Here is a 144,179-nt window from a genome sequence, read left to right as displayed (position 1 = left end):
AAATCACCCGAAAAGAAACTCGCCATCAAGATAGGATGATGATAAGATTTTCAGCTGAAAACAGGATAGGTTCCAGCTTTTTAAAAATCATGACAAATGAGAAACAGGTCAGTGCGTAACAGGATTGTTTTGTTTAAAACAAAATATTTAAAACAAATGCTTAAAACTTGTTTTAAACAATTCATTTTGTTTAAAACAAATTTTGTGTACGTTTTAAACATTTTGTTTTAAACACGTGTATTTTTTAAGACTTATTCTAAACGTATGTTTATTTTTATTTTATTTTATTTTATTTTTGTAAAAAAAAATCTGCCAGAGAAAGAAAATTGTCAAAAAGTGCTCCCCATTCAGAAAACTACACTGATAAAAATCCGTTCTCCGGACAGCGGTATACTAAACATACGGAATCCTCTTACTTACTATAAAAATCAGTACGGAGCGTACGTTATCCGTATGCTAGATAGGCACTACCCTTAGATGTTGCATCATACCGTTGCAGGATGTCTGATATCTAACAGTCTTCCTTATATTATATACATATATGTATGTTACCTTCGTAAGCTACATGTTATATACGTTCATTGTGAGAATCTGACCGCCTATATTGTTTCATACGGAAAGTACGTATAGATGGAACACTTATACAGAAAGTGTTATAAAACATGCTTTTCAGATATACGCTTGCTGTACGTTAAGTCCAAAACCTATAGGATTTACAAATGTAACGCACGATTTTACGTACGCCAGATACATTTTTTTCTCGGTGCATTTTGTTCCCATGTGAATGTTTTAATTTCTTGTGGCTACAGCAGGTCAATGTAATGATCTACACTTTATTTTGTCTCTCCCCCCCCCCCCTTATTTTTAACATATATTGTATTGTTTAAATGCTTCTCAGTTAACTTGCGAGAAAGTGTCGTAGTTGAAGGTTGGACTACTTGTAGAACTAATATTAAAAAGTAAATAAAAGAATTATCATGGAAACAAATTTTTGTGTTGTATTCAGAAAACAAACAGAAGGTTATTTGCTAAATTGCGGTTCTGAAATTATAATATCACAGACATTCGTTGATACAGTACATGTTAGTTCTCAGTTTCCGTATAACTTGGAATCGTTTAACATGAGTTTTACGGGAAGAAAAAAGGACATCATTTGGAGCAAATTTATTGAAGTAACTCAAACTCCATCAGCTAAGAAAACGACCATACGAGCTCGTCGCAAAACGTGTAAGAAAGAAATGGCTGGTTTAGTTCAAAGAATGAAGAATCATTGTGAAAAATGCAATGATGTGAGAAAACTGGAAACCCAAATAGATGGTAGAAGTGTTGATCCGAAAATTGCTTTTCATGATTCTAACGTCAGTGATGTGGTTGAGATGCAATTAGAAACCTCAGGTAAGAATTAATTTTGTATCAACAATATCTTTTTTTCACTATATTATGAACATTTTATTTCATCCCAATTTCCCACTTCAGTTCTAAATTTTCTTAAAAGCTTTACACCTTGGCATAACTTGTATGAAGGGACTAGGCGAGAAAGCGCAAGGTATGGCAGTCGCCCGCGCAACTAACCATTAAAATATGATACTTATTGTAACATCTGTGCCGAACGTCAGTGTCTGGGACAACTAGATCTCAATTTGTTCGTCTGTCTTGTATGTATACACTACGCTACAGGGTGCAATTTTCGGTCTTGTAACATTAAATTTTGAGGGTAGAGGCACGAGACGTCGGAATTTGCTGTATAAATTTTGACTGCGATCCGACTTAAAATTTCAAAATTAGTGGCTCAGATTCCACTTTAAACAAAAAGTCCTGTCTCATATAGCCTTGCTACTGATGTAAGACTGTAATCAATCAAACTAAACAAACTAATTTTATGCGTTTCGAACAAACTTGGTTTGCAGGATAAATTTGGCTCCAAATCAGTTTTTATTTACTTTTAGATGTGGGGCGTTCAGAGCACGAGAGATGCAAGTCCATTTTCAGAAAGGTTCACTTTTGCTCAGCAAAGGTAGTATCTTCGTAGCTAAGGGTACTAAATAAATGAAACAAAAATCACATAAAAGGGTGTGGACTAGAGTTTCGCGTTAATGGAATGGCAGAGGATGGCTAATTTTCCCCTCCTTGCTCATAAATTTAAGATATTAACATTATATTGTATACGCTGCAGCGTGGGAATGATTAACAAGTCAAGCTCCGAATGCTATAGTCAATGATGCATAATTACGTTATATAAATGCAGGGTGTGTCCAAAGGAATACACCGACGGAAAACATATTTTCACAACCACGAATTCGAGATTAAAGAAAGAGAAACTACATAAGATGCAATCTAGAATTTTATATAATTGCAGCTAGAGAGGGCAGGGGTGGACTGGCTATGTAAAAAGAGCGCGGTCACATACTCTGGGAGGGCGCCATCTATCCGAGGCTTTCGCTTGTATCGAATACCCCCTCCTATTAAAAGGAAGTGCCGGGGGCTTCCCCCGAAAAATTAGTACACAAAAAACAACAAAAGATTAAGTAGCTATTGCAGTTAATCACGATAGAATTATACAAATTAAATATTTTCATAAATAAACAAAGAGACTTTGAGTACTAAATATATTAGGGCTATATAAATCTGCACACTTTAACTGAGACTTCAAAAATCATACCAGTTGTTTAAATTCTTCGGCTACATTTGTTAACAGCCTAGTTATAACTAAAGATTTGAGTTAAGTTTGGGGCTTATGCGATTTTTCATACTTCTGTGCTTTTAAAGCTGTGTTCATCATAACAATAACTTATTTTTCATCTATTTTTAAAACCGTTTATGAAAAGTATACATGAAACATTTACTACAAATTAACAAAAGTAAATTTAGAATTATATACCTACCTAACGAAAAAAGAAATTCAAAAACAAAACTGGAAAATGAAAGTAAAGTCACTGCTTTATGCTTGAAGGAGCCTTCGCATCTCCTTGCTTTTCTCATACATTTTGTCAATAATAAGCAGGGGTGGATCCAGGGGGATGGGGCGATCGCCCCCCAGAAGAGGAAACTTTCTTATTTTATACTTAGATCTTCAGTGACAACGAAGCCAGACTTAAACTCTTGAACTTTTTAGGATCAAAACACTCTAAATCTAAGTATAAGCTTTGATTTTCAGCAAGTCGTTCCTGCATGCTGTTAGAACACAGTTGAAAACGGTTACTTAAAATCTGTATTTACTGTCTTCAATTACTTCATCAGAAGCTGATTCCCCTTCCATTTTCTTTCTTTTTCTACATCTTACCTCAGGCAATTCTGTTTCTATAATAACTTGTTCTAGACTAGGAACATCTGAAATGAGTCCTTCAATACTATTTGATATTTCTGTTGCAAAGTGTTCTGCTGCTTTGTAGACTTTGTCAAACTGGTTCCCAGCTTCTTTCAACTTATTTTGAGTTGAGGATATCAGGCGCCATGCTTGGACATAGTCTAAGTTTTTTGTTTGCAAGTAGTCTGATAAAGGTATGGTATGCTGAAAAATCAATAAAAACATCATAGCCACAATGATAGTCTCAAAGGAGCACAACTTTTGAATGAGAGACATTGCATAATGTCTGACTTTGGAATTGAATTCTTGCGAATTGCCAATCACACTTAAAGCTGCTACGAGTTCCACATATACTGGTTTTGATTTTCTTGGTCTGGCATCCTTTAAGTCGGGTGCCCAGTAATGAAAGTGTCCAAATATTTTTACAGCAAATATTTTTACAGTTTGCTTTTACTTCTCCATCGAGTTATCCCAATAGCCTCAAGACGGACGCGTGGGTTTTGTTCCAATACACCTCAGGTCGTTTCTGGGATTCTTTCAAAAATATCTGAATTTCCTGGAGAAGCCCAAAGAAAGATATATAAACACCCAAACTCGGCCAGAGGGCAAGGACGTAGGCCGAGTAAAGACTGGATCTGGAGGCGGAGCACTGGGGGTGAGAGGGTTGATATATAAAAATGATCCAAAATGACCGATATTAAAGTCAAATCTATAAATTTCAGGGTCCCTAAGATCATTATAATGACATTCCCAAAGCCAAAAACAAAAAGAGCGAGGCCGTAGGCCGAGCAAATACTGGGATTTGGGGCGGAGCGTGGGGTTGGTAAGGGTGATATGTAAAAATCGTCCAAAATGACCGATATTAGAGTCAAATCTATATATTTAGGGGTAAATCTAATATCATTAATAGCATTCCCACACCGAAAACGAAAACCGGGGTCTGGGTTGGAGCCCTAGCTGGCCAAAGGCTAGCGAATTTATAAAATAGTTATGTATATAGCTTTGTTGTTGTTGTTTTTTAATGTGTTCAGAGAGGAAACTGTGCGCCTTCCCGAGGCTAAGACGGGTCTTAGCCCTTCCCGAGGGGGGCGCAAAGGCACTGATGTAAGGAGGGCGCAGCGGCCATCGGACCGGTACTTGATTATGGCCAGTCCACCCCTGAGAGAGGGGCGTTCATTTAGAGGTCATTCGCCCGTATCCTAAATTTTAGATTTTGGGGGCTGTAATGCAGATTTAGAAACCTTTTGCTGAGCAAAGTCCAACATAAAGAATTTGAAGTCCTTACAGCGAATAAATACGGATTGTGATCAGTTGTAATCCATTTCCATTGGCCGTAAGGATCTATATGCCTATATTGCTCTCTTGTATATTTTTTGCTCCAAGGATTCCAAAGGTGGTTCTATATTCGAGTTTCGGACCTGCTTAAAATTCTGAAAATTGGACTTAAGCAATTTTTCAGTTTTAATCATCTGTGTGTTCTCCGTATTTATTCGGTGTAAGGACCTCAAGCTTGTTCTGTTGGACTTTGGTTATCAAAAGATTTCTAAAAGTGCCTTAGTGCCCCCAAAACCTGAAATTCAGGGTGGGGATGGGGGAAGTTTCCCTCCTGTCCCACCTACGCCCTTGTATAGAGGCTGTTATATGAAACTATCCCACACCCTTTCGCATGGTTTTAGTTACATTGGCTTTGGACTCTTGACTGCGAATATATTACATTTTGAAATGGAGAACAACTGAAGTTTATTGAAAATGGATTTGGATCCATTGTACTCTGAATGTCCATGGGCGGCGATTAGGGGGGCAAGAGGGGGCAGTTGCCCCCCACTTTTTTGAAGTGACCACTAAACTCTTTTAAATTATATCATCTATTTTTCGGTGATAAGCTAGAATCTTCATTATTCTATTTTAAAAAATACCAAAAAGCTTTTTACTTCTTTTTTTTCTCAAGTCTGGAGGCATTGTAGAACACGTTACACATGCTTTCACGCCTTTCTGCGTCTAGACGTAAAGTGTGGTGACGTGTGATATATTTTTTGTTATGAATTTATTACTTTTTGCAGGATTTACTTTTGTACCTAGAAGATTGAAATTTTGCCCACACATTCAGTGCACCCCTTAATATTTTCCAAATTCTTTTCAGATTTCTGCGATAAAACAAGGGGGTCCAGAGGAGCAAAAAGATGAAAAAAAGGATATCTTTTAACAAAGATACCTTTTTTCGCGATTTTCCCTCCTCAGATACATGATGGAGACATGTGAATGGTATCGTTTGAAAGGCTGTTCTGTTCTAAAAGGAATGATGTACGAACCATGATTTTAGTTTAAATAGGGATGTCCCATGGAATTTTTTTACCTGAGATCCTTTTTTTATACAGGAATCTGGAGTATTGTAGAGATATTATTTTTGACGGGCTTACTTTTGCACCTAGAAGATTGAAATTTTGCACACATATTTAGTACACCCTTTAGTATTTTTCAGATTTGTTTCAGATCTCTGCGTTAAAACAGGGGGTACAGAGGGGCAAAAAAGTACAAAGAAGGAATATTTTTTAAACAAATAATCCAATTTTTCATGATTTTCCCACCTCAGGTACACGATGGAGACATGTGAGTTGTACTATTTCAAAGTATTTTCTATTCTAAAGGGAATGATGAATGAACAATGATCATAGGATAAATAGGGATGTTTCAGGAAAATTTTATATTACATCCGGGTCATCTGGGACATTGTGGGAATATTCTTAGCTCATTGGTAAACATTTTCCCGCACTTAGTTTTCAAGATAAAAGCTTGAAATTTTTAATACACATTTAGTACACTCCTTCGTATTTTTCAGTTGATTTTGAGATCTGTGCATTAACAAAGGGGGACCAGAGGTGATCAAAGTTTGAAAAAAATTCAAATTTCCCTCAAAATTTCCCCTTCTTAGGGATACGATAGGAAAAAGTTAATAGAACCGTGTGAAAGTTGTTCTATTCTGAAGAAAATGAGGTACTAACCATGATCCTAGGATAAATAGGGATGATGCTGTAGCTGGTTGACTGAAATTCAATTATTTACCTTTAAAAAGCCATAATTTAAAAAGTTAATGTATATAGTTTCATTTGGAAATGTAAAGTTTTTGCATATATTACTGGTTCATAGAAAAAAATGGTACCATATAATATTTGTTGTTGCGTAAGTGTGTATTAGTTATTTGTCTTCCCGTGGAGTTAAGACAGCTACAGGAATTGCGTTTTAATTGCAATTCAAAGGAATTAATATTACAATTGCGTCGTAGCATATGCTTGTAGTATTTACTGTCTTTCATTTCCTAAGAGTAATAACATACATTTAATGGCAAATGTGGAATTAAAAATGTAAGTTGTTCATTAATCCCCAGTTTCAATATAACTTCTACAAAACAAGCCTCATTATTCATTAGGATGATTAATAATATATGTTATTAAATAATTTGATCACACAATTTTCCTGACAGAATTTTAAGATGTTCATGAGCAAGGAAGCAAGGGTTAGTACCTATGTGCGTTGCTCTTGTCAATTTACCTAATTAAATATGAAACACGATATATGGTATTTTAACTGAAAAAGATAGTATCCTATTAGTTATACAACCTTTCGTCAAACAAAGTGTTAGAAACAACCAGTAACAGTAACATTGATATACACATATTCAGATCATATCTTGCCCCCCCACTTTTAACGTCCAAACGCCGCCACTGTGAATGCCCCAAATTACAAGCTTATTACAACCAAGAAAGTACTTACGAGAGTCACTGGCAAGAGGGTGTGATAAAAGGGGGTCGTGATATGAAAAAATTGAGGATTACTAATCTACACTGAAATATTCTGTACCGAACACAGTGTAGTCTTAACGAGAACAACTGAAAAGATCGGTTGCAAGAGCAAAAAAATTTTAATAAATTCATTATTACACGATTTTGAAATATGTTTAAAATCGTGTTTTAAACTGTTCAAAATGTTTAAAACATGTTTTTTTAAATGTGTGTGTTTTAAAACATGTTTGAAACATTTTGAACACTTTTTTCATGTTTTAAACACATTTTGTTCCTTTTCAAAAAAAACGGTACTTTTTCCAACCCTGGTGCGTAATTTAGTTCCTGTTTACTTTCGTGTTTACTTTCGCAATACCTAATACATTTATATTGTAATGTAGCATAATATATATAAGGTATAAAATATAAAGGGCATTTAAATTACAATATAGTAGATAGAACATGATGATTCCTGCATTTGCTCCTTTACCCTAGCTCGAATTCTTGATATTAGCTACATTGGGTAAGAAGTTGACTCTTGAACTGAAAAATGTCAGAAGTATTTCTCAGAAGAACCTATCATCCTGAAAATAGCTTTATTCTTCATTAGTCTTTCATAGATTCATCACAGTTCTCCGTGAAGTTTACACGTACCAGTAACATAGATTTCACTGTTGCAACATGAAAGGAAGATTTTTCAATTGTCCATATGTTTTTCATGATTAGAAAAAAAACGCTCAACAGGAGTGGTCATACGTACCAAATTTCACAATATTAAATCCCCACGTTAAGCGGGTTTGCATATCCAGGCCCCTAACTATGAAAATATTTACGCTCAGTCCAACCTCAATCATTTCACGAATTCAACCTGTTTTACGTATGTTATTAGGACATAATATCGATTATGATTTATTCTAAAAACACTTTTATACATTGCAAGAGCTGTAACGTCCAAATATTTACTGAGAACTCATAGTCGTATCGGAATAAACAAAAGCGAGTATGGAACAGTAAACTGCTATAACAAAAGGCAAAAGAAGATATGCATAGGCATACAAAATGGTCGAGTGGTTTGGGTCGATACACTATCAGTCACATGTTTGTGTATTCAAACCCGGTAGCAAGTTGTTTCTTTTTTAAGTGGCTTCCTATTTTCATCCGGAGGCTGAAAATATTTCTTTGAGTAGCTCATTGAAAACTTCTTTTGTTTCAAATTCGATTAGAACGGAACATTATATGAATTGCGAATCTTAAATCCATAGCTAAAAAAAATGAAGTATACTCACTACTCTATTATCCTCTGATTTGTAACGAAAAACTATTTATAAACAGTGGTGACTTCAGAAAATTATCCTCGGGGGGAATTTCAATATACGGGTGGAGGGCAAACATTGGTAGTCCACATTGAGCACGATCGAATATTGGTCCTGAAGGCGGAAATTTCTTAGCTCGAGAGGGGTCTCTAATTCTTCCTCAGATCACGTCCTGAAAGCATCATTGCTTAAAAGCTTTTCGTAACAAATATAATATTACACTTGTTTCTCGTTCTACATTTAAAATTGGTAAAATCATAACTTACAGAGGATTATAATAAAAGCATAAAAATTACAATACCAATCACGTATAAATTATCCTGTAAGTTTCCAACTTTGGGTCAGATTAAAATTCAAATATTTGTTTTCGGATTGCACTTAGAAGTAAGTCCTCTCTATATAATCCTGATTGGAAAGCCATGTTTAACACTAATTAATTAATCAATATTTATACGAATATTTTTTTATTTTACTATTTTTACTATTCAATATTATATACACTTCATTTCCAAAATCAAAATCTCGAAAATGTATATTGTACGAGTGCAGACTCGCAAATAAATGATTATTTATCATATATATTGGTCTCTATTCGAAATTCTATTTAATCGAATCCGACAGGAACAGACAGAAATATCGAGAACAGGTGAAAAAAAGAGAGAAAAAAACGTTGGCCCCGGCGGGGACTCGAAGTAAGTTCGAACGGTGCTTTACAAGCCGAACGCCTTAGACCACTCGGCTATGGTAACAACTAGTGATTGCAGCAAAGGCTTCGAGTAGTAGTTCTTATTACAGAATAACATTTTCTATTGCCTAAAATTTAAACCCAATTTACTTTGTTATAATATATTTATTAATTTGTTTCATGAACGTTTTCGTTACTTTGATGAATGATGTATGTTGTTGATATAGATTCTATTACATGTTCTTTCGTAAATATTATAGAAAGTATCAGGGTTATTTATGATCTTTCATGGAAATTGACTGGCGCATGCGCAGTACACAGACAGTTCAATTGGAAGGCGAGGAAGGAAACGCTAACACACTGTTAGAATGTTTCCCTCGCAAGCAGTAGTTCCCAACCGAGGGACGGCGGGACGCACTTCGTCCTCCTGGGGTGGCGTGAAGGGTTTACGAAGTCCCTTGGTTGTCTTATATTTCTTGAATGATTATACACAATATCCAGTCACATCTTCTACACATTTGGAAGTGATAAATCGTAGTATAAATAAACCGTCCTCCACACACAGTGATTGTTGCTTTTCCAAGATTATAAGCTGAAACACTTTTTATTTCAATAGAATATAAAAGTTTCAATGGGAGGGGTTACAACCCCCTCAATCCCCTGGGTCTTCGATATGTCACCGCCTAAACTGTAACTTTCAAGTTAGAATCGAAAAATGGAGACATGTGAACTACTAAATATATTTTTAGTTCATTATACATTTTCATAAATAAAATATCCACAATTACAATGACAGTATATGCTAAGTAATTATTGTAAATCTTTGTACTTTCATTTTCCCTCTTTCTTCTCAATTGAGCTTAAAAAATGTAAAAATGGGATGTTAAGAATCTCAAATATTACGTATATTTTAGCGTATTACGGTATTATATTTAGTAGAATCCGGCAGGATCACAAACAGAAACGTCAAGAAGAGGTAAAACCAAATTGTATTGTGGTGGGATTCGAACTACTCTTGAATGGTGCCTCAGAATCTCTAGCCGACTGACTTAGTCCACTCGGCTAACGTGACAAGTTGAAAATATAGTAAGCGTGTTTCATGTTCAATCTTTTGTTAGAGTATGAAATTTATTTTGTATTCTCTGAAGTTTAAGCCTATTTTGGTCTGATGTAATAGTCTGTGGAAATTGTTTTATGCTTACGGTATTCTTTACTTTGACGAATGATGTTGTTAATATATGTTCTATTACGTATTCGTTCATAAATATTACAGCAATTGTCAGGATTATTTATGATCTTTCATGAAAATTGACTGGTGCATGCGCAGTAGAAACAGAAAGATGCACTTTACCGACATTTGTCATACACGCCAGAACGCAAATTTCTAACAGGTTCTCAAAATGCCTCGTTCTAAAGGTTGTGGAGAACTGTCTGTTGCTCTGAGAGGAGAAATCATAGGCCGAGCAAAAATGGGACAAACTGTGCCTCAGATTGCTAGAGATCTGGGATGTGACAAACAAACGGTCAAGAAATGGGTTCAGCGACATGAAGAAGGTGGTGAATGGTTCAGGTTTCGGTCAAGAAGTGGAAGGCCAAAACTGACAACTGCAGCTCAAGATCAAGCTTTAGTTACAGAAGTAATCAACAGACCTCTACGCCACACGTCAATCCTCTTGGACAAAGCCAGAGAATATAATTGTTCTCACGAAACAATAATAAGAAGATTATTGGGGGCTGGTCTACACTGTTCAAGACCCGCTAGGAAGACTCTCCTGACTGAAACTCACAGGGCCAGATGAATGGAATGGGCACAGAATAACATAACCCAACCTCAGTCATATTGGGACTTAGTCATCTGGACCGACGAGAAGGTTTTCAAGTCTAGCCAACAAGCAGAGTTATATTGTATAGACCGCGCGGAATCAGGTATGCTGAACAAAATATTATCAGAACTTCTTGTTCAGGACGAATATCAGCACACTTTTGGGGATACATGACGGCTGCTGGTCCTGGAGATTTGGTTGCGGTGCCTGAGAGAATGAACAGCAGTGTTTACATTAATATCCTCGAAAATATGTTGTTACCGTCCTTAGAAAGAAACTTCCCCGAAAAGGAAGAATATATATTTATGCATGACAACAGTGCTGTTCACACTTCCCGGCAAACACGAGAGTGGCTAAGTGAACATTCAGAGTTAATTTGTATTGAGTGGTCCCCTCTATCCCCAGATTTGGACCCAATTGAACATCTGTGGGCCTACATGGTGCAAGAATGGGAAGAGAGACGTGAAGACAGAGACCAAACGTTTCTTCAAAATCATGTTATGGAACTATGGCAACATTTTCGTGACACACCGTCGTATTGCTCGAGACTTGTATCTAGTATCCCCTCCAGACTTCAAGAAGTTACTGACTCTGGAGGTGACTACACGAAGTACTAGTGTGTTATTTTTTGTGTAAACATTTATTTAAGTTTCATTTATTTATTATATTTTTTCAAGAGCAACACTTTCGTTCTTCATTCTTTTCCTTTGCTTGTTTACTTATTAGTTCGTTAAAACGTAAAGGAAGAGTAGTATATCTTCAAAAAGTATTTGTGAATTTACTTTGAACGTTTCTAAGAATACATTTACTTTTTTTCCTACTCTATATCATGACCAATATTACTTTCATTTCAGTTAATTAATAACTTTATTTCACATCTCGGATAAAAGTATTATTGTCTTTTTAACGATATTTTTCCTTTTGATTGTGTAATTTCTAGTTTCATTGAATTATCTCAATTCGAATGAATAAATCACATTTTTTTTTATTGTCCCTTCCTTAGCTAAGTTCGAATTCGAGAACAGTGTGGTATAATATACGTTCTTTATTCTTCATATTGTGCAGTAATGACAATATTAATTATTTTTCATGAGTCCAGTTGATTAGTGAGAACTTGGACAAACATTAACCTGGTGATTCTTTACGCAATGACAAGCGTAAAATACATTTTAGCTGTTCTTTATACTTCACAGCGATGAAACATTCTAACAGTGTGTTAGCGTTTCCTTCCTCGCCTTCCAATTGAACTGTCTGTGTACTGCGCATGCGCCAGTCAATTTCCATGAAAGATCATAAATAACCCTGATACTTTCTATAATATTTACGAAAGAACATGTAATAGAATCTATATCAACAACATACATAATTTATCAAAGTAACGAAAACGTGTTCATGTAACAAATTAATAGATATATTATATCAAAGTAAATTAGGTTTAAATTTTAGGCAATAGAAAATGTTATTCTGTAATAAGAACTACTACTCGAAGCCTTTTCTACAATTACTAGTTGTTACAATAGCCGAATGGTCTAAGGCGTTCGGCCTGTAAAGCTCCATTCGAACTTACTTCGAGTCCAACGCTTTATTCTCTCTTTTTTTTCACCTGTTCTCGATATTTCTGTCTGTGTTCCTGTCGGATTCGATTAAATAGAATTTCGAATAGAGACCAATATATATGATAAATAATCATTTATTTGCGAGTCTGCACTCGTACAATATACATTTTCGAGATTTTGATTTTGGAAATGAAGTTTATATAATATTGAATAGTAAAAATAGTAAAATAAAAAAAAATATTCGTATAAATATTGATTAATTAATTAGTGTTAAACATGGTTTTCCAATCAGGATTATGTAGAGAGGACTTACTTCTAAGTGCAATCCGAAAACAAATATTTGAATTTTAATCTGACCCAAAGTTGGTAACTTACAGGATAATTTATACATGATTGGTATTGTAATTTTTATGCTTTTATTATAATCCTCTATAAGTTATGATTTTACCAATTCTAAATGTAGAACGAGAAACAAGTGTAATATTATATTTGTTACGAAAATTTTTAAGCAATGATGCTTTCAAGACGTGATCTGAGGGAGAATTTGAGACCCCTCTCGTGCTAAGAAATTTCCGCCTTCAGGACCATATATTCGATCGTGCTCAATGTGGACTACCAATGTTTGCCCTCCACCCGCATATTGAAATTCCCCCCGAGGATAATTTTCTGAAGTCACCACTGTTTATAAATAGTTTTTCGTTACAAATCAGAGGATAATAGAGTAGTGAGTATACTTCATTTTTTTTAGCTATGGATTTAAGATTCGCAATTCATATAATGTTCCGTTCTAATCGAATTTGAAACAAAAGAGTTTTCAATGAGTTACTCAAAGAAATATTTTCAGCCTCCGGATGAAAATAGGAAGCCACTTAAAAAAGAAACAACTTGTTACCGGGTTTGAACACACAAACATGTGATTGATAGTGTATCGACCCAAACCACTCGACCATTTTGTATGCCTTTGCATATCTTCTTTTGCCTTTTGTTATAGCAGTTCACTGTTCCATACTCGCTTTTGTTTATTCCGATACGACTATGAGTTCTCAGTAAATATTTGGACGTTATAGCTCTTGCAATGTATAAAAGTGTTTTTAGAATAAATCACAATCGATATTATGTCCTAATAACATACGTAAAACAGGTTGAATTCGTGAAATGATTGAGGTTGGACTGAGTGTAAATGTTTTCATAGTTAGGGGCCTGGATATGCAAACCCGCTTAACGTGGGGATTTAATTATGTGAAATTTGGTACCAGGCAGGCACAACACCAGTCCTACTGCTCTCAATAGAATTTTGAGCAGTACTGCGAACTCTATATTATGTTAATGCAGAGAATTTCAGTTCAATTCTTGCCTCTTTGTTTTTATTAATACTCTTATAAGGAGTTAAGGTACTGGGTTTGTTGTTTACTTCTTTCATTTGCATGAAACGGGACAAATACTACTTTTTCCCATCTGCTGACGGGACTGCCGGGACACGTCCCTAAAACGGGACCTCAAGAGTAAACATGTGGATTTTTCAAGAAAAATGAGTAATGTCACATTATGAGGTTAATAATCAAATATTTATTGATGAATTATGAAGAAAATCATCTGAGTTGTTTTTGAAGAAAAAAAGTAAAAGTTCGAAAAGAAACTCAGCCCAAAGAGTAAACTATTTCTTGTTGATTGCTTTATGATAAATTACACATTATGTATTGTGAGGTTATTAATGACATATTTATTTATAAAATATGAACAAAATCGCCTCAGCCATTTCTTACGAATTCGCCCGAGAAAAACTCACCACCAAAAGTAAACTGCCCCTTGGGTATATTTTCAGTACAAATGAGTTATGCCATATCGTCAGCATAACAACGAAATATGTATTTATGAAATATGAACAAATCGCTTTAGTTGTTTTCGAGAAAATCGCTTGGAAAAAACTCACCCTCGAAAATGAAATCCTTGTATGTTCTTTCATAATAAATTGTTTATGCCATACTATCAGGTTTGTAATGACATATTTATTTATGAAACATGAATAAATTCGCCCGAATCTTTTAAAAAGAAAATGGTCCAGAAAAAATATTCGTCAATAGTAAAATGCATCTTAGAACAGATTAATTATGACGTATTGTCAGATTACTAACGAAATATTTATCTATGAAATGTGAGCATAATTGCTTGAGTCGTTTTTGAGATAATCCTTCTAAAAGAACTCACCACTAAGAGTAAAGTACCCACCACAGTACAGGGTTGTTAATGAAATCTTTCTGAATGAAATTTAAACAATTTCCCTTCAGTTAACTACCTTTAATTTTTAGGGTAGGAAGAATATTTGAAAATTTCCCTAGGTGCTGAGTTTAAAATTTGATGCGGATACGGTGAACGGTGCGGCCTCTAGGCCACCGAATACATTTACACATGGACAAACGGACTGACGAACAGACAAAAAATCACTCTTTGGGTATCGTATGTAGGAACCATGAAACACGTAAATCCATCTGAAATCTCTAATTCATTTTTTTCACGATCAGCATACTTTCTCCTTTCCTGTTGTCGCTCGAAAGTAAGAAGTGTGAAATAATATGAAATGTGAATTTTAACACTGTAACATCATGAAGTTAATCTTTGAAACTTAAATGGACCTCCTCAGTACCGGCGGAAGGGCCGGGCGAGCCGGGCGACCGCCCGGGGCGCCAAATTTTAGAGGAGTTTGGGGGGCGCCAAAATCCTTGCTAAATTTATATTATTGTAAACGGTGAACTAAAAATTAACTTTTTCCTAAATTGTGTAGCAACATTGGTTACTACCTCATGCCATTGGTTACTACCTCATTATAACAACCCCGGTTTCTTCTTGAATCTGCTATAAAGGAAATCCCTTCATCCCTTCACCTTATTTGTCTATAAAAAAAATCTCCGCTGGCAAAGCTAAAGGCTATTGTTGAGAGTTGGGAGTTTTGAGCAACAATAACACGCTCTGACACTTACAACTGCCGCGGTGCCGACAATTGCACTCCTTGCGACAAAGCTATGTCGGCCGCTCTAACAATACACACAAACAATACTGAGTTATCGGCAACCAAAAAGAAATTAGTCCTGTTTGTACTGTCAAATGTCTCGTGAAAGAAAATTATAAATCAGAAGTCATGTACATGTAGTGCAGGCTTCATGGTGTGCGTGTTCTTCTTTTGTCTCCTGAATTTCGACTCTTAGTAGAAGAATCGTTGCGTTAATGTGTTCTTTATCAACATGTCGGAAAAAAAGAAGCCTTCTGGAAATGTATACAGAAAAAGAAGAGCACAATTAGCGGCTGAAAATGAGAAACAGGCAGCAGCATTAAATAAATTCTTTCGTACTCCTGGAACAGACAATAATGCAAATGAAAACGTAGAACCAGAGAATGAGGAAACCAGCAAGAAATCAACAAATATTCCAGAAGATAACATCACAGTACAGGTAAGTAGACCTACATTACGCACTGAGAAAAATGATTGGGTTGAAATTGACCCTATTGGTGCATATTTTAACCCAACCACGTGGCTAAAACTGCTCCGACCCAAATAGGGTCAAAGCGTTTAGTTAAATTGGGTTGAAATAAATTCAACCCAACGTGTAGTTAAATATAGGAGTCCAACCCAACGACCCAATTGGTTTAAAAGTGCTTAACCGGTTAATACATTTAACCCAACTTGGTGTACAATATGACCCAACAAAGTGTAAATTCCATTAACCCGATAATGCGTTTGACCAAACGTGTAGTTAAAAGTAAATAAACATGGGGTAAGAAATGACCACAGTGTGGGGTCGCTTGGAGAAGGGGAGTGTAAATAACCCACCAATGAGATAAAATTGACCATGGTTGAGTTAAAACATGACGAAATAATGGGTTAAAAGAGTAAATATCACATTAACCGTTACGGGATTTAACCATGCATTCGTTAGATTGGTGACCCAACACTACACAATATAAAATAATTACCACTTTATGGTGTTACTTGGAATTTTATTCAACACCAACGTTTTTTTTTTTTTTTTTTTTTTTTGCTAGTCACGGACGACTAGCTCCCGCCCAAAGGGTACCGCCCTTTATATCGGGATGTGGAGTGAAGGAATGATGGCTATTAGGAATATATGGATGGGTACTGATAGATTTATTAAACTTTATTTCAATATTATATTGTACATAATCATAAATATAGGGGGAAGATATTAAACTTTATTCCAACATGATATTCTTCATAATCATAAATATATTGGGAGGACATTTACTGATCGAGAGAGCAGTAAATCATATATTAAAGGAAGAGGTGGACATTATGGCCGTTAACCATAATCATAGCTTAAGGTGGATGGGATGAATGGAAATGAGGTGCACTAGACCTCACGACAACGGGTTTTGTTAGCAAAACAGATGTGGGTTATCTTCTGATCCGGGGGCAACTCCGGATCTGATGGAGACAGGGGAAGCCCAGTTAAACAAGAGGACTACTGTGCATAAGATGGAATGATGCAAGGTGATGCTGTAGCGGTGATGTAGTCTGTGATGAATAGATGGTCGGGACTGTCAGGGGGTAAGGAGAAGTGATAAAGGGTAAAGAGGAGTGAAAGAGGGGTATGTCGGAGAAGGACATTTGAAGGATGTAAAGCAAAATGATGCATTGTCTCTAGAAGCATGGGATGACGAGTTTGAAACCGAGAAGAAATGTATCGAAGGCGTAAAGTTTCAAGGTGATAAAGAATGTGGGGGAATGGAGTGCGATCGTAGAGTTCATGTGTTGGACTGGGAAGGCGGATACGGAGAGCTAAGCGGAGGGCGTGTCGTTCAAGAATTTGAAGTCTGGTATAAAATGAGGGAGGAGCGGCAATCCAGGCGGTAAAACCGAAGGTGAGAATTGGGCGGAGAAAGACTTTGTAGGTTGTTAAGAGCGTGTGTGTGTTCAACCCCCAGGTAGTACCAGTGATACGTCGTAAAAGGTTGAGGCGGTTGTAGGCTTTGGTGCAGATGGACTTCAGATGGGCCGTCCATTTAAGATGTCTGTCAAAGATTATCCCTAAATAAGTGACAGTGTTTTGAGGCTGAAGAGGAACGTTGTCTACATGAACAGAGAAGTTGGCAGGGTTGCGGTAGACGCGAGAACGTTTGTTCGGAGGAAGAAAGATGATGGACTGTGTTTTGGCAGCATTGAGTTTCAGTCGCCAGCGTCTGCACCATGAGAGAAATGTATCAATAGCAAGCTGCAGTGTGCGGTTTATCTCTTGGATAGTATTAGCTGTTGCAAGAAAGGCTGTGTCATCAGCAAATTGATATAAGCTGATATTGCCTGGTAATGGTGGGAAATCGGCCACATATAACAGGTATAATAACGGAGATAAAGAAGAACCTTGAGGAACGCCAGAATGGAGAAAAACGGGATGTGAGAGATGATTGTTGATAGATATATAACTAAGGCGGCAGGAGAGAAAGTGGAAGATGAAACGGATATAACACAGGGGAAGGCGGAAAGAAAAGAGTTTATATATAAGACCAAGATGCCACACTTTATCAAAAGCTTTTTCCAGATCGAATAAGACGAGGCAGGAAGGTTTAGATGTGTTAAACTGTATTGTGATATTGGTTGTTAGGCGCATAAGTTGATCAGTGATACTGTATGAAGGCCGAAATCCTGCTTGAGGAAGCGGAAGAAGATTATGAGCTGAAAGATGATGATGTAGACGTGTGACAAGGATGCGTTCCAGAATTTTACTAAATACAAGGGTGAGCTGAATAGGACGGTACGAAGAGACAGCATGGGGTGGCTTATTTGGTTTGGGAAACATGAGAGTGATTGATGTTTTCCAATGAGTCGGTATGAAAGCTGTGCGTAAAATAAATGTATAAATAGCAGCAAGTAAATGAAGAAGAATATACGGTGCCTCTTTAACATGGCGGTAGGAAATACGGTCAGAACCTGGGGCGGAGTTGCGTTTGCGGGCGACTGTGCTGCGGATATCTTCCACCGTGACAGGAGCCGTGAGAAGATTGTTACCTGGCAAATGATGATTGAGATTAGGTTGAAGATCTGGTGATGAAAGATTTAAATTATCTGCTGGATGACGGCGAAGAGACGGATCAGGCGAAAGCGGAGTGAAAATTCCTTGAAGATAATGAGCAAAGGCGTTTGCTTTAGCTGTATCGTCAGGAAGTGGTTCGTCTCCATCTAAGAGAGGGTAAGGTGTTCGAGATGATCGGCCAGCGAGTTGGTGGAACCTCTTCCAGTACTTTGTGGGATGAGTGGTGCTGGAAAGGTCATTGCAAGTAGCGATCCAGCGACGGCGTTTATAAGCAACCAGGTAGTTGTGGACAGTGCGTTGATACTGACGGTGGAGACGGAGTGACTCAAGGTTACCAGTGCGAGTGAAGTCTCGATAGTGGGCCCGGGAACATTTGATGAGTGCAAGATACTGAGGAGGTAGAGCTGGTTTGGAAGCATGAGCAGTGCGAAGCGGAATATGTTGGGCAGAGGCAGTGTGGATGGCAGCGGTGATAGTATCTAATGCGATATGAAGGTTATCTTCTGTCTCAGGTTCCGGGATATTTTCTAACTTATGTTGAAGTACGGTGCGGTAAGCGTTCCAGTTGGCTTTGTCGAACATGGGATAAGAGCGAGAGAGTGGAGGAGGAGTGCGAGAAGCAGAACGTGGAGTTGTTATAGTCAGAAGTATTGGCACATGGTCACTGCCAAGAGGGTCCAGGATATCTACCCTGCAGCGAGTCTGGAGATTAAGAGAAGAAATAACTACATCCGGCGTTGTATTACTACAAGGGCGAGTAGGCTTGGGTAGTGGATGAAAATGGCCGGTAGTATGCGTGGTAAGGTAGTTGCGGAAATCTTGTTGCTGGCGGTGAGTGCGACTATGAAAATTCAGATCAGCTAGAATTATGTAAGTGCGATAGTTATCGGAAATGTATTGAATAAACTGATATGGAAGAGGATGTCCTGGACGAATGTAGATGGTCGCAACGGTGATGTTGAGTTGTTTGAAATATAAAGTAGTAACTAGATGTTCAGGTAAGTTGTGTATTGGAAGAGAAGTGCGTCGAAATGGTAGAGATGGAGAAAATCCTATAGCGACCCCACCATTTGCCCTCCTTGCTGGTGTCTGGTTATCGGATCGAAGCATGGTATAGTGCGGCAGATTCACGTGGGTGCGGGCTGTAAGATGTGTCTCGTTCAAAACGAAACACGCCACATGTTTTTCGAAAAGGAGCTGCTCAAATAAGATTTTATGTTGAGGTAGAGAACGAATATTCAGAAAGAGGAAAGGAATATCCATAATGATGATAAGGTAGTAGACTGTGGAGTAGTAAGTCTTAAACTTCTGTTTGCAACGGATCTGAATGGAAGTAAACAGTTTGGCCAGAGTAAGTAGCTGTGAAGTTGATGTTTAGGATGGCTTTAGCAGTTTGTTGAACTTGGCAGAGGATATGGTTGCGCAGTAGTGGATGAATATTTTGTAATGTAACTGTGAGAAACGACAAGAATTGGGTAATTGTGATGGGCTGACAGATATCCTGAGGAGCAGATGCAGCTTGGCTAACATGTGGTTTCAATGGCACTGTTAATTCTGGCTTGAATGGGTCCGCAGTAGGTTTAGCCTTGCATTTGTAACTATAGGTAGCGTGCCCAGTTTCGTTACAAGTGGAACATTTAGGAGTTTGGTTCAGGTTAGTGCAATTGCGGGTGCTATGAGGGCCAGTGCAGAATCCACATTTAAGTTGGTTTGGGCAGGAACCAGTTGGATGATCGTTGTAAACTTGGCACTTTTCACAGCGCATAGGAAGTGGAGCAGGAGAACGAGAAGGCTCAACACGGTGACGTTTACGGTAGATGAAGGCTCCATTCGATAGAAGAGAATCGATTGTGTCGTGCGAATTAGTTAAAACTCGAACCATATAGGTGTTTCCTTGAGCGTTTTTAATACGGATACATTTGATGATAGAATGTCCGTCCAGTTGGAGTTCCTGACTGATTTCGTCATCTGTGAAAGATGGATCAACACCTCGGATAACAACAGATAATGCGGGTTGCTTGCGTGGTGGTGGTGGTTGCCTGGCTGATTGAGCATTGAGTTGAGATATAGAAGCATTTTTACCAAAGATTTCGTATGAATAAGTATTCCGAATTGTGGATGCGAATTTATCATCGGGTGTTTTAATGATGATGCCTTTTTGGGTGTAGATGATTTGTGCTACACTTGTCCGTGGGATGTATTTGATGATGCGATGATACAGCTTTTTGAGATCAAGATACTGAGGATCGTAGTTAGTAAGAAGAAATGAATAAATAGCAGGTTTAACAGAAGTGAATGAAGTTTGAGCGTCCATGTGATGAGATGAATCAGATGCAGTAGATGATTCGCTGAGAGTGTGATGGCGTTTAGGTTTAGGTGACTGAGGCTGATTCGGATGAACTTCGCTACGTGTCGAGCGTTTAGAGCTCTCCCTTCGCTTGTCAGCACATGCAGACGGAGCGGAGGGGCCCAAGGAAAGATTAGCAGAAGTGTGAGGTCCAGTAGCCATAATGATGAGTACAACAAATACAAAACAACTAAGGTATGGTAAGCAGGTAGAAGCCACCCATTCGGATAGTGGCTTAGGTGAGGAAATGCCCCAGTCTAAACGTGTCGCAACAAGCTACCCTTGGCTGAGATAAGTCTGATAGCTGTTGCTCAGCGAATATCTGACGAGCAAGTCCCAGGATCGGGGTAAGGATTTCAAAAAACAGCTGGTTTGACGTATGGTACGTCACAGCTGGTGAGAATCACCAACGATATCGCCTTCCGAGTATATCAGAAATAATTTCGTACTGGCTGTGAATATTTTCATTTCTCATAGCCAGTAAGTAGTTATTTCAAAGCTTTTCGCAGTATATTTGACATTTGTGCAAACCTACAAATAACGTTCTAAGTTTCCTGTAATTGGCCAAAATAATCGTTTTTTAAACTTGTGAACAGTCTGACAATAGTTACACAGTAACGGTGGCTCCATCTGTTATTCTTATATGCTAGGACATAAGAATAACATTAGGAAAAAAGATTACAGCACTGCTATTCATGGATAGTGGTTTCGATACAATGATTTGTTTTCTTTTTGGCGCTACTTTCTTCCTCCGCAGCCTTCCGCTTGGACCGGAACTAACGTTGCTATTGTAATCGTGCTCTGTCAAGATATAACTCTGTATAATTTCGACTGAATAGACAGTAAATAACAAACATGTGTTGTAATTTTTGTAGTACTTAATAGTCCACTTAAATCAGCTTCGATTAGACTATATGTTTCACGTATCATGTCACTTTCCGTTAACCAGGTATGACTCAAGTGTTGGTTTAAAATACTCTACGGTGACATATAGTCATTTTGTTGACCCAACGGTTAATGCAGTTGGGTTGCAAGTGACCACCCATCGTTCCTAAAAAACCCAATTTGGTTTAAATCTTTTTAACCACACCGCATGGTCACGTTTCAACCCAATCATTTTTCTCAGTGCGTAACGTATTTTCGTTTTATTACGTTTAATAGAGGTGTTTACACACGTAGCGTCTTAGCAGGCTGGGGTGGGTAGGGTGGCGACCTCTCAGATAGACGGCGAACTTCAGGCTCAAAGAAAGTTCTTTCCCCATTGATATAAGTAGCAGTAATTACATTCTATACCAACACTGATGCTTGATACATGTACCAAAGCGATAAGACTTACTCGTTAGATGTGTATTAACCAACTTTAGCTGTATTTCAAGCATTCATCTATTAATTAAGTAGAGGGCCTCCATAGTCTAGAGGTTAAAGCGTTGGACTCATGTCTACGTGTTCCTGAATTCAATCCCCGGACTTTCCGCTTTTCAACGGCAGGAAAACTGTGGAGTCACATAAATAAAGATATGAAATATTTGGGTTTTTGTATGACATCCATCCAACAACGGACAAAGAGTATTTACTAAAGTGTTGCAAGGACTTACAACTATCTTTAACAGACAAAGATCACTGTGATATTGACGGATTTCAATTATATCAAGAGCTCTTACTTTTACCTTCATTTCTCGATTCTGAAAGTGGGAGCAAACCGTTGCAAGTACTTACATATATTTGCAAGAACTTCCTTATTGGGTTATTTCCAAATGCAACTATTGCTCTAAGAATCTTACTAACTATTCCTGTAAGTGTAGCTTCAGCAGAAAGAAGTTTCTCCAAGTTGAAACTTATAAAGAACTACCTACGATCAACGATGACGCAAGAGCGTCTTGTAGGCCTTTCTATGATGTCTATTGAATGTGATGTTCTGTGTGAGCTTGACACTGATACTTTAATTAAAGACTTTGCAGAGAAAAAGGCACGAAAAGTTAACTTTACTTAGCATTGTAAACAGTCAAAGGACAATTTGCATTAAAACTGTATAAAGATATAAAATTATATTACTGGTTGTATTATTTGTATTACGAAATCTTTGTACAATGCTGTTACGAAATATATTTGTATGTTCTTTTGTTCATATATGTGTTCTCTTTCGCGGTTAACAAGGTTGTTTATGTATATATGTGTAAATAAATGCTGTATCGCATCATCAATCTTAATTTTATATAAATCGTTGTTTCTTGAATCGTGCTGTAAATTTCTAATCAGTGACGTAGAATATTTTGCATGCTCATGTGTAAATAATTGTTTCGTATATCGTTAACCAAAACTTACTCTGTGTATTTAACTGACAAAAGTTAAGATCTTACTCAGTTTGATAATTGATTCTTATAGTTATACTTATAGAGTTCAAGGAGTTATTCTTTAAAAGCAGCTATCTGTAAGGTAGCATAGCAAATTTAAACTCAGTAATACCAATGGGTTGTAGGGGGCGCCATATGGATTCTTTGCCCGGGTGATATTTTCCCCTTCCGCCGGCCCTGGACCTCCTTTTGCCATGACCCATCGCCGCATTGCGGGCTCGTTAGTTATGCCATTGTATTCTAATTTATATTATAGTAAAAACAATCTAATATGTGTGTCGCGACCAGCGGCGTAACTTAGATTTATCAGAGGGGGGGACAAGCGTTAATATTTGGGCCCCGTACAAAACGTTGTTTTGGGCCCTCCCGCAAATTTCGAAAATAGGTCCCTTCTTTCCATCTTTCTCTTACTCATTGTGGGCTCTCCCGCACGCCCCTGGGCCCGTTCCATATATGACTAATTAATTAAGAGATAATATTGACAAATCTCAAAGCTACACGAGTAAATATTATTTCTAGGGCCCCTAATAGTATATATATATATATATATATATTTACCGAAATGGGGCCAGGACTCATTTTTGTTTTATTTACCTTTTGTATGCTGTTTTGTTTATGTAATGGAGTGAACCTGTTTGATGCTTCATTTATAATTTCATGTTCGTATTGTATATGGAGTGAGAAAATTTTGTCTTAAAGTGCAGTTATCCCTTGTCCCTACAAGTTACGGCCCTGGTCGCGATACCCTGATGATTCAATAAAGTGCATCGCCAGTCAAAAAAGATTGGGAACCTCACGTCTAAGATTTCACTATAGCAGGGGCGAAGCCAGGAGGGACTTTTAAGGGGGGAGCAGTGGGTTGTAATACTGCTACTTAGAGCTACTTTTAAGAGCTCCAAACTCTGGGATGTGTTTTATTTATATATAAAATAAGAAAATTTCCTCTTCTGTGGGGGGCAATTGCCACGATTCACCCCCTAGATCCGCCTCTGCATTATAGCATACAAGACGAAATTCAAGAAATAAACCGATGATACTTGGTCTGCCTTCTTGTATTTTCATATAACAGTTGGCATTATGTAACAGTTGCTTATTAAAATAACTTATTTTTAAGAAGAGGTAATCACAAAAGACAGAATGCAGAATATCAATATGTTCGAAGCAGAAATAAAAGATTGCCTGTACTGCCTGCACATCACAACATCGAGGGAGGCAATCATATGTTCTTCAAAAACAATCCTTCGACAGCTGCTCGACGCGGAGACCAATTGGAGTGAAGTCCTCTCCTCTTTCGCTACGTAGCCAATGGCTTGCTCTCTTCCTGAGGGATGTACAGATCTGGCGCGTAAATACGATCGCCATCTTGAATACACAGCAGGGTGTGCTGAAGGTGATTCTTGAGACGTCAACTTTTGCTAAAAGTTTTCTTTTGTGTTTTTACAAGTCAAGTGAAGAAACAATACAATAATCTACTTTTATTTGTGGCGAGAGGTAATGATGGATTAAAAATAATGTATAAACATGGAAATTTAAGGTAAGTGGAATTGAAATACATCCATAATGTAAAGATACTTGTAATGTTGCAGCTTAAGTAACTAAGTTTTGCTGAGCTAGTTAGACAACAGTAGTGGGATTGACTTACAATTTTGGTTTACGTTTTCTATTATAGCTGTTCTCTGAACGTGTTTCTTTCGTTGGTTTTGTTGTAACTTGTGAATAATTAGGCGTTGATACTTTCTTGAATTCAACAGCACAGCTACATTCTTGAATTTTTAACATTCTTTACGTTCATTTATTTTTCTGTCGTTTGCACCAACAGCATGAATAAGCATAGTTGTATGTATTTTGATATATTAAATACATGACTGATAGGTAACAAATTATAGAGTTAGCGCCGGTGTGGATAACAACGTGTCATGCTTTGCGCAACTGAACACGTCGGTGGTAAGAGCAATAGTCACATGATCTATATAAAATTATAGATGGTTTGTGATTAGTTGCAAACAATTGTCAATATATACTGAGGGCAATATATTTCTCCCCCCCCCCCCAAAGAAATGGATACGAAATACGCCCTTGTACTTTCCTATTACGGAATACCGTACATTTTATGACGTACAAAGGCATAGTGTAATGCATGATGCTATTCGAAGCTGTAGTGCAGATTAAGACTAGTCTGTCAAATTAAAAAAGCATATCATTTTTCTTGAAATGATTCTCTTAGGGATTTCTGGACTGTTATTACTCTGTACATGCCCAACTAATTGCGCACAGGTTGATGAGCGTGCAAACTGATGTACACTGGAAATTACTACGTACTATCGTAGTATGTGCAATTATTTCATCACTAAATTCACTCACACTGTCCTAGAAGATTTCTTAGGTAGTAGTTGCATTTATGAGTGCAGGTTCACTCTACGAGGGTTTCCTCATATGCGATCGGACATATACCGTAAAAGTTAGTGCAAAAGCAGACGAACTTGTACTAGGTGGTTACTAAAATGCTGTCTATTCGAGTTGGCAGGGGGGTCGCGCGGGAGATTGTTCGCAGGGAGCAGACGCGTCAGTGACGGAGAATATGCTGAGAACGAGGATGATGAAAGGAAACCATAAAATCGCGTAGGTTAAAGAACGTATAATGGTTTCACACTTAAAACTGTGTACTTCTAAACATAAAGTATAAGGCCTACTGTTCGTACGCTGGTGGAAATTAATGTGTTACGCAGTCATCTGTGATATACACTCATTTTAATCCTAGTATAGCCCTTGTAATAGTCTCCCGCTTCTAAACATGAAATACTGTTTTTTTTTTTTTTTTCCATTGTGAAAAATCTTACACAATCCTCTTTCATATGAACACACTTATTTTAACTAAACTTGCCATTTTATGAGGGACTTGCCTTAAACAGTGTCATTTTACGGTTAAAATAAGCAAATACGCATGAAAGGGGGCTGTATAAGATAATAATTTCCACTAATGTTGTTCTCCTCGCTAAGTTTGTTAGCCGCTTGTTGCAAGGTTCTTTGTTTTAAGTTCAGCGTCCCAAGATTATGCACTATGGGTAGGAAAGACGGTGATAATGAACGAAATGGTGAATGAAAATGAGATGTCCCCGAGAAAACTTACGTACACTGTTCACTACAAGCCTATTTGGCAGAAGCTGGGAACGAGCCAGGGACCCGACGCACCAGAGGTGATTGCTCTATCGTCGGTGAGCTGCAACTTTGTCATGCACGATCGGATTGCATGCTGAATCCCTTATTACAACGATGTTTAATACACTATCAGAACTTTCCATTATTCTGTAGGCATCTTCCAAACATACAGTTTCGAGTGCGGCTTACAGAAAGAGGGGCGACATAAAATTAACCAAAGCTACTCTAGCCGTACCTAACCTAACCAATATTAATTTTTTTCCATTACTTTTGCTCGCGCGTACCCATGCGCTGACACTCATGCTGGGCTCCTGCCCTGGCTCGGGTTATATAGCATTCATGCTTTTTAGCGGCCACCTAGGAGAGATTGTTTAGTACTTTTCGTACAGTCGTTTTAATGGCATATCTCAGAACGCGTATGTATACCCATAACAATTAACCCTCTTAAGGTGAATCTGCACGCAGTAATATAACTTCTCGCTATTAATGAGAAAATTTAAGGTAGGCCTACTAGGAGTGGTGTTTGTGATCAAGAAGGACAGAATGCAATGAATTTAAGTACCGTATACGGATCTACAGTAGAACAGCACGTTATTTATTATTATAAACAAACTGCTCATGCATGGGAACAAGTAGCAGTACATAACTAGGACATCAAATTGAGTTCAGGTATATAAATTTTCTCCATGCGTTGGTTTGCTAATTATCCCGGGCCTGAAATACCTGTCGGGTGTAATAGATATGACGAAAACATTAATTTCTGAAAATGAGCTTACAGATGAGGTTCTCCGATATTTCGGAAAACGAACACGGGTGAGGAATAGTAAATGTTAAATTTTTAAAGGACTGATGACTTCAATTTGAAAATCTTATCATACCCATACCCACCGTCGCTTCGCGCCTGCTCTTTCGAGACGCACCTTGCGCGGACCCATCATTTTTTCTGTGCCATGAATGAGAATAGATAATGTTTTTGTTTGTAGGTATATTATCAGTCTTTGCGCAATTGTGTGGACAGGCGCCAAGCAAATATTTCTAGAATGAATTAAGCTATTATGTAAACCAATAAAGAAATGTAAAATAATTTTAAAGCGTAGACGGCAGTTTTAAAACTGCACGTTTGTCTTCCTTCCGTGTGGCATGAGAGACACGTAAGTTACGTGAATTCTGTAAATAGTAGAAATATATATATTAGACGAAATAAGCAGAATTGTTTTGTTAATAATCAGTTCTGTCTCAAAAGATTAGCAAAGATCGTCAAAATCAAATACTTATACAAATGATCCCACGTACAACTACTCATGTTGAACTGATGCATGTTTACATTGTATTCTCTGATAGCGAAAGTAAGGTATTCTTTTTCTTAAATTTTATTTTTTTCTGAAGTAAACTACCTTAACTTCGGATGGAAGAATTAAAACTAGTCCCAAATTCAGTTTACTTTCCCAGTAGTATTGAATGGGAAATACTTACAGAAAGTGAAAAACTAAATACTGTATTAATTTACTCCCAGTTCCAAAGAAAGTGTCAAATTTTTAATTTATATACCATATAAGTACTAATTATTTTTAACGGGAGCAACAACTGAAGAATTACTAAGACGAGAATAGTACTAACTGATCTCATCGACCCTAAACTCGGAAGTTTTTGTTGATAATCCCACTGTTTAGGTTATTTGCATGTTGTTTGTAGATGTTCGTTTACTGGCACGTTCATAAGAGGTTCATAGCATATTGAGATTGCCTTGCTGCACTAATTCAGTATGTCTAGTGGATTTTTTAAAATTATTTATTAATTAAATATTTGCTACGATTCTGCTTATAATAGATTAGACAATAGGTTGTTCAGCATGATTGAAGCTACGCATTAAGTAGTAAGTATAACTTCTATTAAAAGACATATTAGTATGTAATCCCTAATTGATTGTTGTGTGAAAATTTGTGCTCATATACATCGTTGAAACATGAAAGGAGGATTAGTAAATGAAATATTCTGTAGGTAAGAATTTTCATTAAAACTTCTTAACAGTTAGAAACCCAAGAACGTTCTTAAATGTAGTTCTCATAATTCTGAGTGACTATATAACGGAGAAAGAAGTGATGCACCACTTCGCATGTAAGAATTTTAAATCCATCTCTCAGCCAGATAGGGTGGGCTTAAATTAATCCTGAGAGATTATCAGTTGAAGGGTTTGCTGCAAAAGAGGTAGCTTCAATTTTATGAATTTTCCAGAAAAGAGAGAAAACATTCTGAAAATTTGAAATTTTTGAAGTAGTTTAAAAACGTCGTAATTAATAGCTTGGAACACAGGAATTAACTCACGGAGCTACATCTTTCTTGGACCAAATGATTTTATTTAACAAGATCGCTTTTAATAACTCAGAAGCACACCATGATGGAGCTACATCCTTTTTGCAGCACACTCTTCAATTTTATTTTCCCGAAGGAAAAGTTTTTTCTTCTTCAATATTAACACTTCGTTTTATTCTACGCTATAGTTATTCCCGTTGAAGGAATCGAATTGAGGAATTTTGATTTTTGTTTTTCCGAAGGAAAATATTTTCGTCCGGGTTTTTTGTCTGTTTAGAGAAAAAGGAAGAATTTCTTCACGTATTACAATCAATTTAGTATTTGATAGTAGTCAAGAGCAGTGATCCCAAGCGTTGTTTACTGACGTCCACCTCGTAAACTCGACATTCTTCACACCTTGCTTTCCGTTCGTTGGCCATAGGTGCTTTCAGGCCGATCTCTTCTGCGATTGAGATGCACCATTGAGTTGTATAATAATAATTTGCGTACCATTGTAGTGCAGTATTATTACCAGCTTTGTTCATAATTAAACCACAGTTCTTACTCAATAGTAATTTTGAGTTTGTACGGTATTTAATTTAACACCTCTTCGTTACAACATTCGAAGCATTTGTACACTCAGGATGGTCTATACTTTTTGTCTTATTTTGGTGTCAGGCATCACCTCCCAAACGTTGTCAGTGTTGTTTTGAAACACCCTGTATATGTTGCAAGTATGAAAATCCAGAAAAGTGGTAAAGCTATGAGAAAACTTCGTCTTACGTGTGTTAGACTGATGAAATATGATTTTGTGAGATCAAGATGAATTCTGGGGGAAGAAGACATTGAATTTTTTGAAACATTTTTGCAGAAATAAAGATTCGTTAGACTTTTATTTCATTAAACTTATTTCAGACAATATTTATCACCAATAAATTTTACGATTAAATATCTATGTAGAAATAAGTGGAGTATGTTCTTATGAATCGGAAAATTTTCCGGTTCAAAATTTTTTGGAAAATTTTTCATCACTGACACGATGTTCTCCACCGCAAACTTACATGATGAGATCGAACGAGGGACTCCTCACACCTGAGGTTAGTGCTCAACCAGTGAACCACTGGGACTCTCTTGAGTAGTAGTTCCCAACCTGGGGAGGTGAATAGCGAGTCAAGGTACCGCACGCTACTCATAGAAATAAACTACGTACTTAATTATCAATATTACGAATGTTGTAACGAAGAGGTGTTAAATTAAATACCGTACAAACTCAAAATAACTATTGAGTAAGAACTGTGGTTTAATTATGAACAAAGCTGGTAATAATATTGCACTACTTTGGTACGCAAATTATTATTATATAATTCAATGGTGCATCTCAATTGCAGAAGACATCGGCCGGAAAGCACCTATGGCCAACGAACGGTTACTATGCACTGTAAGTGAAATCTGAAGCTTGTGTTACAGCTCCCCCATGGCTATATGGTTTGCATACGCTCCTTCGTCGCTGGAGACTCAGGCTTGATTCCCGGTGGGAGCACATGTGGCTCATATTCCACAGTAAACTCCACGTCCTCCAGGTACACGTTTCATATAGCCTCGCTGTTGAAGGGGACGCTAAAGTCTAATCCAACTAATAAAGCTTGTGTTTGTGTCAGATACCGACAGGGTCACTCTGAGTAAGAATTAAATTATACCTCCAGTGATTTAGTCTTTTTGCGCTGTTAGCTGGGATTGGCTTTTCGGACCGCTGTCCTCCACCTGTTTTTATCTTGTCATATCCGCTGTGACACCACTTTGCACCACATCGTTCTTAACACAATTCCTCCAATTTTTCTTTGGCCACCCTTGGGCTCGTTTCCCATTCAGTTATGTAGCATCCATTCGGGGAGCTACGTATTCCAAAGATTTTCTTACATTCCCAAACCATCTCAGTATACTTTCTTGCAGTTTTTCTACTACTGGTCTCAACTTCACTGTTCCCTAGATCACTTCATTCTTAATTTAGTTCTGCGTCACTCCACACATCCACCATAACATCTTCGTCTCCGCAACATGCAACTTCTATTCCTCTCTGTTGTCCATTATTCCGCTCCGTATAATATGGTCTTACTACTGTTTTCTAAAACTTTTCCTTTAAAAGTATTCGTACCTTACGGTCACGCAATACTCGTGCCATTTCTCTCTGTTTTGTCCAACTGCTGCTAATTCTGCTGTTTACATTTTCTTTTCCTGCAGTATTGATCCCATGTACTTGAATTTCCTCGTTGTTACCACTTCTTCCTCCAGTCGTATTCCTCTATTCTCCATTTTTTTTTTTTTCCTGATAGGACAGTAAAAGTTCTGTCTTTGTTTTACTAATTCTAAGCCCTTTGCCCTCCAATGCTCCTCTCCAGGCATCTAATTTCTCTTACAGTGCTACCTTGGTCTCAGTCACCAGCACAATCAATGTTTCTTCGAGGCATGTTTTTGAGGGAGCACTGAACCCCCCAGATGAGACCAAAACAATACGTCTATAATATTATAATAAAATAGAATTGTACCTGTAATGTGCCTCCCAGAGCATTTTTCTGAAAGAAATATTGAGCACGATGTCATCCGCAAATAGCATGTTCCAAGGTGCTAACTCTTGGATATCCTATGCAAGTTCGTTCGTCACAATGGCAAAAAGATATGGGTGTATACTAGATCCCTGATGAAGTCCCACTTTAACTGTGAACTCTTCTGTTATCCTTTACGCGCTCTTCACTCCTCCTACATCCATTATACATATCTTGAATTATACAGATATGCGTGTTCGGAACACTACTTCACTACCCACCAAATGAAATCTCGTGGCGCACTATCATACGCTTTCTTTAGGTCAATAAGAACAATATGAAGATCTTTCTGGTATTCTCTGTACTTTCCATTAGCATCCTAAGTACAAATATTGCATCCGTTATCAATCGTTCGGGCATGAAATAAAAAAAAAATCTCTTCCCTCACTCTCTCCCAGAGCTTCATTGCATGGCTGGTAAGTTCTGTTTCTCTGTAGTTACCACATTGTTGAATAGCTCCTTTGTTTTTAGAAACCGGGAATATGTAGCTGCTTCTTCATTCTCTTGGCATATTTCCCGTTTATAATGTATTAAAAAGTGGAACAAACCACTGCACGCCTTCTTTACCTAAACGTTTTCATGCTTCGATAGGAAGATTGTCCGGTCGTGGAGCTTTACCACTTTTCGTCTTTTTCATGACATTTTCTACCTCTAACATGGTCGCAGTACGAACCAGTCCCTGGTTCGTGAATAGATTTTGCGAGTTTCTCTCGGTTTTCTTCATTGAGAAGTTTTTGGAAATGCTTCTTCCATCTCTTATTTATCTTCCTAGTTATCAGAACCTCGTTATTTGCGTCGATGAACCAATGCACATGCGAAATATCTCTTTTGCTTTCCTCTTACCTTCGAAAGCTTGTTGCTACACTAACTGCCTTCTTGACGTTTTTCTTCGCTTCCTTGTAATCCCTGGGGGTGATTGATTGCCAGAGTTCTTCCATTTTTTGTATCGTTCCTTCACTGGTCCTTGAACTTCTTTATTCCATCACCATGTTTCCTTATCAGTGAGGCCTCTTCCTTTTTTTTCACACAACTTTTGTTGTTGTTTCCCTGAGTGCTACTGAAACTCTGTTCCACTTCTTCCGTTATTTGCAGTGCTTGATATGTGGTAATTTTCTTTCGAATCTTCAGCACTTGTCCTATCTAGTTTCCACCACTTTGCTCAAACAGGAGCATTTTGTCGTCGTCTTCCTACTTTCTCTTTGAATATATCGGCTACTACAAGATGGTATTGCTCCGTTAGACTCTCACCTGGTATTACCTTATAGTCCTTTGCATCATGTGGGTTTCGTCTCCTCCATAAGATGAAGTCAATCTGAGGCCTTGCAGTGCCACTCTTGTATGCAGTAAGGGTTTCTTCTTGTAAAAGGTGTTCAGGATAGTCAATCATATGCTTCAGCCACTTGTAATATGTCCTCACCTTCAGGGTGCAAAATTTCAAGTCGCCATTGGGGACTAAAAATTTAGAGCTGGCGACTAGTATTCAGTAGGAATGGTTTCTGCCTAAATCACATTGCTGCGCAGCTTCTGTTACGCACAAAAATAATTGTTACTGAGTGAGAGAAAACACGGAATGTGAAGTCTTCACAAAGTTGTAATTCGCTCTTCTTTCCACCCTCAGTCGAAGTGGTTTGCCTCCTGGCGCCTCAACGCGAGAGGTCTTTTTCCCCGCGGCTTGAAGCTAGAACAGCTGGGGGGACAGCCCAGTGCTTAGAATAGATTAACCAATGACGTCACGATGTCAATGATAAATAAATAACAAAATAAGTAAATACATAAAATATTTTTAAAAGTTGATATTTGCATGAGGTACCGTTATCACTGGTTACCTAACTGCTTTCTCTTTTCAGCCAGTCAGTCAGTCAATAAATATTTTTTAACATGTGTATGAATAGTCCAATTCAGAATGGATTATCCTTAATGTAATCGTCTGGTTTTGAAATGTTATGCCCTAATGTATTTCTTCTTTATCAAACCAAAGACCGTGTGTGTGGAGGACCTCTCGTATTTGTACGTGGGAGATACTGGCGACTATCGTTTTTGGATTAGCGAGTACGCCTGACTGAAATTTTGCGCGCTGCTCACCTTTTTTTTCTGTTTTCCAATCTATATCCTCCATGTATTCATTCATATCGTGATCTTAATCGTCCTACATGCCCATTTAGATCTGCTAGGACAAGCTTCACATGTAATGAACAATTCTGCAAAGCACTGTCTAGTTCCATCCAAAATTCTTGTTTTGTCTTCATTACACTCAACTTGTGGGTCATAGGCGTTGATTATATTCAAGGTTTCTTCTAGCACTATAATAATTCTGTCGCTTACTCTCACTCAGTCGCTAAAATATGAAACTACATTGTTTTTATAAGAGAAATAGTACAGATGATATGTAAGATCAAATTTTCATTCTACATCAATAATTTCTCTACTAAACAAGCATATTTTTATTAAGAAAATTAATAAAAGTATATTGACTTAAGAAGTTTTGGGGATGTCGGAACCCGGCTTCCCCCCCCCCCCCCCCCCGTCGTGGGTGCGCCTGTGCTGTCTCCCCTTTGCAAAAGTTAACGCTACGCTACTGGTATTGACCTTAATAAGCGGTGTGGTTTGTTGTACATCAATTTTTAGGTTAAAAAGAACTCAATAACTGCGCATAAGCTTTTATACTGACATAAAACTTTAAGTGCTCAATGAGTTGCGACCTAATACTTTGTTGGTCGACCATTCACTCAGAGGACGGCCTGGACACAGCGTGGCTTGGATTCTGGTAGTTGCTGATATGTTTCCACAGGGATCTTACACCATATATTCCTGATGGCATCCCACAGTGAACCCATAGATATTGGTGCAAGTCATAGTGCGAAGAGCTCGTTCCACAACATCCCACAAATGTTCTTTAGGATTAAGATCTGGTGACTTAAGGGGCCAATTCATACGCTGCAGCTTCGAGTAATGTTCTTTAAACCAGGCTAGTAGAGTCCTGGCTTGGTGGCACCGTGCATTGTCGTCCTAGAAAATGCTGTCTTCGTGTGGTAGAAATGTTGCATTGTATGGTGTACGTGATTCTCTAACATCTGCAGGAACACAGCAGAAGTCTCGCTGTGGTCCATACACACCAACGGTCCCAGTCCATGCCAACAGAAGCATCCCCAAACCATACAGCTATCCCACCAGACTGTACGGTAGAGACCTGCACGGGCCAGGCTTGGGCGGGCCGACTCTGCTATTTCTTTGGGCCGGGCCGGGCTTGGGCTGGCCGACACTGATTTCTCTTCAGGTCGGGCCGGCTGGGGCCAACCAATTGCAATTCTTTAATAATTATTGACTTTCGTTAAACGATAATTGGCATAAAGCCAAACGTTGAAGAAGTGTGTCCCTGAAAAATGTTACAAAGAATGCAATAGCTATTTACAGTTTGTGTTGCTTAACGACTCCACTTTCACTATAGAGGATTGCAGGCATTGCATGGTAAATTGAGCTCTGACCTTGACCTTCACTGAACTCAAAATGTAACAAGAAGGGGTGGGAATGTTTTGTCTGTCGCTAAACAATATTGCCATCTTCACTTTATGCTAAAAATCAATTAAGTCAGATTTTTGTTACAGGGAATGGAGTTTTTGTTCTCTCGATGGCAGGCAAAGTTCTAGGAGGCAATGGTACCATTCGGGAGGCAAGCGTCAGGTTGTGAACCAGAGTTTAGAAAATGTTTCTGAGGGTTAGGTCAAATTTAGTACTAAATTTTGAGAAAGATTGGGGCTCGAGCTATTTTTTTTTAAAAAATTATCGGGCCGGGGTCGGACCAAAAACTTTTAAAATTTATCGGGCCGGGCTTGGGCTAAGATTTTTAAAAAAACTTATCGGGCCGGGCTCGGGCCGAAAAATTCGGCCCGTGCAGGTCTCTACTGTACGGTACGCATCATGCACGTGGGATCCACAGCCTCGTGTTGTTGGCGCCACATGCACACTCCTGCCCGAGAGGAATAGCACAATGATTTATCGGACCAACACATTCTTTTCCAATCATCCTTGATCTAATTAGCGTGTTCCTGTGACCGAGCGCGACGGAGTCGTCGAAGACGAGTCGTAAGGAGTGGGCGACGGGTGTGTCACCTGCTTTTGGAATTGCATGCGTGCCAATATATACCGTATAGTTGCGTGGGATATGAGTATTGTGCACCCACCATAGTATTGGTCATGTAATTTCCGGATAAAGATGGTTCGTTTGGCTGTCACGAGCTGTTTAACGCGACGCTCACCCCACGTTTTGAACTTCGTACGCCTCTGTAGTTCCGTCGGAGACTGTTACCCCATTTTCTTCCCATTCCTTGTGGACACCTTCACTACATAGGGCGCACCCGACAAGTATTACTGTCTGGGTTACTGACGCACGTATTGCATGGGTACCTACAATCATGCCCTATTAAAATCCTGCCTACCTCCTATTATAACAATGTGCTGTCTGCCAACATGTAGCCTCGAGTGTGTTCTTTCTGTTCAATACTACCAGTCGGGGTAGTAATGTAATTCAATGGGCGCTCGGTGATATATATCGATTGATCGCGTGTGTGTCGTCTTCGGATTTTTTTTTTTCTTCGTTAAATGGCAATAATATAGAATCTAGCAGCTACAGCTTTGGCAAAGTTATACCTTCAGGAGGTCTATTAAATCAGATTAGAAAAATCTATTATCTAGTGGAGAAACATTCTTGTTAACTTAATAACACGCGTGGTTATTTGTAAATTTCTGGTCAGGGAATCGCGAAGCAGTTGAACGGGGAACGATTAGAAGTGTACAATGTTCACTGAAATTGAATGTAGTATATTTGCTTGGACGCATTGAATATTAGTTTCATTGTTTCTATGATGACCTAAAGGCGAATATGATGATTGAGCTCCTTACTTGATGAGTTGAACGTCAGTTCCTTATTGAGCTAGTTGAGCTTGAGACATGAATTGAAATATCTAGTCTGAGATGCTTCCGTTTGTAAAATATTACGATTACCGTAGACCTGAAAAATAGGGGAATTTGAAGAGTTCAGTACAGAGTCACAATGAACTTGCATAATTGAAAGTTATTGTGAATACGAAGTTTCACTTAGAGAACTCTTCATACCAACTTTACAATAGTTGAATGTTAAGGTGCTCAGATTGTAATTGATTATAGTCCATTGGTCGCTCTTGAGGGAAGTAACATCGGTAAAAAACAATAAATTTTATCGCTAGAAACTAAGGGAAGAAAACTTACCTAGTGTATTAATTCTTGTATATAGCTTCCTTTGCTTATGTTGTAGTGATAAAATTTTAATTTTTACCCATTTGACTTCTCTCAGGAGCAGTCATTGAATCAGTCATTAAAATTGTCACGCCCTGAAGATGTAAAACTTCTCCCAACTTAAGATTCGAGGAATGTGAATCAAGACAGTGGTAAAAATTTTAAGATAAATACGAGAGTGATTCAGAAAGTAATGCGCCCAAAGTGATACCTTTATTTGTTTTTGACAGCACCGATACAGCTATCAGTGGAAAGCTTGCAGTGTCAGCTACAAATGGTGTCATCATTTTTCAATATAGTCCTCATTACGGGCAACACACTTGCGCCAACACGAAACGAAGTTTTTCATGCCGTCGGCAAAGAATTGTGGTGGGTGCTGGTGACACCATTGCCGAACTGCTGCTTCCACCTCTGCGTCACAACTGTAGTATTAGCCCTTAAGGTGATCCTTAAGTTTGGGGAAAAGCCAAAAGTCGCAGGGCGCAAGATCCGGACTATAGGCAGGATAGAGAGAATGCCAACATTTTGCCAGCAGATGGGACAGATTTTTTTTTTTTTTTTTTTTTTTTTTTTTTTTTTTTTTAAGAGTGGCGGTAGCCCATCGACTGACGCTTCGTTTCCGGCTAGTAATGGTGTATCCACGACCCGTTGCCGGCGATGAATGTTCCTGAACGCACAACCTTCCGCAGTCAGAAATTCAATGACAGCCCGCTGTTTCAACCGGACATCACCACTGGATGTCATAGATTGCTCCATTACTCTGGAACGAGAAGAAATAGGAATGTGAAACGAGTGACATTCTGTAGCGTAAACATCATTGCATTAATGATAAACAATTCATAATATTTACAATACTATTGGCCAAGTAGTGAGCTTGGAGACATTACTTTCTGAATCACTCTTCTATTAGCTTTCGCGATTGCAGACATGCTACAAGTGCTACCTCCCAACTGGACTTCCCGGGCTCATTTTCCAGTGGGGGCTGCGTGTATTTCTCGTTCTACACTCGTTCCCATATGGCTTGGGAATTCGTCCACAGTATAAAGTAGGTGTATGCGCTAACTTAATGGGTAAAGACGGACAGATTTTTTTTTTTAACTACATCCATAATGGCCTTACTTCTCCGCCCCCGTGGGTTTTATTGCCCTGTCCTGAATAGGAGGCGTACGATATTTACCTATAGTACAGCGTATGCTTTGTATATATTTCTGGGGCAGTATCAAATGTCTACAAATATTAAAACTGACTTTAAGTTATATGTCACGTTATATGAATATATACAGGGTGAGTCAAAATAAGTGTTACAAGCCAATATCTCGCGAACTATACATCATATAAGAAAAATATTAAGAGAGAATGTACAATATAGAGGGGCCTAAGAAATGAGCAAACACTAGGTTTCCCCCGCCCCCCATTTTGGGGGGAGGGGGGTGAACGTGAAATTTTCAAATGGGAACATAGGTCGAGTGATACCTCGTTCGAAAGAGCTTGAAAAAAATTGAACAATTTTTGTAGGAAACAATTTTTGATATGGGGCACCGTTTTCAAGATGGGCCCCAAAAATGGTCCGGTATCCGATAAAATTTCCAGTACTTATAAATCGGAAACGTATGAGTAGGAAACGATTAAACAAAAAATAAAAAACGGAAACATCATAGGCAATGTGGAATGATGTTGTCGTGGTGTCCGCAGGGCCCTAATAATGGGGCTCCGGGACCAATTTCAAAATTATTAATGGGAATATACCTGTAGGTTGAGTGATACCTTGTTTGATAGATCGTGGAAAGCCAAACATCTTCGTACGAAATTTGTTTTCATTTTGGGCAAGCCTGTTTCAAAATGGCCGCCAAAAATGGTTTCACATTCAGATAGAAAGTGCAGTGTTCAATTTGAGTATTATACGCCAATATCAACGCAACGAACTACGCATCAAATAAGAAAAGTGTTAAGAGTCAATGTACAATACAGAAAGCCTGAAATTTGTGTTAAAGAAGTTCCCTCGTCCCGCTTTTGTATGGAGGGGTGTACATGGAATTTTCAAATCGCAACATAGGGCGAGTGATACCTCTTTGATAGATCGTGAAATACCAAACAGCTTACTACAAAAGTTGTTTTGATTTCAGACAAGCCTGTCACAACAGCATTACCACAACCTAATATCCTGTAAAGTAGTAGGATAACGTTTAGTAATTCTACGGGTATGTGCGATGTTAAAAATTGTAATTTCAATCACTGTAAAGCAAATAATTTCAACACTTACCATGTTACAAATGATGCTCGATATGTCCTCCATCCTGCTCCACACACCTCCGTAAGCGGCGGCATAGGGATGTTCGTACATCATGTAGCATCTCTGGAGTGATAGATGCACACACACCTTGGATACGCGCCTTCATATCATCAGTAGTTGTTGGTACGTTGGACATTACCCGATCCTTAACATAACCCCAGAGGAAAAAATCAAGTGGGGTTAGGTCAGGAGATCGTGGAGGCCAGTGAATAGGACCTCGACGCCCAATCCATTTATTCGCCATACGGTGGTCCAATAAGGCTCTGACCTGACGTGCGTTGTGTGCTGGAGCACCATCATGTTGATACCACATTCTTATACGTTCAGCGAAAGGAATATTCTCTAACAACTCCGGGTATAGTACATCACTGATAAATGCGGCATAGGTATCACCAGTAAGACGTCCATCAAAAAAATATGGCCCAATGATATGGTTACCAAGGATGCCACACCATACATTAAGAGACCACCGATGCTGATGAGCAACTTCTCTCTGCCATAGTGGATTTTCCCTAGCCCAATAATGCATATTATGTCGATTTACGTGTCCTGTGTTTGTAAATGTAGCTTCATCGTTAAACAAGATGGTGGATATGAAGTTGCGCTATCTGTTTTCCATACCTTCCAACCATAGACAAAATTGCAATCTGGCATGAAAATCATTGCCAGATAGTTCCTGATGTAAGATGATATGATACGGATGAAACATGTACTCGTGCAAAATACGCACTACAGATCTTTGGCTAACTCCACTGGCCTGAGCGAGATATCTCGTGGTAACATGTGGGTCTACGTGCACTGCTGCCAATATTCCTGTTGCACGTTCTTCATTGGTTGCAGAGCGGTAACGACCCCTACCTCGTCCCCGGACAAGACTACCATGTTGCCGCAAACGTCTCTCCAATCGCAGAAATGCCATGTGAGATGTTTGTTGGCGTTGGGGATAGCGCATTGCATACATTCGTGCCGCGCTACGATAGTTTCTTCTACATTCCCCCAACACCAGCAACATATCTACACAATGATCAAACACCGCCATTGCTCTATTCAAACGCTACCCAAACTAATAATATCAATACGATAGTGTTCGTTTACTTATACGGAAAACTTATCACCAAAGTTTATATCCCGTTCTTTCTACGTCTGCACACTTACACTTACATTTATTACGTTTCCATAGCGATTACATTAATAGTTGACGATCAAAAATAATCTAAAGATATTTCTTTGCAACTTTCTTTTCTTTGTATAAAACGGCTCAAATAATTCGCCTCTGATCCTTTTTTTTTTATAAGATGGTACAGATTGTTAATGCAATATACAACGTTATCGTTGTACTATGTTCCGAAGGCCATCGGTTCCATTCCCCAGGCAATGACATTGACGGGCTTTCCTTACTCTAACTGGGCACATGCTGAGATGTTGCCTACAAGTAGGGCCTAATAGGTACCTTCCTATCCCTTTCTCATAGGATTGTAGTGATTGAGGAACGACGTCTTTTTGCGCATACGTATTAGTATTATTCATTGTCTTATTATTTTCATTCATATTATTATTATTATTACTAGTTTTATTATTATTTTGCGTATTCTTCTTCTTCTTCTTCTTATTATTATTATTATTATTATTATTACGTTATAGGTCGATTTTGCCTCCGAAAATTTTACTTGTTATTCACTTACAGTATGATGATGGAATCTCGTGTTCGACATATTTTTAGCCCTGTTTGTATTGTACATGGACTATTAACACTTTTTATTTGATGCAATAATTCGCGTGATATTGACTTGTAACACTCAGTTTGAACACTGCACATTCTATCTGAATGTGGAACCATTTCCGGCGGCCATTTTGTAACAGGCTTGCCCGAAATCAAAACATTTTTTTTTCTAAGCTGTTTGGTTTTCCATAATCTATCAAACAAGGTATCACTCGACCTATATTCAGATTTGAAATTTTAAAATTGTTTCCCGGGGCCCCATGATGGGGTCCTGGGGCACCACGACAACACCATTCCACGTTGCCTATGGCGTTTACCTTTTTCATTTTTTGTTTCATGTTTTTCTACTTAGCCGTTTTCGATTTATAAGTACTGGAAATTTTATCTCTTACAAGACCAATTTTGGGGTCTATCTTGAAAACGGTGCCCATTTTCAAAAATTGTTTCCTACAAAAATTGTTCAATTTTTCAAGCTCTTTCGAACGAGGTATCACTCGACCTACAATATGTTCCCATTTGAAAAATTTCACGTTCACCCCCTCCTCCCAAAATGGGGGGCGGGGGAAACCTAGTATTTGACTCATTTCTTAGGCCCCTCTATATTGTACATTGTCTCTTAATATTTTTCGTATATGATGTATAGTTCGCGAGATATTGGCTTGTAACACTTATTTATAAGTACTGGAAATTTTATCGGATACAGGACCATTTTTGGGGCCCATCTTGAAAACGGTGCCCCATATCAAAAATTGTTTCCGACAAAAATTGTTCAATTTTTCAAGCTCTTTCGAACGAGGTATCACTCGACCTATGTTCCCATTTGAAAATTTCACGTTCACCCCCCTCCCCCCAAAATGGGGGCGGGGGAAATCTAATGTTTGACTCATTTCTTAGGCCCCTCTGTATTGTACATTCTCTCTTAATATTTTTCTTATATGATGTATAGTTCGCGAGATATTGGCTTGTAACACTTATTTTGACTCACCCTGTATATATATAAAGTTATATATTCTTTTTATGAGAATTCGGCTGAATCGTTTAAAATGAATTTTTGAACATTGTGCAAGGAAATTAAAACTTAACAATAGACTTCCCATTAGATATATGTGGACACTGGTTCCAACATGAGGAAAATTCGGGGTAATTGTGTGAGAAAATACGTAAGTCTAGTGAAACTAAACTTGCATAAAGAAAGAACATAACCATCTTTATTTTAAATTTATAACTACTTTCGACGGATATAGTTTTCAATGTGCAACTTTTGCAGTATTCTTAATCTGGTTGATAGCCAGTGGTCATATCGCGGTCATTCTTTCGCAACTAGCAGGATGTGGAGTACGTCTTAAACAGTCCATAGTAAATATACTAATATTAGGAGAAAATTTAGTCGAACAAGAATTTGAGTAATCTTAACAGTATTACATAAGGTCGTTTCAGGTTTATGGTAACGGATTTTTGCATCCTTACCAGCTTAAGAATACTACAGCGTTATCAGCAGTTGTGCTCAATATGCAAGCCCGGTCTATTAGTTATCGCCCTGTACCTCAGTTTCCATTGCGTTAAAGCAGTTTGATTAAGGCTTCCGTTTCAAACTTGACAAACTTTCCAAAAACCGTCGAATATGTGCGACTGTTGACAACCTAATACTCGTTTTAACAACAGAAACCCAGAACAATTAATGGGAGATGCATCAAGGAATTTCACAGACATGTTTTTAAGAAGGATTGTATAGTTTACATTTCATGCGCTGTTCGCTCCATGAACGTTACTGTTGATTTTATATGACTGGACACCGTAACCCTGGTGAATGACAACGCGAAGTGTGTCGCTGCCATGTAGGGATGGATTTTTATGACTCCCATTTGGGTGCTCTGGCTACAACATGTGCGTCTAGTAAACTAAATTAATTGTAAAACTTGTATCCACTTTGCGTTACGTAAATTCGCCATTATACCAGGAACCACCTCCAGCTAAAATCGTTTGGAAAACTTTCCGCATATTCACGTACGCAATCAGACTGATCTTTGAAATCACGGTGATGATAGAAGAGTACCTACTTTTTGTCACATTTCGAGAGATACACCCGTACATCGTCCACAGTCACTATACAATTCTACCGTCTCAAGATGGCGTTCGTACAGCTTTCAACAGTTCATTTGTACATGATAATGTAAAAACGGAGCATATGAACTCCCTGAACCAGTTGTAACTCTTGCTCAGTTAAGCGATTTAATCGGGGATACGCGCGGGCCTTCGGTATCAATGTTCAATATTGGAGGGTTTGCAATAGCAGAGGTACCCGTTTTGTTGCGATTCAGTACAGCGTTAACCCTTTTTTGGTATACGGAAACCTTTTGTGATGCACTGTTTCGTTTTGGTTGGAACCAAATAAGTAATGTCGGAAAGGTCATAGATGTAGCCCTCCCAGAAGTCCGTATTTTCGGAACCATGTAAATACAACAGCCGTTCTCCATGCAATCAACACGTAGCACTTTCCGAACTATTTGCAATAACTTCTTGGCGTATTCACTCATACTGCTAACAACCGAATTCGAATACCTGAGGCAACCACTGTACCTAGTAATTTTATAAATATTGTCAGATGTTTGGAAATGAAACACAGACACAATGTAGACGATATAGTGATATCCTTTTGCAAGATTATACATGAAACTGGAGCATGAAGAGCATCAATCAATTTCCAAGATGTTCATCTTGAGCGTGGCAGACCCGGGGTCTGGCGTGCTGCCTTGAGGGTGTGCTTCAGGGAGTCCACATTAGGGTGTCTTTTCTTGCAGGTCATTGATTAAAGCACTGAGCAGTTTGTTGTCAAGCGTGTTTTGATTCGGTCTGCTAGAGAGCCAGTCTGGTGTGGAGCTGAAATCTGTGACATTGGCCTGTAGTCACCCTATGTTGACCGTGCCTTGTGCGCGGGAGCAAAATCCTGTTAGAAGGTTCACTGTTAGTTGGGGAACATAGTAGTACTCAGTGGATTCACAGTGGGCTGCAACATTGGTTTGGTACTTCGTAGCCGATGTCTTCACCCCTTGGTCACAAAAATGGAGCCATCTTATGCCGTTGAAGTTTAGACTTAATCACACCATGACTGATGCTGGGTATGAACGTTGTTTATAGGCTCTGAGTTCCAAATCCTGATTGAGCACCCGTGACATAGTTGAACACGAAATAGACATCATTAATTGAGTCCTGATAGAATTTCGCCGAATTCTTACAGGTACGGCTTTTTTTCCTGTGGTGTCTTCACTTTGCGCGGTCTGCCACTGCGCTGCTGATCATTTGAGACTTTCCGTTTCATTGTAACGGTGGATAGTGTGGTAGACAAGTCGTTCACTGATTTGCAAGATTTCAGGGTGGTGAACATATACAGTACCTATTTTGCATAGCGCAATGACTACAACTTGATTCTCGTAGTTGCTCTATTCTATCATTATACGTTCTCACTGCCACCGTGGAATGAACAGCTAAGGGACCCACCTCACACGATACTCAGATGGTACCACTTCTTTTTTTTTACTCATACCGGCATGGCCAAACGGCGCTCAAAATTTCTATTTATGAAATACCTAGGTAGCTACTTCAATGCATCTACACGTAATCATGGCAGCTAAGCATTTACTCTGAACCAAATGATATAATAATGTGGTTGGCTTTTCTGTCACTATCGTCATCTACACAACAGTTAAAAGTTAGCTCTAGTGGATTGCATGGACGTGTTCTACTAAAATCTACGTAATAGATCAGTCAAGTAGGTCTATGCGTTATATCTTTGATTTCAATAATCGTTCAAGTTTTAATTTTATCGATATCAATTTTTTATGTTCAAATTCGGATATTGTACAGCCCCACACTCAAGTGTTTGGTGGGGAAGTGTATCAATATAAATCTCACCAACTGTAGATCTAAAAAATGTTTGGGTTTCGATGAGAATATAAAGGCGCTTCACTTGAATATCCGACAATATTCGTAGTAAATCAATCAATTTCGGGTTGTGGATATAAAAACTTTGTTCAAAAACAAAATTGTACCACCAGAGGTATATCCATATGCCTTTTGTGTTCCCTTCGTTTATTATTCATGGAGATAAATTATCGGAAGTGTGTTGCTAAGGCGTAATGTCGAAATAACGAATGAAACAAACAAACAAAAAGAAATCTTTTAGATTTACGTCCCACGTTATGTCGGCCATGCTTAAGGAGACGGTAATGATAAGAAATGAGGGGAAAATGGTGGAGTGAAGAGTGGGAGGAAACGGGAGAACCCTGAAAAAACCCACGCACATGGTGATTGTTCTCCATAAAGTTCACTTGGGACGAGCTGGGGTCGAACCAAGGACCCCATGCGCCAGAGGTGAACGCTCTACCACTGAGCCACCGCGGCCTAAAAGAAACAAAGATACGTTAATCTGGCCTCAAGAGGCCGGCGGTTAAGACTATTTTCTTTTATCCTTTGAATTGTCGTCATTATCACTAAGACATGAGGAGATTGCCGGAACTCCGTCGTTGCTATATGGTTAGCGTGCATGTCTTGGACGCACGAGACTGGTTTGATTCCTCATACAAGGTAATGTGATTTGGATCCCACGTTAAGGTGTATGCCCACGTCTCATAGCCTCGGTGCTGGAAAATGACGCTAAATCAAACAAATGAGAAAATTGCTGTCAAAGGATTCCTCGGCGACTTATAGCAAAGTGAGAATGATGATATACGTAAACACTCATATTGGGTGAAGAATTGCAGGGGCCGTGGTGGCTCAGTGGTAGAGCGTTCACCTCTGGTGAATGGGGTCCCGGGTTCAAACCCTGCTCCCGCCAAGTGAACTTTGTGGTGGACAAACGCCGTGTGCGTGGGTTTTCTCGGGGTTCTCCCGTTTCATCCCCCTTTCTTCATTCCACCATTTCTTTCATTTCTCATAATCACCGTCTCCTTTAGCCTAACCGGCATAACCGTGGGACGTAAAACTCAAAGATTTCATTTCATTTTGGGTGAAGAATTTAAATTTTTTTGTCTTGTACCCTCGACTGTTTTCTACAATTACTTCTGTCCAGTGTTACTGTATATGTCATTTGTGACTAAATGTGTATTGTGCCAAAGTATTAAATTGACTTGCAATATTATGTAAATACACACATTTGCATAGTCAGTAATTCGGCACCTCTGTCTGTAGGAAATTGCCGAATTAGCAAGAGCGTAGTATAATTCCAAAGTGCACTGATTACAAATCGATCAGTTTTTACATAACAATAATCTTGCCTTGTACAGTCATGTCCAAAATGAGGATCGCATATCTATAACTGTCTTCTTGTAAGAATACAATTTGATAATTTTGCAGGGTACTTTTAATACTGATACGATGTGTATAATCGGGAAAACTATATTTGTGGTAAATTTCATAGGTAAAGAATTATAAATATGAAAATTCGAGTGAGTAAAACAAAATGTTGCTAAACGGACAAGAAAGTTTTATTTTCGTTTTATTGTTGTTATTTACGGCTCTTTTGACATGAAATTTGCCACATACATGTCTGCCGATTATACACATACTAACGTTATAAGAAATACCGGGCGAATTCGTTATCAAAGTATATTCCTACAATAACATATTTATAGACATGCGACAATGATTTTGAACATGAGTGTACTTCGAATTTTTGGAAGGGATACGGTGACTCAGTGTTAGATAGCTTATCTCTGGTGCCAATGATCCCTGGTTTCATTCTCAGCCATTTGAGTTTGTAATGTGGAATTATCCTTCTACCAATAAATTCATAATTTTATTAATCGGCCGTCTCCATGAGTCTAAAAGTCCTAATTATTAGAGCGTGAGTTCAGTTTAGTTTCATGTCGATTTCTTTTCGGTTTACTTATGCGGTTTTCGTGCTCTCTGACATTTTCTTTGGTGACGTCAAAAATTGTTTGTTAAATTGAACTCAGTGATAAGGTTTATTCTGGGAGAAAATCTAATGGGAAAAAACGTGTGCTGTACATTTAACGTCCGACGATTATGTCCAGAGGTTAAGCGAGACTGTAATGAGAGGGATGACAATGGTGAAATGACTTAAGTGGGGAGAAACGAGAGAACCAAGAGAGAACCTACGCACAGGGAGTTTGTCAACTACAACAGACACTTGGCGTGAGTTGAGATCGAACCCAGAACTCCACTCGTAAGAGATGAGCGCTCTACCATTGAGCCACAGTAGCCCCATCCCTAGCCTTAGATCTTTATTCTTTCTGTGAATGAAATAATAACGAAATTCCAGATATCTGTTGATCATTTTCCGCTGCTTAAACGAAACACGCTTGTTAGAAAAAGTAGATGCATTACTAACCACTGGACTTAAAAACTGTTCATGGTTAAACATCATTAGTGTTACCCACGAGATGAAATTTGGAACTGTTTCATCTCGAAAAGGTGTTGTGAAATTGCTAGCCCTTTTCGAAAAGTATTACGTTTCTGTTGGACGACCTCTCTATCGTTTTGTTTTGCCACGAACATTGTCTCGTTTCGTGGGGAACACTAAACATTATTAACTATACAACACACATCTTTCCAAGGAACAAAAAGAAACATCACTCCTCACAAAGTTTGTGAGGAGTGATGCTATCTACTTTTTTCTCTCTCTCCTCAGGAGAGTCCCACGGGAAGGGAGGAACCTTAGCAACACGTCCAGTTTAACATTTTTTGGATGTCACTGACTAAAGTATCAGAGATCATTGAAACTATAAGTAAATCACAAATATTCGAGGTATAAGCAAGATTGTTTATTTCAATTATGTATCCTATAGCATTTATCAGCAAATATGATGACTAGAATTTATACTGTCGTTATGAATAGTTCAAACAGATAGTTGAATTATTGTGAATACTGACTCTCAAGAAATTACGCTGGACAGATAAAGGGAAGGTGCTGTCTTCTGTTGACAATTAGCTCTCGTTTATACGCATCTTAAGTTAACGTTTTATGGTTTTATTTCCAAGCTAAGGTGGCATGAACACTGAACACCTTAATTATGAAACGCAAGCATTGATAACGCCCTTGCAGTGCGCAGTCAGGATTCGATTCACAGTTAGATTTGTTTCTCTCAGATACAAGCCCGGGTAGATAGATAGAACTTCATTTTAAACAATAGGTCCCATCTTGACGTAACTTTGGTGGTAGAAAGGGACACTAACCCCTATCAGCAAACTAGTACCTTCGCTGCATATAGATTTTATGATGCGTATTTCAGCTTTTTCAATTTTTCCTCTACCTCGCGAGAATGATAGTGGATAGGCTGATTCGGGATCCTGGCACAAATAAAAAGTTGCTGGCGTTGGAACGGCTGAATATCTAATTCTCATACATATTCAAGATAGGGACCACAAACCTGCGTCGGCTACCTGCTTCATATTCCTCGCCCTGATTCGAAACAAGTGGCAGAAGGTATGTTAACAATAAGAACTCGTCTATCCTAAATATAGTTGCATTGACAGTATAAGGGTTCGGTTGAAGGGAAGTTGCATTTCTAAGTATTATTGTGTAAATTGTACGAAGCCAGAAATTTATGCTAGGCTTTCGTATTTGGTCTGTTTTATTGCAACTGCGTCTTTATTTGGTTCATGTTAACATAATTCTTATTTTTGTGATCGATTGGGTGGAAAAGAAGATAAGTACTTCGAAATAATAGTTATTTTTCTCCATGTCTGTATAAACAGATTGTATTATTTTTCATTTTTCTATATTCAGTTGATTGTGTGGTTTGTATGTTATGCCAGTTAAATGGATGCAGTGAAACTCAGTGTAAATATGAATTGTACTCAAAAAGAACTACGCATACTTTAAACCGTCTAGCATGCTCCAGCACTCCAGACATTAAGTTGGTGATTTCAGTACTTGCCTATCACGGGCTCAAATTCTGCTCATGGCAAGTGTTGCTCTTTCACTATTATTATTGTCCTTTATTAGTTCACTTTAGCGTAAACGACACGATATCTGACATCATGACATATTTATGAAATACTTGTAGTTGGAAATATAGATAAAAAGACACGGCTTTTTTTGGGACGGAAGTTTTTCCCATAAAAACCAGCTTTATCGGAAAGACTGAAATGTTCGGGTTTTTTTTTGTTTTGTTTTGTTTTGTTTTTTATTTTAATTTTTTATTATTTCCTGTTCAAGTATCGCCTTTGTTTTTCCGCAGTGGATCCTTCATTAAAAAAAAAAAAAAAAGACAATGCCTTTATCACATTCATGACTTACGAGTCGTATGTGTAGTCCATGGCTGATTATAGTGGATTTCATTGGTGATCAGCAATTGTAAGTTATGCAACACAACATGTCACAGGGATCGTGTTGGTTGCCTAACTACAAATTCGTGAATGTAATGCATCTTGTTATAGTATTGTACGTACGGATTTCCTAAATTTTAACTGGAGAATAGGAAAAGTATCATAAATCAAGAAACATATACAGAGTGATTCTTTTAAAACTCACGGATTTCATTTAGGCTAACTGAGGTCTGGTTTTCATGCGGTTTGTGGCAAATGATCAGGTAAGGATGGGAGATCTATGGGACTATGTTTACTGGTTTAAATTCATCTGGGGTAATATCAGCCACGCCTCAAGAGAAATAGCAAATATTCGTCAGTGTACCTTGCAATTGGGATGAGGTTTTGAATTTCTGAAGCGAAATTGCAGAATACAAATTAAGTGTTAGTGAGAATACAAATTAAGTATTAGCAGTAACACCCAGAAATCCCATGTTGAATAGCTACAGCCAATTTCTTGCGGCAAACAACGGAGAGATTTCTTAGGCGACCTAAGGAGTCGATAAATGACATTTTCCACAAGAGCTGCCTACAGGGTCCGATGCTTCCCTGTCTCACTCAGAAGGATCCTGTTTCTTCCAATTTATTCACTAGCGACCATAGGTATATCATGTTACTAATCTGGGTCAGAACGTGAGGCAAATTTGTTTCTAAATTACCTTCGCGAAGCAACAACAGATTCCGTTTACCAAAAACATTTAACGATAAACTCATGTTGCTCCAAAGAATACACTATTCGCATTGTATCCTAATTATACTCACACAGTAGCACAGAATTGTACAGCGCAATTCCCAATACAACGGCTCAGTTTCCTATTTCTTATTCTTATTGACCTTGGCGAGGTTTCCATGTACGAAGAAAATTCAAATCTTCACACCGCACCGCACTTGATTCCAATTGTAAGATACACTGGCGAATATTTGCGGTTTTTCTTGAGGCTAGGCCGATGTTACTCCGGATGTATTTAAACCAGTAAACATGGTCCCATAAATCTCCCATCCTTCCTTGATCATTTACCACAAACCGCATGAAAATCGGACTTCTGTTAGAAATTCTTAACCCAAATTAAATCGGTGAGATTTTTAAAAAATGACCCTGGGTAAAACCATATTTGTTTTGATAGGATTTCGCTAAATCTTGTCCTCCGTTCAGGAAATATTTTACTGTGAGCCTCAGATATTCTGTTAAAACTCAATATAGTTCAGTTTACAAAATTAATGCTGTAAGCTGCCATTTTGGGTACGATAATAGATTAAAGATTACAAAAATGCAATATTCGCAGAATTTATTTTTTCTTTATATCCTGTTAATACCGAAACTTGAGAATAGCTTTTCGCAACCTCTATATAAAGGTTGTCTTTGGCTCCAATAAAGCTAAAGTTTTAATTGAAGTTTTAGTTTGAGCATAAATTCTAAATGATAATTTTGTTCCCCTAAGTCTTTACTACATTTTCGGAACAGTTACTGCTAACACTATTAATTTTTCAGTAAAACAGTTTGGTGTAGAACACTAATAGCCTTACAGTTCGTTCGAACTAAAAAAACCCTTATCCTTGTTTATTGAACTTCACCAACTTCTTCTTCTGAGTGCAGTAATTAAATGCTTTTTCGTATTACAATGGAAGAAGAAAATGGAACTTATTGTTGTTTCTTCATTAAAGTTTAAATGGTAAAAATTAGCCAAAATCTCCCAGGAAATAAAAATACTTTCCGCTCCCGATCCATTGTATCTCTAGTTGAAAATAATTTATTCACAGTTCTTCCATTCGAATAACTTCTATATACTCTGAATTTTAATATTGTCATTTTTTTACGGTTTATTTTTTTTTCCTAAAGAAAAATGGTGTCAAATGTACTTAGGATGATGCTTAAACATAAAAATTGTATTTAATCATGCTATGCCTGTCAGATACCATAATATTGTGCTTTCATTGTTTGTGTAAGGCAAAAATATTTGTATATTTACCTGAGATACTTTTGTTAAATTTGAGCTATGCATCTTCCTCCTCATAGCCCTTCCCGCTGATGTAATGGCTAGCGCACACGCCTTTCATGTACGGGATCTTGGGTTAGATTCCCGGTGGAAAAGTCATGAAATCTGAATTAATTATGATTCGGATTTTACCTTAAACTGTAGATCCACGTGTCACATAGCCTCAGTGCTAAAAAGGAATGCTAAACCCAAGCAACCGAATTCTTTCTCGTTGTTCAGAAGCTTTTACAAATGATTTCAGATGAGAAGCGGCATGGCCTTGAGTTGGCTTTACGCGGCGTCCAATAGGCTTTGAGCGGTGTTGACAATTCGCGACAAGCAGTTCTGCACGCTGACTTCTCGCGCTACTGCGAATCTTGACAATAGCAGAGGCGCTTATTAGAAATATTGTGTTAGCACATTAACTGCTCACTTTACGAAGTAGAGAAAAGAATTACGAACACATACGTGAAAACTACATCTTTTTATGACAACTGGTTGTCATGATACACGCTTTGAAAGGTTTCCATATAAAACAATTAGTGAAACGAGCGTTGAGTCCCGTCTAATTTCCAGTGGATTTTTCTTCGATTTGGAAATGGAACTCAACTTTTATTAAAGGATAATCAGGGGTGTAACCAACAGGTTGTTCTAGGGGAACATTACTTTCAGGGGGAGGAAAGCTTTTCACACATTAAAAACAGAACAAATGACCTCTTTCAGAATATGAAAGCATTTTAACTCACCATGTATACTATACACATATTATGTTTTCTCGATGCTACCTTAACAAAAGACGGATCTTGACAGTACTGAAGTTGAAAAGCAGATTGTAAGAGATAAATCAATAAGCTATTCATAAGAAAACAAATGCTGTTTCTAGCAGTCTGTTTATCCGACTTTGTGTTTATGTAGGTTAAAATACTAAAAGGAAAAAACTCGAAAAAATATCAACTCAGATATTATTATGCAATAATATAGTAGTGAGAGATCCTGGGGGGACTGAGGGAGCCAGGGCCCCTCATTTTATTTGTAAATGTGCAATATTAGGCATAATTTGAACGCAGTCTGTCTTAAAATAATCATATATGCTTTCTGCATCTGAATGCACCCCCCCCCCAATTTACAGAGAAATCAGCGTCCTTGTAATTAGGTACAGAAACTGTATTGATGATGTTTCTTTTTTCTTTTTTTAAAAATCTTATTTTATTATAAACGTTCCTAATTTGCATTAACTATTAAATAAGTTTACTAAACATATACTAGATGAACCTCATTTCAGGGCTGGAAATAGTTTGGAAAGTCAAGGCCCTCTTTTCCCCCGTTTCTACACCCTTGAGAATAGTAAGCGATCGAATTAAATAACACGCCTCTGCAATTTGATTCATATATATATATATATATATATATATATATATATATATATATATATATATATATATATATATATATATATATATATATATATATATATTCGATTCCCGGCGGGAGCTCATGTGGAAGAACAGAAGGTATGGGACATTCGTAATATTGTTTTGAAATTGTCTTCATGCAAGATTCTTCCTTATTCGACAGAAGAAACGCAGTATGATTTTTTTTTTCTTCGTTTCAATACCTTACGTATGTGTGGCCAATTACGTATTCCTTCTTTACTCCTCTAGCAGGGATGCAAAAGCACCAGGCGTCTGAGTGGTGTCATAAATTATTGTAACCCAAAACAAACTCGACCATATCGTGTTGCTTACGAATCAGATGGATTGTTGTTGTGAGACCTACATCAAGTATAAGAGTATGTTATTATAGGAACAGACATGGAAGCAAAGGAGCTGATTGTGTGTGTAGGAACGCAACTTTTCTTCTAGCATAAACAGAATTCATCAGTGTCTAGGTTGCTTTCTTTCGTGGTAGTTCATTTGTTCTCCAAAATTATAGTTGACAATGTCTTTAAGGAAACCGAGTACAAGTGCGGAAGTTTCTTTAAAAAAAAAAGTGCTACGAAGTGAAGCTCGAAGAATTATTTTTGTGTTTACAATTTTTGGAACTCATAATAAAAAATTTACAAGAGTCAGATTCAGACAATGGCGAAATATTAATTGACATAGACGATGGTGAAAGTAGTGTTGAAGACAAACGTTCAGCAGTTCCACTGGAATAAGTTAATAGGTAGGTTATTCAGTTGCTATATATACTTCTAGGATACACAGCCAAAATCTTTGAGTTTGCTGGAATAGTATATTTACATTGTGAATAATGTTGCCAATGTATGTGTAATAATCTCAACTAGAGGAAGAGCGAGAAGGGAAAGGGGAGTCCGAAATCCGGCAACACCGCGCGGAATATCGCACAGCATTGGCTACTGCCCGTGATGCTTTACATCTGAAAAACACAATAGTAGTATAAACTTTTTAGCAAATATCTACAGTGGTTTCATTTGTATCGACATTCTTTTGAATATTCAGTTTATGTAACTACCTTCGAAAGGCAAACGATCTTCAAGAACTGGTCTGATATATCTCCAGGATATTGGTATCTCTCTAAGTTAGAAAGCAACAAGTTATGCAAATTGTTAAATTTTATATTTGCAATATGTATAGGTTGTTACAGCCCAGTGATTTTGTGAGGGAAAGTAAATAGTAAATTTCGGCTAAAAATTGTTCTCTTCGTATTGTATTTACTCATGTGGATTTATTATTATTATTTGTATGTAGGAAATGACAGTGAAAATTGTGAAGCTACTGACAATGTAAGGGAATCAATTTAAGATGTAATTGTTAAAATTGCTGAATAATTTAGAAATGATGTATCAGAAGTAAGGAACCGGAAACTGATTGTAGTAAAATTACGGAACTTATCTACTAATATAAATACCTTTTAGTGTTGTTATAATCTTTTTCTGTTGTTTCTGAAATGTTCATTTTATGTAATGAACTTTCTCAAATATATAGAAAATAGCTACTATGTCGTTCGGTTTATATGTATAGTTTCACATAATTCCTGGAAGGCTTGAGAAGATTGTTTCCTGCTGTTTTTACAACTGAAAGGCAGGTGCAGACGGATATGTAACTGCAGGTCATCATTTTGACCAATAACACAGGAAATACACCTTTCTAGAGAATCTAGTCTCTCTCTCCCCCATTTTTGTTTGAACTTGTAGATTCAATCTAAAAGACTTGCTGAAAAAAAATTAGAAACGTGACTTCGGGGTATGAAGAATTACTACATCATGGTTCAATGACATTGAGTTAATTGAGTATAAAGTTTATATATATGGAGTATGGAGTTTTTATTTTTATTTTTTAATACAAAGAGCGTTAAATTTCGGCTTTGCCTAGGGGTGCAAAATGCTTAAAAGCATCCCTGATTGGTTATGATACCTAAGCACTTCTTCGATATAAAGTCAGTTTGTACATACTATGTAACCTTGTTCCTATTTATTCGAAATATGTCGTATAATGATCGTAGTGTAAGGTACTTTCGATGTGCACTACCTCGTCCGTCTCACTTCTGTTGTTACTGTTCTAGAAGTCTACAAAGTTCGGTTGTTTTGCTATGTTTATGATAAATGTGATATTGTAAATTTTCGTTTGATGTAGATTTGAAATATATAACCGACGTGGTGCCTTTTAAAGAAATATAACTGTTACCTTGGCAACATTGTTAATTTAGTTGTAATATGGAGTCTGCCAAGCAATGGCTTCCTATCAATATTTGCTTGGTAGAAAATTTAAGTCTTTTTAAACAGTTAGATTAAAAGTTACAAGGGCGTAAAATGCACATATTTTTCATTTATAATGGGATCCCCGCTTCGTCCCGTAGGCAAATATGCACACGAAATCCAAAAGTTTTTTGGAAGTGCCAATAAAATTTTAATTGTAGCTTTCTCATATGATCACCAGAGCGTGACCTGTAGCCACGGAATATATAAATGATATGCCACTGACTCGAAGCTAATTTCTAGCAAAATACAACAGAGTTATATTTAAGTATTTATAGGTTAGTCACTATTTGGCCTATACAGAGGAGGATACGTATAATAGAATAAGCTTTTAGAACGCATATGACCTAGGCTCATTGCACAGGGGAGAGATTGAAAAATCCAGATATTTTTCATTAGAAAGTAGGATTTGCTCCTTTGTCTATATAAATTTGTTCCCTCCCTTGTTCCTATGGAATAATGTACACGAAACGCACAAGAAAATGCCCCTTGGGAAGTTTCTGTGCGATTCTAATTGTACGAGGGTAAGTCAATAAGTATCTGCGCTCATTTTTTATCATCATAAGAGTACAACGTTTTTATTCATATTTTTCACCCTGCATTTCAATGCACCTGGTCCACCATTGCACAAGCTTTCCGATACCCCTGCGAAATAAGTTTTTGGTTGCGCAGCAAGCCACGGATGCACACTTCCTTCACCTATTGATCAGAGCTGAATCGACGACGTCGGAGAGCATCTTTAAGTGGACCAAACAGAAGGCAGTCCGACGGGACGATATCGGGACTGTATGCAGAATGCTCCAACACCTCGAAAGGCAGCATCGGAAGAATTTGAGCGGTAGCGGCGGCAGTACGTGGACGCGCATTGTCATGCAACACAAGAACGCCTTCCGACAGTTGACCGCGTTTATTACTAATTGCAGGCTTCAAATCACTGTACGTTTTACTGTTTATTGTTGCCCCGTTTTCCGGGTAATGTTCCAGGATGGCTCTTGTTAGTTCCAAAATACTGAGAGCATCATTTTCCCTGCAGAAGGTTGACTCGTGAATTTCTTCTTAACTTCTTAACGGAAGATCCAGGGGTGCTGCCATTCCGTGCTCTGGCGTTTGCTCTCTGGTTCAAAATGTTGAATCCACGTTTCATCTCGAGCAATGATTCACCTGAGGAACGCTTCATCTTGGTTAGCATAACGGTCCAGTAGGTGTTGACAGATTCTCACACTGTTTCGCTTGTGCTCTTCATTGAGCTTTTTCGGAATGTCATTATACAGTACCACGACTAATCTGCATATAAGTGCCACTTCATCAGCAGTCACTCGTCTGTTATTCAGAATCAAGGCATGAATTCGTTCAATAATGTCATCAGTTGTTGCTATAGCTGGACGCCTTCTCTTTCCTCACCCCTTCACGCCTGTTCGACTACTTTTAAACTGTTCAGTTTACTGGTAAACACTTCGCTGAGGCAACATATTGTGTTGAAAGTCTTCTGTGAATTTGCGCTCTGGATACACCTTCAGACCACAAAAATCGGATGACAGAACGCTGTTCTTCTTTGGTGCATACAGAGGATGGCAAGGCCATCTTTACTTCGCAGCAGCGTAAAGCAGACTGATGTGATAACGCTGCGCGAAACCAACAGTGACACTTAACGTCTGGTGAGCACACAGTGCCGTAGGATCAACCTGAAAAGAAATAGAAAAATACTGCAGTTACTTATAGGCTTACCCTCGTATTACTGTCATATGATCACAACGTGGCCCATAATCCCACAAAACGAAATAATGCGCTGCGATTTTTTTTTTCCAAAGAAGCCGCGTTTTTTTACCTTCAACGGTGAGAAAAATATGTTTTCCACTTGACAATGAGAACATTAGATAGACCTACAGGTATGTATTTAGGAGACTATTAAACCAAAAACACTGCCTTCCGTAACAAGAAATGGAAAATAATTAGGTATTTAAATATTAGCTTCAAGATAACAATAAGTCGTAAAAATAATGACGGAGGGGGGGGGAGGTTGAGGTCAAACTTCAGCCTCGGTATGATCGCTCATATGTATAAGATGAGGAAAAGTTATTTTTTAACATGGCACATGATACATTCTTACAAACTTTTATTTATTTATTTATTTATTTATTTATTTAATGTGCAATTGCTGGTGAATTGTCGGATGTTTTTTCCGAGTGTTTTAGGTAGGGTTGGATTAGGGGATTGGTTAATCGTAGGTAAGGAATGTAAAGGGTAAGCTTTGATCTCCACAATATAAATGTTTTTATTCACATTTCTGCTATTCCATCCTCCTCTTCTATGAAATTAAACTGTACTACTGTTATGTCGTTGTTAATATTGCAAAACTACAAAGATCCGATAAGTATACAATTCTACCGTCCAAAGCCAAAAGGAGAGACCGTGTGTGCTGAAATCTAGTGTTGCGAAAAAAATCATGATTTTCTGTTTAGGTAAAAGCCACAAGCGTACGGATACAGTAGAGCTTATATCTACAATAACGTCATGAATATTATAGATACGACTTTCTGCTTTTTTCATTAATGTCTCATGGTCATGATTTACTTGCTTTGCGGCCAAATCTGCAAATACGATCTTTAGTCTTTGGACGGCATAGTTGGATTTCATGACAAAGAGAGAAAGGAGGGAACGGCAGTAATACGAGAGAGATTCGGTTAAGGTGTCCATCGTAGACACTTAGAATTCCCCCGTCTCAGTACTTAGGTGGTAATCTTCAACTGACTAAATCGTTAATCGAAAATTGGAAAAAAATTGTATAAAGAAGAAAAAAGGAAAAGATAATTGAGACTTACATATTTTGTTCTGTGGTCATGATATCTGAATGTGGCAGATCCCAGGAAAGTACATCAGACGTCAGGGTGTCTGTTTTTGGTATTGGTATAGAATAAGTATATTTTTGTTAAATGCAAGAAAGTTATATACTACAGTATAAGTTAAAAGCCAATAATAACTTATTCAGTGGAGACGTAGTTGAGAAAGATAGACAGACGTGAGCAGAGTGCAGGCAGCGAATGTTTTTGGAAAGTATGTTGATGGTACAAGAAGAGACTGAATAAGATTTTATTTGTTTGGCATGGTCGTTGTGAATAACAGTGACTACAAAAAGAGTTAAATTAGTCCCCGATAATGAGAGTAAAATGATTGATAAATTTCATGATCTATTAAGTTTGTTGAGTTGAGTTGATTTTGAGTTTAACGTCCCGTTCAGCAGCGAGGCTATATGAGACGTGGACCTACTGATTAACGTGGGATCCGAACCACATGAGCTCCCGCCGGGAATCGAACCCGGGTCTCCCACGCCAAAGGCGCGTACGCTAACCGCTTAGCCACGAATGAGAGCTCTATTAAGTTTGTGTCTTACACTGAGGAAATACTGGCACACAAGCCAGAAGCTTTCTCTGTAGTTGCTGCTTATTTGCATAGTATGAATTAAGCTTATTTGCTGCTTTGTGAAGACATTGGTTTACATGTTTCTGTAGCAAGAGTAGAAGATAGGTCTGGAACAACATTCCGCTTATACTCCTGTGCCGAAGCTTTTTAACAGGAGTCCAAGTCCGCATAGTCCGGCACCTTTTAGCTCGGAAACTATGCGCCCTGGAGAAGAGTTAAAGATGATTTTTTTTTCTTGTTTGTGTGCCGAGAATCATTTCCCGAAGTTTGTCGGTTTAATTAAGATTCACCCCTGTATAGTATTCCTACATTAGGATATTTAAAGCTACTGCCCATTTTTCTCAACCGGCCCTCTGGTAGGGGATATTTTAATTAAACATTTTCTTGAGTAAAATGTTTTGAGAACCTACATTTCAGTCAGTTTTTTTTTTTTTTCATCTTGTCACTTAAAGAAACTATCACTTGCCATATGCATTCTCTAATTATAACCAGTTTTTGTTAAGAACTATATAAAATTGCATTAACTTATACGTACGTATTACAATAAATGTCACTCTACTGAATAGACCTGGAAAAAAGGAAAAATAAACCTTGAAAACCTTGATAAAACCTGGAATTTGAAAATGAACATTTAGTAGACACCCTGGACGTGGATTTCCAATTTTTGGGTGTTAGCAATTTACAATAAAACACTCAAAGGTCGTTTCCCCTATTTAGTTTTGATAAAATAACTATTAATGAAATAAATGTTAGCGTTTTAAAAGGATTAAATGCAAGCAGAAATCCGTATGAGTGTAGATCGGATGAAAAGGATAGTATGAAAATTAAGAGCTCGATTCGCATCTAGGCGCTTGGAAAGGTACTATAAAACAGTGCGTACACATTGGTAATACCGCATTACCAGTGCGTAATTTGGTCACCCTCTAATTGTTAATATACGATTTGAGATGTTTTAGTACCTGAAGTCACGAGAAATGAATAGGAGAAGTTATTATTTCTTTGAAGCAAGTTTTGTGAAAAAGATTTGTTTAAGCATTAATATTGTCGGTTATACTTAAAATTCTCTTTGATATACCCTGCCTAAGAAATTTAAAAGAAGCATATATCTTTGGCTTCAGTATGGTTCGTGGCATCAAGACGTAAAGAAACGCGTGGTTCTATTTTAAATAAGAGTGCGAAGAAGCAAGTAATGCTGGTACGAAAGGTCTCTAAATTGAATTAACAGAGGTTGGGGAGTAAGGGAAAAACCTGTTTGTATGATCTGCATCGGGGTTTGAAGTGTAATCTCCTGGCAGCAGGGTCACCACGCTACTATCTATCTTGTCTGGTGAGAATCAAAGTAATGCTTTGATACATAATTGGCTTCTATGCCTGTACCATGGAATTGCTAGTCTTTTTTATGTACTCGCATCAATCCTGAAAATTCTCGTGCATACGTATAGTCGATTTATAGACTATTTCACAACAAATGTACAGCATTCGGGAAGTGATTTTCACAAAAACAAGGTAAATCAGTTCTATTTCCTTATGAGCTTGAGACCACATAGCACAAAAACTACTGGCATCACAAGAAGTTGGATAACACAGTAATATAATTCATGTTTTATGTTTACAATATAAATAACAAATACGCAAAATTTGACATGATTTGAGTACTGGACTGTGTGAATTCTTTTAAAAGTATTTAAATTTCATTAAAATGGTGTATGTTGGGTGAAATAAAGAAAGTGCGCTTTGATACACTGTAGTTAAAAGCACTACTTCTTTATTTACAGGAAATAGTTCGTTATAATTGTACGCTTTACAATAAGCATGTGTTTATGATCTGAAAATAAACTTATGTACTCATCACCGCAAAAACAGTTCCCTCAATCTTACAAGGATTGGTACTATATTTTGCCTTTTTTTTTTTTAATACAGTTAGAATTCACGTATTTTACACATTTCCGTGCAAGTAATATATTCCGCTTCGTGTAAATATGTAAAACTTGATTCTACATGTACGGAAATAAAATTAAATGTCCAGTTTAACGTCCCACGTTTATGCCATCCGACCATTAAGCTAAAGGGCATAGATAATTAATAAAATTATTATTAAAGAATGGTTGGAATGAGGATGTGAAAGGAGAACTCCAAGAAAACCTTCGGGCATGATGTGCCAATCAAACATTCACAAGGCCTGGTATCGAACCAGGGACTCTACACCAAAAGTTCTACATTAATTTTGTTGGTTGGTGTGGGATTCAGCTTCACTTTCAGCACGAGAACCATGTAAGATGTGGACTTAAAGTTTAACATGGGATCCGAACCACTTGAACTCTTCGGGAATTGAACACAGATCGTACACTTCGTTTTACATGTGTCGTATGGTTGTGAAGATTGAGCGTTAACTCAGGGACGGAGAGTTTTCAAAATCAATTTTTGACAAAATATATGATTGAAAAATGGAGAGTTACACAATATGGTACTTCACAATAGTGTTAAAAAATACAATCATGCTGTCTGCTTCCTTTGTTCTGTAGTTAAGAAAGTTACGCCAACAGTTCGCGGAACACTTAACCCTACATTTTCATTATGTTTATAATCTTCCAAGCTAGGATTATTAAACGTATAGATGTACTTTCTCCACATTTTTTTCCCTTATGTTTTGAAACGCACTACTGCTGAAACGAGTAGAGTGTTTTTAAAAGGAGGTGGATGTTTCTTAATTCAAGTCTTATACCCTATTTCGACAGAAATCAATTCCTATTTACTGAAAATTAGTCTAATTATTTTAAAAAAGAAAATTTCTTAAATTTTTCAGTTTCAATGTATCTTCTACGAAATTCGCTTGAATCTTAGCTTTAGAAAAGTTCAGGTGTATGTGTGTGTGTGATGTGGTTAAAGATGATCAGCTGTTGTTAGATCTTACACTATTCTAGAACTGCTTTCCACACAATGATACCAGTTTCTTATTGTTTGTGGGAAACCTGTTAGTGGCAGAGTGACTACTGTGAATTGTAGTGTTAACGTTATTGTGTATTAAAATCATGTCCAGGTAATCTCAGCATGTGCATTGAGTTACTTCCAAAGAGAATAACTATGTATTTTAAATTTAGTATTTCTGTTTTTTGTAACGAGACTTTCACGTATATCGTAAGACAAAGGCACATTAAGACCTTCGCATTATTATCATTAATTACCTTACGACTACTCGTTGAATGTCACAGCATAATTGTTAATTTTTCAAAATGCTGCAGATACTGAAACTGAAAGATCGTGTTAAAAAAGTTTACAACGTATCATTTCCAAGATTTGTGAAGTCTTGGACCTGTTCACATGTCGAATGAGTTTTAGTGACTTATTCCAAATAGTAATGAACTTAATTAAAGCAATGTCTACTGTAGGTTGTACTGTATATAAAATTTTGTTAAGACCAAACGTTTCAAAATGCCGGTCTTATCTTTTAATCTTTAGGCTAAGTATTTATTGACTGTCCCATTATTGCATTAAAGAAAAGAAATGTTTGATGTCACGTAGGATTATATTTTGTTTTTATTAGTAACTCTTTTCTTTTGATATATTAATTCCTATTCTTTTTCTTAAAGGGGGCTGCCGTGGCTTAGTGGTAGAACGTTCACCTCTGATGCATAGGGTCCTTGGTTCGATCCCAGCTTGCGCCAAGTGCACCTTGTGGTGGATAAATATCATGTGTGTTTTTTTCGGGGTTCTCCCGTTTCCTCCCACTTTCTTCATTCTACCATTTCTCATCATCACGGTCTCCTTTAGCCTAGCCGGTACAACTGTAGGTCGTAAAACTTAATTTCATTTCATTTTTTCTTTTCTTAAAGATGAAAATGAGCTATACAAAGCAAATGAATTTGAAAATAGCCAAGAAAAAACAGTAACTTCAAACACTTCAGTTGCAGAAAAAGGAAAATGTGTCCTTCATACAAAGTAATACGTGGTGTCTCAGTGCTAAAGTGCTCATGTATTGTGCGAAGGGTCCTTCAATCCCAGTCCTTGAGAATTAGTAGTGGACAGAATTGTGTCCTTAGGTTTTCTCTGGGTTCTTCCTTTTTCTAATTTTTTCATTATTCATCCGTCTCCCTTTAGCCTGCAGGCATATTCATGGGACGTAAAACTAAAAATTCCATTATTCCATAATATAAACAAGATGGTGTCGATAATACGCTATCTGAATGTATGTAGATGCGATGCATATAATGTAGCATTTTCTGTAGAGAATTTATTCTTGCTAAGTCTGATATGCAAACTTTGATGTGTAGAACTTAGGATTGTATATATTAATTCATATTCTGCCTTTCTTATAGCCTGTCAAAACGTGGTTTTGAAACCTTTGTATCGTAATAATAACAATTAAGTAAATTGATACTCAAAAGCATTTTTTAAATATATTTTTCATTACGAAAGAATACGCATATTTTCAAAGACATTTACACAAATAGTAATTTTAAAGTGCATTCTCAGTATATCATAACATGTATATGATTGATATACCCGAAATGAAAGTGCAGACTAAAATTACATGATTTATAGCTTCGAATTTTGTAAACGCAGGTTTTAAATTTAAACGCACATTTTGATAAATCATTTCTTACTTCTCTTACTAAATTTTCCCTCGGGTAAAGCTCTGAATAAAGTATTGTATGACTAATTAATTTAAGAACAAAAGAACTTGAATTCATCCTCAGTATTCAGTAAGACAAATTAGAACAGAAGTAATTAAAATTTTTCGTATCATGGATTTTTAAAAAAATACAAATCTATTACTTGGCAATTTTTGGTTGAACAAAAACTCCTGTTTAATATAATTTGTTATTGTTATCTCCGTCTTTCATTGTGAAAAATACTTGGTAATCATGTCTTGGTATATCGATGATTGAATTCTTGAAGGACTAAGTTACTAATCTTGTTCATTGTGTGTGCATTCGAGATACGAAAGGAAGTCCCCTTACTTCGACGATGGGGATAAAAGACTCTTCGTATACTGACCAAACAGGCTGTTCTCGTATAGACCAAGAGGTTGCACAAGGTTTTGTGTGCTGGCACGCATACATGTTAATAATAAGGAAAGAGCCCGTAGCGTGGGTTTCCACACACCTGGCCACTCTGGTGATTCAGCCGTCTGTAACATCAGTGTTGCTACCTGGAATTTAGAGTAAAGTATCTGAGTTTCCTTGAAACGCAATAGTTTTATATACAGGAAACGCGGGAACAAAAAGGACATGCGGTTATTTTGAATATCTTTGCTCACTTTTGTCAAGAAACCTGTGTAAACTTTTTTTAAAAATCCCTTTGGGTATTTCTGTAACAGTTTCAGGAATATACTAAAAAAATATCAATCAAGGTATGGCAATTTTCCTGGGATTATATAAATGTTTAAATTTTATATTTATCATGATTATATAATGATTCACCGTAAAGTTTACCTTTTTGAAATATATTCAATTTAGCACATTCATATCCTTGCAGGAAGTTTCCTGTGAAGCTGTTTTCAAAGTAACTCAAAGTTCTCAATAATATGTTATGGAATTTATTCATTTTATAAGTTAGTGTATAGTGTCTGGTAACGTCGGAGTTGATTGACTGTTAGTTAATTAAAGGTTAAATGTATGTTTATGTGTAGTTTGTCAGCTTATAATTTTCGTAACACTTGACCAGTTGTTTTCACATGTTTTGCCCTGATAGATTGTACAAATTTCGTACATAGAATTATAACAAATTTCAGTTACTTTAGTAGCTATCCAAAAATCAGTTTCGTGATTATGGAAATAAAAAAAGATTTAAACAAATGTTTTCATATGTACCAAGTGTTGACCTAGTACCGTAATGTAGTCCTATTAAATTACATAGCAGGGTTCTCACTGAGCTTGAAAACCTAGAAAAGTTAGGAAATTTGAAGTATGGATTGTTTACTTTTCATAACTCATTTCTCGTTTTGCCTTACCCAGCTATTTGGTGGGGGATATTTTATAAAACAATTAGTTTGTTTTGCAAAATTCTCTACACACGTCATACATACATAGTAGATGAAGAATCCCCTGGTTGGGGAAAAATATAGTTGCTTTTCTTACAATATATATATTGAAAATTTGTGGTAGAAAGCTTGTAAAAGTCACGGAATTGTTGCTCGCCAAATAAATGGGAACCCTGGGAATAGTAAACTCAGTGTTCTGCAGCAAAAACATGTAGTGAATATGATCGAAAAAAATCGAGAGCACTATTAGCGTTATCGAAAAAAGAAAAATGTCCAAAGACGAGGGATATACCACTCTATAGATCTCATTGCGCTGAATAAAATTATATGCGTGAGTATATCCTCATGCGCGTTTTTTTTAAATCAAGGAATACATTTTTTTGTTAAAGCTAAAAATTAACGCTCTACGATAATCATACCACTTATTATTAAGATGAAACTAGTACTGAAGAATACACTAACAAAGCTTTTCGTTATGACGATAGCAAGACGACAATATACAGTATAGTTAATGATATATCCTAAAAATAAGCTCTTTACTTTTTGTTTAATATTATCCCAAGATAGGGCAGGACATATATTAATTGATAGATCATATCGAGCTGAACAAAATGACATACGAGTAAATTCTCATTCGTGGTTTCCAAGAAAAAAAAAAACAAATTTTTATGGCGTTAAAAGGAATGTCGTTCGTTTCCAGTCTGACGCAATCTGCTGGAAAAGTTTATTTATTCATACACTGTTAAGTAACAGATTGTATTGTTTGATTTCTCCTAACAGTAGTAGAGACATACTGCTTATAAATTCTAGAAGTTGGGACCATTTTATGTGACTTCATCGTAATATGAATGCGTTTATACGCCTCGCAGGATGTTAAATGCAAATGCACCACCTGGTGTAGTAATCTATTCCAAAGTAGGCACCACTGCATATGTGGTTGCTATGACAACACTTCTCCCCCAGTGCTCAGTACGACATGGTTCAGAATGCCAGTTCCCATCAAAGTAGTGGCAGGCGGGACGTTCAAAAGACCCCCGGCAAGCTTGTATAGAATGGAGACCGTGGGAATAGGACAGATGTATAGTGAGGTGTAAGTACTCAGTTTTTGATTTTTTTACATCGATTTAAGATGTGATTTCTTTCTGCGTGTTTTCTCCAATTTTGATGTCTTAAGTGAAAATATGTTGAAATAAGTGAAAAAGTGCTGGGAAATATGGAGATGGTTGATTTTATAGTGCTTTGATATGGGGTGATCTTTTATTGTATGAGAAACACGTGTGTTCGTGTAACAATGTAGAACATTGGTGCTGGAAGTTTCCCTTAGTGCACGTGTGCCGGAAATGGTAGGATATTGTAAAATGTCGTACTGATGGGATCTATACGTAGTTTTAATATCTACGTTAATTGATACCAGCAAAATTCTAAGGATATTATTTTAGCTGCGTGAAAACATGTCGTGACTTGCTGAGTTTGCTACTTGAATGTCTGACTGTGCCAAGAATTACAAAATAAAAAGTGGTTAATATTTGGGAAATGTTATCCCATATTTAGTCCTTGTTGCTGTTCTGCGCCGAAACAAATATATTATTATTTTGGTTTTCTAATGAAACAATAGTGTATTGATTTAACTTTTGAAAGAAGTGAATAAGATAGGTAGCGAACAACCTACATATTTTATCGTAGCGAGTGGAAGAAAATCTTGAATCAAATTCGTGAATGCTCAATAAATATTATAATATCAAATGTTCAATTTTGGTAGGTTTTAACAGTTAGCCCTTCCCGAGCTCAGAAAAGATTCATGTTAAAATAGGGATACATTCTGCGAATTTACAGATTAGATTTAATCCAAACAAGATAAAAGATTGCGGTGCTTTATAATCTGATTTAACATAAAGGAAATATGTGCTTTGCTGCAACAGCTTATGTTTCTTCGTTAAGAAGATCATTGCCGCCGAATCGAGATGTTCGTTTTCGATTGAAGTTTCTTAGGAGCTTGTTGTTAGTGTTAACGTTTAATTTAATACAATGTAACCAGTGTGAATTTGTTACACAAAACTAAACATCAAACCACTGGATGGGTTAAGGAACTTATGGTTCAACGCCGCGGAAACAGTGTGTCAGTTTAGTGATGACTTAGTGTCTTAATTTGGAAAACTGTTTCAACAAGGCTTCTTGGTCTTCCTCGCTGGCCGAGAAGTTTCTGTTTCAAACCTACAATCACATATCCCATTGAAACATTAACATTTCCAATATCACCAGAACTGCTAAGATGAAGAATCTAATTTTCCACTTACAATTGTAGATTTCAGAATTATCCCTTTTAATTTCTTAGTATGGAGTAAATCAATTTGCAGTTGAAAATTCTAAGCCGTCGAAGAAAAAGGCCCTGTCGAAACGGACATTTTTTAAAATTAAGAATATTAAACATAAGTCTCCGCTAAATATTATATGTCAGTTTATTAAATAATTGTCATATCATAAAGAAAGGCCTTTTCCACTAAACAGTGTATATCCTCGTGTGTCTCACATTCTCCCATTTTAGACATTGCAGTCCAATTACTTGTATATATTGAGTTTCATTGTGTGTAGCATTAATGTTACTTTGTTCGTGTAATTTTGCTCCTGATACTCTTACTGTTCTGTTTTTAATACACAGGCTATGTCTATCCCTGCGAGTAATTTTCGCTTCCATGTACAATACCAAGTGGAATTATGCTATTTAGATTTTCAGTTTCAATCCTTCGGTATGGCGGCTGCATTTCTGGTCATTAGCCTACTGTTTATTTTCGGATGACCTTTGTTCTTATTTGTTTAAGAAGAAAATAATCGTAGCTATATAAGTGTATTTAGCTGTAACTTACCCTAGTGACTAAAATTTTCATGCAGCTTATATGTTCGTAAATCCCTGATACAGAATCAAATTAATCAAATAGACAAGTTGTAATGATGGCCAGCTGGACAGGCATTTAAAGACAGAATCTTGTCACTTTTTGTATTTTGTAATCGTTTGTTCATTTTTTTTATTGAAGTTTCGGTCCCTTTTCAGCACCGACGCTATATAAGACGTACACCATTCAAACCACCGTAATTCTTTCAAATTTTAGTACTGTCCTGAGAATCAAACATGTGTTAACGTTCACCAGACACATACACGTTAGTCACTGGATCAGATGAGAGAACTCTTGTGCTCGAAAGTTCAAGTGGACGATGAGAAAACTGAAATCACATTGCTGATAAGTGAGAAGAAACCGAGTACCAGTCCACGTGGTATTTATATCCCCCAAACGTAATTTGGCGTGACTCAGATTGAACTCGCTGTTTCGGTATGTAATTAGTAATCATGATTTAACATTTTACGTATAGCTGTCGAAATTTCTAATTCTGACAAATGAAGTAATACAAGCCGGGAAAGTCAAAACGTGTGCAAAAACGTTCAGAATTCGGATTCCGCCTCTAAATATTTTTATTTTTCTTCCCGATGCAGAATCTCTAGTTTGGAATTATGTTCCGTGTGGGATACAGAATTTTCGCTTCTGATGATTCCGAAACTACTTGAAAGTGAAAAGTAGGGATCTCCCGTATAGACTCCAGTCGATGCATCTACCACATATTACTTAGTAGAGTGTGTTATAGCCCATCGCTGCTAGAAGCTCAGCATGGATAGTGTCTGATGAAGCCAAAGTGTTAGTTGGCGAAACTGTAACACGTATGTAGTTTTTTTTTATGTGAATATATTGTTTTGCTCAGCAAATTGTTTGTGCTCAGTGTTTTGTTGTAGAATTAATGATTAAATATGATGCCGACTAATTGCTTTGATTTGTGATGTTTAATTTTCGAAGTTAAATTTACTGTAGTATTGTTTCAAAGGATCTTGAATGATGGTGACGCAATCGTTGGAATAAATGTGTGAAATGTTTTCCTCTTTTACTCCCATCCTTATGAAAAAAGAGTGACACACATTACGTTGAATCAAACCATTCTTGGTGTTGAATAGCCATTTAGACCTTTGAATCCGTGCGCTAGGAAATGTTTCACGGCAGATGCTTGTGCTTTCTCCCTCCAGCTCACCCACACCATTGGTGCCATTTGGGTTGTCTATCTTTCAGGCGTAGAGGGACTTTCCTTTGTGGAGCATTGAATTGTGATGACTTTCCTTCTTTTATTGTATTTTTTCACGAAACGAATTAAATATCCACAGCGTGCGAATTCTAGATCATTCCATTACTGATAAGTGCGGTAGTTCAGTATCAATCTTCCAAGTAGCTATTGCGTTAACAAGAAGTTCATTTGAGGAGCATATGTTATTAGCATATGTTAGTGTACGGTCGGATATGTATGCAATCTAGGTAGGCTTTTATTGTATGTGGACACAGTCTCCTGAATTAAAGTAAGTTACTTTTAACAATAACAACTATAGCAAATAAGGTGATAGTGTGCGCTTAGTAACCATTAATAGGACATAAGTTTATCTTGAAATGTTATTGTTATATCGAGAAGTGGATGTATCAACAAATACAACACACACATCTGCATAGAATTTGTTAGTATTATTTTGAGAGAATATAATAAACTTGTACGATGCAAATAATATATTTGGAGAGTTTAACAATTTTTCGAACTATCTGCGAATAGGACTGCATATCTTATCTTCAAAACATAGCATCAGGTCTCGAAATGCCCCGTATAGCGAAATCCATGTGTTTGAGATCAGGTGACTTGGTGTCCATTTCCACCAGTCCAATGTCGAACCGTGCTGTACGAAAATAGTCGAACGAGATTTCGGAATTCACACATCATACGGTTCTTTGCATCCAAAAAGAGCACTATAGGAATAAGAATATGTAACATATGCGTCATTAAGAAAACATGATTTTATTAATAAAACTGCGAAATTCAAACTGTCGTTAAATAAAACAAATAGACTGCCTAGCAGTAGCTTCCTAGATACACCAATACTATATAAATATAGTAGAAAGTAGGTTTCATACGAATGACACATAAATGCTTGCGCGTAGTGCAAATTTGCAGATACTTCTCAGGCAGTTGTTTATTTAGCAAAGCTATTGAAGTTATTAAGTAAAGACTCGGATATACCATTTGGCAAGTAAAATATGTTCAAGTAAGATAGAATATATTGACATGTACATTCCTTTGTATTGTATAAATGACATACCGGTATGTAAGGGTTCCGTGTAGATTAAAAAGAATAACGGAATTTCTCGCAACAGTACTAGTTGTATACAGTAAAATTCCTAGACTTGATATTTTATAGCTTTTTTTTTTTTCATTAAGGCTAAGATATAAAAAATGTCAGCTTATATATATTATAAACAAGAAATCAGAACTCCTCTTGGCTATTAGCTATGTGATTACCATACGCATCTTCGGCGCGGGAAACCCGTGTTCAATTCCCGGTGAGAACTCATGGTTCGGATCATATGTTAAGCTGGAAGTCTACGTTCCGTAGAGCCTCGGTGATGAAAAGTAGCAGTAAACTCCAAATCTGCTAGTTTATCAGAATCAAGAAAACATGTTCCATATTTTATACTTGATAATACTACAATTGCATTGTCAATGAAGAACTAGAGGAATAAATTTTAATCAACATTCCAAGAACATAAATGTGCGCACCAGCACTGTTCAGTAGACATAAACTTGAAGTTTAGAATTGGCGCCATTGAGAATGTATGTGATCTATCGAAAAGGAAACATGTATCTTACACAGTAAAATCAGCAGGTTGGTTAATCCAATTCGAAATCATCATTGAGTAATATGTTCGCCATAATTTTGTTTGTTATTTTTTATTTTTTTCCGTCTTAATGTGGTATTGTTTCTGAGAATCGGAAATCATTCGGTTAGCTTAATCATATATTAAAGCAATCAAAAGTATAATAAAAGCATTACGGAATGACGTAATACTGCTCTGCAGCTGTTACTTGAGAATGATCAAAATAATTACAAGTTTCAAGCATTGCAGGAATGACATTTCTAACTTTCAGACTCATCTGCTGACACTCATCTATTGATACGATTGGTGAAGCTTATGATAGTTTCATTATCTAGATTTATCTCAAAGTGTTGAAATTACATCGAAAACTTCACACGGTACTTTGAAATGTTCCTCAATCCCTTCTCACACTTTTCTTACGCTAAAGAAAGAAAAATTCAAAATTCAATGAATAATCTATTTCTCTGTTGTTAGTTGTAGTTACAGATTAATATTGTATTAAATAATGTCTACGAGATGCAGTTTACAGTTGTCACCTAAGTGTATAAAGTGATCATAAATATTTGTTGAAGATAGGGTATATTTCACCAATATGAATTATTTCCGGTAAATATACTTCGTTAGATACTAGAAACTTATGCAGAGTACTGCTGAAAATCGTAAAGAATAGTGAGTGTGGTGCCTAATAAATGCTCCTCCTCATATTAAAGTATTATTGTATGTAATGTAAAATGAAAAGGTGCTATTCTTATTTTGAAGAGTGTTTATTGAAGTATAGCTTAAATTAGTTACTTTTCAGATATCCATTCGTTATCAGGTGTACAGTAGTATGTACCCTTCTCTTTCATGATAGATTAACTGTGAGACTTCGATTACACAGGCACGTGCTCCGAACTAGCAGATCGATAGGAGTAATTGGGAAAGTGTGGGTTCTCTCCCATAAGCGACAGCTGTTATTCTATACATGATGACCGCGTGCGACATATGAGTGCCGCTGCATTTGTGTGCTCTACTAGCGAAGCATAGCGAACTAAGGGGGAGAAATCAGCAAAAGTATCATCTGTTGAGGGTTGATAGTAGTCTTCAGGGGGTAAGAAATTCGGGGGAAGTGACTGGAAGTTGTTAATAAATTTGCAAACACTATATTCATTATATTTGGCATTAGCTGTGTTTCATGAACGATCGAAGTTTATTATAATTGATTATCTATCTTCGAAGCTATTGATGATTTTCAATAGTCATTATCGAATATAGCGCTGGCCCAATTCGTAAAGACAAAAGAAATGGAACCACAGGTGGTCACTACTACCTTTTTATCTGTCACGCAAGCGCTCTCATGCATCACATCCTTAAGAAGTTGGGACATCTTGAGACGTTGCCACTAAAAAGGCACGCGCCGAATTATCAGTTACGGGTATTGAAGACGTGTGCCGACCATTTGTTGCACATTCGTTGAACCGTGTGCCAAAAGCGACAGGGGGAATAACGATTTCTTCTAATTTCTTAAGGAAGCCCTCTGTCTTATTTTATAAGTATTGTTGTAATAAGTTTCCCAACATGTGTCCTGACTTCGAAGGCGCCAAATTTGCTTTCTTGCAAGGAGGTCCGTTGTAACAGATGGAGCAATATTGAAAGAAGCTTGTTTCGGTTATAAATGCGAGAAGTAGAATCAGTTGGCAGAATTCGTTAGGCGTGTAGTGTCAAGCATATATAGATGGTTCTGCTTAACAATAATACAGCAGCTGTTATCATAAGAGACCTATCCAAGTTCTCATTTATGTAAGTAATCGAAGTGGAAATTACCTAGGTACTTAGCTTAATTAATCATGTATTAATATTGATGAGTTAAACGGTAGTGGGTCGTCATCACGTAGTAGAACGTAAACCTGTCACATATGTAGTACATGGTTACTGATTATGATACTGACATGTGAGAAAGACACAATAGTTGCTTATAGATGAATGCGTTTCGGATCAGGTATTGAGCATGTATTACAAGTAATATGTGAATCAGTGTTATGGATGTGTGTGTCACTGTTGGAAGGAAACTATCATTTATTATCGATAACAAACGAGATAACTTTTAGCGCCATAAAACTTAGAATTTCTCGAAAGCTGCGTAGGAAATTTCTTCAAGCGTCTCATTTTGTTCTGCACGATGCCATCGGTTTATGTCTCATCTTTGGACAATAATATGGCTAAGAATAATTTGAGTTCAAGAGTTAATTATAATTTTGTACTAAATCTCATCAAACATATTGCGTACTTTCGTATTGCTACCATCATAATGAAATCTTTGATGATGGTACACTTTGGTATCAATTTCATCTTGAGTTGAGTTGATTTTTAGTTTAACGTTCCGTTCAGCAGTGAGGCTGTATGAGATGTGGATCTACCGATTAACGTGAAATCCGAACCACATGAGTTCCCGCCGGTAATCGAACCCGGGTCTCGCGCGCCAAAGGCGCGTATGCTAACCACTTAGCTACTAAGGAGCTCCAGTTTCATCTTAATAGGTGATATGATTATCGTGTAGTATCAATTTTAGGTATTTAAAAAAATCGAAAACTATACATCAAGGATTTATACTTATCCATATTTTGTTTAGCTCAGTGACATCTATCGATTGGCATATATGTTTCTTCTTTGTACCTATTTTTTTTTTTCAGTTATATTATAAAACGTGTTAGTAGCTTGAGTTGAATCTGTTCTGTACATACCTTGTTTCCTCTGAACTGATGATTGATGGCAAACATGGAATGATTGAGTATTCCATCTGTTGGTATAATCATCCTTTTTTAATATTGTCAAAATACTATTGGTTTTCCTTTAACATGGCCTTCCAGCAGTGTTAGTTCATTCAGAATGGAGAACTCGATTTATAGTAATGTTATTTTTTTCTTTCCTATATCGAGGCCAAAGTGTTTCCATTCTTATATGCTTCCTGGGTAAGATATCGGTCACGTGTATTTTCTTCTATTTGTCATAGTGTCCGTATTTCTAATTCATACATTCTTCAATATAACCTTCTTTGATGCCAGTAGTCCTTTCTTTTCGTAATTTTTTTTTTCTATTTTAGTTACCATGCTATTTTTCATTTCAGTTTTCTCTTCCTTTTACATTGTACTTTTCTTCTTACAAAGGGACCGATCTCCAGCTCCTTGGTAATGGGTTCAAGGATTTTTCTTCTCTTATTTCATATCATATATTTCCTTATTATTTCAAACTGCCTGCTTTCCTCGTGCAAATTTTGTTGTTTTTTGTTTTCGTATATCTTACTCGTGACTGTTTTAGAACTAAACAAATTTCCGTTTATCTGATTATTTTCTTTTTTGATATGATTAAAGAATTCAATGGCCTTACATAAGTCTGTGTAAATTTTTCGCTATGATTTTGCTTTTAGGCTTATGGCATTAGAAAATTTTGTAAGAGATAAGGTATACATATCATGCGCAAAATACAGTAGTTGGGTTTCAGACATTCTATGTGGATGAGTAAAACATTTTCACTAGTTATAGTAAATATATTGACATTGATTATCATAGATCTAACTTTGGAGTTTCAGTTCATGACACTATAGAGAAAAATTTCGAAAGGAAGCGAAAATTTTGACCCAACTTGTTTTTTTTTTTTTAAATATACTTTTAAAAATGTTAAGTAATTAAAATAATCTGCTAAAGACAATAAAGAGGATCACACGAAACGACATATATGAATAAATGGACTTGCATTTGTAATAACTAACTCACTGTATGGCCTATGGAACCCGGAGTTCATGTCGCGTTCACAAAAGCGCTCTATTGACTTCTGTTCTTATCAAACTGGATCCAGTTTCTACTTTGTATTCCTATTTCTGCGAGATCCATCTTAAATATTGTCCTCCCATCTGCACCTGGGTCTTCCTAATGGTCGTTTTCCAATTGGTCTTCCAGTTAATAATGGTTCGTGTAATGTGTTCCGTAAGGTGTAATGCGGTCGTGTTCGGTACCGTGCAATGTGGGTTCCTGTCACCACAGCATGGCGCGTTCACAGGTTGCGGATTGAGGAGAAGGCCTCTAGATATAGAGGTTAGCTGCGAATATATTGAATAAGCAGTCGCGGACAGACAAGGAGTGGTCCTCCAGTTATGGGGTTTGGTTGAGGCTAACAACCTCATCCTGTAAAAAAAAAATAAATAAATAAATAAATAAATAAAAAAATAAAAAAAATAAAAATAAATAAAACAGTTGTTCAGAAACATTTACAGAAGCATTTATAATAAGCATTAAGAATGTCTAATATTTTCGTCTAGATGTTACATAATCCTTAACTTAAATGTTTTCATGTTTGCATATTAGCGTTACGCGACACGTACATTGATGAATAGATGGAATACCTATATAGACACCGTTAAAGTTACAGATACCCCTGAAAATGTTTACTGATTGCTTAGCTGTCTATTGCAAGAAATTCAAAATTAACTTTCGTTAAAGGGTTATCGTGTTGGAGTGACGACCGTTACTAATACTACACTCTTATAAAACTTACTAGCGTGATTCTAATGGAAATCGCGTTCTAAGTTGGGAGCCAAATATGACTGCCAGCAGAAGGTTTGCTATACTTTTACTAGCCGCAATATTACACAGAAAAATTAGTTATTTTATTCTTTATATAAATAAATGTATACATGTGTTCCCCAAATGACTCGATCATTAAATTTTTATTATACCTGTGCGAGCTTCATTGTTAGCATAATCTGGGACTATGTTCTGTATTAAAAGAGTTTAAATGTTTAACACCTTTCCTAAAAAATTTAAGATCACTCAAATGGGAAAAGAATGGAATATGTTTAAAAATGAATAGTGAGTTTTCTTCTGTTTTGAATGCTTTTATTGTGGCACAATATTAATTTTTATCTAAAATGCATAGTTAACTGTAGTAATACGCCCAAAATATACCCCCCCAAAAAATCAACGATTCTTTTAAGAGGATGTCCTTATTCTGGAAAATCCATGAAAGCCAGGGAAGTAAAGATGTATCAAGGAAAGTCAGGGAAATGTCAGATTGGTCAGGGACAGTCAGGGGGAAAATCGATTAGATCCATTGTTCAATTATTGAATTATGAAATAGTGAGTGTTACTTTCTTTACTGTCACTGGATTACTGGATGCGAAAAATGGTGTTCCCATTGATGATATTGAGGAAGACAGTGTTCTCTGAAATAGTTGTTGAAACTAATTTTCTAGGGTTACACATCTAACTACGTCCTGGCATTTTTGCTTTTAGATCCAGCTCATTATTAAAAGTGTATCGTGTGTAGAATATCGCAGTACATGCATTGTTAATTTAAGAATAGGTAGTAGTGAGAATGTAGGTTGTGAGATTGAGAGAGTACTTGTTCTAAGGTTCTTTCAATATTTGTTGTATAACGTCGAATGATTAAAAATACCAGATTAAATTAATTAGCTTCTATTAATTCTACTGATTTAATCTGCTAGTAATTTAATTCTACTTCTCTTAGTTAAAATTGAAAAAAGAAAGAAATAGAAGTGGAGAAAGAACAAAGCCAGCTATTGCAAAGGTGGAGACTGGGGTTTCTTTTTCTGTATCCTTAAAATATTCAGTGGTCAGGGAAATCGGGAACTTTGGTCATGGAAAGTCAGGGATTTTTTTTTCCAAATTGGGTGGACACCCTGTTTAACTTTGGTTAACAGTAAAATTGTATTTCCAATCTCTGGCAACCCAGTGTATATTTGTGAAGTAGTGTGAATTGTAACAACATAAAGGAGATGCTTGTCTTTCCAAGGTAGTTCTGACAGTTCACAGAGCTACTCATATTGTGTAAGGAAAGTTTGCATAGATGCCGTTCATGATACAAGGTGGCGCAGGTAGACTGGAACTTTGAGTTGTCATAAAATGTACGAGTAAACGCAGGAGGAAATGCATTTAATGATGGAAATGCATAACTTAACAATTTACTTCCTGAAGAGGATATCGGAAAGATGTGTTTCATTTCGTTGTATAGAAATCGTGGGAATGCTCGACGTATCATGTCTCGAGCAATGCTGGTCTTTTTTAAGTGATGGCGGCAGAACGTGTACCGCACTTGGCTGTTGAGGTGTTTCCCTTGAGTTTAGGGATCACGAAGGACATGGATTATCACCGCTACATGAAATAACACTCTTTCCAGCGAACGTACGTTTCACGCCACTTCAATACTCCATCTCATGAAAAAGCATTCTTGATGCCAACATTAGGGACAAATGCCAGCATTACAGTGTTGTTCATCATAGATTCAAAATTTCCGGTTTCCTTTAGAATCCTGTATAATCACTTTGCCCAAAACATCTGATTATCTCAATGGACAAAATTTACTGTCTTTTTTTTTTTGGGGGGGGGGGCATGTTGATAAATTGTCTAATTTACCAACTTTGCTTACCCAGGTGAAAGTAGCCCATGGGCTGTGTTAAAATTCTCTAATATTCTTTCGATAGATACAAGTCCATTCAGTATTAATGTTGTGTACAGAAAACACTCGTCAGAACACATTTGAAAACATTATGTTCCAGTTTTTTTTTTTTTTTTTAATAAAGTGCTTTTTATAAAAGTATGATTCAAGTAGTGTGTCGGTTTTTGTGAGACCACCAATATCAAACAAATTCGTGTCTTGGCATTACCTAAATGTGTGGCCATTGAAGAAAACTAGATGGTGTGAACAGTCATGCAGTCAGCGTCGTGAGAACATATGGAAAGTTAACTATGAGAAAGTTAGGGTTCTGTGGTTAAGAAAATAGCAACAGTGGTGACGGGAATAGCTTGACCACACACCCGACAGTTTAAAATTGGTGACTGGTCGGCTTCGTGCCAGGGAATTTATTTTATGACTAAACTTATCTATAACTAAATCAATAGTCGCAGATGTGTTTAATTGCATTAATAGGTAGAACGATGGCTCTGGTCAAGTGCTCATCTTTGGTACAGGGGGCCCCTGGTTCGATCCTAGGACATGGAATTGGTGGACAACCTTGTATTCGTAAGTTTTCTATGGTTTTTCCATCCCCCCACCATCCCAATTCCAAGATACTTTATTTATTTGTCCTCAACTTCAGCCTGCAGCGTATAACGGGGGACAATAAACTAATGACTTCATTTAATTTCAGTTGTATCAGAAAAGTACTATTTTACCTTTCTTGTAATTGACAGCTAGCCAGAATCTTATGTAGCATTACTTAATACAACTTCAAAATTTAGTTGACTAACTTCGGACTCTTTTGTACTTTTTTAATGCTAATTACTATCTGTGCAGATGTTTGAACGCAGGTGCTTGAAAGAAACCTGAAAGCATTAAGCAACTACCACGCAGTTAAAACTTAGACAAACATTGTCTTCGCGGACGACATTGAGAAAGAAAGAAAAAAAAAAAGGTATTATTCTTAAGGTTAGACGCCCTGATTGGACAACATCCGGAGCTACCGGACACGGACACTGCCTTATGACTCTCCCTTCCCCTTCTGGTTGCTTTTGCTTTTATCCCCCTGCTCCCACGGTCTGTATTCGTCGATTATTCCCGCCATGCAAGATAGCCAAGGGAAGATTTCTTATGAAGAGGGTTCACATACGACACCAATAATTTCATTCTAAGCGAATAGGCGACTGGAGAAAAAAAATAGAGGGAAGAAAGGACGTAAGAATATCTGATAATTGGGAGATGTTTGTAAGATAATGATCTGGGAACAAGAACAGAGAATACCAATGGACATAGTTTATCTTCATGGGTAATCATTCTTCTTTTACACTCAAGAAGAGACCGACAATAGAATTGTCCACCTAAGTAAAATAATAATAATAAATAAATAAAATAAAATAAAATATAGTGAGCTAAGTCAGACATCAGATACGCTATATTCCGTCGTATCCTGCAGCTAGGACGTAACATATCTGTTAGATTGACCATCTCTAGGTAGAGCCATCGAAGATGTCATGAGAAGATGCCCTCAGACAAATTACTTTGTAGCTGATAAATGTGACAAAAGCACTAAATACAGAGACTTATCGTTGAAGTTGGAAATACTGGTGATCAGTCACTACAGTCGGTGATTGATATGTGTTGTAATATTGATGTTGATAGTTACAGGGATAAAATTGGTTTCTTTTCCGATTTATTTTGCATAAAAAATCTTAAACAATTTATTACTGGGAGAGTTGAACTTATGTATGATCGCGCACCACGTGGGGTTCGGCGCGAATTTCGAACTCGAAAAAATCACAATTGAACGGAGAAAACATTTTTTAAAAAATCAAGCTCTCCACCCCATTTGTCAGGGTTGCCTTTTTGTACTCTAAAACTTTACTATCTGTTTACTTCAGTTACATAGTTTTGAAACCATGATGATATCCCATTATTATTCCGTAAGTTTTTTTTTTTTTTTTTTTAAATTTGAACATTTTGCATAGAACCTAGGATGACCAATAAAGAACATTTTACGGTAATTGAAATTTATTCCGTTCGCCGCATGCTCGATACCTCTTGTTCTATATTTTTGAACATGACACACACACACACACACACACACATATATATATATATATATATATATATATATATATATATATATATATATATATATATATATATATATTGCTTGTTTGTGGTTTGATTGGAGTTCAGCGTCTCTTTCAGCACCGTGGCTGTACGAGACGTGGGTTTAGTTTAAGGTGAAATCTAATTCATTGTAATGCGTTCAGATATCAAGGGTCCTACAGGAATTGAACCCGGGGCTTGCACTTGCTAGTCACTAGACCAGAGAGGAGGGTTACTTACTGTATCAAGAGAAAAGCTACAACTTGTCGGTGAGAAATATAATAGTTAAGAATTCACAATGGTATTGATTCACCCAAATCAACAGAGCTCTTAAACTCTTAAGTCAACAGAGGCAGTAATGTCGAAATTCTGAGATTTGTGACTTGAGAAAAACTAGATATGGCATCTCCTGAACACGAGACTATAGTATACCTATTAGAGGCTTAGATGCTTCGTTAGACCAGCATTCGTCGGCGATAAGCTTCCTGACTTAATAGCCTATACAGAGCTATGATCGGCCGGAAGACTACTAGTTAATTCGTATATGGTCGTATCGCATTTTCTGGCGTTCTAGAGTTCACTGTATTCTGCTGGCTCCTTAATTCCCTGACGATGCAGGATTAGCATTGAAAATTCCGTTCTCGCTGGAATTGGAACTGATACTACATTAAATCATATAAGGGTTATTATGTAACTGAATCTTGGCACTTAAATATTTGGTACTGTTATATTTTGGTATGTCGTAAAATTACTAGAAGAATTCGTGTTCCTTGCACGGGAAGATTAAGGATTATGGAAAATATTGAAAGATATAGACGTTTTTATTGGTTTCAAAATACGTGCTAGTGGAAATTTGATTTCATTGAGTTACACGCTAATTCCCCGTTTCCTCCTTTAGGATTCACGTTTCTTAAAATTCCGTCGCATCCTTACCTTAATATACATAGGGAGTATTCATACAAGATTTTAAGGTTCTGCGCCAAATAGTTTGGGAGTTCTTGAAGAACGAAAATATGACTTCTAATTATCCTCCCTTTTTCCTTGGAGATCGGCCCTTAATAGTGTCGGAAATCTGGAGTGTGAAAGAAGACAACTATCAAACCCTTCTCCCTCCCCCCTTAGTAAGTGTTGCAAACGAGACGAGATGTGCATTTCCAAAGTCGAGAAGAGACTAGAAACATACAATTCTTTAAAAAATGCTATTTTAAATCAAAACCTGCTCTGTAGACTAAGACACGACACGAAAACAAAGATGCTACTTAGCACTTCGAAACTCATCGAATATCCAAGGAACAGAAGGGGAAAAAAAATGTTGTTTTGCTTATTGTGTACGTACAGCGAGTTTCTTTCTCCTCCCTAATATCATTGAATATACTGTTTTATCTGCAATTTACAGCCTGATATAAATAGTCGTTTCTCTAGTTCTGCAATACGACTGCAGTTGTTTTGTGTGCTATATTACATCTGCACTATGAATATGTATGAGTAGAATGACTTTTTGTCACTTGTGCACTAACAAAATGTAATATTAAAGTTACAACCAGGGCTCGAGAAGTTCGCTTTGTTCTAGGTGCCGACCGGAAAATACGAGTCTGGAACTGCTAATTTACGGCCAAAACATGTAGGTCATGTATCAGATCAAATTTGTACTATTATGACGCTTGGTTTTCAGAACTGGCGCCTAGGTCAGAAGATTTTTTTCGAACATTAGTTATAACTATAATCGAATTGCAAATTCAGATTGAAAAATACTTTATAGAATTGGGTTAAGTGTTCAGCAGGGAGACGAGTGAAATAAATTGAATAATAGTAATGAGTCAATCCATTCTAAGTGATCAAGCCGCTCGACCATCTCCAAAAAATCCTATTTTTTCATGGATGTTTATCCTATATCAGGGCACTTCAAAACCACAATTAATTTTTACATCCTATGGCGACACAGGGGCTGGCGCCATTTTGCGTTTCTTCGATTGTTTACGTTATTTTGAATATCTCATCATGTATTTGTCCTACTAAATTGAAAATTGCTGGACGTCTCCAACTCGTGCAGAGCTAAAACTTTGATCTCGTAACATTTTTGCCTAAAACCACTTGAAGAGGGTGAAATCATGGCCTACAGTAGCAACATTTTTGGAAAACATGGTTGGGAAGAGGAAACAACTTACGCAGAGGTCTGAATTTGTGAGTGCATGTAGTCCGGGGTCATAAGTTAATACACAAAAATTTACAGACCTGTAGCTGCTTCCAAAGGCCTGGGGGGGGGGGGGATCAAACTTGAACTTTTGTGCAACTTGAAACAACATACAGATTGCTATGGTAATATCGTATCTAAGACAGAAAAGAAAGATTACGGAAAAATGTCACAAAAGTCATTCGTTCAAAATCTTCGGTTTTTCATATTTGAAAATACGATGCGAACATTGCACAGTCATGTTAGAAACAAAACTTACTTTCCAGAAGCTCCCTTTAGCCCTACATAAGGGGGTCAGGGTGGTCATGTATAATTTCATCCAAATATTGACAGAATATGTCGGTTGCTGTATAAGGTTTAGTTTTCCTTGCCGGTGTAAATATGTGCGTAAAATGGATCGCTCTCGTTGCGCAGAAGTAGCATCAGTGTATAAAATCTTTGAGTTTGTCTCCTTGTCACCATTTCTATTTTCTCCAAATGTCATGCTATATGCAAATGATCAATGTTTTCTGCAACCTCTTGTGACGTTTTTCACAGATCTGATTTGAGAATCAGCTTGAATTCGTAGTCTCCAACAACAGAACGACGTTACTAACTTTTCTTATCCTCTAAGCGTAAGCAATTATGACAATTCTCGGAACTAACCTTCCACTCTTTGTTCGCTCACATTGCCTTAATTTAACTTTCACTTACATTATAATGTTTCGAATTGTTTGGGCTTCTCTGCGACCGACTTTAGATTATACTGAAGTAAATTTTGCGAAAATCGTGTTTTGGAGTCCTGTTCTCTCAAGCATGAAAATAATGCTCAGATATACTACCGATCTGACGAGTCGCTGTTGTGTCTTTATATGCTATTAATGGTTGAAGATTTGTCGTGAGGAGAGGTATGAGTGCGTTTCTGCATTACTTTATAGGGTGGCCAGAACATACGAGCAGTAAAATTCAATTCATGTTTTATGTTATATTGTTAAAGTGATTGTTGTGATTTAAATTAAAAGTGGAAACTAATAATAATAATAATAATAATAATAATAATAATAATAATAATAATAATAATAATAATAATAATGCATTCAGAGAATTAGGAATTACATTTCTGGGCTTTTGGCATGTATGGCCATGTTAGCTTGTTACATATACTGTGTGGGATGATGCCCGGGGAATTGGAGAGGGAGAAAGGAATGAGGAAGCGGCATGGAACTATTATGTTAGGTACCATCCAGGCATTTGCCTGGTGAGAATGAGGAAAACCCAGGAATAACCTCACCCAGGATGGTAGACTTGCATATAAGATGGACTGTACTGCAATAAAGAATTGTTTGAAGGGGTTCCTCACCTTGAGGGCCCTAAAATGGTGGAAAAACTGTGCGAAAAACACGTTTGTTTTCAGTTTTATTTCTTTTTGACAATGTTGCCATCACTTTCAGGCCCCGAAAAAATATATGTTGTACCTAAGGGTATAACAAATTTTTTAACCAAAAAATCAGGGACGTGTCCTCTCCCCCCCCCCCCAAAAAAAAACTACAATGTTTTAAAATTTTCAGCACACAAAAAATAAAGAAAACTTTAATCGATAGTTTAAAAAAATGCACATTTGCATCTAGATAGTATCTATAATCTGTGAAACTTTCAAAATTTTTGGACCACCCCCACCAAAATTTAAAACTTCAATTTTGAGCATGTACGATACGATAATTCGGTAAGGGGAGATGGTAGGGGTCAAAAATTGTTTTGAGGTAAATTTTGGTCAAAGGTAACCTTTCTGGCTAATAGCGACCCAATTTGGATCAAGGGCCGATTTCAGTATCTTACCAGGAAAGACCCTTTCAACACTTTCAGTGTACCCCTAACAATGTAATAAAAAAACGTCACTTTTTTAAAAAATAATTAAATTAAAACTGGACAATCTATACAGAATTTGGAATCGACCACAGAAAACCACGTTTCTAGCACTTGTGGTTTTCGAGAAATAATTGGAGACAAACATATAAACTTGTCTTTGGAGACAAACTTATAAACATAACATTATAATATATAGATGAAAAGCTCAGTTGGTAGCAGGGGCGTCATTTAGGGGGGCAGGAGGGCGAAATTGCCCCCTTCCCCCAAGAGTTTGAGGAATACATATACTTTAATTGATTGTATACTAATATACTAGTACAAAACGCGAAAGTCTTATGTCGGTGGTGCTCTTGCCCCCTTCAAGCGAAGTCTGAAATGACGCCTCTGGTTGGTAGAGTGGAGAGCTGCAATGGAGAGGACTTGAGTTCGATCCCTGTTCACAGTTAAGCTTTTATTATTTTATTTTGCACATGATACTTCTAAAGCCAATCAACTAAGTCTCAGGAAGGATTATTTGCTCCAAATGAACGAAGCTGCGGGCAACAGCTAGTGTTACATATTTCTGTCTATTTTACATAAAATTACATATTTTACTATTTTCAGTCCTTTCGATTTTATCTTCAGTGTTTTATTTAAAAGGTTGGTACCGTAAATTCTTAAAAGTGACATTGATATTTTCTGAACAAAAATAAAGTTACATTTGATTTTTTTTTTTAAAAATATTTAATTAGTGTTATAAAAATATTAATCAACATTTTGTTGAAAGCTAATGCTCTTTTCCCTTTATTTTTATATATAGAAGTAAGAATTTCGATTTTTTTGTGTACGTTTCAGAAAGTGGGAACCTTAAAAAGGTAAACAGATCAAAGATAAAAGAAGAAAACGTATTTACGTGAAAATAAAGTGAAACATACGCCTGCATATGCTTTCTTTATGTAGTAGACGGTTGTTGGGAACTGAAAGTATGTAAAAGACGTTGGGCGTCTTTTCTATGCACATAGTGGTTACATTGTTGTCCTTTTTGTTTTTGTTTTTACTCTTCGTACTCATATCAACCCAAAATTGGACCAAAGATGAACAATTTTATTATATAGTCAATCCTACGTAGTGATAAAATGTATAAATATATATATATTTTTAAAATCTGTTGTGTGTGCGTGTGTATGTGTATGTATGTATGTATGTATATAATACTGATAAGCTCGAATACTTCTGTTGGCCGGATATTTATTATTTTTCTCCCATTGAATAGACAAAACAGTCTCGATGCACAATGCAGTATGTATTATTACTGACCACCAAGAAATATGTACAATCTATGCACCCCATAATATGAGATGATTATGTGCTTACGTAAAGTGGCAATTTTCTTTTCCTTCCATTAAGGTGTTACTCCTTGTTTCCCGCCACTAAAGGTAGTGTGCTTCAAAGCATGTAGTGAATCTTTCCTCAAGAAATGTACTTTGTTTTATTGTTATTAAACCTTTGTGTTAAACTGTTATTGTTGAGCAGAAAAAAAAAAAGTTTAAGAAAAAAGTGTTTCCTGTATATTACTGTATAGAGAAAACACTGAAATGAGCACCTGGCAGACCACCGGAAACGGAAGCAAGATGTTTCGGTCGACTTCGGTCTTACCTATGTTCTCTTTACTTGATCCCACAGGGGCCTCACGCATACCGAGCTCGCAGAATTGTGAAGTCGGCGAGCCTCCTGGATGGATGGAATAGGTGGGGTCAAGGTCAGAAAATTCAAAATGATACGGGCTGGGTTGGTTCGTTGGGTTTCAGTCACATCACGAGATTGCCAGCAGAACTTTTATATGCTTTTTTCCTATTATGAATACGTGCAAAGGTATTTAGTCAGGCTAACTTTCCTACCAATTACAGTTTCATTAAATCATTTTAACTGGCAAGAAATAAATAGAATACTGATTGTCAAATAAGATTTGGTTGAGTGTCAGAGTCGTCTAAGTGCCACATTCAAACTTTCGAGAAAATTGGACTTTTAAGACCAGCTTTTCCATAAGTTTCAACAGCTTAACAAGAAATCCTCGCACTCCCAGCACTGAATAACCCGTGTTTATCTATAGGTTAAAATCTACTTGGGTAAAGAATGCCATCAAGGAGCGGTTCGTGGACCTGAGTTTCTTTTTCTTTCTTTCTTTGGCGACTCCTTTGCTCAGACCTCAAATTTATAAAGATATTTATTTTTCTAAGTTAACCCAAAGTGGTAATCAAAAAACGAATCCGAGGGGAACGAATGTCTGAAAAAATAAACATGAATTTTCGTTAGAGAAATTTCTAACGTAAATCGAGCGGGTGTAGATCAAGGATTAGCTTTCTTGTTTGGGAATCGGGAGGTCCCGGCTTGAAGTCCGGTAGCCAGCCATCCTGACAGTAACTCCAAGCGTTTGCCGGGATTATACTTTTGATAAATTTCCATCCATCCATTTCCTTCTGTTGTTGATATTAATGATTCCATTCTAAGTTCGCCTTGCAGGCTGTATCTGGCTTAGTGTTGAATAAATAGAATTTTAAATAACTAAAAATAAATTATTTTAGTATAAATTCGAAATTTTCACGGAGTACTGATCCTGCCTGCGTATGCGCTGTAAACTAATTAAAATAATATTTTTGCGAACTTCTTTTCGATGTAATTCTGGATAAGAAGATTAAAGAGAACCCGTGTAAAGAACTAACGCTAATGCCACTGGTAAACTTGCCCACTCTTGGATACATTCCTAATTGTGCCTTTCATACTAATTTGAGGATGCTGAATCTAATGAAACTAGTTTTAAACACATTCGTCCATTGGGCCTTGAGAAAATCGACCTTGAAGTTGGGATATTTATATTTATTTATATCCCAAAATTGGCATTTTTCTCGTAATCCCATGGATGGGCATCTTTAGAAGTAATTGCCTTGCGTTCAGCATAATCAAATTCATATTAAAAAATAAAAAAAAAAAACTATTATTAATGACTCCTCTCATGGGTGGAAATTTTCTCATAATACCATGGAGAAACATATTTAAAGATAGTCCCAATGGATTCAGTGGCCTCAAATTGGCATTTCTCATTATATCCAAGCATGGACACTTCTGCCATTGTCATTAGCAGTCAGTTCAAAAAGCCCACATTTGATATTATTTTTCTCGTAACTTCATAAACAAATAAGCTTCAAAATAATCCCGTTGGATTCAGCGTTCTCAAATTAGTATGAAAAGCGCAATAGAAACGTATCCAGGCATGTACGCTTTCTCCATTGACATAAGCGATGCTTCAAAGATTCCAACTTCAAGATTCTTTTTCTCTTGATTTCATGGACGGATATGTTCAGAAATAGTTCCATTGAATACAGTGTCCTCAAATCGATGTAAAAAACACAATTAGAAATGTATTCAAGCGTAATCATTTTTCACCAGTGACATTAGCGTTAGTCCTTTTCTTTGGCATATTATTTTCGAACATTGTAGACTGTTAATATTGAAGAGCTACTTCAGCCTCATAGCATACTTTGTTGTGTGTAGTAGTGCGGTTAAAATTCAAACAATTAGAAATTTTGAATAATGAATTATTCGAATATTCGTTATAGTATAGTTTTTATGCATTGTAAAAACAACCTAGATAAGTTCCTTGAATCCGTGGAGTACTTACCATTATTATGTGTATTTTAATATGAATTTTTCAGGTCCAAATCCGGCTATGATAGCAGCTCTAGTGAAGACGTTTCCGATGACTCGGCGACGACGGATGAGACGCCCATGTCACGCAACGGAAACCGGAAAAGTATCAACAAAGGTCGCTGGAGCAAAGAGGAGGTAAGACTTCTGTTACATTTAACATTTATTGCACACAATAAGTTAATATATCACAACTAAGGTTATAAGTCTTGTATCCAGTTTTGTTCTCATTCTCACTTTCAACATTTTATTATTACTCTATCCATACAGTTAATTTCATTCCTTGTTCTATACTGTACATTTCGAAGAACTCGATTTTTATATATATCGTAGCCAGCAAAAGTATACGAACGTTTGAAATCGAGGATCAATAGGGTCATGTAGTTAGTGACCATCAAGGAGTATGAACCATACGGCAGTTCAGGATGAGAACGGTGCTTGTTTTAATCCACATTTTTCTCATCTCATCTCCTGGTAGAGGTTATTAACAGTAACAACTTTTCTTTATTAAAAGAAACTAACCATAAAGCCCAGTCGATTTCGTCACTAATATTGTTTCAAATATAATTGATGTAAATGTTACAGTATTAAGATGACCCGCGTACGTGGACGATTGCGACCTAATCCTCTTCTGAAAACATTTTGACTGTAGCAATAAAATGCCAGATCCTTGATAGAAAAGTTTTTCTGTGTATTTGCTTAGTGAAAAGAAAATAATGTAGGCAGCGTGAACTTCTCCATAGTCCCTGGTATTTCAAAACGAGATCATTAGATCATTCACTTTTGTTTGAATGGGAGGAGCAAGCAGCGCGCATCTCAAGGTCAAGGTGAAGGCGAGCCACTACTTTTACTCTTATGTAAGATGCCGCTGTGATTTGCGGTTTTACTCGAAACTACTTAGTTACTGGCCTTCATTCAATACTTTCCCTGTTATTTTATCTGGCTTGAAGTTCTCATCTGGTATTCAAAAACGTCTTTAAGTACTGGCTCACTACTTCCATTTTTTTTTCTTTCTTGATTGAAATTTTCTTCTGATATTCATAAAAATAATAATAATGTTTCTCTAACAATTTTGCGGTAAGTTCGTGAAGGTCATAATTTTTAGAGGATTGGATTGAAAAATGTGTAATTGTTTCAATTCGGAGCAATATGTATATCTTCTGTGTTCCTACTTCTAATTCTGTTAGCGTGAAAGCTCAGAAATTCGAGTTGTGCTCAGGAAGGCTATTCACACACTCACTAATAGCCTTCATCCGTACATATAGATTGTGTTTAAAATCTGAGTCTGATGTCGAAATAATATCTTGAATAATGGCGCGGAGTGCTCGCAAGAGGTTGTCTGAAGGATGCCATAGTAAGAAAACATTTGACGACACAAGGAGTGTGGGGGCCGCTTTGGCTCAGTGTCAAGGCTCTGGTACATGGGGTCCTTGGTTCGATCTCAGCTCGCGCTAAGTGAGCTTTATTGAGGACAAACACCGTGTGCATGGATTTTCTCGGGGTTTCCCCGTTTCCTCCCACTTCATTCCACCAATTCATTCATTTCTGATCACCGTCTCCTTTAGCCTAGCCGTGGGATGTAAAACTTAGATTTCATTTACAAGGAGTGTGATCAAAATCCAGCTTTATGATAGGAGAACTCCGGTGTTAGATTCCAGATTGGACGTTCCTTATTAGTCTATATGATGGATTCGTAAATAGTTGATTTGTTTGTGATGCATGATATTGGATAAGTTCCGAATTTTTAATTTCGTTATCTAAGAAAGGCAACTGAATAAGAAGTCATTTGTTGGAATGTTTATGTAAAATTCATATGGATAGAAGAATGCTAACAAAAAAAAAAAAAAAAAAAAAAAAAAAAAAAAAAAAAAAAAAAAAAAAAAAAACCTATGAAGGTGGAACTGCCACAGAAATTATTTGATTCGAAAGATGGCCAGGCTATATATAATTCCTTCGTGAATCATTGAAAATATGTACACAAAACCAGTTACTGTATGGCCCATCGGAATTCGAAATGATACAGTGTTCGTTGACCTGATAATATTGTCACATTTTTCAGCTTGCTTTGATATCAAAATAGTCGTACGTTAGAATGTTGCATGCAATAATTTAGTTAAAATGCGAACAGAAATTATTAGTTATTTAAAATATCTTTTAACAGGAAGATTAAACGGTTGTGTCTTATTATTTCTTGCATGTAAATAACACCAAAACTATTCCTGAAACTACTTGTTCCTCCTATAAAAGTGAAATTTGGAATTTTGGTCAGTAATGGACTAATTACTTGTGTGTTGAATCATATTTTTGTTCGATAATGGTTCATTGTTTTTACAACTATGTTCCTTATTTTAAATGCTAATATGTGCTCATTCTAAGATGTATATTGTATCAGTTTCGTACGCAAATGAAATACGTAATTAAATGCTATAATATGGAGAAAATTGAGCTTAAGTGGTAAGTAAATTAAATTAATGTGTAACAACCTTAATGGAATTAGTAACTTAATAGTATATTTCCTTCACATCAGAGGAAACTATATATATCGTAAATGACATTGTTTCATTGGGCTTCAGGACGAGAAATTGAAGCAGTTAGTGGAACACCATAACGAGAGGTGGGACATTATTTCACAACATTTCCCAGATCGATCTGATGTGCAGTGTCAACAACGATGGCAGAAAGTGGTGAATCCTGAGCTTGTGAAAGGGCCATGGACCAAAGAGGTAATGTTTTGTTTTCATATAGATATTTTGCTTAATCTTAATGTGGTAATTTTACGTTACATAACAAATTAGCAATTGCATAAATTTTTGTTCCTAACAAATGCATCACTTCAAAAATTGACAATAATAGGAGTAGCTTAGCGGCATATTAGTTTAATAAATACCGTATATTATTTATTGTTAGGACATACTGCATTTTAATTTGATATTTTTGAACAGATCTCAAGACTTACAATTCACTGAATAAGTGATCAGAAAACTTTTTGTTCTTTAAACGAATAATCTATACATGTACGGATTGCGATTATGTTGTCATACCTCGTCAGTGGAAGGTGGAAATCTACGCCCGTTTTTGCGAGTCTCGTATTCAATACATTAGTAACTGATTAAATAAAACTAATAGCAAAGCTTAATAAAAGTTTTGTTATAGCTTTCTTGTCATATAGAGTGTAAATTTATGATACATATAATTATACTATTCGGGTTTTTCAAAATCTATAGCAATGTTACAAGATGTAAATATTTTATGATACGAGCTCCAACAGACTGCAGCGCTTGAAACGTAAAAGAAGTGTTAGTGATTTATCATCCTTTCGTACGGTAACTGCGTATGCTGTATATTCTCTTCTTCCAAAGAAAGACAAAAATGAGCATAATTATTTTTGTGCATAATATTTAGCCTGCACTGTTATTGGTGGCGTTACTCTTTTATTTTATCCTTATTTCGTAACAATATGATATGCCTGGAAACTGTCCATTTCTTCGGAAAGAAATACAAATTTACGAACTTCGCACGATACAATTCCTTCAATATAGTGTAAAATCTATTAATATAAGGCATGAAAGTTACTCAGGTAATTATGTTTATGCTATCTGAGCACACATCCGCATCGCGCTGGCTGGAGAATCCTGATGAAGAGGAAGAGTTCGGCGTGACCTTCAGATTGTCCGTTACTGTCTCATCTCCCTCTAGAGGAGGTCACCGTGAAGGTTGAAGTTGGCACGTTCTTTCCGCTTATATTGTGGTCTCTTGATTGGTTGGTGGTTGTTCATTTTGTTGTAGAATACCAACCATGTATTACGATGATACAAATTGTTCACACCCAAATTTGCTGAATTACGTTTTATATAGAGAGATAATAATCTAATACGTGAAAAGGAAAGTGGTTATATAGTTTTCTTACATTTATGACTCATAATGGATTATAATTTTATAAATCCATGCTTATAAAATATATTGTAACGATAATTATGTATAATCATTTTGCCTGAATCAGTCACCAGATCTTATATAAAGATGTTCAAAATGTTATGTCTGTTAGAACCTGCTTTTCTAATTGAAATCCAACTTGTCTTATCTTTTGATTTACCTTGTTTACTTTCGGATTTAACCAAATTTGCCAGGCAAATATCTGTCAATTACTAGTGACGTAAGTTTTTATGGTTTATTACTTTTGTTTCTTCGCATACAAACTTACAAATGTCTGACAGCTTGTATCTTGTGCAGGAGTCCTTTGTCTGTGAATGGCTTGAACGAGATTTTTCTTGTAAATTAGCGGTAAACGTAAATGTTATATAAAGTTATGTTGTCACGCAATATATGAATATATTTTTTTAAGGGGGAGGGGAGCTGAATTGGCAGAAGATCGAATTTCCCTTTCGTGTTGGGGTAACGCTGGCAGCGCAGTAGTAAAGCATATACTTAACAAGTGGAAGGTTAGAATTCGATAGTTACCAGTCTCGCGATCAGTTCTGTTTTTGGCTGGTATTTCATAAATTTTACCCAATAATGTGGATAGACTCCGGTGATCAACCTTGGACAGTCGAGAACGACACGGGTAAACCGAATATACTTTTATTGCAGTTACATTTAAATAGAATGCATATAGAACTTAAACCTATCATTGTTGATGCAATACAGTAGTGACAGTTGGTTAACTTTTAAGTATAAAGGTATTAATATATACAGTTAACCTAACGAAACTTTGCACTTCGGAGCTGCAAAGCAGAGTTTAAATATTTTAACAAGAAATTGCAAGATGATAGAGGCCGTTTCCGGGCATAGGTAAATAAAATGGTAGTGGTTTTTTTGCTTTTCACTTTCGCATGCAAATACTGATTGGTTTCTTAAAGTTTATAGATCCTGATCGGCATCCTCCTATTTTCATGACAATAGTTGTTGCAACCAAGCCTTCAGCCCACTATAGGCTAAGATAGTTCTTCATTAAAAGCTCTGATTGTTTACATTTAACACACAGAGGTCTATCATTATTATTTATCTACCCACCAACCAGCATATGGTTACTCAATATTATGCTCAAATCTAAATGCGTTACGGCCCGTGTCCTAGTAATAAATAGTAAAGTATGTTCAAATTCAGTATCATCACCATCCATTTTGAAATAATTAGATTCAAACAATACAGTTTAAGTTAAAATTAATTCGTCACAGTATATTACTGTAGAAGGATACAAATATGAATTCTCAAATCTAAATATATTTACGGTTTTTATCCTATTTAAAATAATTGAATTGAAATAATAGCGTTTTTCTATTGTCCAGAAGCAATAACGGGATAGCGTTAGTGCTTACTTTTAGAAATTAGAATGAGACGTTTGCCGTTTATAAATAGGATTTGCAGTTGCAAAATGGCTATTGCAGTTGTATTTGGAACTTTATTACCTTCCGAATACATTTATATCTAAAATAGATTAGACTAAGATAAAATAAACGGACAGTGAATTTGATTATAATTGTATTTCTCTTTCTTTCACTGTGAGGACGCAATCTCCGAAGTCTACTTGAAAAATTGGAAAACATCATCTCATTGTTAGATTCTTTCTCATTTCATTGTAAAGAAAGAAGAAAAGAAAAAATGAAAAGTATGACGAATTTTGGAATGAGTCCCCAAACGCAAGGGATGAGCAAGCCACTTCTTAATCGCATGTTCATTTCCGTTTCGTTTGGAGCTGAAGCGAAGTTCCGCTGTGCCATCACAAACCCTCATTTTTGTAGTACACCTGGCATCGTTTGCTTTCAAGACAATGAACTGCGCGGAGGCAATCTGGCGTCCTGTGCGATATTAAACTATGATAGTTCACTGTAGCATATGAATGCATTGAATTTCCTGCGTCTGGTGTTGTTACGTGACTGCCCATATTAAAAAAGAATAAAGGAAAATTGATAGTGTTTTTAAAATGCAGATGTCTCTCATGTACAGAACATGACAATAAAGCACAGAAGTGCGAACTGCCAAGAGCTTAGTGAATGCGTGAATTCACCAGTAGCGATGCAGCGCTGTTAGCGCACTCAAATTCGCTCGTCTTCCGTTCAATTCTCATTGGAAACACTGTGAGGATGCAAGGTCTGCAGCAAAGATTAAAAAGTAACAGATCAATTAAATAGTATGTGTGTGTGTATGTATGTATAAAACTTAAGAGGGAATATTTCCACAGAACCACGTTTTGCATAAAATTGCCAAAATTTTGAGATAAAAATTTAGGACAAATTTTATGTATAAATTGTGATGTATAGATCTTAACAGTGGTTGAGTACTTACATCAACATTTTTTTTTAACCCAGTGATTTCTATGCGAAATTATTTTTTCTACGAAATAAACTGGAATATAATAATGCGGTTTTACTCACTTTTTTCAGTCTAGTTAAATTTTCCTTGCTTTTCAAAATGAATTTGCATTAAATGCAAATTAAATACTACTTAAATTTCTTCAATAAATAGTAAAATTATACATAATTTAATTTTAGCTAAGTAAGGAAATAGATTTGAAGGAGAAATCAGTGAAATCAAACTATTAAAATTCAAGTTCATTTTAAAGCCAAAATAATAGTAATAGGGTCTAATGATAATAATTTAGTTTAACGTCCCACGATTATGTACACTCATGTCCAAAATAATTGTCGCATATCTATAACTGTCTTCTTGTAAGAATATAATTTGATAATGATTTTCTAGGATACTTTTAATACTGTTACTATGTGTATAATCGAGAAATGTATATTTGTGGTAAATTTCATAGGAAAAGAGTTATAAATACGAAAATTAGAATGAGTAAAACAAAATGTTGCTAAATGGACAATAAAGTTTTATTTTTGTTTTATTGTTCTTATTTACTGCTTATTTGATATGAAATTTTCCATATACATGTATTTGCCTATTATACACATACTACCATTATAAGAAATACCGGGCGAATTCGTTATCAAATTGTATTCCTACAACAACATATTTATAGACATGCGACAATAATTTTGGACATGAGTGTACCTAGGCTAAGGGAGACTGTAATGATGAGATGCTGATAATGGTGGAATGAAGAAAGTGGTAGGAAACGTGAGAACCCCGAGAAAATTCTCATACACGTGTTTATCCAATTCAAAGTTCACTTGGCGTGGGCTGGAATCGAACCAGAGACTATGCACCAGCTGCGAGCGCTCTACAACAGCTACCGTTGCCGCTATTAATAATAACTTACCATTATTTTCCGTATAAATCAAAAATGGCACCAGTGAAATAATATACATTGTACATCCATGTACTATTAACATACTTTAAATGTTTGGTCTGTCTGGTAATCCATTCAAATGGCTTCGGTATTTTGACCATGTGAAATCAGCATATGTTACTATGGGTATCTTCCATCTTTTTGCTTGTCACTTCTGGATAAAGACTTTCGGAACCCTTATTTACCAAACGAAACTCCAACAAATCCATTTTGATTGAGACTTCTTTCCTTAAATATTTTAACCTCACACTACGAAGTGTATAGGCTTGAATGCAAATGGCGTCCGATTGTGCATAAGTGATGTCAGGAGCAGGCCTTTTCAAATGGTATTTGTAAACAGACTTTAAAAAATAACCTACATGTTACAGGGTCTTCCAAAAGTCCTGCAAAAAAGTAAAAAGCTGTAACTATGTAACCATTTATTGTATTTGTACAAAAGTTTTAGTGGGCTTGTAAGAAAGTCTGAAATTTTGTTTCCAAGCATTTTATCAACGCCAAACCTCCAGCTGAGAACCATTTACGTCCAAACATTGCTTAAGTCTTTTCGGAATCCAAGAATGGCATTTCGACGTCCTTCATCCGTAATACTCCCAATCACATCACGTATCTTCTTCCGGAGGTCCTGAACATCTTTCGCTTTTTGCTTGTAAACTTCTGTCTTCACATGTCTCCAAAGCCAGTAGTCACAAGGCGTGAGATCTGGCGATCTCGCAAGCCAATTGATTACTCCTCTTCGGCCGATCCATTTGTTGGGAAATTGCTTATCAAGGAATTCAACACACGTCTCGGGAAAAATGCGGAGGGGCTCCATTTTGTTGTAGGTGAACCTCATTGATAATGCCTAACTTCCGAAGCTCCGGAACAAGTAAGTTTGTTAGCATATCGAGGTAGTTGGCGTCATTCACCGTGTCTTCATCAAAGAAGAAAGGTCCAGTGCAGTGTTTCATTGAAATAGCACACCACACATTTAACTTTGTAGAAACACGAACATGTGTCTCAAATTTGTGTGGATTCTCAATTCCCCAGATTCTAAAATTGTGTCGGTTTACCTTACCAGACACATGAAACGTGGATTCATCTGAGAACAGTAACTTTGAAAGAAGCCCTGGATCACTGTTCAACCGTGCAAGCATCATTTCACAAAACTCACTTCTTATGTCACAGTCTTCTTCCGTCAATTCCTGTACAAGTCTCAACTTGTAAAGCTTGCTTTTATTTTCTTACGAACGCTATTGTGTAGCGTTGTCATTGGCACTCGCAGCTCCAAGGATCTGCGTTTCAACGATTTCTTTGGACTTCGCAACACGCTTTCCTACACGGACTGAACCACATCAACACTGGTTGTTGGCCTTCCGCTACAAGGCAAGTCCAAGACACTTCCGGTAGCTAGGGACTTATCGTACCATCTCTTGATACTTGAACCTGCAGGTGGTTGTTTCTGATATTTTTGTCGGAATTTTCTTCTCACCAAAACACGAGATTTTAACTCACAAAACCACGCCACACACTGCGCTTTCTCTTGAGTAGACGCCATCTTTGTCACGTGATTTGCGGTTATGACGTCAACGTTTACATCCGCTCATTGTAGCCAACAAAAACGCAGATTCATAGAAAGATTAAACGCAATTTCAATGTTATTTAGAAACTAACAAATTATTAACATATGAGAGGAGGAGTTTTTTTTTTTTTTTTTTTTTCGATATGTTTGATGTATGGATTATAGTGTGTGATAGTTTGATCTGAAAAGTAATTGATACTTTTGTTTTAGGAGGATGAGAAGGTGGTGGAGTTAGTGAAAAGATATGGGCCTAAAAAGTGGACGTTAATAGCTCGGCATTTAAAAGGGCGAATAGGGAAGCAATGTAGGGAGCGCTGGCATAATCATCTGAACCCTGCTATCAAGAAGACTGCTTGGACTGATGATGAGGACCGTGTAATCTACCAGGCACATCGCCAGTGGGGAAATCAGTGGGCTAAAATTGCCAAACTTCTCCCTGGCAGGTATGAGTTTCTGTATTATCTGTTATTTTATAAAATATCAAATAACTTAGTTACGTATAGCAGCTCAGTACAATAGCATATTGGAAAGAAGAAATACAGAAATTAGCAATGCTTTAAAATTTTTTAATATTTAAGGTGTAGTTTAACCAGTGTAGGTGAAAGGTTTACGTTTTTGGTGAAGCCGGACCGGATTGGAGGCCCGCGGACTGGCATTTCGACTGAACGATTTTCGTTATCTTCAGTCCTAGGAGACAAATGCTAGTATAGTACATTGAATGTACCTAGTGCTGCTCTATATTATGTCGCTACTCGCACAGTACTCTACAGTTGTTCCAGGTAGCGCTGAAGAGTTGGTACACGTAACCCAAAGACGTGACTCAGAATGATACAAAACATACCAGTTGAGTGGCATTTCTTCGGTTGCCTATACATTCGTAACAGGAAACAAGCAGACATTATCGCACTGTCCAAAAGTTTCGCAGAAACACGCTTAGAAAGCATGCAGAGGGAAATGAAAATCCAACGTCGTACCATGTGACGCATTATTAACTTACTTGGATCTTAGACTTGGAGCTTACCGACGAAGCACTAGTCATAAACGGTAGGTTTGCATCACATAAGGACAACAAAAGCAAAAGAGGATGCTTGAGACATATGCAAACCGTCGGCATCGCAAAATCCTGTTCACAGATTAAAAGATCTTCACTGTGGAAGAAAAATGTAATTGTCAAAACGATAGTGTATGCGCATAACTTTCATGAGGCCACTGACAAAATTCGTAAGGTGGAGAGGGGGTTCAGTGACGGTTTGATTGAGAGTACCACACAATTGCATTTCTGCGAGGCGGAGGATAAAATGCGTGTCTCCAACTAGCAAAGTGATATGTTAGAGACACGTGTGAACCCCTGAAGCACCACACTGTTCGCTGCACAGCAGTGGACATTCACAAGATTCTGCACCTGCGCATATGGCTAAAACGAAACAAAAAAATGCTGGCTGGCATCCAATGTATATGATTTTATCACCAGTGACAATTGGTTTTCACACAATTCCGGTGTTAATCCTTTGGATTACTGATTATTGAACATTTTAGAGAAGACTTGTTCTAAATATGATCGCAGTCTTGAAGCTCTGAAAGCAGATTTAGTGCAGACAGCAGCATCCATACCACTGGAAGTGATGTGTGCGGCGATACATGAGCATATTGAGTAACTATTTCTAAGTGCGGATTCTGTGTAGTTATAATCCATACCATAAATTTCATTATGTTGTGTCAATTGCTGTATGTGCTTGGTGACTTTCTCCAAGGGCCACAATAAAGAATGGCAGCACTAGGTATATAATTGAAAATTTCTTTCCATATATTGTAATATAAAATGACTTTCTATTTGTACTTGAACTTTGTAAATAAGTAACAAAGGTGACTGTTGTTTTATAAGTACAGAAGGTCAATTTACCTAAGATGGCAAAAGTTTGTGCGCTCACCTGCTCACGACAATCCCTTCCTCCACCAACGGTTGTGCTCGATGTGATGGCCACGAGCCTGAACTATCACCCTGCAACGCAATTTCCACTAAAGCAGTGCGCATCTGAGGTGTGTGAGGTGGATTGTAGATCACACCGCTTGGCAAGCTTTCCAGAATCTGCTATGCTGGTGGGACATCTTCGCGCGAGGTCTTGTTTCAGAAGGCCAAAGGTGCAAAAATTCATTGGCGACGCATCTGGTGACTTCACAGGTATGGATGAGAAGGGTATAACAGACACACCAGTCTCCGTGGCCATACGCCGATAATATGCGACAGAACTGCTAGTAATGTGACTGGATGCTTTATCCATGTGGATCCACACCTTCCGGGTGTCCCTGCCATGCAACTGTGGGATGTGCGTTTTGTATAAGGGTTCCATGATGATCGTTTGAAAGTAGGCTGCATTCACCTTGGCCTTCGAATCCACACAATGCATTGGCAACTGCCGACGGGCGCAGAAACCTGCCACCACCATGAAGACTTTCGAAAACTTCTCGTGACATTCACAATCTCGCCGCGCCCCTTTGCATCTTCTGGTGAATAAAAAATGACCTTGGGCTTAGTGGTGTCATCAAGGTATATCCAGGCTTCATCCAGAGTGACAACCCACTACCATTTGTCATCTGAAAGGTACTGTTCATACAACTTTCTTGAATCTCTCTTAAATGTACCTTGGTGATAACTTTTGCCCATCGCCTTATGACGTTTTTTCAGTCCCAAATTGTCCTTTATGATACGACACACTGTGCTCTGTGATATCCTGGATGAGGTGGCAAGGTTGCTTTGGGTGGGTGGGTTCTCTTTCACAATTGATACCCTGATGTTTCTCACAACGCGTGATGTCCTGGCTGGACATGCCAGTTTCCTGTTCACTCACACGACCTTATATTTAGGGCTGGTGCTTTTACAGCGCTGGCTTACCCTTGCTACTGTACGCCTGCTGATATTGTTATCCCTTGCCGCACACATTTTCACAATCACTGACGCACTGAATTGTGCATCGGAAAGTGAACATATGTACCCTTCCCAATAAAGTGTCACTTGAACAGACATAGTAGCTGTTGATCACAACTTCCACACAGCGTTGTACGTGACTCACTACTGGATTCACGGACTACTGACTTCTGGCTCCTTCTACGTTGTGCTCGTCATCAGCTCTGTAAAATTGGCCACCTTAGGTGAATTGACCTTCTGTACAAGTATGATGTAGATTGCACAGTTCCGAACAGGAGTTTCAATAGCTGCTTAAGGATGTTGAAAGCAATAATAAATTTTCTAAGATGAATAACAGCCAGCAAACATTTTACGTAGCTAATGGTATAAATTGATATCCATTTCTAGAAATTTCCCTCATGTACGTAGTAGACTTATAAATGACTTCTGATAATGTTTCTCTTCAGTGAGCGAGTTGATAAAGTAAGGTGTCCATTTTTGAAAGAACATTGTCCGTAGAATGAAAAAAATGTGCTGAACTTACGTAAATTGTAGTCGTTTTTCAGAGTTAATGTAATTTTTTGTGCTCTCAAAATCGTTTGTAGAATATGCTTTCTTCTCTAGAAATACATGAGAGATTCAGAAAGGTTAATATATCAATGTAGAGTGTTCTGTCTAAAAGAAAAGCACATTCAAATGGTGAAATTCTTTCGAAGATTCTGTATCAGGAACAAACTTACATGAATGTTACTGTTTGAGCTGTCTATATGAGTAACATTTTCAGAATTACGAAAGTGGATAAATGAGTGAATGTGTGTTTATTTGTTTGTTTAACAATCACTTTTTTTAATTCAGTACTGACGATAGTCCATTGAATTTCATAAATTGTGAAGGTATAAGAGCTACTTAAAACTAGAGGATGTAAATTACTCCTATTTCATGCTTGTGTAGGAAAGAAAGAAATTTTGAAATTTGCTTTTCTTATAACAGGCCTCTCGAAGCTTATACTTTGAATGTTATTTGTTAATAATTGACAGAGATAAATGAAATGTTCTGCTGACGATGCATGATCGTTCGCAAACCTTTTACTAACATTGGTTCGAAACTAAGATGACTTTTATTTTTTATTTTTATTTTTATTTTTTTTTAATAAATAGCAGGCAAAGTTTTGTTTTAAGTGTATTTATTTTTACACTTCCAAATTATGTTTTAATGTTGTATTCATTGGCGTGAGTTTGTGAATGAATATTGTAACTGTAACACTGTTTTATTTCAGGACCGATAATGCTATTAAAAATCACTGGAATTCTACTATGAGAAGAAAATATGAAGCCGAGGAGAAAGCATTCCAGGAATCTCGTAGGTCAAAGAAGACCCAAGAAAATACAGTTCATAACCAGATAAGCACATCCAATGTGCCCGCTTTGGAACAAGTTACTAGTAGCTATCAGCTGTCTGAGAACAGTCAGTTTTCTGTCTCATCATCATCTGATGTTCAACAGTCATTACAGTCTGAAGCAGACTATTTACAACATCCTCAACCGATCGTGACAGAAGTATATTCATTGGTAAGTTTAATCTTTTAATTAAAAAATAAATAAATAACACATTGAACGCTGTATAACAATGTGAACAATGTGCGTATCGTATATGACGAATCTGGTTTCTTTTGTATCTGTTTCCAGTTTTCAAGTTCGTAATTCGTAGCTGCTGCTTCTATAGTAATGAGATTGAAAAAGGAATAAAATCCAAATACAGTAAAAAGTAAATGAGTGTCAGTCCGAAATACTGAATTTATTTATGTATAGTAATAAAATACTGTATAATACTTCTTATCAGCGTCTGTTTTGTTCAGTTTGCCCATATATAGCTGTATTTCTATCTAATTTTTCAAAAAGGTCTTATCGACTGTCTTCTATTTATACTATTCTACTCGCAGTTGGTCTTCTTTAGTTCTAAAATATATTTATATTGGCTCATTTTTCCAGGTTCTTATTTTTCGTACTCCATTTAGGTTATTGTTTCCACTACAGTGTAACTATACACTTCCTTGTGGATTCATTTCCGCATGTCTTCTCCAGGTTTGACAAATACTCGTACCATGTACGAGGTGAGTTTTTAAAGTAAATATCGATAAGTATAGTAAGTTGTGCAGCACATATTTGCACAATTTTTATTTCCAGAGGATACAACATTCCTTAAAGTACTTTCCCAGACAGTTTCCTCCATCATTGGGACACTTCTAATGGATTTTTTTAAAATCCCTTCGTTGTAAAATGATACCGCCTGTCCGTATATTCAAGGTTGTCGACACACATCATGCGCATACTTTCCGAAATTCTAAGTGGTATATCACAATTTTGTGAAGGATTAATCGTGAATGTTGTAGAAAATGGAGAAAAAGCAACTTTACTGTTCTTTCATCGACCGCACACACCAAATCGTCCGTGATTACAGACAATCGGCCGCTCCAAAGTTCATCATGCACATTAGCATAACTTTCATTGAATTCCTGACAAACTTCGTAACCATTCCCACATTCATCACATTTGTCCTGTACACCTCACACAGTTCGCAGTGAATGTCTGCTGTTGTGACGTTGCTTGCATTCAAGAAAGAATCTCGGACAACAGGTCATGCATTTTCTTGAACATTTTCACACATTCAACAAGAAGAAACATACTGTAATTATTATCACAGCTGCATCTCTCTTGCCAATGAATTAAGGTAGTTATTGCCATGCAGACATAGCGCCTACGCAGAAATATTTTGAAATGGTACTTACTTAAAAAGTGCACCTCGTATATTTATTCTTTCTTTCATGATGCCTGTCAGTTCTAGTTTATCTATAAGAGATTTTCGATGTATCAAATATCAGACATGTAAAATATTTTCAACATGTAAAATAGAATTTCCTTATATGCATTTTGAAGAATAGCAAACGTCCTAGTTCCAGTCTGCTCTGGCTTACCGATACCCTTAAATCATCGAAGTCAAGCTCAATCTGGGACGGATGCACCAGTAGGACACACTAAACGTGTTGATATTAAAGGGAAATTATGAATCTACTTGAATGAAAGAGTATTGGAGTTCAGTCATCATGGAATCTAGCAGTAACGGCGTTGGGACTCGCAACATACTTGATTACACATACCACAGTTTAAAATATCCGTCTGTTCGGCCTAAGCTCTTCGAAGTTTCGTGCCAGGTAAATCCTTTCTACCCATATGCTGTTCACAAGGTACGACAAAACAGTTTTCATTTTAGAACTCCTTTTATTCAGGGGGCTTATCACGCGAGAATTATACAGGAATTTCGTTTTGAAATTGGAATTATACGGGTAGCTTTAGATGGTTGTTTTAATGTTAAGTACGAAATAAATAGTGCAAAAGAATAAACACGTATGTAAAAGTAATAGCCATTAATGCTGGCAGATGGCACGTCATTTCATATTACTTGACATCAATACTTTAAAATCATTTTATTGCCGAAGACCTTTTAAATGGGAAAGCTCTTTCGTGGTTAAGCGGTTAGCGTACCCGCCTTTGATGTAAGAGACCCAGGTTCGATTTCCGGTTGGAGCTCATGTGGTTCGAATCCCCACGTTAAGCTATAGGACCTCGTCTTATATAGCCTCGCTGCTGAAAGGGACGATGAACTCAAATCAAACCTTACCACTTTTTTCAATGGATTAAAGACTGCATTACAAGGCTTAGATATGAGGAAAAAAAATTGCAGGTGTCATGGACCCAACGTAAACTTTAAAGTGTCGAGGCTTTAAATGCTTTTGCAAGAAGCAAGAATGCTATGCGTTTCGAAGTTCTGTTCTAATTTCTGTATGAAATGTTGAGGGAATGCAATTATTGTGAATTGAAGTGGAAGGTATCTAGCTGGAGAGCTTTGTTAATGTATATCAAATGATATCCTCAGGTTTTCGATGACTGGCTCACAAGAGATGTGATGCCAGTTAGCCGAGTATTTCAAACTATTGTAGTTGTAATAATCGTTCCTCACTGTCATCTGGTTATTTTAGCATTCCATTATCGAGAAATGAAATGACAGATTTTGTATACTTCTACTCTTATACTTTTTAATCACATGAAATTTTCTCGAGTGGATATTACTATTCCATACATGTTGTTTATGTTGAATATACTAATTTCCTATCCTCTTTTTTGGAGAACAAGGATTGGTCTCCCGAGCTCTATGAGCCAGTTCACCAACCAGGATCAGGGACAACATTCCAAGCACAGCCCAGTCCAAGTCCAGTATTTCAACAAGTTCCTCAGACACCGCAACTTCCGGCAGCTGGGATTACACAATATGAGCAGGACATCAGGCTCCAGTCTCCGTCTCGTTCCAGTGTAGGAGATGATGCTGGACATATATTTTCTCCGTTAAAGTAAGTATTATTTGAAGGAAATAACTTTCGTTGTTTATCAATGTTTAAAAATAAAATACAGTGAAACTTCTATATGTTCACCACTGTAAGTTTCATTATATATATATATATATACAGGAGTAGACAAAAAAAAAAAAATAAATAAAATAAAAAAAAAAATAAACTCAAGATCGTCAGTTTGAGGAATTACTCAAAAACATCCATACTGTCTCACTTTTCTAAGTAGCGAAACACCAAAAGTAACCCTGTCGCGCACTTAGAAACATCCAAAGAAAACTTATCCTATTATTTTAACTACAACATTTATCGTATCGTCATTTATTGTAAATTTTCTCCATTCCCTACAGAAGGAAAAGGATTCGAATACGTAACGGAAATAAGATGCCCATAGCTTAATAAATTCATCTGACGCAATGTAGAATATGAATGGGAGGGTTTAATGGCGTTAATCTGTTCTGCCCTTGCTGAAAATAGTCATAAAAGCAATAAACAGTTCATCGCCTCTTGTAGTTTCGAAGTACTTTCAATGGATAATTTTCTCCCTTTCACTCCCTTGGGTTTCTTGAATTCCAAAAAGCTTTAGCAATAAAACATTTATTTTTTTTAAGAAATGAAAACTATGTAGATGTACAGCATACAAAAATGAACTTGTCATTGACAGCGTAGAAAGAACGTTGCTTCAATGCGGCCAAGTTCTTTGGCAGGTGGTAAATTTACAGAATAATAAGTCATCATGTCTTATAGGGAAAATGCAGATTCCATTAAAGTGAGTTCAAGTTAATAGGTTTTACTGTACTATCCAGTTGTGGGGTACAGTGGCTTTATGAAAGTAAGGAGATAGTAACAGCTTGTTTATAGTAACAGTATTAAAAATGTGTTACATACAACTATAAGAGTATACATCCTAATCCTAAAAGAAAACTCAGGAAATAGTGTGATATACACATGCATTTATACGTTACAAAAACTCGTCTCATTATGATAATCCTTCAGAATAGTCTTCCGCACTATCCACGGCACGCTGCCATCGATGTTACAGAGGAGCTGCTGCCATTGTTTGATTATGATAAAACCTTCAAAATAATCTCTCGCATTGTCCACAGCACGCACGGAAGACATCGAATACCATCGGCAGCACCTCTGCACCATACCTGAAGCGATGATCTGTTGACACACATCATTTTCAATTTCCAGTCTAGTCGCATATCTAGCACGCAGTGATTTCTTTACCTTGGGGATGAGGTCAGAATCACATGAAGACAAATCCGGTGAAATCTCTGGGTGTTCCAGCTCTTCTCATTCTAATCGGCACAGTAAGTCCCGTGCACAAGCTGCGTTAACGTTGCTTTTGCCTGGCCGTTCCATGTTGCTGGTTACTTGGTGTCCGCGCTGAGAAGCTGCTACCCATTTTGCAGCACTTCGATATGACAGAGAGCATTATTATAAACTTTACGGTTTCACTATTTTGAAGAATAACAGTTGAAACTTTATCCCCTTGGATTTCGTATACAGTGTGAATTTAATGGACGTTCTTTATTGTCATTATTCGGTCAGTAAAGATTATTTTCATAAACTTTATGACCATGAAAATCGTGGAAACGCTGTGAATTCGATTATTTAGTTTGAATGGGAACTATTTTCTTTAGAATACAGTAATTAAATGTCTTTTTCTTGCTATAACAGGAAGAGAGATGTATAATCTACTATTATTTCCTCATTAAAGCCGAATTATTCAAGAAAGTCTAAAATTTCCCAGGCAAGAAAACCATGTAAAAACTTTTTAAATCCTATTTTTATCGAACCCTTGCACGTCTACAGTAGATGACACCCTTAAGTATGTAGATCCTGCTCTATTTTCTTTGGATAATTTCATCTTATCTCTCATTGTTAATATTTCTAGTGTGAATTAGCATTTTGAGCTGTATCTGGAATTTCGTTACCAATTACACTAGTAAACGAAAAGTCATTATAGGAAATATTACTCTTGAGTAGGAAAATACATAACGAGTAATTGTTAATTTAAAAACAACACTTAAGTACTTCATGTGTAACACTGTTGAAGCGTAATTTTCATTGTACTCCTTTTTACTGGAAAATATATTGCTTTTTTCTTTTTTTTAATATATAGGTTTGAAGATGAAGTAGTTCACAATTTATTTCAATTTCAATGAGAAAACAAAATGTTATAAGTGGAATTTTCTTGAGCTCAAGCTCTAATTATTATATTTTGTTAATCAGTATATTTGTGATTATAGGTTTTTGGACTTGGAAATTCTAAGTGATCAATCTACACCCGTGAAACTGCCTCCAGCGTCTCAAGGTTTTACTGAATTGAACGTTTTAGATTTGGTTAGTGGTGCATACTCATCTCCTACAGTATCACCAGTCAAAATGCAAGAAGAAAAGAAAGCACATATTGGTAAGTGAAATGGGTTTTGTTTTATTAATACCAAAAATAACATAATACAACACCAAAATTTTGATGGACAACTAAATTCGGTTTGATATACAGACTATCAGGTACCTATGAACAGAATAGATTCTTCAGCATCGCAGTTTCTCGTCTCAACAAAGAACTGGATTACAGAATCCATCTTGAAGTTCCAGAGAGAGATTATTTCGAGAATATATACATACAGGGTGTTACATAAATACGTCACAATATTTTGGGAACATATTCCTAACATCAAAATAAGAAGAAAAAAATAGATGGTTTCGGAGTTATAGGATGCCGAAAACGTGAAATAAGTGAACTTTGAAAGTTCATAGCTCCACTACTAAGGAACCTATCGTAGTCGGGTCAAGACAGCACTAAGGAACTGGTATATGAACTATCCAAATATCCATGTTTAAGAATGCTGCAGTGCTTGCACACCAATTTTTAGAGAGATAGGTGGAGAGTGATCAAGTACTCCCAAACAGCCTCTCTAAAAATGATTGTGCAAGTTCCGGAAGTTCTGAAAGATAGATATTTGAATATTTTACATACCAGTTCCTCAGTGATATCTTAACCCGACTATGATAGATCCTATAGTAGTGAGCTATGAACTTTTAAAGTTCACTTATTTCACGTTTTCGGCATCCTATAATTCCGAAACTATCCACTTTCGAACACAATAACACCCTGTATATACAAATTAATACAATAGTACATAATTTTCTTATTACTTTCTTCGCAGAAAGTTCTCGCCAAATTCCCACCTCTATACGTACATAATTATATTCTTGCAACTTCAATGAACCTTACTCGGAAATACTTCTTTTTTTCTATCTCCAGTTACGGGATTTATTTGTGTAAGTAATTGTAATGTGCTTCTTCTGTAACTTCTTAAAATTGCTAAATTGGATACATTTGTTGGATCCTATCCTTGAAGAATTAATAGAACGTAAATCCTCGGAAATGTTAGTTTTTGTTAAAGACATTAAGAAATACCAGAATACTCTTGATCACTTTTTACACTTCAGCTGAACTTTTTCGCAGAAAACGTGTGATGCGCCGCTTAAATGTTTACTTCCTGTGAAGAAAATAATGAAAATCATTGATTGCTTTCTACCCTTCAATACAAGGTCGTATTGAAAAAATACGTTCTGTTAAATATTGATACCGAGTTTGTGAACTTTGTCAATCTGTGCGTAGCAATTTGAATGAAACCATAAACTATTATATATTTATTTATAAGTATAGATTGTGGAGATACGACTTTGAAAGAGATTGAAAAAGGAAGCTTTGAGGAAGATTGCTGCCAAATTTGATATAAGCAATACTTTATTCCTTATAGGACTATTATCTCTAATTTTTTATACTATTCTGTGAATGGGGTACTATATATTTAAATACAAAATAATTACGACGACTTCGCGTGTGTCACTTGTTTTGGTACATGCAATCCCAAGTTCGGTTTCAGATATTATGTAACTAATATTTATTCATTATTTCCTTTACCTTATATTGTAACCCCATTCAGTAGCCTGTGTCCCTCATTGCTGGTCTTACGGGAAAGGGGGCATAATGTAGAAATTACAGGTGTAGTCGACAATATCAATCCCCCCCCCCCCCCTTAACGAATAAGTTAACATAGAACAAGCCAATTAGTAGAAAATTTAGATTAATCGAATACGGTATAAACATATGTAATATTTGAAGAGTTTGAAAAATAGCAAAGAATTTATTTTAGACAGCGCTAATGATAATGGAAAACATCAACAACTTTCTCGGTGTCATGCTTTCCAAATGCTATTTTTCCGAAGTACTCTTAACTCATAACGATATCACTTACTCTTTCACGAATTTAATAATAATAATAATAATAATAATAATAATAATAATAATAATAATAATGATAATAATAATAATAATAATAATGGGCACGGTGGCTCAGCGATAAAACAATTCATCTCTGGTGCGAGGGTCCTTGGTTCGGTCCCAGGGCGCCGTGTGTTTTTTTTATAGCTAACATAATATCTACGAGCTTGTCTCGTTTCCTCTCATATTCTCATTCCACCAATTTTATTATCATTCATTTTTATTAATCACACGTCTCTTTTAGTATGCAGGACGTAAAGCTAGAAATTTCATGTCATTTGCTTCCCGAATATTACATAATCTAATTATTGTAAGGTTGAACAAAACATGGCGTCCACTACATAAGTTTAACATCTGAATAATAATAAGTGACGCACATTTTTAATGTCATATTGCCACTTCTCCACTATGAATACAGCTAATTTGATCGTAGCAGGACTAATGAACAAAAAGGCTCTCTTCATATAAAAGTTTTATATATAACATACTTATGTGTAACAAAAGAGGATAAAGTAAACATATCTTTCTTCATAGTTTCATGTTACAAATTCCTATTATCCTCATATATTTCTCATTTCATTGGCTTTTATTTATTTTTCCGTGTTGAACACAAATGTACAAAAACTCCAATCTTGGGCACAGTATTAACACATCACTCAATAAGTCGTAGGATGCCTAATAAAACAACTTGTTTTTACGCAAAATTCGACTTTATTCATTAACACAGTCTCTTCCCAGAGTGATCCATTCATTCCGACGCTTTTTTTTTTTTTAAAGACCGATTTATCTTTGGCTTCAAAGTAGGCTTCAGTTTCGGCTACCACTTCTTTATTGGAGTCAAATATCTTACCCTGGAGCATTCGTTTTAGGTCTGCAAACAGGTACTAGTCGCTGGGAGCTAGACCCGAATAGTACGGTAGATGGGGAAGCAATTCAAAATGTAATTTGTACAATTTTGCCATCGTTGCGATCAACTTGTGACACGGTGCATTGTTTTGGTGAAGGAGCACCATTTTCTTCTTTATTTGGGGTCTTTTTTTTTTTGCAGTTTTTTCGTTCAAACGCACCACTAACGTTGTATAATTATTCACTGTTGATGTTTCTTCCTTTCTCTGGGTAATCAATGAATAAAATATCCGTGCACATCCCAAAATACGGAGGCCAAAACCTTACCAGCTAACGCGGTATTTCCGTTTTTGGGTTGCTTTGGGTAGCTTTTGTCGGTTACTGTCCCCTCAGCTGACGTCGTTGTTTCTGGTCGACAGTGAGCAAACGCGGTGCCTAGTTCGAACAGAGCTTTCTCATGAACAAATGTTCATGTAAAATTGTGAACACACTCCTGATATCTTCAAGGTATCAGCTATCTCACGCAACTTCACTTTACGATCGGACAAAACTATTTTGTGGACTTCTATGTTTTTGGAACAATACCGAATTCGGGTGTTGTGGTTTCGTCCTTCCAGTCTGTTACGGCTCTCTAAGGGTACCCACTCACAATTCAAACCACAATCAAATTGCTAAAACTTCCATCAAATATATGGGTTGTTATATTCTCAAATGAAAAATACTGGTCATATCAGGTAGACAAATATTTGAGATAATAAGTAAATCGAAGTGATTCGACGAAATTCTTTAAGGCAAAAATAATAATAATAATAATACGGAACTTTCACTTCAGAGCCCTATCCCTGAATTCAAATGATCATCACTCAGACCAACAGACTCCTACAATTTCTTAGACTCAACCGATCCGTCATTCCCTCACAGTTTTATCTGACGCCTACCTCTATCAGGAAAGTCTGACTACAAGTTTCCGTCCATAAATATGAGAGATCCTGTTGTCAATGGACATCACTTAGTCCAATGACTGATTCTCTTTCTCTAAAGAGAAAACCATCACTTAGGTTTTCTCTGGCCTAGCGAAAAAAAAAAAAAAAAAAAAAAAAAAAAAAAAAAAAAAAAAACCTAAAGAAAAAACCTTAAGTGTTTTCTGCCTCTTGAGGTTAAAAAAAAATATATAACCTACTTCTTCTCACTAGAAGATAACGGGAATCACTTTCCCAATAAGCTATCATTTAAGCTTATAACCTGACTAGCTAAATGTCCTCAAACTTGGTCATCACTCAGACCGAAGGAAATTACGTATTCCTTGCTCTAGCCATCACTTGGGCCAGTCCCTACTATTTTCATTAAAATATCAGAAAATTCTAACGCCATCACTCAGGCTCCAGAGAAATCATTTATTCTCTGTCATCGGTCATCATTCAGACCGTTCCCTACAAGATAGGAAAGTTAAAAGGAAAAAAAAAAAAAGGCAGGACCTTAATAACGTAGAATGGCTCTAACAGCCGTAGTCATCCAGCAGTATTCCCTATGCGGCGAGAGGCTTCCTTTTATATGGTCGATGACCCTTCCCCTTTTTAGTTTACTTAATTTTATTTTCGCTTAAAAATCCGCAAAAAAGTCTTTCGAAAAACGAGCAACCGTCACAAGCCTCTGGAAAATTCCATCGATCACTATAAGAAAATCTATATAGAAAAAACTTGAATGTTGAGTTCGTTAAATAAAGCTGAAAAGAAATCCAAGCAAGAATACACAGCTTAAGCAGATATACACATACAAATAAGCAATAACCAAGATGAAATTATAAATATATATATATATAACACATAATACGTATATATGTAATTAAATATATGTCTGGCCAGACTTACCTTTATCTACAACAACATTATATACACTTGTAGGCTAATTATTTATTCACAAAGAATAATAATAATAATAATAATAAATAAACAGTAAGGGCGAACCCTCGTCCTTACACGGGTGTCCAGAGCGTTCAGTATCATCGGTGTTTGTACGGCCTCATTTAAATTGAGCAAACCACTTCTCCGCATATATACAAATGGTAACTCCTATACCATTTGTCTCAATGGAACAGAATCCGAACAACACTTGTCAAACCACTGCTTTGCTTGAGCGGTATTTATCCTCCATTAAAAGGCAATGTTTTATCAACACATTACGTCACTAGAACCACTGTAACTTGTGAACTTAACGTCAGATTGTTGTAAAATCGTGACGTGTATCATTTGAAGGTTAGTACTTCCTAATTATTGTATGAATTTCCGAATAGTGGCGACATCTGTGTCATTCTATGAACTTAAGTGATGTGTTAAGTATAAAAAAACATTTTGATTTTAGAGTATATTGTATCATTGTCATACTTTATTCCAGACTATCGCTTTGATGGGAACGCAATCCAAAGCTTGAAGGATGAGATGTCTGTCAGTGGACTTATTCCCATTACTCATTCACTTGTGGTATCTGGGAAATTAAGTACACCACCAATATTACGACGGGGATTCAAAAGACGGAAGAAAGATGGAACAGTAGATATTAATGAAAATCCCTTTATGTTGCCCACATTGCCAAACATTACACCTGAAAAGGTTAGTATTTTTTTCTATATTCAAAAAAGAAATTGGAAATTAATTTTATAAAATTAGAGGCTGAAGATGGTCTTATACGAAGCTGAGCATCAAATCTGAAGTAGTTAAATGGTTGTGACACTGCGTTTTCATTTTATTAGTTTCAAAATACGACATTTAGAAGCGTTATTTAATTGTCAGATTGATTAACCAGAGGCGTTTGAAGGATATTCGTTAGTGTCATCTAAAAAGAGACCTTGACTGAGTCATCTTTCGGGGCCGCGGTGGCTTAGTGATATAGTTCACCTGTGGTGTATGGGGTCCTTAGTTCGATCCCACTTCGCGCCAAGTAAGTCTTGTGGTGACAAATTTCATGTGCGTGGGTTTTCTCGGGACTCTCCCACTTTCTTCATTCCACCATTTCATTCATTTATCATCACCACCGTCTTCTTTAGCCTAGCCGGCATAATCATGGGACATAAAACTTAAAGATTTGAGTCATCTTACCATCTATCGCGTGGCAGTAATGTTAAACTAGTTTACAAAGTGCAGAGATTTTTCTTTTTTTAAATTTTAATTTCTTTCCTCTTAAGATGTAATAAATTGCAATAGTAAGGAGTGCGATTTAAGTTAAGGTTACTGGCAAAAAGCACGCATAAAACGAAAGTCACTCGTTCGATCTCAATGAAATTTTCACCCTTTGCTTGTCATAGTATATCACGAGTGTATGCTAAGTGTGAGCGCGTAACTATAAACGGGAAGCGAATGACAGTCGAACAGGGCAAGGCTGTCTGCGAGCGGCTTATCCAATTCTACGAGAACCAGTGCACATGTGACTTTACGGCTGCTTTAAACCATTTTAAGTGTGAATATCCTTATAGTACAGTGCATAGAATGTTGAAAAATTATGTGGAGACTGGTTAAGCATCACGAAAAAAGAAATCTGGTTGCTCAATTTCAAAATGTAGACAAGAAGTGAGGAGTTCGATTAGACGAGAACTCTTGAAGAACCCTAACTTGTCAAATCGTTTTTTAGGACAAAAATATCAAATTTCTGAATTCAGTGTAAGGAAGATCAAGAAAGAATACGGATTCAAGGTTAAAACATGTAAAAGTGCACCATTTTATACAGACGAACAGAAGAAGCCCGCTAAGATCAACTGCCGCAAACTCTCCGATAAGAAGTTCCCAAACAAGATTGTGATCATGGATGATGAAACTTACTATTACCAAAACTTAGCGTTTGCACCTGTTTCCAAGTATGTATGATACATTGGTAAACGTCAAGTTAATCCTAGCAAGTTCGTGAAACCTAAAGACAGGTATATGAAAAAAGTTTTTGACCTGGCAAGCGATCGCGGCAAACGGTAAAATTTCATCTGCTCTTGCTCGAAGTGGGACAATCAACGGTGACCAGTATTTAGAGTACACTGAAAAGGTTTTGTCTCTATGGATACAAAAAGAGTTCACCGGACATGACATTGTGTTTTAGCTCGATATGGCATCCTCGCATTATGTGAAAAAAGTGCGAGACGCGCTTTCTGATGCTGGTATTGGGTTTGTCGGTAAAAACGAGAACCGCCAGAACTTCCTCAGGCTAGAAACATTGAGCATTTTTGGGCTCTAGTTAAACACGAAATGGCTAAAAAGCTTACTTTCATCAAGGATGTGAAAGATATGCAAAAGAAAGTGGTCGAAAGTATCAAAAGAAGTGGCAAAAATAGTGGACAAGCGCTTTTCCGGAAGTTCCGGTTCTAGCTTCGAGAAATCGACCGCAAGGGTGTCTACAGCGTCAAATAGTAAACTACTTCTCTCTTCAGATATCATTTGTTTATTATATTAAAATGTATTGTGATTTCTCAACAAATAAAAAAGTTATTACAAAAATTCAAAGTTCCCTTAACTTAAATCGCACTCCTTAGTAGAGCACATAGTGTTACTACATTGTGCTTCGATAAATGATAGAGAATAAAGCGGTTCTCTCTCTCTGAAAGCGAGAGGGGGAAGTACGCGTTAAAAAATGGAAGAAACCAGAGGAACATAGCCTCTATATAATGTTACAGTTTGTTCTAACAGAAATGGATTGGGTTATTTAACCTTAAACCGGAAATAATTTTTTTTAAAAATTGTAATATACTTGCATGATGTAAATACAACGGTAAAAGGAGGGAGGAATATTGAGACAAACTACTCTCCAGTTATTTTGAGAACCATTTAAAAAGTAGTAAGGTATGGCAGGTTTCCTGTTTGTGTAAGGAGATATAGGTAGGTACTACAAAGAGAAATATCGTCAGTGGAGTTAAGTGAATTTGAGAGACGTAAAAGTTGGGCAGTCAGCCTCGGAGTTTTCACATCTAAAATATAAGATAGATCATTACATAATAAGAACTATAAAGTTTTATGTAAATCTGACTGTTGTATTGAACTGGGTTTAAATAATAACAAGGAATCCAGTTTTAAATTTAAATATGGGGCATTTGGACAAAAACTGGATTTCAACTATACTTTTTTTTTTTTTTTTAAACTAAAAGTAGGAGTGCCAGTGGTCTTGTTGTTGGCAACTCTGATTCCAAGCAATATGGCAGGAAGAGGACAACTGCAAAGCTATAGGACACGCCCTATGTGTAATTACCAATCACATATTTAAGTTTTTACACTCAGGACTAGCCATTGTTTTTACCCGTAGTTACCGTGCTTTGTATTTTTTTTTTTTTTTTTTTTTTTTTTTTTCATATTAATTGACAAGTTATATTAAAATGCTATGTTGAATACTTTGAATGAAAGGATGGTAAAGTTTTTTCTTTCGTTCATTCGTTATGAATTTAAGCAACCATCCGTGTATAGTAATCCGAGTATACTTGTCACATTTAAATTTTCATCTGGCAAAGGAGACCAGTGCTCCGGTAATTTATAGAGTTAGAAAATGAATTTTTCATGAGTTTGCTGAACTTCTTCGTTAATAACTATATACCACTGGGTAATAAATCACTAGGTAACGAAATGATGTCATGTTAACTAACTTCTACAGATAGTTTTCCAAGCCGTCCAATACATTCAAACACGCGTAGATGTTTTCATCAGTCGGGACAATGCAACACAGCATGAACAACGTGGAAAAGCGCTGATGCTCCATTAGAGAAATTGCAGCGTTAAATTTTATCAGGTGAATTATGTATGGATATTATGTATGAATTATGTATGGAATTATCTTAAAAAAATGGATAAGTACATAAGAATTCTCATAAAACACATTTCCCTTTTTGTTACCATTATATCCAAGAGTAAATACAAGTAATGAAAAAATTCTTGTGTTTGATCATCAGAAACACAGATGGACATTACAGCGCATAGTACCCAACATCAGGATTCAGCGCTCTTTGCCAACATTCTTGCAGCTGTGCAATGGTCTGGCGATAAAATTCGGGGTCTTGGACGCAAGGATGTCCGTGAATGCGTGCCGTAGCTCTACCTCATTGTCGAAGGATTTCCTATGAAGGTGGTTATCTAGGAAATATAACGGTTGAAATTTTGTGGCGCTAGGTGCGGCGAGTACGGTGGGTGGCAGTATCTCCCAGCCAACTTTCCGAATGATATCCTTGGTCATCATTGTCACGTGTGATCTCACATTCTCGTGAATCCTTGTGATTAACCAACGTGGCTCCTGCTGCAGGTGATGGTGTGGCCTGATGGTAGGAACTCATAATGCACAGCTTGTTGACTAGTTCACCAGACATTGAGATCTCTCTTTTCAAGGCCCTTTTTATCGGTCTACTGTGAGGTTCATCATAAAGCAATCTCCCAACCTAAGCTTCTGGAACTAATGCCTCTTGGTGCGTTCGTCCTCGGCTTCCTTCTCAAATGCCTGACATGTTCGACGACTTGATGTGGATACTGACAGGCTCACCTTGAAATCGTACAGCTAACAGCAGCGAACAAGCTACTACTTCCTCTATTTCTCTTCTATACTGGACGAGATGTTATAGCTGTGTATTCACAACATGCTTGTATTGACTCAGATCAATAGTCACACTAATCCCTTTCTAATTTACAGGCTCGAAATTACGGTTTATTTATATCTTCGGATATGCCTACAATAAAACAGGAGCCTCCCAATACACCAGTGAAAGGAACACCAATTAAGCAGTTGCCGTTTAGTCCATCACAGGTAAGTTGGTATTTCTTCTTTATTCTTGACATAACAGTGATAATCATTACGATGTGTTGTTTAAAATTTAAAAAAAAAAAAAAAAATGTTTATTGCTAATTAAAAGCCCATGCATTGTAGTCTAGTATGAGAGTTGTGAAGAAAAATGAGGAAACGAACTTAGGGAAGTGAGTGCTTTACCAAGTGGAACAATTTCAATAAAAGTTAATCCAAAACTGAGTGTTCGGGATGTAAAAGTCGTAGGAAATGAAACGTCCAAGCAAATGGATGTTCTGTTAAACACAAAGGGAAATCAGAATAGGTCGTGCACTTCTAACTTTACAGTATATTGTGCGTCATAAATGATCCTTGAATTCTAGCTTCGTTCCTTTGCTTCCTTCAACTATAATTCTTTCTGCAGTGTCATCTCCAATTACAGATTGACATTCAAGTACTCGTTTTGACTTTTAAGTATCGTGGTTAAAATTTCCCATGTTTTTAGTAGTTTCCTGATTCATTTCATTTGTGCTCCCCTGCTTCCAATTTTCTATATACCCTGAATGATTCACAACCAACTTACATATTGAAGAATTCAGTGACTACTTTTGGATAATCTCTTCATTCGCTTATTTTCTTAATCCCATATCTTTTGATCTGCGTTAGCGATCTTTATCAAAGATATCGCAAAACACTGAAATTAATATTTTCATTCTGCTTTTGTACTATTTTTTCCCCTTTCTTTTCTTTCTTCAAAACTCACTGATGCAAGTCGAAGGGGAAACAGAAATCACCTTGTCATATTGTTTATTCGTCACGATAAAATTATTTCGTAGATGATTATGGATGTAGTTGTCAAAACGTATTCGCATGTAATTGAGATCTAACCGGAAAAGCAGATTTGTAAAAGATTCTTTAGTTTCAACGTATATTGAAGGTAACATATAATAAAGGTTCTGAGAAATGGTTCCAGATGGCTCCAGTTTACAACATTGTGTTGCAGTAATGAAACCTCCACTTGTCTCGAGTCCTGGCTCATTGCCTAATTGTCAAACTCTACCCACCGAGCGAAGTAGCTCAAGTGGTAGAGCGTTGGAGTGGAACAGTGGAGATATGATTTTGAAACAATTTCCTACACGCTTAGTAATTATGACAAGTTTGACACACAATACGATTTGTGATCTGCATAACTGAAGATTCGGAAGACTTCTACAGCAACAAATATCACTATTTCAACTAAGGTTTTAGAGAATAGTATGCAGCTTCAGTAATTGTACAGGTACTGGAAACTCATATTGTGCTTTATTGTAATAGGTATAAAATATGTAATGTATATATTAAGGCTCTCATTAGATAACAGCAAAATTAAGTACGTACGTTGCCTTCTATATATATATATATATATATATATATATATATAGATAGATAGATAGATAGATAGATAGATAGATAGATAGATAGATATAGTAAAGTAGTTGTTCTTGATTAATGAAGGGAACTGTAAAATAATAAGGTATTTGAGATCCAAAGATCATACAATACAACAATATAGAATAAGTTACAGAGGCATTAACTTATATCAAGATGTGTTGTGCCATGGTTTGTGGTTAGGTTCTTAACTCTGAAATCAATTGAGCTACAGCATCTTGAATCTTTTAATATAGACTCTGTGTGTGTGGAGTGTCTGACCTTCTGAGCTGAGATATGTAGGTGTTTTTAACCGACTTTAGAAAAACGGACGAGGTTCTCAATTCGATCCGTTTATATATGTAAATATATGCATTGTGCTATGTTCACGCATAAGCCCAAGGTATATAAAATAACAGGTAGCCCCAGTTTGCGTGTAGCGTTCTGATTGGCTCCCTGTCCGTGACGTCTTGTGGAGAAACTTCTGCCCATACCAACTAGCGTAATTGCGTATGCAGTATTTCACGAGTCCTCTTGAACGATACCTCGCGATACCCAAGCATGTTATAAAATAGAGGATGTGTCCATATGTATCTTCATTCTATTAGATAACTGAATTACCGCCATATATGTTGGTTCAGAACATTGCGATTTTCATATGTAGACATGCAGTGTGTGTGTCGTTTATTTTTATTTAAGTCATTGCTTTAGATTTATATTATACAATGGTTACATGCTGCACGTATGGGTGTACAAATAGCAGTGAGAAGAAATTACCCGAAACAACCTTTCACAGGTAAGAAAATCACCAATCATAGGATACGTATGGCTTCACGATTTTGTGGTATGACAGATCCTTGGCGATACCTCCACGTGACGTCACCGACCGCAAAGTAAGTATCTTGAGAAAAATGAGAACAAAGGCTGAATCGAGAGGCCCCTGGCATAAGCCTTCGATACAAGTGCACTTATTGTAATGGTATTTCTTGTTTATTTGAAAGAGACATCTTTTCCGGTTGTTTCACATAAATTTCACGAGGATCGAACCATTGTCTTCCGAGCTAGACCATGAAGCATCTCAATGGATGACACTGTTCATCTCTACGATAATTGTACGATCACACATAATTTCCACATAGGTGCATCAATTTTGTTGATTTACTTTTTGTTTTAAAACAAGTATGTTCTTGCAGTGGTTTCATATCAGTTTCATTAGAGTCTGACGATAGTTCGCTAGACTCCTTTACGGTTGGATGTGTTAATATCGTAACTAACTTACTTCATTGTGTGCATGCTCGCACATAACTTAAACGTGGATGTACTAATTTTGATTATCCTTTTATGATTTCAAAGAGTATACTTTTTCGCAAGTTCCATAGAAGTTTTATCAGGATCTAATGACAGTCTTTGGAATTGGACCGTGGAACTCCTTAACAGCTGATAGTCTTTTTGTCAAACTCTTTTTACCTTAAAGATGAAGATCCTAGTTGTTACATTTTGCGTTGTTCTTCTCAACTATTCTGAATTTTTCTGCACTAACTTGCACCGTAACAATGTCACACTAAATTATTAATGGATTATGTATTAGTTCTTACATAGATTCCATCAAAAAACTGACATTAAGTCTTAAGTAACGAACAGCGAGTAATCCAACTCACATTGCATTGTTCGAATCAGAGTTGGTAAAGCTAGTGTTGATATTCCTTATGTGTTCTTCAGTCTTTGTAAAAGTTATTTTAATTCATTTAGTTATTAAAAAATACAAAACTTCTTTTTACATGTAGAAGCCCTTATATGTTCAGTAAATCTATTAATGATAATGTTTCGTGGAAATTCTGATGTACATCTACCTTTAATCTTGGTTGATCATTATATTGCTTGATGATAAGAAGTATTTTTGCAAATGCATTACTCCACCAAACTGAAAGTTTCTGCGTTTGTGATGCCTGTGTATGATTGATCGAGTCAGTGTTCAGTGACAAAACACAGTTGGTCGCACTAATTGGACGGTGTATCCATCAATTGACCAAGCACCAAAACATTGTTCTGAGATATAGAAGGAAACAAACATGTTACTATTACGATCCAATTATTGGCGCTTGGTCGAATAGCTTTTCCTGAACGTTTAAGCAAATATTAGGGTTTCCAACGGTTTTTTTTTTTTTTTTTTTTAATATATATATATATATATATACATTATTTACATTGTCTCCTACACACTGATGTACAGATCTCGAAAATCGAAAAATGGCGCATGATCAATTGATGCATACCATCGTCCAATTGGGAATTTGCCATGATATCTAATTTGGCGTTAGCTTTCTTTCGTTAAAATGTGTGCATATATATGATGGACTGTTTATAACGAAAGTAATATTCGGAATTCTCTAATCTTTTCGTTCGTAATAAATTTTAATAAGGCCAGTGAACTAACAAGCAACGTACAGAACAAGGCAGGATCAGATCCGACTCAAACTTTGCCCAGAGGACACTTAATAAAAGAGAAGAAAAAATGTGAAATTGGAGCTGCCCCCATCCAGAAACACCGGAGATATGCTCCGCAACATAAAGCACCATGCGACAATATGATATAAGGTAAACTTCGCAAGATACCCCTTTATGTCGAAAACTGAAAGGATGGGCAGCACCAGGATGATAGTAAGATATTTAATATGGTATAACATCGACTTGGCGGCCCTCTTGAAAGCCGCGGTCTTGGATATAGCGTAAGGTATTGAAATGAGAAGCGGGGTGTGTGATATATTAATGTAAGGTAAAATGCAAAGAAAAACAAATGATGTAACCGCGAAAAACATATGTGTAATGGTGTGGACGGAACGAAGTGTGGAAGACTCGCGATAAACAAACGTGTATTCGAAGGACAGAATAATAGGGCAAGACCCCACGACAATGGTACGCGACAAGTAACTGCATCAGTGTCTGTGTATGAAAGTGCATCCACCTTGACAAATTATGCCTTCCGAGGATATTGGTATTCCGTTTGGGACAATGAAAACCACAGTTGCAACCCGCGATACGAGCGCTCGTTTGAAAAAATCCCGATATCCTCGAAAGGCTTAACCTGTCAAGGCGGACGCACTTTCATGCACAGGCACTGTTGCAGTTACTTTTCGCGTACCATTGTCGTGGGGTCTTGTCCTATTATTCTGTCCTTCGAATACACGTTTGTTTTGTCCGAGTCTTTCACACTTCGTCCCGTCCACACCATTACACATGTTTTTCGCGGTTACATCATTAATTTTCCTTTTGCAATTTACCTTACATTGATATATCACACACCCCGCTTCTCATTTCAATACCTTACGCTATATCCAAGATCGCGGCTTTCAAGAGGGTCGCCAAGTCGGTGTTATACCATATCAAATATCTTGATATCCTGGTGCTGCCCATCCTTTCCGTTTTCGACATAAAGGGATATCTTGCGAAGTTTACCTTATATCATATTGTCGCGTGGTGCGTTATGTTGCCGAGCATACCTCCGGTGTTTCTGCATGGGGGCAGCTCCAATTTGGCTTTTTTAACTTTTCTATAATGTGTCCTCTGGGCGAAGTATGAGTCGGATCTGATCCTGCATTGTTCTGTACGTTGCTTGTAAGATACAAAATGGTTTAAACTGTTTTGTATATAATAGTATGTTTTCAACGTGTAAAAAGCGGTGAGTTATTTAGATTCACCTAAGAAGAGAAAATTCTGTGTTTAAGTGGAAGTCAGTAACATCGTAAAACCAAGTATATTATATAGAGTTAAGTACGTCAATTGTTTCTCTAAGTTACACATTCTTGGGCACATTTGACAAAAGATACACATATCTAAGGAATCACAGTAATAAAATATGTAAGAAATAGAAATTTGTGAGGGAGAAAAAAGTAACAATCTTCACTACCAGGAGAAAAACCAAGTAATTGAAATATTGCAGATGTTTATACATTATATCTTATCTTCAGAGGACATGAAGGTGAGTGCGAAAAACTTAAATCAGGAAGCGTACGAGAATTAGGTAAAACACGAATACACGAACCAGGATTTGTTGTAAGGTAAGTTCTATGATTCCGTGTCCTGTACATTATTTTTATTATTATTGTTATTAAATATTTAATTTAATTTACTTATTTTTGTAATAGAATCTTTGCTTCCTTTTTCAGTTTTTAAACAGTCCAAACATATCCTTCGATGTGAGTTTTGCGTCTACTCCAGTGAATTGCGCTCCTCCCACTGCACAGTCAACTCCAATCCAAGAAATTGGTAGAGACGACAAGCTGCGAATGTTCAGCGACAGTCCCCTCTCGACTCCGAATCCTCCAATACCGTCGGCGTCTTCCACATACCAGATAGTGCCTCACAGAGATGGTGAAAAGTCTGGAAACGTCAATTTAGAACATCGCACACCAAAACTGCGACGAACTCTTTCAGATACAACTCCACGAACGCCAACTCCCTTCAAGAATGCTCTTGCGGAACTGGAGAAGAAGAGTGGACCTCTGAAATACATGGTGAGTGTTTGATGAATGGTGATTTGTGGAATTTAGCTTTTTTGTGTTGATGAAGGAAATGTATATTTTAAGTTAGATCACAATCTAGTTTTATAGTAACTTAAAAATTGGTATCTGGCGTTACTTTAAAAAGTAAGAACATGTTTCACGAATTAGGATCAGGATGATAAATATCAAATGCGCTTAAGAAAATAATGCTTTTCATCAAACAGGTTTTACACTATACAAAATATTTTGTATTACGTAAATAGTGTTACAGTAAGTGCACTAAGATAGATATTATTGCTCTAAAGCGTTACTAAATGAGTTGAAATTATTAGATTTTGTCCGAGTTAGATCAAGTGATAATGATGACTCAACACTTACCATGTTTCTAAGAGTAGATTTAGAGAGATAATTATTAAAAAACAAGGACGGGTCAATAAGTAACTCAGTTTTTTCATGCCAAATTATACTGACTTGGGACATGGAAATTGAAAGAAGTACTTTGATGTTCGCACTTTTTTCGGTAGTTGTTCGATTAGGTGTACCTGTAGGACAGAAGCGTGAACTACAGAGTAAAGATGGCGCGTGCTTTAAAAGTAGTCTACATTTGAAGTGCACAGAGGTGTGGTTCGTTTTGCGAGGTGAAGAGCAGAGAGGTGGTGTTTTGTTTGTTTTTTTTTAATAGAGGCGAAAGGACGAATACTCATTGAAATTCACGAGGAAGTTGTGTTCGTGTATAGAGAAGACTGGACCGTAACAATATATCCAGGTGATGAAATTCCTTGAAGGCCGAATGAACCTTACAGGTTTGCCACGTGCCGAACATCCAGTAGCAGAACCTAGTGAACAGAATATCAGGCCCATTAAAAAAGTTTGTAATAACCGGAGAATTCCTTCGTTGAACATTGTCTAATAGGTTTAATAGTGGTGCATGACAAACTGAAAATTCGTAAAATAGTTGTGCACAGATAGCTATATTCAAGACTGATTTCTATGAACTAGATATTTTGAAATCTATGCCACGATGAGAGAAAAGTGATGAGATATTTGGTGGCTATGTTGAAAAGTAGCTTAAATTTAAGCCTTTATTTGCGTATATTCTTGATGCTATTACTTATTCACTTCTAGATAAATTGTGCATTACGTGTTGACAAGTGATGCGTGTATTAGGGTAAAAGAAGTGTTTGAAAACAAGCTTGCAGACAAATTAGGTGGTATATTTCCAAAATAACACTATCTTCATAACTCCGACATCTTCATGTGTAATTCCTCCTTCACATAAGTGATTGTGATGCTAATTGTATTACAGAAGGACTTAAAGACTTCTCGCTACGCTCACGTCTACCTTTTTGAATATAGTGAATAACTTAGACAATATATATTTGCAAAATGCCGTTGCAAAATAAATTTGAGTGTCATTTATGAAGTCTTCAGATGTCAGGTGTATAACAAAAGGTTTGGAGACAGTTATTAGTTTATTTAATAGCTTTTTCTAGATAGTGCCTGGCTCACTTTGTTTTATATTCTTCATTTCCTTTAAATTTTCTCTACATTTCAAAAAATTGGAAGTGAGATTAGTGAAGGACCTTAAGATTCAGATTTAATCACAGATTATTATTGTTGGTTACGTGTCTGAGACATTTGCGTGATATGGAAGTTCCATTTTAGATCTTACGTTGTCATCTTACCAGGTATTTTGATTCTTGTCAATACTGTTTTGTGAAGGAAATGTAGTTGAAGAAATTAGATATGTCAACTAATATTTTCGATATGCTGACTAATTTACTAATTTATAAACATGGTTTGCTTAGAGTTAACGTCCAAACAGTACTTTGAGAGACAGACTTTGAGAGACTTGGATGTCCATTTTGACATGGGATCCGAACCATATGAATAGTTTCAGAATTGAATGTAGAACCACAATACATACTAACGTATGACTGTTCTCGGGAGCTCTTAGTTTGTAGATAATTTGGTTGTAAGTCTAGATAACAATATTTACTTAAATTTGTTTGGTCGGTGTTTTGAATTAAATTTTTGCATGTTTGTTCCTTTGATTTTACACATCTAAGTTGTATGACAAAAAATGGAACCAGGATTCGATTCCGGGTTCAGTCATACTTTCTCATTCTTCAATTTCTGTAAATTTTCATGAGTAGAGGATATGGTGTAGGGGTAGAAAATGATTGTCTTTTCCATTTCTCATATAAAACTGTTTCTTCCATTATACATTATATTTTTGTTGAATTTCTTAAAATAGGAAACAGTCCAGAGAGTCCTAAACTATGAGTTTCAGTGTTCTTGTTGAGGTTCATTAGCGGAACACGAAGCTTGACAATACACAAGTCTAGTTTGATCTAGTCGAAGATACCTACAGTTGGAGCTTTACTATACAAGTTAATATTTTTAATGTTTCGTGCTTTGATACAGGGTGCGAAATCTGGAGAAATGGGAAGAATTCACCCCAATTTAATATTTTTGGTATAAAATTCACTCCAGTAATAAACCACGGGGGTGAATAAAGTGATACTATTATCAGAAGTTTGTAAATTAATTACAGTTTTTCATATTTAATTAACATGCATTTCATATGTAAATAACGAGTTAGTGGTATCCGTAATCTTAAGTAGATTAATAGTTGTGAATATTTACATGTATGAACACTATATCGAAGCATTCCAGTGGAAAGATTTTATTTATTTATTTACTATTATATATTCCGTCCTTCCTCCACTTCAACTGTTACGATTTCGCACCCTACTTTGAATAAAAAGATTTTTCTTAGCTCTAATTATTTGTGAAAAGTAGTTATTATCAAGTATTTTTCTTTTAAAAGCCGCAGACTCCAACAAGATTGGTCGAAGATTTGACTGAAATCATCAAGAAGGATCAAGATCTTTCAGATTGTCATTATGAGACTGACACTTCAAGTGTACTATACCCAAGTCAACAAGTAAGATATTTCTTTCCTAAGGTAACGGTGTCTTTCCAATAGTAAAACTACTAACCTTTAATCATCTTGAATATAATGCTTTTCTTTCATTTGAGCTCCATTGTAGTAGTTAATCTTAGTATTATTACAGACCTCTGTTGCCGCCTGTCTTTCTGGCTCGAGGAGTTCATGTAATGTTTCAGCTCAGCGAGAATCAAACCTAGTTACCGTGCTCAATATTCGATAACGAATGTTTGTCTAGATCTTAGCTAATGGACGCTATAAAATACATATGTGTAAATAAAAATGGTACTAACCTTGTATCCGTTCAGAAACAGGGTGCCCACAGTCAGGAAATGTCAGGGATCTCCAAATTTGTCTGGAAAATAGCTAAGTATGAGGTCAAAAGGTGGGGAAAAGTACAAAATGTACCATTGGATCAAGAAAACTTTTTCTCATAGGCTTGCATGTTGTGTGTACGTGGATTGGCGATCACAGGGTTACCTGGGCTAAAGTAAGTCTGGCGTTGGATCCATTTTCCTGTGCCAGACTTTAAAATTTATTTGGTATCTGTGAACAATGAAACTAGTGATTTGTCAGCTACTAATTATTATTAACAATAAGTTGATCCCAGGTATTCTGTTGAATGAAAATTACAAGTAAAAAGACAAAGCTCAATGCAGTGGCTGGAACCAACTGTTAATCCTGAATTTGTGAATGTATGAACGACAAATGTTTTTTTAAAAAAATGCGTTTAGGCAAAGTCAGAAAATTTAACTTTACAAATATTATGGGCACCTTGAAAAAAATCTTTATTAAATAATTTCAATAGTTTCAGCTACATTCATCAGTAATTTCTTGAACTCGTACATTGAATCTATCGTAAATTTTCTCATCTAAGAATTATCTCGTAAGAAGAAAACGTCATTACTTGGAAACTTGAAAAAAATACGAAACACCAGAGAACTGTAAAATCTTGTGCACCTCTTCTGTGAAAAGTTATGTAACGATTATCTATTAAAACTAAGTTGTTAGCTGCCTGTGAAAAAGACTGCTGAAAACAAAACAAAAATTTTAATACATTCTCATTGAATCAAAACCGTCTTGAAATGTGAATCATAACCTTCAAATATTGACACTGAATTTGTGACCATGATTAACTTGTGCTTGGAAAATTCAGAGATTCACATGTGTGTGTCGAGCACAAGGGAATGTTATTCACAAAAATGGGATGATAACGAGTTATAACGACACTTCTTTTGCAGAAATTACCGATACGGTGGTAGAACAAATGACTAATGATCACCGCACGACATCACTGTTTATATATGATGAAGCTTCACACTTTGCTTACTGTGATTAAGAAAACAAAAATCCTCTGTGGACTTGTTAATTTTCTCTGTTAATTTTAGAAAGCAAATAAAAATAATGTTCTTTAAATTTACTTTTACAAAGCCCTTTCTGTCATATATTTCGCTTTTAGAAAATTTGAACAAGAGTCTTCCAAAATTAGCAGAGGAAATTAACGAATCCACAGAAGAGAAGGCTTTTTACTCAATCACATCAAGCAGAGTGTGAAGATCCATCATTTATAAATAACGGCTTTAAAAAAATAAGCGGCACGGTGATCGCTAGTTATTTTTTCCACCAACGTACGGAAAATTTCAGCTAAAGAGGAAGTGTGGCAAGTCGTTATCGTCACATTTTTGTGAGTAACATTCCCTTGTTCTCCACATACATGATAATTCAAAAATTCCATTGAATTTTCCAAGCCACAAACTCAGTTTCAACATTTGAAGGTTACGATTTACATTTCAAGACGACGTTTGTAGTTCAGTGAGGATGTATTAAGGGGGCAGACTACTAAATATTTTTGAAAAACTAATAATTGTTCTTTTGCCTGTTTTTCGTAAGTGGAAAGAGGTAATAAAATGTAACTTACCACAATAATAGATAATATTATTCTACACCTGAAAATACGAATCGGAAGAATTTTCAGTGTTGCCATCCATAGAAATTACAGTGTGACCAGAATTTGAATTACCCAAAAATCTAGGTAAAGGCAGCGACTAGAAAAATGAACTCAACGGTACTTGATGACTTATCATGTTGTCTATGTTTCTTGTTTACTACTTTCTAAATTATGCTTCTATTTATTTTCTAATAACTTATTTATTTTGTAATAATTTATGCAAGGTTTATAAAATAAATAGAAACATTATTTAGAAAGTAGTAAATAAGGAACATAGACAGCATGACAAGTCATCAATTACCGTTGAGTTCATTTTTCTAATCGCTGCCTTTACCTAGATTTTTGAGTAATTCAAATTCTGGTCACACTAAGTTCTATGGATGGCAACACTGGAAATTCTTCCGATTCGTATTTTCGGGTGTAGAATAATATTATCTATTATTGTGGTAAGTTACATTTTATTATCTCTTTCCACTTACGAAAAACGGGCAAAAAAAAAATATTAGTTTTTGAAAATGTTTAGTAGTCTGCAGCCTTAAAGGGTTTTTATCAGTATCTTCATCCACAGGCAGCTTACTACCAAGTTTTAATAGGTAGTGGTTACATAAAAATTTTCACGGAAGAGATGTCCAAGATTTTGTAGTTCTCTGGTGTTTCGGAATTTTTTTCAACAAGTTTCCAAGTAACTATGTTTTCGTCTTATGAGATAATTCTTAGATGAGAGGGTTTATAGTGGATTTAGCGTAAGAGTTCAAGAAGTTACTGATGAAAGTAGCGGAGACTGGATAAATTATTTAATGGATATAAAGTTAGTATTATCTTTATTTATTGTTTGTCTACATCATTTTGATCCTTAGAAGAACGTAATACAGGCCTTGTTACTGTGCACGCTTTCGGTTAACGTGACACTTGGTTCGATTCCCGGTGGGAGAGCTTTAAAATCTTGAACGCATTACTGTGGTTCCGAGTTTACCTTAAGCTACAAGCCCACGTCTTATGTATCTTCGGTGCTGTAAAGGGACGCTAATCTTGAGTAAACAAACAAAAATGTAGCGAACATGTTATTATTTCAGTTCCTTCAGTTGAACAGCACTTAAATTGTTTAATAATAATCTCTTACTATTGAGTGTGTCAAGCATGAGATCAAGCCTTTCAATAGAAAGTAGTTATAATTTAGAAACTAACAATAGCATGGCAAGATTGTAATATAGTTTAACTCAAGGCAGGTATCTGTACGTGACGTTTTCTTCGTCATACCGGGTGGGTCCTTCACTGCAGACTGACTGACTGCCCTGCTAAACGAAAAGGCCTTATCTCCATTTCACATACTTTCGAGAAAATAAGCAAAACGCGTTTTGGCTTAGGCTGTACGTTCAAATTTGTTATATTTCAGTAAAACTTTATTAAATATATTTTCACGATTTAAAATTTGTGTGGTAATACAGTTAAATATTTTTGCTTATGAGTTGCCACTTAAGGTCTTTTTGCTTACTTTCAGTTACAGTTTTGAACATAAGGTAAACACTCATGACGTCATTACTCCCTACCTATTGGTCAAACCACGTCAATTTCACTTTAGATAGATGCAGAATTGTACTACGAACATTCCCATACCAATATCTCGATTTTCGAAAAATGTGGAATTAAGGTCTTTTCGCGTAGCACGGCAGCTTAGATACGCTTAGAAGTTAAGTATAATAGTACTAATCCAGGTTGAAACATAATCATATATGCTTCTGGTAGGAAGGGGGAGAGGGCTATGTGACTCAGTGATAGAGCATTGATCCAAGGGGTCCGTGGTTCAATCCCAGGCCATTTCAGTATGGTAAACAACAGTGTGCCCTTGGGATCTCGTGTCCTCCCACAGTCTCATTCTACAATCATTCATTTTCATTAAGAGGCCTCATCCCGGCGAAATTAAAATACCGCTAATTTTACAGTAATTATGTGATATCTTCAAATAGATAAAAGATAATCGAAATGTGGAACAAGAGCGCCCTAGACAATATAATTTTACATGAGATACCGTTATCACGACTCCCTTATCTGCTTTCGATTTCGAGCCACTTTGAAAATCGGCATTTATTTTCGCGTTTCTAAACGGCTGAAAACGAAAAGCCACTAGGTGACTTGTGATAACGGTACTTCACTCAAAATAATATTGTCTAGGGCGCTCTTGTTCCACATTTCAGTTATCTTTTATCTATTTGAGGATATCACATAATTACTATAAAATTAGCGGTATTTTAATTTCGCCGGAATGAGGCCTCTTAATCGTTAGTCTCCTTTACCCTACAGAATGTAATTGTGAGACGTAGAACTGAACATTTTCATTTCATTTATAATCACAGAAAAAGTTCTCTATAAATTAACACTTCAACAGATCGAAGGGAAAAAGGAAGGAAGAAAACAAAGGAACATTGAAGAACAAGGAAGTGTTTGCGAAGTGTCCGTGTGGGCTGCATGACTTTTGTATTTTCCCTATCTTGTAAATCATCTAAGGAAAGTGCGTATAGTGTACCTTTAAAAAAGTATGATTTATTTTTTATTCGTATTATTATTATTTGTTTTCTGGTGAGTTTATTTTCCATTTCCGTTTCCTTTGTAAACAATTTATCTCCAACTGAAACCACACCCAGATCACACATATCAGGCATTATGGTTAACGAGCAGAGCACAGAGTTCACAAACCGTCGTTAAAAAATAATATAAAATAGGAAGCTTATGCCACAACAAAATATTAATCACTTATTAAACAACAGTTGTTTAAAACAGTGAAACTATAAACGATATATTGTTCATAGTTAAATTGTTGTAATTACTTAAAAGTGTTGAGTACCAATGCCATTTTGAGTTTAGTACATTATGATTTACATGCGGAATTATTTTTCTGTTTTCTGTGAAATGAACTGGAATTTTAATGATGTGAATTTACTAATTTATTCTTGAAAAGTAGTTCTTTCGCGCTTTTTCAAAATTAATTTGCGTTATTTATAAATGTTAATATTACTAAATTTTACAGTTATAGGTAATAAAATTTTCACGAAGCAAAAGGACATTTAACTAATGTGAAGAAGTCAGCAAAATTAAACCATTAAAATTCCAGTTCATTTAAGAGATGGCAGGAAGATAATCGTAATTCCTCATATAAAATGTAATTCAGTGGTTTGAAAAACAAAACTGGTACAAGTATTCAACACCGTTAATAATAACTCTTTTCATATTCTGTTACGGCATGGGTTTCCAACCTCTTTGTTACCTGACGTCTAATTGTCCTTCCTGGGGTCGTGCTTGCTGGCTCAGTGGTAGAGCGTTCACCTCTGGTGCATGAGGTCCTTGGTTCGATCCCAGCTCAAGTAAATTTTGTGGTGAACAAACACCGTGTACGTAGGTTTTCTCGAGGTTCTCCCGTATCCTCCCACTTTCTTCATTCCACCGTTTCATTCATTTCTCATCATCACTGTCTCCGTTAGCCTAACCGTGGAATGTAAAATTCAAAGATTTCATTTATTGATTGAATAGCTTTTACCTCTTACTCAGTCTTTCAGTACCTAATACTGAAAGACTGAGTTGTATGTAAGGGGTAAAAACTATTCAATCAATAAATGAAATCTTTGAATCTGAGAACTGAAAATTCAGTGTTCAGCATAGAGTGACGTCAGTGAAGTAACTAGCTTAAAGATACTATTGGACGCATATTCAGTAGTTGAAAACTTAAACTATAAGCGTCCTAAAAATTTAGCAGAAAGCTACAAACAATAGGATGTCTAAAGAAGACGACAGTTGCTCGACGAAATCGTTTGTAGCTTTATCAGGGTGTCGATCCGTCACGAAATCAAAAAACGGTCATGAAAGTCAAGAAATTTACCTTTTGGCTTTATATATATATATCTGTACAAATATAAGTACAGACTGGAAAATTCTGTTCTATAAAACGTCAAAATTCACCAAAATGTTTATGGTCTACTTTAGACGCTACCAAATCTCATGCATGAAAATTCGGCCTAATTCGCACTTGAGAATGTTACGAAATTTTATGGTTTGATGAAGAAAAGGTCACGAAAAATCATATAATTTCATTTTGGAATTTTAGTAGACACCCAGTTCATACAAATTTGGTAAATTTTTAACTAGGTGATTTAGATAATACAAAGTAGTTTTTACTAACAATTTGTAATGCAGAAGCAGCCTGATATAAGGAGGTTGCTGGGGAACATTCTTTTATCCCCGTGGTATATCGAAATGTGACCATAGACGTGAGGAAAATCAATCTATCCCGTTTCTTCTGCGAAATCCTATGGAATGAAGGATACGGGGCCAACTAGAGGAACGGTGAAAGCGAATCTAACGGTAAAATTGTGCTACAGAATAGTTTGCAGATTTTTTTTACTGTTTTAACTTTCAAAAATTTTTTTTTTAGCATGGTACTATTGAGGGACATGTATTCCTCCGCCTTATATCGAGCTTCTACCGTAATAATAGTTGTGAATTAATATGTAAGAAGAATTTCAGTCTTCATTTTATGTATTTGTTTATTTCCTATTTTGTCATGTTCGTTACAAGTTATTTTCTTTACAGGGTACCTTACAAGATAGTGGCTATTCCACTATAAAACGTAAATCTGCGCCACCTGTTGGAAAGGAAAACGCGCAGCCAAATCGAAAAGTAAGAAAGTCATTAGCCCCGACGTGGAGTACACCTGGAAATATTCCTGTACCTGGTGTCACCGAATTATCGTATGTTGTTGAAACCCCTGTAAGTACCGCCAGTTTTTTCTGTGTTCTTGTATATAATAATAGCAATTACTGCAGAAGCCTAGTGGGATAAGACTTATAATAATAATAATAATAATAATAAAGTACATTTAGATTCGAAAAAGAAAACAGATTTCTTTATTGCTCCAACATGTTTCGCATTTTCGTAAATCTTTGTTCGCTTTTGTCTTCCTTTCTGGTCTAGCGGCTAGCGCTTATGTCTTCGATGCATAAGGTGCACGGTACGATTCTCTGCAGCAGAGCATCGAATGTACCAATGGTTTATATCCCGCTTTAAACTGTGCGTCTCTTCCTGTACAGCCCCGCTGGTGACGAAGAACGTGAATGCAAACCGCCAGTTAATCGTTGTTGGATGTTACAAGAAGCCCATTCTGTTCGATGGCTCAAATACACAATGGAAAGAACATATCATAGAACGTATGTGTTTTGCAAGCAAACTTCGCTCGTTGTGATAGAGGTTAGGATTTGGGTAAACATGTTACTCTTTGATAATTGTAATTAGTTGGTATTCTACTTGAATGTTTCTGTACCAAATATATTACGAATATAAAAAGAAATCTAAATGTATGTAATACGTTGAACCAGGTAAAGAAAGGGTTGGTGTGAGTTGAGTGAAGCCCAAACATTAAAAAAAAATAAAAATAAAAATGACAGTCATTCTGGGATAAATAACGTCCAGAAACAACATTATTATTATTAATAATTTTTACCCACTAGTTTCTGTACATTCTTTCTATTAGAATATTGAAAACTAGTTTTTCAATATATTTTACACGCTGTTAAATATCAAGGATACGATCGTACGTGGCCCTCTACCTTTTACTTTATCGTAGTATACTGAAAATTTTTGCAGCAGAACACTGGAAACACCAGTAGATACTTTGATTTTGATAATTGATAGAGCATTAATTATTGCTTTGCCATATGTGGTGTTGAGATAGTTTTCTGAATGGGAAAAGAACCCCGTAGGTCTTAAAGGAGTTGAAACTGGTCATAAAAAATCCGGGATTATTTTTTCCAGATATCAGTCATTGTCTGATTGTCATCTTTAATAGGTCCACTCCAAAGCACGTTGTAAGATAATAATAAGGGGATGACCCCTGTGTGTTAGGATCAAAGCACCCTCTTTGATGTGGAAGATTTGGTTCTATTCCCGGTAGAAGTTCATGTAATTCAGATCCTAAAGTAAGGTGTAGGTATATCCTAGGTGTCATGTATCCTTGTGTTGAAAGGAACTCTGAACTCCAAATCATTCATAAATAAACTCAGGATAAACAAGAGCAAGGTGAGTGCCTTCTTAAATAAAATGAAATTTTTACTTTTACTCTCCACGCTATATTCTTGAGGCTAAAGGAGACAGGTGATTAATGAAGATGAATGATAATGAAAAAGTTGGGTGGAATGAAAAAGTGTGAGAAAACAGAAAAACCTGGAAAATCCAAGATTCGATGTTGTCTACGATAGTTATTTAGCCTGGAATTGAATCAGATACCCAAGCACCAGAAGTGAGTTCTCTGCCACTGAACCACCGTGCCCCCTGGATACATTTTTGGTTTATGAGAGTTGTTCAAGCTGCTTAAGTTAACAACAAAACATTCGTAATTTTTCAAACATGTAAAAAAAAAAAAAAAAAAAAAAAAATCTATGAGAAGTTTATGAATGATAAGTCAAATTGTTATCAGAAGTTTAATTTACAGACCTTACAAGATATAACTACATAAAACCAACTTCATTCTCTCCAAGACCAGATCGCTATGATTTGTGTGATGCATGATAAGCTATTATTTGTGGCTCTGTAGAGCAGCTTCAATAAGACAGATGACAGAAATACATTATATCAAATGTATAAGTAGTGGTTGGTATTTTTGTTATGTAAGAAATATTAAGACATTGTCTTATTCACTTCCTCTTTCAATGAATTCCTGTCAGGTATTCCTCACAATTAAATATCTTGTAGTGAATCCGTGGTCGTTATTTGGTAAACTATCAGTCAAATATCTGATAAGTAATGATCCATTACTGCCTCCTAGGATTCTTTAGCACTCAACAGTTAATGTAAGACTGTGAACTATCAGCAAAGATTGTTATATTTTTATGTGTGTGTTGAAATTGGAAAGCGCAGTCATTTTCCTATGATGTAAAAGTCCATAACTAATGTGTGCGCAGAAAACGAGTGTACACATGAAAAAATCAGTAATATGAAAAATATCAAACAAGTGCATTTTAAAAGTGCATGTCGATAGTTTTTAATTAAAAACACTTGGCATTACAGCATGCGAAGGGCTGTTTAAGTGTGCGCACATCGAAAACCATCGCTATTATTTCTAGCTTTCTAGACCTGAGTTCTCTAACGTAATTTTAGTAGCTCCTTAATAATTGCATCACGATGTTAATTTCAACACTGAAAATTGTTCCTTAAATTGAACCAAACCCGGGACAGTGCACGCTAATCAATCGAAAGTATTTTTTAAAGTTACAGTTAAGATTAAATATTTTTCATGATTGACTATCTTAAAGCTTAAGGCCTACAGTGTTCGCGGTATATTTAATAATTTTATATGTATAAAGGTAACCAAGAAAGTTCTGTCGCTTTTTGTGGAGATTTGTGTTCAGTTGGCCCTTACACCGTGAGTTGAATGCGAATGGAGATAGGTCAGTTGTTGGTGTGGGTATATCCAACATACTACCTTGTTGTGGCAGTTCAGTTACGCCGTGAATTTGCGTTAAGGACAGTGAACATGGGATCTCCACAGAGCCTCATAAGGGTGTGTATGCTGTACGAGTTCAATCTGGGGTCAAACGCTGCTGTAGCGGGACGGAAGATATGTCAAGCCATTGGTGAGGGTATCGTGACTACGCGGACAGTGCAGCGGTGGTTTAACAAGTTTAAGGACTGTGACCACAAATTCGAAGACACGCCACGTGCCGGAAGACCAACACATGTACAAAAGGATCTTCAGGCAGCAATTGAGGCCAACAGTGGCCAGACATGTGAGAAACTGGGAGTACAATTCAGTGAGAGTAGAGAAACCATTCGGCAGCACCTTCATCAACTTGGGAAGCAATACAAGTTAGGTTGATTTATCCCACATGATTTGACTCGGGGCCAGAAGGCAACGCAAGCAGACCCTATGTTTCTTTGTTGTCTCGTCTGAGGAAGTAGCCATTTCTGGACAAGAGAAGTGGTCTTGTACAAGGCTCACTAACTGCTACGAACTGGTCAAAACATCAATGCAACTGTGTACTGTCTAGCAGTTGAGCCGTGTTCAAGAAAAACTCAAAACTCTGGAGCCAGCGCTTCTGAATCACAAAGGGGTCCTCCTGTTACAGGACAATGCTAAGCCCCATATGGCTAGGATGATCCGGAACATTATTCTACGCCTTGGATGGGAAACACTTGCATCGGCCATACTCTCCGGACATTGCACCGTCCGATTATCACCTGTTCCATTCCTTGGACAATCACCTTAGAGGACGCTAGTTCAAATTCCTAGTAGAAGTGCACAATGCACTTGATACCTTCTTCGCTTCACGACCCACCAAGTTCTACCGCGATGGAATCCATGGCCTTCCAGAATGTTGGCAGAAGGTCGTCGATGCTGATGGGGACTATTTTTGATCTTGCAGGTACGTGTTAGGTGACATATCGATATTCGAAAGTGGTAGGTGTAAAGGCGACAGAACTTTCTTGGTTACCTTTATAGTTCATTACCTGTATTAAATTGTGTTATTAAAATATTATTTTATTTACAGAGCAAATCGCTTGTTGGTGATACGTCCGTATTATTCTCTCCTCCGTCGATCATCAAAGAAACATTGCCCGAAGAAGCTGGTGGGCTAATGATCAGTTCAATTGGTTTCCCTTCGCTGCTACAGCCTTCACCTGGTTCAAAGGTAAAATCTAATATGATACTATAGTCAATATAGTATAATGCAATCTGTTTATATGTTATTTCCACAATAACATGTAAATCAAGACGATACATTTGAAGATTTGACTGTATAGGATGAACCCGTTACTTTTTGCTTCCTCAACGCAAGTTTTATTTTTAAGTTGTATATTAGTTGTTGTTAAAAGGCGACAAATAACAGTAGGTACAATCTGCTCATTAAGAGTGTTCTTTTCATAATTCATTTCATGTACAGCATAAAATATTTTTTATTTTCCTGGAACAGATTGTTTAATTATCAGTTATTATTGGCAACAAAGAAACTTTTTAGCACCATAAAAATTAGATTTTGTCAATTTTCTCAAATTTTACAAGCAGATTTACCCATAAGGGTAGAATTTCATTCAGCTCGATGTTATATATTGATTAATATACCCCCTCTTTTCACAGTATTATAGTTTAAATAAGTAAGTTAATCATAATTTTGGGTTCTATCGTCGCTTTCTAATTGATTCCTTTTCAGCACCGAGGCTATGTGAGATGATCTAGTAGTTTCGTTGGTTTAGAACCACATGAACATCGAACTTAGGTTTCGTATCCCGTTTTTCTGTATACATCGACAACTTTAGTTAACATTAGTTGTGGGTGCATAGCTAACATATGTTGTCCGGGGTTCAATTTCCGATGGTACATGAACTTCCCAATGAGCCAGCGTTGTATATTGCTAATTGAATAATATTGGATTGACAGGTCAAGAAAACTTGAAATAATGGGTTTGGAATCTATGTACTGTGTTTATTCCCGAATTAAGAATGGCTCATCAAGAGCATGAGATATTATTATTTCTAGTTAAATTCGGTACTCGCTATGTATTGGTTTCGTTCTGTTTAAACGCTATTAAAAATTTTGAAATAGCATCAAATGTTGAAAGCGAAACGAGAAAACCTGTGCATAACACTACGACAGATGGAGAATTATGTACAAAGTTAGGAATAACTATAATTGGAAATTAATTTTTGTAGATGAAAATGAATCACTTTAAAAATCTTTCCCTAAAATTTATTCCGAGGAACTCACTTTTGAACATGAACATACTTGTAGTAATGGATTGTATTTTGATTTTCTATCATTCAGAACCAAACTAGTCTTCATAAATCTGCTGCTGTCAAGAGAATCCAGTTCGGAGAAGGTGCACATGAACGAAAATTACCGAAGGTAAGGATCATGTGGCTTGACTCTTTTTTGATTGTATTTTCACATTACATACATTTTAAGGTCAGAAAAATTCAGTTTTAGATAAACTAAAAATAGAACTTTAAATTTATTCATATATTTTATTTATAAATATATTATTAATATTATTAACCAAAACAGTTTGAAGTTTGTCCCCACGTTCACTGATGCATTTGAAAATGGCATTTTTGTAGGTATCAAGCCCATTCCGTTTTTATGTAAATATACAGAATCCGTAAATGACATGCCCCCATCCTTTTTAAACTAACAGTTTAATTGATTCATAGCTGTATGGTTAACATATGATTCGGGTTCGATACCCGGTAAGAGCTCATGTTTCAGAACCCACGTTAAGCTGTAGGACTATGTGTATACCGTGGGTACAGGAAAGAAAAGAACGATTAATCAACTTGTAAGTGGTACCTGGTTTAGTTCCACGTGATATAACTTTCTCTTTTGCATGTGAATCTGATTTTGCTCCGAACACACACAGTAATTAAATAAATGAATTGTTATTAGAGAGAATTGCCGATAACATTTCATCAACACGAAAGTGGAAAATTGAATACTTGTCAAGAAAACCTAATTAACACAGATCGATAACGTGATGTATAATTCTTATTATTATTATTATTATTATTATTATTATTAAAGTAAAGTAAAGCAAAGATTGGCAACATGTCATATCACATAATTTTACAGTATTCCAGTTACCACCTTCTTGATCATAAAACTGATAAAAATTTTCAGTATTTTATTTCTCGAAATGTTACCGTAAGTTTATTTTGTGATATTTTAATGTAAATTCTATTTTAACCTGAAACATTCTACCACTCACAGATATCTACCAGGGTGAATGAATATAAGTAAATATTGAAATAGAACTTGATTTCTTGGAAGCAAATGTTTCGACCTTGTACATTATGTTCATAAATCAGAGGGTTTTTTTTTTCAATCCAAAGAAGCAACAGAAAGTACTTGCATATTTTGGTGGTAGCCTATTCGTTTAATATTCTTAATAAGTATACGTATTCCGTACTGAAAATATTTTCACTTTTGTTGTGCGTAATTGCTTAACAAAGCCTTTTGTTGTCGGACCACTTAATATAAAATTTCACCCCTATGAAAAATGTCATTACGATCAATATGATATATATTTTTTTTTTAATGGAATTATTTTATCTGTAAAAATACGAAATAGAATGTATAAAATTAGAACGAACTTCTCACCTACTAATATTCTCCAATCTACTTTTCTTCCATAGTCAACATACTAATACCATTTTTTATGGAATATGTAAAAGACGCATAAAAAGGGTAGTAGTACGTTGAATAATGCACTAATCTGTTTATATGTATTCCAAGAATTATTGTATATAGTAATAGGAGTAAACCAACAATTCACTGGAAATGGGAGTGACAACCAATATTGATAAAATTTACGTAATAGTTCTTAAATTTTCATTGTTAATTTATAATAATAATAAAAAAAAAAAGTGTTCATGTGTAGCACTCAAAATAAAAATTGATTGAGGGACGTTAGTAGATGAGTAATTCGTTATATTACAATAAGTTCCATACGCTCAACAAGTAATTATGATTACATAATATTTTGAAGTGACAGGTTGTTACATTTTAAAAAATCACTTTGTGTATCTTGAAATGTTTTATTCTCTGGTTGGTAATTAATCTATAGTTTTGTTTGCCAATCACGTATTATTTGAGATCTTAAAGAAAGGCCTGTTGACATCAAAGACTTTTGTGAAGGTGTTCTGTACTGTGTGTATGTGAGAAAGATAGAAAAAAATCGTGTTCATTTTTGAAAAGTGTAATTTTGTGTAATTAAGATTTATAGTCTGGTCGAAATTTATGAAATAGTATAGTAATCATTAATAATAATGCATGATAAATTGAAAGAACATGATCGATAAAAGTGGGTGGACACTGATTGCAAGATTTAAACCAAACGTAGGAGACAATAAAATTGTGTAAATTCGTTTCTTTTTATCCAAGCCTTCAGTTATAAACATTGTTCATACATCAATGAACAAATAATAAAAATATCTTCGGTTTTGTTTTCTTTAAAGTATGCGGCGCGGAGTAGTTTAACGTTCATCCTAACTTTGTTATTATACTAACTAGATTTATATTTGAACAAAATGTAACTTTGTATATTTCATTTCAGCTTGATGTAAGGTGGGAAATGGTAGCATTTGGAAAGACTCAGGATCAACTGGATCTTACAGAACAGGCACGCCAGTACCTGAATGCTTTGAAACCTCGCTCTCTAAATCTTTAATTAAAAACTTTCATATTCGGTGACTTCATCTAACAGCTGTGATTCTTCAGTGAAACAAGACATTCATTGCTAGGTCACGATGTATATTTTTTATATGATTCTGCGAGATAGTAATGAACATGTAAGATTAATCAGTGCGCGTGTGCTGTTGTGTGTATGTATATATATTAATAACATTTCAGCTAAGTACCGCTGCATAACTTTTAAATCTTGTAATAAAACGTGATTTTTGTTGTTTATAATGTAAACAGGACATTGACAAAACATCTTAATTATTGGATACATATTTTTTTTTGGTTCTGTAGTGTTGAATATACTCAATACGTTGTGTAATATTTTTTTTTCGCACAGATATCATTACAGAACGATTATTTGGTAATGTTTGTTGACACCTGGTTGTTAAGTTTCAGTGAAGTGGTATAGTTTATTCTGACGAGGTATTTTTTAGAAATTAATTCATTTAGTCATAACGTTTAAGCGTTTGATTTTTGTTTAAACCTATAATGTTGTTTTTGTAATAATACTAAGAAGAATTAATTAGATTGAAAGTGGATTGCTAATTAGTTGTAGAAAAAAAAAAAAAAAGAGTAGGAATTGTTTCTACAGATGTTTTGTTTCGAGCACGTAGATAAGAAATACTGCACTCGTGCTACTCGCTTGTGGTAGCAAGTCTTCTCCACTTTTTATAGTGGCAGCTTTTAAGGGTAGTATTTTGATACGTACCTACTTTTTTATATATATAATTTGAATATAGGATGTGTTGTTATTTGTAACTTTATCGGATGTAGAGATGTGACTGATAATGTTTATTTATTTAAGAAAACAAGAAAAAAAAACTATGTAGATAGCTTACATTTTTCTTTCTTTTGAAGAATTAGACCCCAAGTATTATAACTGTGTACATCGGTTTATTCACATTCCATCGAAAATCCACCACTCATATATATTTTTTAAAGATGAATATATAATAGGTCCCTCTCGTGATTACAGTAAGAATGTAAAAATTATGGTTATGTTGTGTGTAAAATTCCGTACTATTGAACAATAATATTTATGATATGGCTTTCCTACTAAATTTTGTATAATTGCAGTGTCTACTAATTGTAAGTTGTTGAATTGTGTCCCTAAAGTTTTGGAAGTTTTCCTCGTTAAAGCTGGCAACACTAAAATATTACGAAAACAAATGAATATTAAATATTGCCAAAGAAATATATATATTTATAATATATTAATTTTAAAATCTTTGTTTATCAATAAATTATAGTATTAAAGCGTTCATTTTTTATTAGTATTTATGGTCAGTTTTTCTTCTCCACGATCTGAAGATGGTCGTGCGATTTTGGGTAATTAAAAGGAAGAATAGAAATTCACTAATTCTTTAAAAAATTGTGCATACTCTTGATTCTTAGCTCATGAGAGGGTAACCAATACTTTAAAATAAATTCTGCATTATTTTACCGTAATTAACATTTTTTTTTTCCTTCAATATAACCGCTTATTTGTTGTGAGAGGAAAAGGTTAGTAAATTTGAAACTAATTTTGCCCTTAAAGCTTTCGAAATGTTCGTTGAATACCACGATAATTTTCTATATTTGTGTCCTTCGAAATTGACGCACTATTATATGGTTTGTCATTTAGAAATAAATGTGATATAATTTTTAATTCATTGGAATTTTCTAATTCTTACGAAATCTTTCGGAAATTTCTAATAGATATTCCACTGCACTCTAATCCTTTTATAGGAGTGCTTGATACTCTTGACCGGGAGTATGAGATGCCTATAGCTGCGATTGAATGGTTCTCACGCTTGACATTATTGCTATGCTCATGCCTTCAATTATCGATAATGACTTAGAACTTGAGTGCCTTATTTTTGGACACAAAGAAAATATATTTTTTTTTTTATATATATATATAAAAGTATATTTTGATATCTTTTATAAGCCCTTCTCAGGATACCGATAATAATGAAAAATGAATGTTTTGTTATTCTGTTCATAAAGTACACTATCTAATTAGGGACCAAAGCAGTATTATTTAAAATATATTTTTGACATCAAGAAATGATTATAAGAAGCAAATCAGTGCTCTTGCATTTACACCAAAGATTAGAAACTGAATGTTTATATTTCACTAAGTACACAGTTTGATTTGCTTATTAATATTTTGTTAAACATAACTGATATAATTTTTTTAAAAAACTTTGCTTATCTAAGACCGACTTGTGTATTCTATGATGTTAACGTGAATGTCAAATTAATATGAAGTTAAAAAGGTGTGATCTACAAACAAATTTAACAAATTGTGGCCTTAAGATTAATGTAATACATATGTATTAAAAAAAAAAAAAAACTGAATTTATGAAATAATGCAGATACTACGTCAAGCATGAGTACAAATTCTTTTTCAAGTCATACAACTTGCCGCTGTGTAGGACTAGTACTTTGGGAAGCAAAATCACTGAAAATGACACAGGCGTTAAAATAATTGTGTGCGTGTGTAATAACTTATAAAAGCGGGTGACAAGTAGAAAATAGCATTGTAATATATATTTATAACTGTAATAGCATGAAATTAGCATTCTCTTTTTTGTATATGTATGTTCAGACTATTAATATGAAAGAAAAAGCATCAGTAATATATATATATTATATGTCGCTTCATATTTGGAAGATATTTATTTATATGTTTGATCAGACGGTTTTTTTGTAAAACTTTTTTTTTTTTATTTTCTCAAGTTGTTTTCCATTTTTCAAAGTTTACTCAATATTAGCTTTTGTAATGAAAAGAAACTAATGCGCATGTAACTTTTTGATGTTATGTGTGGTTAAATTATATTAAGATAATTTTTGGCTTCGAGGTATTTTATCTTTTCCTCTGTGATGAGATACCGTATAGTATTTTTTAAAAATGAATGTGTATAATAAGTTATTCTACTAATTGGCCTGATTTTATCGTGAAAATTTCATTTTTTTAAACTTAAAATTAGTAACATTGATAATATCTGTACAGTTAACTTGGTCATTTGGGTATGTAATGTACTGTACCTTGTGTTTTACCCAGTGAATTTCAGTATTACGGATGATTGATGGACATCATACATTTCGGAAAATATTTTGACATGGCTAGGCGAAAGGAATTGGGATCTTTGTGTGTGTGTGCGCTCATATACCGAGATAATAGTATCATCTGTTGTTTCCGCTCTTTTTTACCTTCCTTCCTTCCTTCCAATTGTACAGTAGACTGTAATTTTTGTTATGGATGGACACTGGGCTGTATTGCTTGAGTGATGAGGAAATAAAAATTAACAGAAAATGATGAAATAGCTAATAACATTATTTCTCTATTGAAGGTCATGAATATAAGAGCTGTTTGTTTAATTTGTTTTTGCTCCTCAGAAAGTATTAATTGAAGCTCGAAATCCTCACCATAGGTACATGTGAGAACGTCACATGATGTTATAGTGTTATCGCTTACCTGAACCCAGGAAGTATGAAGTGAGACGTTGGCACGTGCTATGTGATTGTGTCGGATTGTGAAGTGGGTGATCGAAAGGAGCAGCAAATCTATGTTAAATTTTCTTTTAAACTTGGGAAAATGGCGTGGAAGACCCGGGTTCGATTTCTAGTGGGAGCTCATGTGGTTCGGATTCCACATTAATCAGTAGATCCATGTCTCATATAGACTCGCTGCTGAACGGGACGTTAAAATCAAAATCAACTCAACTCAGACTTGGAAGAAATGGCTGAAGAGATATGCAAGTAGCATTCAGTAATGCATCAATGAGTCACATAACAACCTTTCAGTGGTTTACGTGTTTTTAAGCTGGAAGAATTTCCTGGAGGGGGGATATCCATCTGTTAATCGGAACGGGAGGAAAATTCCTCAGGTCAATACACTTGAGGTGCAATTGCAGACTGACTGCCCTTGAAATAGCGGGGCATTTTATTTTTTAAACGTTTCCATTGGCTTGTGTCACTCGAGGACCTAGCGATGGTCAGAGCAATCGTATCACCATCTGCAGGGATCTAGAGGAAACGATCAACAATCTGACATCTCTGCCTAGTATAATCACAACAGGGTGGGTAATTTACCCCGAAACCAAGGCAATTGTCCCAATGGAAGTCACCTAGATCCCAAAAACCTAGAAAGGATATCCAAGTCCGATTCCGTGTATTGTTTTATATGTTCGAGGTCCTGTATCACGAATTGGTATAGTACCAAATTGTCAGAAAGTCTTTAGAGCTGTGTTCCGACGGTTACGCGATTCTGTTCGTCGTAAATGGCCGGACAGTGGCGTTTGCGCCATGACAATATTCCGTATTGCGTTTCAGGAAAGCGTTCGACTCGAGGGAAAAAAAAAAAAAAAACGTCATATACCATCCCCCTACTCGCGGATCTAGTTTCGTGTGACTGTTTCCAGTTATAATCGATTTGACATCTTACAAGATAACGCGAAAAGGGAACTCCAGCGTATTCCACAACGCGTTCCGGGACTGCTTCCAGCGATGGCAATAACGTTGGGATCGATATGTAGATGTAACAGGAAAGTACTTTGAAGGGGAGAAACACAAATATGTAATAAGTTGTTCGTATGATTTTTTTATTTATTTATTTATTTATTTATTTATTTATTTATTTAATAGCTAAACACGGGGAATTAAATCAACAGCCCTTGTATGTACATAGATTACCATTCTTTCTTGTCAGAGAACATTTTTGTATCCATACGTTTACTTGCTATCCATAGATTTCATTCTTTTATTTTTTTAATCTAGATAATAAGCTGTTCCTACATTTTGCCCCAGCTATAACAATATATTTTGATGTCGTTGTTCCAGTATTTGCTGCCTGAAGTTTTGAAGCCTGTGGTTTATTTTGCTCCAGTGAGAATTCCGTTAACCTGTGAACATAACGCCTGGAATACTTTCGTTATAATAGCATAGGGGTACAGTATTGGAACTAGAACAAGTACCAGGCTATGCGTGAAAACTAATTCATAAGAACCTGAACTTTTCGTTTTAACGATAACACGAAAAGTTGCGGGAAACAAAATAAATCTTATAAATACTTCTAGAAATAGTTTTTTTCTTTGTGTATGCGTGCTATATTTTTGACTTGGCGAAATAACACCAATTTGTCAAGATACACCGAATTTTACCTAATACTCGAATTATATCGTGAAATATTATTCTGTTAAGTCTAAAAATCTAGATAATTTATGAGGAAAAGAAAGGAGGCCTGAATGAAGTGATGGTGAAAATGAAAACAGCTTTTTTTGAATGTCCGGAAGAGGAGGTATTTGTATTTCCAGTTTCTGCAGGAGAAATACTTGAATGGTGAGAAGCCGCTCTTTTTATTCCCTGCTCCAGTGTAGACAAGGTATAATTCGTAGTTTCGTTCATTTTTCTATCTTGCAACATACATAGAAGATGCTGCGGAATTCGTCCAAAGGGAACACATGAAAGCTATTTCAAATGCTGGAATAGACTTGCTTTCCACCATGAAACTAAAAGACGAATTCAAGATAAAAGCATCAGCAATTTTTGTTAAAGACCATGTAGAGTGCGTTTAATTTCTAGAAGGATCCACGTATGCTACTGTCATCTTCTTTTCAGCAAGCTTAGAAATCTCAAACACGAATGTCAGATAGTCACAAAAGGATGCCTTTCAGATTCAACAAATGAAGCTTCGTCAAATGTGTGAGATTGTGATAAAGACAAACTTACTGATACCTTGAAACAACTATTACAGAAATTAAATATTCTTATGGAAACAAGCCCCTGTAAAGAAATATTTCACTATTGGATGATCTATTCAGTCTCTAGTCCATTCTACTAAACGACCCAACATGAGAAATGCTAGATAGAGTGAAGAATGTAAGATGGATGCAGAGTATTCCACCTCAAGAGCTAATGAAAGCTTGTTTTTCTAAAAAAGATTACGAAGGGATCATTGAGAACAAAAGCCATGTGAACCTTACGAAAAAGCTGTGTATTCTTGAAATTGTACACAGAGTTGCTGCTTAACGTTATTCAAGTAACATTATTACTTGTCCCAAACGTAGACTTTACGCAAAATCTCTCAGAACAAAATGTAGGGGGACAAAATTTTGTGCTAGAAGTGGGGGCAGGGAAGAAACTGCATGTTCAGTACGAAGTGAAGCATATAAAAATGCATTCAGCTGAAGCAAATAATCAAGTTTTTTGTAACAGTGCAATTTGTGTATGTGAATAATTCTTTGTGGATTGGGAAAGAATATACTACTTTTGTATTCGCAAGTGAACTGCGTAAAACATTAATTTATATTCTATGTAAGTGAAAAGTTTAAAAGAAATTTCGTACGAAACGTTGATCCACACTTTCGTCAGAATTCAAGTGAGAATTGTGATGATCGTACCCATTGGCCAGATACCTGTGTTGATGTTTGGTTAAGTCTAAAATATTTTTTTTTTATAAGAGCAGCATAAATTTGTATCATCGCGAAAAATAATAACTTTTTTTTTTTTTTTTTGTTTGTTTGTTTGTTTGTTTGTTTTTTTAATCGAATTTAAGGGGAAAATAATAGAAGTTCAGGTCACTTCTACTATATGTGATGCATCTTGACTTTGTCTAACCACGTAGTCCCAGGTTTGATCTCTGTGGGACACTACCCTTGGTTTAAAAAAAAAAAAAAATAATAATAAAAACGACTAGTGGTTCCAGCCTACCACAGTAGATCTGTTTCAGCCTCAGTATTGACAAGAGACGTAATCTCCAGTCAACTGAAAATTAATTTCTTACGATGAATGGTTTATATAACCATCCCTGCATTCTTCCAAAAACTGTTTAACATTTTCCTGATACTATTTGCTGAAGGATTTCCATGATCTGCTTACCTTTCAACTTTAGTTCATGTAGTGCTTAAAATACACATCATCAATAATGTAATGAGAAATTATATGTTCACTTCCCGCGAATTCAAAACTCGCTTGAAATCTATAAATCTCACTGAATAAATAAAGCCACAGGGTACTATTCTTAATTCTCTGTAATTATTATTATTTTTTTTTTTTTTTATCAACTTCTTTATTCCTATAATCAAATTACATATATCAGCCAAAACTATAGAATAAGGGAAAATTCCGCCACTATCCTTTTAATTTGAATCCAGCATTACGAAGAACGATGGTAAGTATGATAGAAATAATATCGTGGCGGTCATCTTGAATTTAGCTACAGTTTTAAGTAGGAAGGGAAGCATTGTACCTCATCGTTTGAG

General features: G+C 36.3%; 1 protein-coding gene across 3 annotated transcripts; it reads left to right on the top strand.

The window, feature by feature from the left end:
* Positions 1-24,478: 24,478 nt before the first annotated feature.
* Positions 24,479-138,809, top strand: LOC145673146 (myb-related protein A-like). Of its 3 annotated transcripts, none has more exons than XM_081742569.1 (15): positions 24,479-24,727; positions 85,940-86,069; positions 88,505-88,654; positions 94,946-95,178; positions 98,914-99,205; positions 101,819-102,039; positions 104,295-104,458; positions 109,580-109,794; positions 113,825-113,938; positions 119,485-119,832; positions 122,654-122,791; positions 129,300-129,476; positions 133,250-133,390; positions 134,521-134,601; positions 136,805-138,809. In XM_081742569.1, the coding sequence occupies exons 1-15, from the start codon at positions 24,705-24,707 to the stop codon at positions 136,916-136,918; spliced, it is 2,541 nt and encodes an 846-aa protein (XP_081598695.1). In that variant the 5' UTR covers positions 24,479-24,704; the 3' UTR covers positions 136,919-138,809. The 3 variants fall into 3 exon arrangements, with proteins under 3 accessions (XP_081598695.1, XP_081598694.1, XP_081598693.1); XM_081742568.1 differs by lacking the exon at positions 24,479-24,727 and adding an exon at positions 64,898-65,016 and having other exon boundaries at positions 122,654-122,770; XM_081742567.1 differs by lacking the exon at positions 24,479-24,727 and adding an exon at positions 64,898-65,016.
* The last annotated feature ends 5,370 nt before the right edge of the window (positions 138,810-144,179 follow it).

This window comes from Thermobia domestica, chromosome 16 (assembly GCF_964235325.1).
Source record: "Thermobia domestica chromosome 16, izTheDome1.hap1.1, whole genome shotgun sequence".
Classification (NCBI taxonomy): Eukaryota; Metazoa; Arthropoda; class Insecta; order Zygentoma; family Lepismatidae; genus Thermobia; species Thermobia domestica.
Note: the sequence above shows the minus strand (reverse complement) of the source record. Positions and strands in the feature narration are given on the sequence as shown.

Excerpts from the sequence above, each read along its gene's own strand:
- LOC145673146 (XM_081742567.1), top strand. The coding sequence starts at position 64,913 with ATGCCAGTTCCCATCAAAGTAGTGGCAGGCGGGACGTTCAAAAGACCC. Across the intron at positions 88,655-94,945 it reads AAGGGCCATGGACCAAAGAG|GAGGATGAGAAGGTGGTGGA; the intron begins GTAATGTTTTGT and ends CTTTTGTTTTAG. Across the intron at positions 109,795-113,824 it reads CAAACATTACACCTGAAAAG|GCTCGAAATTACGGTTTATT; the intron begins GTTAGTATTTTT and ends TCTAATTTACAG.